Source organism: Echiichthys vipera (assembly GCF_963691815.1).
Source record: "Echiichthys vipera genome assembly, chromosome: 5".
NCBI lineage: Eukaryota > Metazoa > Chordata > Actinopteri > Perciformes > Trachinidae > Echiichthys > Echiichthys vipera.
Genome location: NC_139830.1, coordinates 27,751,417 through 27,883,966, shown reverse-complemented (window position 1 = coordinate 27,883,966; position 132,550 = coordinate 27,751,417). Strand labels below are relative to the sequence as shown.

At 41.0% G+C, this 132,550-nt stretch overlaps 4 protein-coding genes across 6 annotated transcripts; 2 read left to right on the top strand and 2 right to left on the bottom strand.

Moving 5' to 3' along the window:
* Positions 1-22,761: 22,761 nt before the first annotated feature.
* On the bottom strand, positions 22,762-56,385 carry ccdc9 (coiled-coil domain containing 9). 3 transcript variants are annotated; one of them, XM_083914045.1, is made up of 15 exons: positions 56,296-56,385; positions 54,861-54,913; positions 53,965-54,069; positions 52,023-52,172; positions 47,533-48,219; positions 46,355-46,438; positions 45,089-45,253; positions 44,810-44,991; positions 43,430-43,491; positions 36,004-36,124; positions 35,643-35,769; positions 33,332-33,833; positions 33,023-33,199; positions 31,565-31,714; positions 22,762-25,883 (listed from the first exon to the last, which is right to left on the bottom strand). In XM_083914045.1, the coding sequence occupies exons 2-15, from the start codon at positions 54,861-54,863 to the stop codon at positions 25,879-25,881; spliced, it is 2,520 nt and encodes an 839-aa protein (XP_083770171.1). In that variant the 5' UTR covers positions 54,864-54,913; positions 56,296-56,385; the 3' UTR covers positions 22,762-25,878. The 3 variants fall into 3 exon arrangements, with proteins under 3 accessions (XP_083770171.1, XP_083770173.1, XP_083770172.1); XM_083914047.1 differs by having other exon boundaries at positions 33,023-33,118; XM_083914046.1 differs by having other exon boundaries at positions 56,370-56,385.
* Positions 56,386-74,608: 18,223 nt separating this feature from the next.
* bbc3 (BCL2 binding component 3) lies at positions 74,609-84,281 on the top strand. Its single transcript, XM_083914049.1, has 4 exons — positions 74,609-74,819; positions 76,358-76,760; positions 80,332-80,537; positions 84,004-84,281. Exons 2-4 carry the CDS (start codon positions 76,370-76,372, stop codon positions 84,097-84,099), a joined length of 693 nt encoding a protein of 230 aa, XP_083770175.1. The 5' UTR covers positions 74,609-74,819; positions 76,358-76,369; the 3' UTR covers positions 84,100-84,281.
* A 7,774-nt stretch (positions 84,282-92,055) lies between these two features.
* sae1 (SUMO1 activating enzyme subunit 1) lies at positions 92,056-107,624 on the bottom strand (the record flags this gene model as incomplete). The annotated part of the gene is made up of 9 exons (XM_083913339.1): positions 92,056-92,579; positions 95,051-95,120; positions 96,554-96,698; positions 100,434-100,539; positions 101,332-101,431; positions 101,903-102,048; positions 105,537-105,710; positions 106,257-106,368; positions 107,587-107,624. 9 exons carry the CDS (start codon positions 107,622-107,624, stop codon positions 92,487-92,489), a joined length of 984 nt encoding a protein of 327 aa, XP_083769465.1. The 3' UTR covers positions 92,056-92,486.
* A 1,450-nt stretch (positions 107,625-109,074) lies between these two features.
* Positions 109,075-126,524, top strand: zc3h4 (zinc finger CCCH-type containing 4). The gene is made up of 14 exons (XM_083914044.1): positions 109,075-109,303; positions 114,104-114,425; positions 115,137-115,244; positions 115,381-115,585; positions 116,063-116,262; positions 117,739-117,829; positions 117,992-118,128; positions 118,339-118,455; positions 119,580-119,691; positions 119,880-119,989; positions 120,219-120,679; positions 121,558-121,877; positions 121,959-122,207; positions 122,623-126,524. The coding sequence occupies exons 1-14, from the start codon at positions 109,224-109,226 to the stop codon at positions 124,296-124,298; spliced, it is 4,188 nt and encodes a 1,395-aa protein (XP_083770170.1). The 5' UTR covers positions 109,075-109,223; the 3' UTR covers positions 124,299-126,524.
* Positions 126,525-132,550: the final 6,026 nt, after the last annotated feature.

Sequence of the window (132,550 nt, the reverse complement as noted above, 5' to 3'; positions counted from 1 at the left end):
GTAGAAAATGATGGATCAAAATATACTTAAAGTAGTAAAATTACTCACTATTAAGAATGGTCCATTTTTTCGTAATGTTTATTATTGCATTGGATTGGATTGGTGCATTATTAATATGTGAATCATTTTAATGGTGAAGCTGTTAAGAGTGGAGCTAATTTGAACTAAAATACTTATCTGCTTTGAATTTCCTCCCATAATATTAGATCATAGGCAAATATATTTGTTGATAATATTTTGTATAATTATTCTGAAGATGAGAAGAAGAAGTTATCAAATAAATGTAGAGGAGGAAAAAAATTTTTTGTCTGTGACATGTTGATTTGGGACAACATGGTTGGTTGGCACACTGTTGTTCTCTGCCGTATGTCTCTGGCATCATTTACATTAGAGTACTGTAAACAGCAGCAAATGAAAGGTACAGTCTCAGCTATGAACAAATATGTTTTAATGAACATATGTTGGTGTTTGTTTTTTTTAAATTAGGTGATTAAAGTCATGTTGCATATTTGTGCCAACCAGCCACAGGGCTGGTTGGTGTTAAAGATGCGTTAGTTACAAAAAAGGAAGCGACCGATTTGTACATTTGATTCAAACAAGAACCAGAAAAGAAAAGAACATTTAATATAATATGCCCGTTTTTTTTTTAATCAGATAATATATTTAAGGATCAGGATATTCAGCAGTAGGAATGTGTAATTACTTTTACCATTGACCATTCAAATTATATATATAATTAACTAACAATATAAACATTGTTTTTTCAATACTTCAAAAATGTTAATCCCTTAAGCAATACCCCAACAAAATATGTATATATGTATATATATATATATATATATACACATATACATACATTATCATACAATTTTAAAAGTCACATGTGCCAACCAACCCTGTTCACATTTGATCCAGCTTTGTGATGAAATGAAGTTTGCCAGCTTCTATCCCTCATCAAAGGCGTTCAAATCTTATATGAAAATGTAGCTGCTATTTCTGTGAACTAAATGTCGGCTGACACATTTACAGCATCTCTAGCTAACACAGTTTTATAACATGTTTGGTCCACGGACCACTTTCTTAAGAAACAGTCTGATGTTACATTTTTGTTTCTGTGACTTCTAAATGAATGGGTTAATAAGGCAGCAAAAGGGGATCAAAGGACAAAATGGGCCTGGGGGACTTTTCCATCTAATCGATTTGTTATTCGGTTCCATTATAGATTGACCCTGCTCCTCATACACTCACAGGGCTAATCTGCAGCACTGGGCTAGTAAACTGAAATATTTTAAACTACTGTGCCCAGTCTGCAGTTTCTTGTCATGCACAACATAAGAGCAACATAGAGAATGGTCGACTATCTGACAGGAAAAGACTGGGCACCAGATGACAGAAAGATGGGGGACAATCTGCTGCTGTCTAATGTCTTGTGTTTGTATAAGTGGCAGCATATAAGTATTTTACGTATCTGTATAACATTTTAGGTTTCTGTCTTGTCCGTTATATTTGAAGATATGAAACATAGAAGATGTCATATCAGATTACATTGAAACTCTGCATGTAGAAAAGAGTTTCTGCTAAAACAAACAGGTGCAGAGAATGAATGCTATTTTTCTCTAAATGAGGCACAAAAGCAGTCTCATATTTGCCATATTTGTGTCTATGTGTTACATTTACACACATTTGGACCATTATCTCTGTACTAGCTCATATTCTTTATACTTCATGTTGTGAACTTTTACAAACTCAGCTGTACAGCACTTCATTTTGAAAAGGGAATTAATGTGAAGTTTTCTATATTAATGTTTCTTGACTTGTGCAGTACTTTTTATTTCTATTTTTTCTTCTTTATTGTTATGCACCAAAAAGCGAAAGCCTAAACCAGACTATTATCCCAGTGTAATTATATCATCAGTATCATTAGTGAAACTCTGTCACACTGTCCAGGCAACTTTAGTTATCAATAACAAGTATTTTAAACATTGTCTTTAATTCTATGTCACGTTTAACTCAAATACAGAGGCCAAAGACACATTTTGTCATATGGACAATTCATCCTTTCTCTTCCTCAGGAAGAAGAACCAAACTGGCATCAGGGAGACAAAAACTTGAGTGCATGAGTTCCCCCAGACCGTGTCGGAGGGGAAAGTTCAGCTGGCAGCTTTCATTTGGTTTCACTAAACTGTACCGTCACAGCTGAAGAAATGCCAGGACTGGTTACTGATTCACCAGGAGAGATAGCAGAGGGACAAGTACTGCTCATGTACACTGCCAGGCTCACTTTAGCTGATACAGAGCAGAGAGGAGGTGGGAGGAGAGATAGAGCTAATGTGGCTGCCCAGTGAGGATGAGGAGGAGCAGTGGCTCGACAGTCCATGATCAGAGATGCACCCAAGAGAGTCCCTCTGAGAAAGCTCAGGCTCAGTTTGTGTGAGAGAGTGGGGACCTGCTTTGGGCCAAGCATGTGATGTGCAACCTCTGTACTCTTGAAACTGAGGGCTGTGGAGAGGAAGAGACGACTGGCAAAGTGGAGAGCTGGAGGAATCATAGCACCTCTCCTTCAGCTGCGTCCTGTATCCTTATTCATTCTGTTGGCAAAACAAGTCATGCAAAATGCTCTGCTCCTCTGCCAGGAGCGAGGAGAGGAGGAAGACTGCAGCAGCCCCATCCAGGGGGAAACGCTTCCTTCAGGAAGCAGTGACACCAAGCTGTACTCTGACTCTCCTCTCGGCTGCAGAGTCAGAACAGTCTGGAGAAGATGGATGAAGAGGAGATACACCTCTAGAACTTTTATAAACTCCAAAGAATCAACCAAGAAACCTTTTAGTGGTTTGTGGAGGTGGTTGACTCTCAGACATCTGCTGCTCCAGACTAGATCAGGACATCCTCACCTGGTGACCGGTGACCACCTGCACATGTGTTCGTCTGCTGTTCGATCTCTGCAGCCGTGCTTCATGTGCAGCCCCTCGACGCTCAGGAGCAGAGGCTCCCTGGATGATGGAGAGCTTGTTATGTCACCACATAAGGGCAGAATAATTGGGAGACCGCTCCTGGAGAAGAGACTCAGCCCTGCCTCTGATACGAGTCAGAGAGTCAGAGAAGGTAAGGATAACAGAGATGAAGATAGGGCGCCAGGCTCCTGTAACATATTCAGGGCTCTTCGCCGTCACACCGCTCCTGAACTGAGACTCCACTTTGGGGAAGATTCCCACTCCGACCTGGAGGATCTGCTGGTTGAGGATGAAGATAATGGGGAGGATGAGGGTGTCGACACAGACTGAGAAGAACAAGGAAATTAGAGTGATTGTTTTAGAGCAGTTTTATTTGGTATAAAGGCTGAAAAAAATCACAAATTAAACTGTGAATAGAACCGAGAGATCTCTCAAAACATTATTGTATTAGTAGAGTATTGTGATGCCTCATGTTAGCGTCATTTTAGTGTGTGAAAACAACCCAACGACACCTCCTTCTGTGCTCTTTTTTGTCTTTTGTAGGTCAGCAGGACAGCTGACATTTAATTGACTGTTCCCTAGTTCACTGAATCAATACAGTGATGTTGGCCTGGTTCACTGTGTGAAATAGTGCTGCCTTCAGTGCTGCTCGTATGCTCTGCTTTTGATTTGAAATGGAAATGTCACACAAGTCGAGGCACAAATCAGTTAAAGCTACACAGCTCAGCAGCTTCAAGGTACTTTTTCACTTTCATGCCACTTTATACTTGTACTCCACTACATCTCAGAGGAAAATATTGTGCTTTTTACTCCACTGCATTTGTCTGACAGCTTCAGTTATTTTGTAGATAAAGATTGTGAAAACAAAACATGAGATAAGTTTATAATAATTTGATAAAACTACTCAACAGTGTATTATATCATCAGAATTAGTTTCACCATGATCAGCTTCAACAGTTAAACACTACTTACACGTTAATGCATCAGTAATAATAAGCTAATAATGCGGAATAGTAACAACTTAACACGTACAGGGGCATCATATACTTTTGCTACTTATACTTTAACATAAATAATGAACATTTTCAATGCAGGAATTCTCCTTGTAGTGGAGTCTTTTTCTATTTCAGTATTGCTATAAAAGGATATGAAGGATCTGAATGATGAAATATTTCACTAACTTGTGCTTTACTAAAAATATTATTTAAAACGACTTAAGATGACCAAAAGTTAAATACTTCAGCTCTTTTACCTCAGTAAAAGTAGCAATGCTGTGGTGTAAAAATACTCAATCATACTGTACCTAAAATAAAACTACTCATTATGCAGAATCATGGGTGCAGATCCCAGAGAGGGACGCAGTGGACACGTCCCTCTCAATATTTAGAGCATTAAAAAAACAACATGAATGTAGTGGAGGACTTTTATTTTGAAGAACCGCTAGAACTTAGATGAAATAAACACAGTAAAAGCTTCTTTAATCCAGTCACTAATCAGAGCGAGGATAATCACTGAAAGGCAGAATTAGTCCGTCAACTACAACAGTATGAGGCCCACTTGAATTTTATTCATTAAAAATGATTAATAATCTAAGATTTTGAATTCAGTCATGGTAGGTTTCTTTGAGTCATATTATTGCGTTTGTTTGTTTGTTTTTAAACTTGAATTGGCACCTGCGTTTCCTTTAGATGCATTTCCACCTTATCTGGTTCATAAAAACCCACTCAAATGCAGAAAAGTACGTGTTTGACGCTCAACATTTTCTGGAGGAGGCCCCACAGACCCCTGCCCTCCGTGCCCTTGTGCCGAATGGCCCACTTTAGTAAAATATAGCCTCTATTCAATTAGAATTATTGATGCATTTAATGTGTTCCTCATTTAAATGTTGCTGGTGAAGGTGGAACTCATTTGACTTTATATACTGCTGGCAAACTTAGGAAAAGGACACTACTTGCCTCTTGGATGTAATGAATGTGTTTAGTAGGAGAATTGTAAAGTAGCATGATATGCAAATACTGCAAGTCCTTCAAAATTGCACTTAAGTTTGAATATGGAGAATGAGCAGAACACTGCCATCTGATGTCTCAAGATCTTAGTCGCAACAACAGAAAATAATTCCAGCAGTGGGGTTGCCAGGTTTGTTGCCTAGTAGACTACAGGAGACCGGAGTCTGTTTGAGCCTGTTGGAACCCAGCAAATCACCCATAAACACAAGTACAAGAGGAGTTTGACAGTTACTGTTAGCCGTTCCAGCTAGGTAAACATGAAAGTTAGCTTACAGATCAAGGAGAAATGTAGCCATTTGGGCATACGTTTTAATGCCGTTTCTCTCCTTTCTCTCAGTCCATGGAGTGAATGCTCGGCCTGTACTGACTCTGGTTTTTGCCCGTCTCTGGTCACTCAGCTGCTGGGACAAATAAGCAGCTGCAGAATTTGCAAACTCCATTTCACCCAGTGCCAGCCTATAGTAGCTGCACCCAACAACAGAAAAGCCTGGCAACCAGCAACGACCAACGCTATTGCCTGCCTCCATGGAAACGGAACGGGACAGAAAGTCATTGTCAAACCCATCAAAACAGTTTGTTATTATTCATTCAGACTAAATATATTTTTTAGGGAAAAGCAACTTCATTCTGTACCCCTCAAAAGGCCCCGTGGGTGTATTCTTTTTTTAAATATAGCTTTTAATAAAGATTCTACATATTCAGCCTTTAAGTACAGTACATTCCACCACTGCTAATATCACTGGATATAACAGTGTCTAAACGTCAAACTCACTGCAGAGTTTACTCTGTGCAGCACTGAACTCTAGTGGCCAAATACACTTACTGCGCTGTAATGCCCCAATCGTTTCCAAACAGAGCAACAAACACATCCAACAGTGTTTCACTGCAATGTGCTCTTTTGAGGGAATGTGTATAACATTCATGTGTATGAATAGTTTTGTGTAATTTCACAATAAAAACTCTAAGTAGGCATATTGAAGTTAGTATATGTTGTTGTTGATGTTCAGCAGGTTATTTGATATATTTTCATCTTAATAAATGCTCTTGAGACTACAATCAACATATGATTCATCTAAAAGTATCATTGAGGAAAGAATGGACCAAAATACAAAAATGATCTCCAGCAAACAAATGTGGAAATGGAGTTTGAATACTAATGCAAAAATTTCACTATTTGTCTTAAGGTAAAAAATAACTCTGTCATCAGAAGTGAATTATTCACATGAATCAAATCACCAGCATCTAACAGTACAATATGCAGATCTCACAAATATGATAATGTCTCAGGAGGAAACCATAAATCCACACATATCCTACACAACCTTACATAAAGATACAGAAAAATAAACAGATATATCAATAAACATAACCCAAACCAAACAAAATATAAATGTATGCACCAATTCATAGAATAAAGAATAAATCATCTGTAATCCATTTACAGTAAAGTGTGAGGATTTTATACACCGTAGGTTATTTTTATCCCCAGTTTTCAGGCATTAGAAAAATCTGAAGCATTTCTTATCTAGAGACCAATTATACTTTTCCACTTTTAATATACCAATGATGTTTTTCAATTGTATAATCTGTCCTGCAAAAACAATAAATCCTAAATAAGACCATTTTTGCTTTCACTGCTGACGTGGTGTTTAAACTCCAACATTTGTTTTTTTGGGAGTATATTTGTGATTTATTCTGATCATAAGTTTCTCTCCTCACTGGTAGTAAACCTACTTTTAGATCAGGTCCCTTAACCGTATGATTACTGGAGAGTTAACATGAAGAAGTGACTAAATAAGTCAAAAAAAGTCTGATAATAACATAGATAGAAGCTCTTTACTGAGTTTATTACCATGAGTTTAAAACTAATAGAGATATTTTCACACTGGATTTCAGAATGAGCTCTTTAAATGTCTTGCTTCATCACGACTGATCCTGCATTGGAGGCAAATTTTCTCAGAATCAGCGACTTTTTCTTGTCACCGTGCAAACACAGATCAATATTCTCCGAATGTGCTGAAACCGCTGATTCTTTGTGTGCATTCTCTTTCAGGGTGAGAGCTTTTTCCACACTTTATTTGTCCACTGACATGTTTTTCTGAGCAGCAAAGATATTATTTTGGCCATGTTTAAGGTCAAAGGTGACGCAGAGGCTGTATGTACTATCCTCCTTCCAAAGTCCCCTTTAAAGACCTATTGTTATAACCTTGACTTTGGATTTTCATTGTCTATAAATATGAAGACAAAAACAGAAAGTAAAGGCACAAACAGCCACGATTCAGTGTTCATTTACTCAAGTAGTCTTCTGTACTTAAATGCAAATTAAAGGTACTAGTACTTTACTTTTTCTGATACTTTACACTTATCTTGTATGTTCTTGTACTCCTCTACATCTCAGAGGGAAATATTGTACTTTTTTACTCCACTACATTTGTCTGATAGCTTTAGTTTCTTTCCACAGTTTTTCCACCCCTTCCCTGATGAAACTGAAGGACTTCCCGTAACCATCTTCACCTCAGACTTCAACTGTTTGCATGAGTCCTGCCACCTTCAGACGTTTTCTGATGACTCAGTGAAACAGGACTGTTGTGGGCAACTTTGTCACTTGGAGTGAGCTGAATCCTCTGCAGCTCAACGTGAATAAAACAAAGGAGCTCGTAGTGGATCTGAGGAGGGTGAAAACCCCTGTGACCCCTGTCTCCTTCCAGGGGGTCCCTGTGGACCCTGTAGAGGAGTATAAGTACCTGGGGGTGTACTTCAATAATAAGTTGAACTGGACTAGAAACCCAGAGGCTGTCTACAAAAAGGGCCAAAGTGGACTCTTCTTCCTGAGGAGGCTGAGGTCCTTTAACATCTGCCTGACGATGCTGAGGATGTTTTATGAGTCTGTTGTGGCCAGTGCGATCTTCTTGGCTGTCACATGCTGGGGCAGTGGGCTGAAGGTCGCAGACACCAACAGACTGAACAAACTGATTAGGAGGGCAGGTGATGTCGTGGGGGAGGAGCTGGACACTCTGAGGACTGTGGCAGAGAGGAGGATGCTGTCCAGGCTCCTTTCTATCCTGGACCATGTCTCCCACCCTCTCTACGACACACTGGCCCAGCAGAGGAGCACCTTCAGCAGCAGACTCCTCGCACCCAGATGCACCACATGAAATCTTTCCTGCCTGTGGTCATCAAACTATACAACACATCACTTGGAGAGTCTGTCACCTCCTCTCTGTAATTCAGACACAACCACAGACAATCTTTGATCATGTATATACTTCACTACTGTAAATATTCATTTCTGTAAACTTAAATTTGAGTCTTCTCATGTATGTTTAGTCTGTATAATATTTGTTGTTTGTAGATCTGGAGTTGTGTAGCAAAAATAATTTCCCTCCGGGGATTATTAAAGTATTTCTGATTCTGATTCTGATTCTGAAGTGTTCCTGTATGTGTTGAGAAACTTCTCCTCCTTCTTCAGCTAAATCTTTAAAAAGCCTCTTGGACCAGCTGGAAAATGCATGGTCACAAAGCTGAAACCATGAAAAGTTGACTTTTTAGGGATACGTGGTTCTCACAGGACAGCAACACCACAAACATATGAGGATCTGATAGAATCTGATGCATTGATGCAGATGAAACTACCCAACAGTTTATAAAGGAGTTCAAATGAGCTCAACCTGAAACATCTACAGCAGGAAAATACAACATTAATGCAGCAGCAATATGAATCCACAAACATCAGATATAACAGGAAAACACTGACAGGGAACATTTGACTGCACTATACAGACTTTTACCTTAAGTACTTTAAAGTTTGTTCTGCTGATAATACTTTTACATAAATAAGGTCTGGAGTGCATAGTGTGGTTGTATTAATACTTGAGTAGAGGATGTGATTACCTCTTCCACCCCGCTGAGGCTACAGGTTGAACTCATTTGTGTTGAAATTGTGACTTTGGAGAAACCTGCTCCGACAGGAAAGTGTTTCCTAAATGACTCTCCTCCACAGCTCAGCAGTTTGGCGAGAGGCCTCACTGGTTTCCGTCCTCTCAGTTAATGAATGTCCCGATTGGATCTTACAGAGCTGACACCATCAATTGTACCAGTGATCACTGGCCGGCTAATGACTTTAACAAAGGGGGGTCAAGTGTATCGGACACAGGTGGTGAAGAAGGAGTTTACTGTCAAATATAGTCTGTTTCATCACATACATCAGGTCTTACAGTTAGAAATGTAAAGCCATGAGATCGGACATTCACTGCACTCTGCACAGTCGTTCTTGTCTTATGCTCTTATGCTTTTATGTTCTAGTTCAGTTTTTAGCCTCTGTGCTTTTATGCTTTTATGTTTTATGTTTTAGTCCCTCGTGTTTTTAGGCTCCGTATTTTAACCCTATACTGTTTTAGGCAACAGTTTTTAATCTCCAGTGTTTCCTCAGGGGGCCTGCCAGTTTGGGAGTTGTCTCTGGTCTGGCCGTGGGGCGTGCTGTCCCGTGGACAGTTCCGGCCCAGGCAGTTGGAGGGCTCTGCACCTCGGTGCGGAGCCTCCTGTCTGCCCGGGTTGGGGTGGTCTCTGTGGCGGTGCTCCCTGTGACCTTGGACTGGGATCTCTCCCAGTGTGGTTGGCCCCCCAAAGGCAGCTTCCTCTAGCCTCCTCTGTACCTCAGGTCTCGCTGCCCGGCCATGTCTCTGGAGTGACAGCTAGTGTTTGTGTAGGTGTGAGTGTGTGTGTCTGTTTGTGTTTATGTGAATGTGTGAATGAACGTATATACATTTGTGTATGTCTCTGTGCATGACTGTGGGAGGGTTGGGTTCTTTTAACTTTCTTCTCCTGATTTTATTTGATGTTTCTCTTTTTCTGTACATCTCTGTGAGGCACTTTGCGATACTTTTCTGTATGAAAAGCGGCATATTAATAAATAAAGGTTGATTTGATTTGATTTGATTTGATGTACATCCAATAGAAGTGGTGTGACAGCATTTGCATATGCTATTGTCAGGACGAACAGAATGAAAAAACAAACTTAATAACTCTCCAATAAAAAAAAAATCCATGGACATGTTTTTTAGGAATAACAAACCATCTAAATTGAATATCAGGAGGAATTAAAAACTGGTGATTTCATAGCATGTATTCACTACCATATATCTAAGATGTTAGAGTTACTAATACATGCACAAAAGCACAAAACATTTTGCATTGAAGATGGTTCTTCTGTCAGTTTTCTTCAATCAATTCAACTTAGTCTAGACAGGTTTCATGTACATCATCTAATTTAATGCTGATAAAGTAAAGCATGTGTCACTCTTGTAACCTTTTGCTGATGAAAGGTGTGTTTTTGCATCTTTATGCCTGAAGGCGACAGAGCTTCTGGGTCTAAACAAGTCTGAGGAGAAGCCTCATCATCCTTCAAATCGCTTTTTACACTGCAAAAAGTGTCCATCCTAACCCAGACTCTAGTTTTAATATTCAAGAAGAAAACAGAGATATACAGTATCCAGTGGGGTGAGATTACCATACTTGTTTCCAGTAATTTTTCATTTTCTTATGCAGCATTTTACCTTATTGTGTCTTTTTTTTTCTGTAGAAAATGGCTAAAAGAGTCAAATGATCTCCTGTTTTAAGACAAATAATTGATATTAAATGGGTTGATTTAGAGAACTATCGCTTGTCTTCCCTGGCCTCTCTCACAAAATGTTTTTCTGTTCTCTAGTGTCACATTAATAGTAGTAATGGGATTATAGGTATGAGGGATAACAGTTTAAATACATTAACTGATAATACTTACTGTAAGGTTTTGAATGAAGGGTTTTCGTTTCAAAAACACATTTGTACAGTGTAGGGATATTCCTGTCACGTCGCAGTTTGGATGTCCTGGAATGGAAATCAGCTTTGTGTTGATTCAGCCACTTTACACTCAATAATGCCCTCAGATGACTCCAAGCACCTCAGCTGAAGCAAAATCACTTTTCCTCCTACAGTGTGAAACTGCAGTGCAGATGACATTTAGCGCAGTTCACTGCAAGATTCAATCCACTGCTGCTGTACTGAAATTAACTATAATAAATGTGCCATTTGTTTGTGAATTATTAAATGAAAATGAAAAAAAAAAAAACAGGTGGTGGGCTGGGGTCATGTTCTCCTCAAAGAAACCCTGTCTGATGGAAATGCATTGATTTTACTCTGAGCTGTGAGAAACACAGAGCAGTGACCTGAGGCTACAGTGGAGTAATGAAGGCAGAGCTAGAGTCAGGGTTGGAAGAAGTGCTCAGACATTTCACCTACTTTACTTTACTTAAAAGTAGAAATCCTACAATGTGAAAATACTAATATGTTACGAGTAAAAGTAGCATTCAAGATGTTACTTAAAGGGAAATTCCAGCGTAAAATCATCCCATGGTCTTTTTTGACACTTGGATACATCAAATAAGTCATCGAGACCGTTTTTTTTGTGTATGAACTATCAACGAAGAAATCCTGGAGAGTCGCTAACAGCCGCTAACAGCCGGACGTGGTTAACACTGATTAGCTCGGGGCAGCACGGTGAAGGCATTAAAACGTCTTTTTAATAATAATAATAATAATAATAATAATAATAATAATAATAATAATAATAATAATAATATATTTTATTTATAGGCGTCTTTCTAAGCACTCAAGGACACCGTACATTTGTTTGTTTTTAACCACTAATACTGCTCCAAATAACACCAAACCAGTCCCTACACAGAAAACAAAGCACCAACAACCGATTTAGTGAACCAAGAGTTTATTAAAAAAGTGTTTTGAGGGGCACCTAGTGGCTCAGTGGTTAGAACGCCCCATATACAGAGGCTAAAGAAGAAGAATTCCTTTATTAGTCCCGCGAATGGGGAAATTCAATTTTCACTCTATTATTTTTTCATGTTACACATACACACAGGCCCGAAATACACACACATGCTCAGACAGGACCTATACATGCAACCAATGGAGAGATGTTAGAGCGAGGGGGCCACTAGTGACCGGCGCCCCGAGCAGGTGGGAGTTCGGTGCCTTGCTCAACAGCACCTCGGCAGTGCCCAGGAGATGAACTGGCACCTCTCCAGCCACCAGTCCACACTCCATTCATGGTCCACACAGGGACTACTACCGCCAGTCCTCAACGCAGCGGTCCAGGTTCGATTACCACCTGTGGCCCTTTGCTGCATGTCACCCCCTCTCTCGCTTCTGTTTCCTGTCACTATCAAATAAAGACATGAATAAGCCAAAAATCTTTAAATTTAAAAAAGTGTCTTGAAAGATTTACCTACTGGCTCCTGTACCAGCTCCTCTCATAGTAAAGTCCATTCAAGTGGATTACCAAAGTCAATCCAAAAGGAAGGAGCCCACTGGTGCTTGGTTTTATGTGTAAGGACTCTTCTCATGCTACTGCAGAGGTTTGGTGTTATTTTCAGCAGTATTAGTGGTTGAAAGACGTTTAAATGCCTTCACCATACTGCCCCGAGCTAATCACTGTTAGCCACGTTCGGCTGTTAGCGACTCTACCATATTTCTCCGTTAATAGTTGTTACATGAAAAAAAACTGTCTCGAGGACTTATTTGATGTGTGCAAGTGTCGAAAAAGACCATGGGATGATTTTACGCCGGAATAACACTTTAAGTAAAAGTATAAAAGTAATCGCATCACCATTGATCACCAGTGATCGGCCTTTTCGTCCACCTGAGGCCCCACAGACTACAGATGCTTTTTAAAAAGACCTTAAAACTTTCCTGTTCACCAAAGCATTCTGCTAAATGTCTTTTAGATCTTCTCCTTTTAACTTATTACTTATTTTTCATTTTACCTTTTATATTTATATCATTTCTATTCTGCTCTCTAGTACTTTGAGATTGTTGAATGAAAAGTGCAATACAAATAAAATGTATTATTATTATTATTACCATTTACTTAAGGTGTAGTACAGACATTGCGAGGTGGGGTTGTATGAGGCACATATTTTACACACCTAAAAACATCAATATTAGTATAGTATACTCTATATGTAGAAGAATTTCACCACTTTACCTTGCTGTCACACAGTCCTGTTTATGTTTACACGGGGGAAACTGAAGCTTGTCATCTACACTCTTGTCAAAGCCTGCAGACTCTATTTACACGTACAGTAATGAGTAATGACTGAGGCAGTGGTAGAACAGAAACATCCGTGTTCTGTTAGGTTGAATTACTGTTTTTGTCAATGGAGTCTGGTGGCTTTAACAAGAGCATAGATAACGGCTTCAGTTCTCTGTTGGAAAGGACTGTATCACAGCAAGGTAAAGTGGTGGAAATATTCTAAATATGGTATACTTTCGAACTGATGTTGGTATTGTTTAGGTGGGCCTTTGTTTAGGTGTCTAAAATATGTTTAGCTGCTGCCCCATCCACAGCCGTTCACTTCTTAACTTCTGTCTCTGTCCTCCGGTCTGCTTCTGCAAACTGGGGGAGGGCTGACGGTCATCGACTGTAGAAAACACACTGACTACAGATCAGTGCCTCATACAACCTCACTTCAAAATATCCAAACTATCTCTTTAAACTATGCACCAAAAGTAAAAGCACTCATTATGCAGAATGGGCCATTTCAGAATTATATTATATAACTGGATTATAATTATTGATGCATTAATGTGTTTATCATGTTGCAGCTGGTGGAGCTAATTTGAATTCCTTTATCTCCCGTCGCCTGTGCATACCCCCTCAAGGACGAATAAAATCATATCTCATATTATTTATTAAATTTGTAATAATCTATAAACTAACGAAAGGTGCTGAATTCATGTAGAGGAGTAAAAAAGTACAATATTTCCCTCTGAATTGTAGGGGAGTGGAAGGAGGAAGTGAAAATACTCTTTACTCTCTTTACTCTTTACTAAATAAAGTACAATACATGTACTTTGCTACTTTCCAGCTGGATTTCCTATTCTTTAAATCTAATTTTGGACCCACAGAGGAAAAGAACATGGAGACACAGTGCATGCCGTAGCTGACAGAGAGGCGTAAACATAACATAACACATGCAGCGGAGTGTTAGTTCTTTGTTTGCTGCTGCAGTTAGGACAGAACGGCTGGCTCTGTTGAGTCATACAAGGCTCCTCCTCAGGAAGCACGACTGCTGACAACTTCAGCTGCTGATTTCATTACTAATTGAAGGAGGTACAATGAGAGTTTGTGTTGTATTACAAATAATAAATCGAGTAAACTCCCTGGAGCGCACGCTGAGTCTAAGTCCCCATAAATATTAATACAACTCTGAATTTGTTTCAACTTCCTCTGTTACAATTTATTTACCTGTTTATTTTGTTTAATCATTTAACTGTATTTAAGATGTTCAACAAGTGATCTTTTTTTAATGGGCTCTGTAAATTTAACTTCTACTGACATTAAAACACATGTCATTTCCCATCTTTGGCATATGCTTTGCAATTTTGGGTTTCTTCCCTCAGTGGTGGACATTTCCAGATACTTGTTCTTGAGTATTCTCATTTTATGCTACTTTATAATTCTACTTAACTACATTTGGAGTTAGATAATGTACTCTTTTACTCCACTGTTTATTTAACAACATCAGTTACTACTTGCTAGTTACAATAATTAACATAAAATATAAATCAACTAATTAATCATGGTGTATTCTTATGGATTCAACCACCTGTAAAAAGTACTTAAATTAGCTCCACAGCAGCCATTCTGAATGAATACTTAAATACTCATTTTGAATTAAGGACTTTTGCTTGTATTTTCTAATATAAATTAATTTGACTTTAAAAAGATTTGAGTACACCCTTTACCACTGCTTTCCCTTTTGTTTAAAATGTGTATCAATCATGTATAATCAATGAGGTAATCACACTAAAATCTTGGCAAACCCATGAAACTGTTAACCAATCAGAAAACCTTAAATGACATTGTAATATTAAGTTTTAAAAAATCACACTTTGTGTGTTTATATTAACTTTAACTTTTAGTTTTGCACTGAATATGTTGATTTTGTCCTCCATTACCTGGCATGTGGAGTCAGACTCATTCACTGTACATATAAGAAATGTAATGCACTGTAATTCATATGTATCCAGTATTCATTAAACCCCAAATTGACATTAAAGGGACACTGTGTAGCGTTTTAAGTCATTTATTATTACCTCAAATCAATGTCTTCATTCATTGCACAATTACCTCTGCCAACAATCTGACTTGTCCTCCTGAGTAAAATCTGTATTTCCATAGGACGGGTAAGCTCTATGAAGGCTACCATGTCCTTCCTGTCTTATAGTAAAAAGCTATAAACGGCTGAGAGGACATAAAGCACTGCGTGGTCCGGGTAAGGCTAAACACGTTTTTGCTCAGAGCCCGCATGACTGTGGAAGACTGGAGGAGTAAATACCAATACATGCTCACACTAATGATTCAATGCAGTTTGAAGTTTGTTTGAAACAACGTAGCTCATCAGCCAAAAGAAAACTCAACCAGGTACTGTTGGATATGTTGTCGCAGCTTCTTGGCACATAGCGCCTACCGTAATTGCAACCAGGTTGCAACTCATGTTTGAAAGAGTGAGGCACTAGAGAGAGCTATTTGTTTGAATGAAATATACAATTTAACCACAATATGGGAGAAAAACCTACACAGTGCTCTTTTAAGCTGCAACCCCTAGTGCCTGTAGTAATTATGACCGGAGCAAAAAAGATGATGTGTTATGAGAGTGCTAAAATATGAGCAGGGAGGAGGTTGGGTGGTGAATAGGTCCAAAAACACAGTGTACACTTAACCGTGACATAACAGTCACATTAAAATGTAATTCCGGTGTAAATTCATTCCAGGTTCTTTTTCGGCAAATTTGGTCAACAATTAGGCCATCGAGACATTTATTCGTGTATCAGCGGCAGTGGTTGGCTGTTAGCAAACATTAATTAGCTCGGGGCAGAATGGAGAAAACACAACATAGTTAGTGAACCTGGAGTTTATTAAAAGAGTGTTTTAAAGACTTACCTACTGGCCCCTGTACCAGCTCCTCTCATAGTAAATTTCATTCAGGTCGATTAGCAAATGCAATCCATAGAAAGGAAGGAGCCCATCTCATCTCATCTCATCTCATCTCATCTCATCTCATCTCATCTCATCTCATCTTCAACCACTTATCTGGGGTCGGGTCGCGGGGCAGCAGCTCCAGCAGGGGACCCCAAACTTCCCCTTCCCTTTATCAGAACTCCATGGCTGGAGTTTGCGCTAACTGAACCAGAGTTTGTAAAGCAGCTGATTTAAGGTCTGTGTTCCCCCCAGTTGCCTAATACAAAATCAGCGCTACGGGAAACATTGTGGCAATTTCTTTAGAATAAAATGACAATGTGAATAAACAATACAAAATGTAAGGTGATTGAAACTGAAATACATTAACTGGCCCTTTAACATTATTTCTTCCTGAGCCAAGACATCATGAAAAAACGTATTCTTACTCTGTGTTTTGCAAGTACTTAAAATACCCAACGCTAGTAAAATAGACTCTGCAATGATGTTAATTTATCATACATGGTTTCCTCAAAATAAACAAGTTACACTGTTACCGTTAGCCGCCACAGCTAAGTAAACATGAAAGTTAGCTAACCGATCAAGGAGAAGCGTAGCCATGTGGGCGTGTGTTTTAATGCCGTTTCTCTCCTTTCTCTCAGTCCATGAAGAGTGAATGTTCGGCCTATACTGACTCTGGTTTTTGCCCGTCTCTGCTCACTCAGCTGCTGGGACAAATAAGCAGCTGCAGGATTGGCAAACTCCATTTCACCCAGTGCCAGCCTACAGTAGCTGCACCCAACAACAGACAACCCTGGCAACCAGCAACGCCCAACGCTATTGGCTGCTACCATGGAAACAGTCTTTGTCAAACCCCTCAAAAAAATGTATATATTAATTCAGACTAAATATATTTTTTTATGGAAAAGCAATACTTACATTCTGTACCCCTAAAAGCGCCCTGTGGGTGTATTATTACTTTTTTTGATATATTGCCTTTAATAAAGATTCCACATATTCAACCTTTAATGTTGTGTTTTCCTGCTGTAGATGTTTCAGGTTGAGCTCATTTGAACTCCTTTATAAACTGTTGGGTAGTTTCATCTGCATCAATGCATCAGATTCTATCAGATCCTCATGTGTTTGAAGTGTTGCTGTCCTGTGAGAACCACGTATCTCTAAAAAGTCAACTCCTCACGGTTTCAGAAAAACGGACTGTTGATCCAAGAGGCTTAAGAGGGAGATTTTTTTTTCAGCTCATTAAATAACCCTTCATCCTTCAGCTAATCGCAAACATTCAACATCAACATCTGGAGATACGTGGTTTCCAGTGGACAGAAAGGGGATGAAAAAGTGACATGTGGAAAGAAACCAGAGCTGCCATCAGCTTTGTCTTTCCAGTGAAATGTCCGTCTGTCATGTCAGTGCATAATGACACCACAGCCTGCGACGACTCATCTGTTGGCAGAATAAAGACGCCCACATTGGAATAAATGCATAGTTTATCATATCATAACAATAAATTCTCAAGGCTACATCGTAAATAAAACAGTCTAATAGATTTAGGGTTTTTAGCCTAAATTATGAACAGGAAGTGAGGTGAACACAACGTGTCCTCAAGAAGAGGTACAAACGTGACATTGCATTGAATATTAATGCTCATTCTGTGAGGCGCTGCAAGACAAAGGTTGCTCTAAAAAGGTTAAATTGCTGAAACTACTGACAGTATACTGAGTGATCGCGTTGCATTTCATACAGCTACGAGCTACCAGAGATCACAATTTATGCTACTTCTGCTACAGTACAGTATCGCTTTAAGTTCCTCTAGATACCTGAATAAAAACAGCATCCTGCTGTGGAAACAAAGGAAAAGTCAATCATTCATCTATAGGCATATCTTAAAAAAGAAGTCTCCATTAGTGCAGAGCGGGGGAGCTCAGAAGGGACGTCCTCGAGGGGTCTCGTGGCTCTGGGAGTGAGATCTTGAAGGGTTTTTGAGGGGAGTGCAGTCGGATCTTTGGGTCCATGATGAGTTCTTCAGGGGGAGGAATGTGATTTATTTGGGGGTTCTTGAGGGGTTGCAATGGCCATAGACCTTCACAACTGCGTTCTCAGGGTTCTCTTATGTACTTGAGAGGGTTCAATAGTTGAGAGTTCAAGGGGAGGATCCTCGGAGAATTCAAGGTTTTCCAGGTGGAATCAGGGGTTCTTCAGGGGGGTCTCAAAGCCCCTGAGCACCCACACAGGTGTTTTCAGTTAGCCAGTTGATTAGACCTCTGCTCAGGACTGTGTGGGTGTGTCCGCTGTGATTGATCGACATCTTCTTGAGTCTCCTGTTCGCTTTGTTTCACCTGTTAAGGCGGGACAAAGCACACCCGCATCGTTCGTAGTGGTAGGACATTTATGACCTCATCAACTCCTTTCAAAGCCCCGCCCACCTTCAACCCAAGCAGAGGTCTAATCAGCCAGGGTAAGTGAAAACACCTGTTGGTGTTCAGGGGTCTTGAGTAGGTCTTGTGGGTTCTGTGAGACACCATCTGGGTTTATTGAGGAGGCGGAACATATTTTCAAATGACTGGAAAGTGCAAGAGTTAAAGTTTGTATATGACTTTAGGGAGAACCACTATTTAATACCTCACACAGTGAAACACCCCGACACTGAATGAAGAACAAAGAAACATCCCGTGGAAGTTTTTAGGACTCTACCAACATGTCCCTATGGTGACAAGAACATGCTAAACACAGAAAACTCCTCAGGACTGGGTGTTTGGGTAAAGCTGGCAACAAAAACAACAACTCCCCACCTGCACCCTGCATGCGGAACACTGATGCACCCCCGGCAGCACGTGTCCCCTCTGTCAGCACCCTAAACTGTGGATGCAGTCATGCGTCCGTCCCTGATGCAGCCGCACGTCAGGTGTGTGTGTGTGTGTGTGTGCGGTCACCTACATCATTCGTGCAGATGTGTGCGCTCGCGTGCCGTATGGTCATCCTAGTATCGGTAAGCAGTCGGTGCGGTTCGGTGCCTCGGTGCTGGTGATGTTGTACGGCGGGTTGGGTGTCCAGAAGAACACATAGTAAATCACCAGGATGAACGCGGCCACGGATACGCAGAGGAAATAGGCGATCGCCATCGCCACTTTCACCCAAATCTTAGTTGACATGTTGACGTGTTTGGCCCGCAGCTCCCCGGGATAGCTCGGCCTCCGCTTCATGTCCCCGTTTAGCTTCTCCGCGGTCACGTTGACTTGCCTGCCGGCCGCTTTCATCTTGGTGTCACCGCTAAAACCTTATCCAACGATTTTTCCTCCGCGGACTGTTGTGTGTTCATTTGAGTCCGGACAGCAGAGCAAGGTGCCCCCTCTCCTCTCCTCCGGTCCGGGTGAAGGATGCGATCTGAACCGCAGGACAGCTGCTCGGGTCCCGCTGCCTGCTCCGGTGCCGTGTCAGCAGGACGGTGAAGCTCTCCGGCCCCTCTGAGTGCTCCGTGCGCACCGGACAATCTGAACTCACGGAGGCTGTCTCCGGCATCAGCTGGATGGGACCGTTGTCAAGGTAACCACGGTTGGAGAAGCTGCTTCCGGTGGGACGTTTCAAAATAAGACTAAGTGTGACTGCAAGACAACAAATCATTAATGGAGATAAGTTGAGAAATAAGAGAATATTTGGACACAATAATGAGGTAGTGACTGAGTGGTGTGATTAATAGAGCCAAACAGTGTTAACACTTCACACCAGACAATATAAGTAAGGATGTATAAAACTATGCGTTTTTATTAATATATAGATGTAATTTAAATGTAATATATAATGTGATGCAGTCAGTGTAACAATTCAACTTAAAATATTATGATCGATTATGATATAGTATGGGATATGAGATATAGTATAAGGCAGTGGCTCTCAAACTTTGGACACGACATACCCTCTCAGAAAAAATCAGGCTCTCTCAAGTCCCACCACTAAGACCAATGTTCAAATACAGCAAGGGAAGGTTTATTCCTCATCAGAAGGTTATTTAGTGTTGACTGTCTTCAGCCACAGCCACACTGTATGAAAGGGTAGCATCAGAACTGACATGTCAGTGTTTTCAAACCAATCATTTTACCTCTGCTTACTATCTTTCCATCTCAGTTTAGCTCATAACTCATGACCGTAATATGAGGCAGGCTGATATTGAAACAAAGATATTACAGGAAATGAACTTAATTTATATTACATTTCAGGGATCTTAAAAGTTTAAGTATTTTCTTAGTTTTATATTCATTTAATAATTAATCTTTCCTTATTTTTATTTTGGAGATTCCTTTAAGTACCACCAGTGGGATAAGGTAAGAGGTAGTAACATGCCTGTATAATATATGTTACGGTACAGCAATAAAATAGAATATCCAATGTAAAAACAGTAAAATATGGATGATAGTATAGTATAATATAGTGAAGTATTGTAAATGAAAGGGATATATAAATACAGTATAACAGGGTAAATCAACCTATACAGTGAAGGGGGTGTTTAAGTGTGAGAGCAGCTCAAAGACACATGTAGGCATAGAAAAAAAGTAATACATATATAATCAAAATACAACATAAATTGAAAGTAAGAGTATTTATTTTGTTTTAATGTTATTGGAGGGGTACGTGTTGTAAAAACAATAGGCCTACTACAGTTTTAAACCTATTTAGTTCACTGAATCATTTAGTCACGCCCATTTCTCTAAATACAGTAGGGCTACAGGCTACAGAAAGCAGTGGATTTTTTTATTTTTTTGAAAAGGATAGGAGTAAAAAAACAAACAAAACATTTATTTTGAAAGAAAATACACCCCGTTTCCGGTGACGCTCCGTGTGACTCTCTGTCGCTTGACGGAGCTTCGGACGAGGAGGGGCTGAAAGTACGCAACACGTAACGATTGGGTCATAGTTTGAGAGAAACGTCCCGCAGCAGAAGGTGCCAGAGATGCGGCTTCACCCACAGACCATCCCCGCCTCGGGTCCTCTCCTCCAGCCCGCAGCATCCGCGCGGCAGTGGGTCGGGAGAGCCCACAAAAGAGACACGGAAACCAGAACGAAGCTTTCCCCACACAGATGAGTCACCGGCTGCAGTCACATCATGTAGAGTAATGCAGTCCCTGAGCGCTGTTAACGGGGGATGAGAAGAAGAGCTATGGGGCCATTCTTCTTCTTCTTGTCCTGCAGCAGCCCGCAAGGTCAAAATCACGCACAAGACGAGAACAACACGGGTATTCAATGTGTGCACGAGGCAGAAGGGATTGAGACTGACACACTGCCTGGTGAGCGGGACATACATCCACGCGTCTGTGGTGGATGAATAGTCGCACCCGGGTTATCAGCACACATATTGCAGTGGATGTAATCATCTGTAGAAGGCGTTTTTAGTCCAACATGGACGCACAATATTCCACCTGACACTGAGCATATTTGTACAGCTCACGTGCTGGTCCCATCCATGTGTGAAAGGCATGCAGTGGAAGTGCCCTCTAGGTGCCCTTCCAGTGGAGAAATCCTGATGAAGGGTTGTCAAGGGAGTTTTGGATACTTGTGATTTATCAATCATAACCTTTATTAGGCCAATCGTGAATCCTGCATTATCTAAGGGAAATGGTTTAAACACAACCTGCTGACTGTTACCTCATCCCACAACCTGACATGGTCGTCCTGTTTGTACATGGCTGAGTAGGCCTGTGATGATGAGTGGGACTACAGCATGACGTGACTCCAGAAGAGACAGGCACTGTGTGGCCCATGCATCCTGTTCTGTATGGATAGGCGACAAATCGTTATTGCTTGGATGTGTGTTGGTAAAGAACGAGTCTGAAAACACAGTCCAGCTGAGCCTTGTGTTTTTGACCTCATCTGTCTTTTGTCTCCTCCTTAAAGGGAGCATCACTGTCAGGGTTCAGGGCCCCTCCTTCTGGTTCTTAGCCTGGTGCAAGAGGCGGCTGGAGTGAACATTTTTCTAAATAAACCACGGAGAGAAGCTGATCCTGTTTGTTTGATATTTATTGGCCACAGCACAACACAGTCATATACACTCCCCAGCCACTTTATTAGGTGCACCTGGTGCTTATTAAAGTGAAAGTGTGTGTTCTTCTGCTGCTGTTCCCTCTCTAGGTAGTGTAGTAGGTGGTGTTGTGTGTTCACAGATGCTCTCCTGCATTCCTCTGTTGGAACCGGTGGATATTTGAGTTACTGTTGCCTTTCTATAAGCTCCAATCAGTCTGGCCATTCTCCTCTGACCTCCGGCATCAACAAGGCATTTGTGCCCTCAGAACTGCCGCTCACTGGGTATTTTCTCTTTTTGGGACCATTCTCTGTAAACCCTAGAGATGGTTGTGCGTGAAAATCCCAGTAGATCAGCAGTTTCTGAAATACTCAGAGCAGCCCGTCTGGCACCAACAACCACGCCACGTTCAAAGTCACTTCAATCACCTTTCTTCCTCGTTCTGATGCTGCTTTGAACTGCAGCACATCCTCTTCACCATGTCTACATGCCTAAATGCACTGAGCTGCTGTCATGTGATTGGCTGATTAGAAATCTGTGTTAACCAGCAGTTGAACAGGTGCACCTAATAAAGTGGCCGATGATAGGCTGCCCTTCATGCTAGAAAACATGCACAATGGGGACATTTTTATATTTCTTTCACCCCTGACCATGGTGCTCTCACGCCTCCAGAAGAAATCAGACCCGACTTCAGAGAAATACATTTATTGGCTAAATGAGAGAAACAAAAACAGTTAAAGCAACATGTGCTTTACATTTCACGTGGGTACAAACATCAGGGCTTTCCCTGATGTGACGTGTGATTTTCATTTAATCGACGGCTTTGACAAAATTAAAAAGCTACAATTTGGGATTCATGCTAGTCCTGATAATCTTTATGAAAACAGCTGCGTGACTTCACTCCGAAAAGGCAAACCTTGTTAATTCTCAGAGGGATTTCATGTATCAAACAGGAAGACATTGTAGAAATGGATATACATTGGAATATCTCCTGCCTTAGGTACAATCAGTGATCGAAGCTCAGAAAAACAAACATCCATAAGCAAAAAAAATGTTTTTTTCATAGCTCACAGGCTACATTTTGCACAAACACCCAACTGAGGAATGTTCATTTCCATTTAGAAACTGTACATATTGCGGCTCTTTCGATCCGAATGGGTCATTTTTATTCCTCCGATACAGAACGCGAAAACAGTGAAACAAACTCAGTCTCCACAGGCATGATTCAAAGACTTTGGAGAAAACGGCTCAAACTCAAAAACAAACCAAACTAAAAGCCCTTGGTCTGCTGAGGTATGAGTGAAGGCTTTATTCCTTAATAAACTGTCCATTACTCAAGCAGTATCAAAGTTACTACGCTTCAAATGAATGAAGGTCTTTCCAAATAAGAAACACGGCTGTTGAAAAATATATATTTAACATAAAGCCAATAACACTCTTTTCATACCATGAAGCCATTTGGGAACGAGACCCTTGACTTTAAAAACAACAAGAAGAGGCAGTGTGTCACCTAAAGAGAGGGAAACTCTTACCAGACGGATATGAACAGGTTTCTCTGTAGAACTGCAGATTCACACAGTGACGGCACAGTCTGCGTCGGTTCATTTATGAAAATGCTTTATGATTGTGACGCAGAATAACATAATTAAAATCAGAAATCGAAACACCTCCGCAGAGTACATAATTAGTATCTTGATGGATTGAGATGTGGAGGTCAGGCGGTCTGTCACAGTGCCCTCCAGCAACACACATGATCCTTGAAGTTATTGAGGGCATCAGCCCAAGGACTGAACATCTGACCACTGAGGTCAGTTAGTCAACAACAGCAGGCCTGCACAGCTGGCTCTGATGCAAGACATAAACAAATAAATTACACTTAAAACATCATGATATACCTGCTGTGAAGCTCATGTAAACAGTCAGGCTGAAGGATTCTTATTGTTGAAAGATTAGAAGTTAAAAAAGAAAATGGAGTCAGTTGGTCTGATATCGAAAAGACAAGAATGTCCATGACCAAGTATTTAAAGGCCACAAAATAAAACCAAAAGCAGGGCAGACTGGAGGTTGTGAACACCAATGGAGATCGCAGAGATGACAAACAGTCACAAGAAAGCCATGTTGAGCACCGTCCTGACTCACCACAAAACACTGACAACAGAAGTTTTAATGTTGCGACAAAAAGCTCAGAGCAACTCCAGCGAGAGCAGTGAAACTGAGGTTCAAATGGACTCTGAGCTCACGCTAACAGCCTTGTTGCAGTCTCTAATCTAACACTGGAGCTTGTGAAGGAACTGATGGAACCAGTGTTTCCACTGCAAGGTACCGCTCGACTCCACTCACATGTTTGGGATCAGGGCTTTTCCAGTGAGGATAGCACCTCATCATTGTAGGCGAGCATTTCAGCTGATCACGTTGTAGCCAAGGCTACCTAGTTTTGTGGCTGTTGTGAAAGTCAGGATTTAAATAAAATGGTAGCCTACTGACGATTCTCTCTGACCACAATATCAGAGGCGTGCAGTGTTTTAACTCAACCTTCTAGTATAGGCTCAGCTCACTTGGAACCTCGACCAAAGTGGTACCCAAAAAAAAGGGCATCGTACTATCCACAACTTTTCTAATAGAAAGGCGAAAATAACTGCTCCAATGTGTAACAAACTGAACTGGAATGGGCTGTATGGTGGAAACGCAACTGTAGCTAACTGTACGCCTGCTTACAGGTGGAGTATGACTGCATTTGTGGGAAAAAAAGATGTGTACGCCTTTTGGAGCTCTAGGGGGAGCTGCACAAAGTCTGGTAATCGGATTCAAGTGGTGTCACAACAGCCAAGTTGCATTTGGGGTAATGTAGGCGCAGTGTTTTGATGAGGAAGAAAGATGCAAGGAACGAACGTTTGAAAAAAAAAAAAAAAGAGGGTTTTGGTGCTGGAGTACTCTCTGAAAATATAGTAACCTAGTATCAGCTATTAACATAGGCTTCTAGTAGGTATGTTTGACAGAAGGGCGCCACATGCCAAAGGTGAGAGAGGCAAAGTTCATCCGATCAACCGTGGATGAACTGATCATGTTCCAGCTAAAACTATCTGAAATGAGCCACGTCTGTTCTGCTGCTGAGACATTTGAGCTGAATGTTTTTAAAGAATGTGGACCACCTGACAGTCTTTTATAATCTGATATCAGGTCAGTAAAGGGGATGTGTTGGGATTTGCTTTCTACGTACAAGTTCATTGGAAACCCGTCTACACTGCCTGCTTCGTTCACTGTGGACTGGCCTGGCTCAGCAAACATGGCTTGGTTTAGGTCAGTGCTTAGTGTTGACGGTCAAAAGACTCTGCAGGAGACCGGCTCAGCCTATAACCAGTCAGTGCTGCAAACCACATTATTGTTGTCACCTAAAACACCTCTAATAGGTCACTGATGGGTCAGCCGATTCCAGTTTACAGTCTCTCTGGACTCCATTCATAAACTTAAAATCTAAAGGGGGAAGATTTTGCTTGTTGCAGACTTCTGTGAAATTCTGACAGTGTAAAATGAATAAAAATGAATAATTCATTAACTTCTAAAGATTATTCCCAAATAGTTTTCTGTGAAAACATATCCACATGTGGTCTTTTGCACAAGATCAGATCACACAGTGGAAAAAAACCCCACTGTGAGAATAAAACATTTTGAAAACCAGCGACTGACGCTGATTTTACATTTCATATCTTAATACTTAACAGAAAGAACAAAACACGGTGGCGGCCCAGAGGAGATCAGACACACTGATCCAAAAGAAACAGCTGAGAGAAAGAGAGAGAGAGAGAGAGAGAGGTCGGTCCATGGCGGCGATGCAGTCCATCTCATGTTTCCATCCTCCTCAGAAGAGAGTGTTTGTTCCCAGAAGCTTCAGCCTGTTGATACACACAAAGGGAGGAAATGGTGATGCATGTGTGTGTGTGTCATTGTGCTTAATGCTTTTATCCAAAGCACATCATTTAGAGTGGGCCGCCCTGGGGGAAAAGTCCACACTGTGACTCTGGCAGCACTGGTAACATTCTGCACATTCAGCTCCTCTGCAAAAACCGTTTAACGTACCAGATGTATAAAACACTGCCTGCTCTTTAAGTCCCGGCCGGCATTTGATCATGTTCTAGACCCCAATGTTGCAACAAAAGAAAACACCTCATCGCAAATAAATGATTTTCAAATATACGACACAGTAGAAAGATTTAAGTTCCCTACAGGTTCAAGAACATGTGGCTTTCTAAGATCAAAGTAACGTGGGTTTGATATAAATGAAAAGAATAGGACCATAACATCTGCAATTTGTGTCTGACATTTGTTGCATGCTTCCCTCATCTCTGTGTCTCTTCTCTCTGCTGTCTGTGTCCAATGAAAACAGCTCAGACACTCTAGACATAAAAGGAAATGTTTGACATGTTGGAAAACACACTGGTGACAAGATGCATGTCTTTATGCCAAACAAGATGCTACAGTAAGGAGCTGGCTAACTTAACTCAGCACAAAGACATCTGTCTAACATCTGTTAGAAAAGTAACAAAAGCCACTTAGCAGCGCCTCTAAAGTTCACCATTAAGTTATATCTTGTTATTGTTAATGTGTAAAACACAAACGTGTAAAAACTAGAAATCGGGCCAAGAAGTGTGGCACATTACCCTCTCAGACAACATAAACCGGGGTAAGTAGTGAGCTTTAGAGGTGCTGGTAAGCAGACTGTGTTACCTTGAAACAGATCCAGGGGTTTCCCCGTTTCTAGTCTCTGTGCTAAGTTAGCCAGCCGCCCGCTGTAGTTTTCCACTGAGCACATGATAGTGGCATCTATCTTTCCTCAAAAGTTGAACTTTTCTATTGACATAAAAGACAAATGAATAAAACCATCAACAATAATGAATATAATCATTTGCTGCTTCCCTGCATATATGAAAACTATGTAACAATAATGGACAGCTGAGACCTGAAAGCACCACATTAGAGGAGGATGGTTAGTTGATCTGCCCAACCTTTCCCATCATGCTTTCATTTCTGAATCGGATTTTGAGCACTGACTGGAAACATCACGGAGCAGGTTTGGTGTGGTTTTTTTTAATTGGGTGTTTTCTGGTACTTGAGTGTCCGATGCCCACAACCATCACAAGATTTAATTCAATCAGACTTCAAACGATCTCCCTTCTGTCTTCCTGATTATCTGCCCGGCGAGCTGCGGCTCATTTCCTCTGAAAAGCCTTTTAAAAACTTAATTGTGCCTCTAATTTCCCTGGTTTCCTGATCTCCACCATGACACCAACACACAACTGTACACTCTCTCACACACAGACAATTACGTCAACAGACAAGTGTGTGTGTGTGTGTGTGCGTGTGCGTGTGTGTGCATGACACAAACACACACCATGCCCACGCGAGCTAATCTGACTTCTGCTGTTTATCGCTCATGAGTCAGCTGAGGCTTCTTTGCCAAAGAACAAAAGAAGAAATATTTCCTTACAATTTAAATGTTTCATCCGGAACATTCATCTTCTACTGAACATCAGAAATGACTTCACTTCTCTAAGCATTCATCAGAAAGTGTGATTGAACAACAGGGGCTGTAGAGTTTGTTAGAGCCACTAACAAGTATTTTCATGAGCAATACAGCTGTTCTGATACCTGTAATGCTGGCATCTGTAAGGCCGTATGTACAGTATATGCACCGATCCCAGACCATGTCATTTTAGCCCTGGCATTTTTTTATATTTCTGTTCTTTTTCTGTTATAACTGACTGAATAGTTCTGTGGCACTCATACTCTGTATGTATGTGTTCTACAAACCTGAGCCAGGCTATAAACAATGATAGCGATCATACCACATCCATACCATGTTGCTAATATACAGCTGTTCAAAAAATTATAGTATATATGTATTGTTTTTAACGCAATAGTATTAGATAGGCACTCAATTATCTGATACACATAAGTTCAGGTATCTGAATCGGGAAGGAAACATTTGTATTGGAACATCTCTTATTGTCGATCATCGACAAATTGTTTTGTCTATAAAAATGAGAGAATTTCCCAAAGCAAGGGGGGGGGGGGGGGGGGGGAGAAGAGACTTCAGGTGCCTTATTTTATCTGACAACAGTCTGAAAGCCAAATCCATTAAGTTCACTGAAGCATCAGGTCTTCCCACTGACTGACTGATACAATGAATTACTGTATCAAATTAACTGAGGATTAATCACCAAACTTGATTAATCCTTGACTTGCTACTGCAGCTTTTCTAAGGAGTCTGACAACGACTGACATCTGGACTTCTTGTGGCTATTTCATATCTTGTAGCGTCCTTTTGACCTTTTAACTGCCACCTAAATTATACTGGAGGTCACTCCCTCACAAATCAGTCCGCTGGTGCTTCAACCACCTGTATGTTCCCATCTCCAACTCTTTAATGCAGACATTTGGTTTTGTTTCTTGGTTTCAGGATGACAGTGGGCATTATTAAAGGAAAGAGTCATTCAGTCCTCTTGTGGTTTTCTCATGTTTTACTTCCACTTCTAGTTGGAACAAGTTGATCTGAAATCTGTTTTCCAAAAACTTAGCTTGTGGTTGGTGGTACCTCTTTGGCTAATGGCTAAGTGGATGGAAGGAGAGCATCCAAGGACTTCCTCATCCAGCCTGTGGTTTATTCACTTAGCTCACTCTTAAAACGCTATGTGCAGAAACAGAAGATGGACGGATAGATCAAATGAGGCTGATTCTAACGGCGACGAGCAGTTCCTTCTCCCATTGGTGGCTGAAAATGTACACACTGATCAATCATGGTTCCATGAGGTGCATTGGATCCATGTGGCTTATTTTACTGCATCAACCCCGAGAACAACAAGAAGATGATTTATGGGCTGGCATTGAATTAACAGCAACTTCACAAAAACAATCCATTAAGTGTTTCATCAGGGGAAATGAAACACAGTCGGGCTTTTGAAATACTGCCAAACTCTCCTAGATGCCAAAAATAAAGTCTTAATATTGTAAGTATGTGTATTTTTCACATCAGATACTCATAAGTGTAATAATTTGCTTTCTGTAAGTTTATTTCCTACATGATGTGAATGCCGTTTCAAAGTATTCTCCACACTGCACACTCCAGACTAACTCTTTTGTTGGCCCAAAAGTTGGCACATTTAAAAAATATCGAGAAGAAATAGTGGAATCTGACCATAAAATACTCAGTACCCATGTACTCGGTATTTCCTGAGCTTTTTTTCTGGTAATTTGTAATCCGTACCTTGCTGAAGCACGCTTCACGGCTAAAGTCTAGTTTGATTGACCACTGGGAGTACAACTGTGCGGCACGCTTGCCGGCCACGGCACGGTTGAGATAGGTGGGCTTTTGTAAAGCACGGACACACATGTACTGGCACGAGTGTGCACATGTACGAGCACGAGCACAAGCAAAAACGGTGAGACAAAGCTAAATCTCAGACGGGTGATGACATATAAGCAAGAAGCAAACGAGCAGCGCCCAGATCATTTCATGAAATGTGAGTACAACGTGCCTTGGCCGCGGGGGAAGAGGGAGGGGGGCCAATCACGCTAAAGCACGGATCATCTAGGCCAAGTGTGAGTGCGCTTTTAGACTGAATATCCAAAAATTCAACTATTTTTTGACTTGAGAGAGAGTGAGAGAGAGAGAGAGAGAGAGAGAGAGTTTCACAACACCTGATCACAATCAGAATGAGATTTATTGCCAAGTAGGTTTTCACTTAAGAGGAATTTGCCTTGGTGTTTGGTGCATACAATAAACATAAAACGAATACAGGTAAAAATAAAAGCAAAGTACTGTAACGGCCAAGACGAAATATACAAGAGAAATATTACGAAAATATCCTATTTGATGTGGTTTAACTGGCAGCTGTGTTTTGAAATATAAGATATAAGATTACATATGCAAAAATATGTTAAAATGAATTAAAACCCATAATGATATTTACAGACATAGTTACTGACATTATTGGAGTTTATTGGAGAAGACTGCCCTACAGGTGTGGAAAATTCTTTAGTTCACCCAAAAATATAACTCTCAAAAAGTATAGCCCGCTGCTATTATTCAAAATGAATAAACAATAATAATAAAGAGATTTAAACCCCTATATTAGATTTTAGCCAAAGTTGTGGATCCTGAGAGAATCACACACTCTCCCTGTTATAGTAATATCATTCATTTTTGCAGGGACAACATGATCACTCCTCTGCACCTGTGCAAGGTCTAAAACGATATTTCAACAATCTTATTGTCATCAAGCATTCCATGAACAGCTCTCCTTTCACTAAGCACGAATGAATGAAAGCCAAAAAAACAGGCCTGGACACCTCTGGAGTAAATACGGTCTGAGATAAGAGTGATTTGTTGACAGAATCCTTAAAAAGAAGGAACTGGACACACTGATGTCCTACTACGACCCTGGATAAATACGGGGCTTAATTTGTGAATAGATCCAATTTGGCTCTGCTCTGATACATGTCGTCATCCATGTTGGCTGAAGCATCGCCCTCTCAATCTGTGCACCGCCTCAAGAGCAGATTTGTTTGGGACGTTCGAAGGCAACTCCTGCCAGCTAACACATTAGCAGCTGACTAACATGTACATTCTTGGCACATGTTTGTTGTTTTTTATTCTGTTCATAACTTATTTATCTATTTATTCTTAGTCATTTTTTTGTCACTGTTGCAATGTCTGCTCTATGTGCCTTCACCGTTAATTACCCACTGGGGACAAACAATGATTTCTTGAATCTTAACTCTTTGAGTCCTAAACACAACAGGTTTAACTACTGGGATTGAGGCTCAAGACCTGAATACAGTCGTATACATTTCATTTATGACTGTAAAACCTTTGATTTGATCTTGTGATTAATGACATTAAAACGTTGTTTGTTTGGGAGGGCACTTGAGCCGGAGACATGTGCTTTCTAAGACGCCATGGATGTACAGAAAACAGGCTCACATTTCACTTTGATACTATTAACACTAAATAGTCGTCCCTCAGCAGTAAAGAATGTGTCATTTGAATAACAAACTCTCATTAATCTGAAGGAGCGAGAATGTGAGGCGTCACACAAAGCATTGGTCATGCAGCGGCGCAAACATGGTCATCCCAGCCACAGAAGGAATGAAATAAAAAACAAAAAGGTTTTACACTACAGGCAGGTGAGAACAGGTGCAGGAAGGATAGGGGCAGTACACAACACACAGGGAGTAAATACAACAATGACCATTACAGGAGGTGGAGGCAGTCCATCACAGGAGGAGCAAGAAGACAGTCAGGTCCAAAAGACAGGAAAAATGCTGAGAATACAAATATATCTTCGGATTTGTCATGCCACCAAACAGCGCCCACCGTTATTTATTTATGTGGAAGGGGGAAAAAGCGAGGCTGAGTGAGCAGGACAATCACAATAAGGAGAGCAGAGATGAGGATATCAAACAACAACATTCACAAAAATAAAAAAGTACAAAGAAGCGTGAGAGGAGCGTTAGAAGCGTGCAAGTTTTTTTTTACAGTAAGCCACAGTCTCAAAGTCACTGATATGGACCGCACCTGAGGACGTCTGCTCCGAAGACTCCAGAGTCTCTTCTGTCGGAGCAGCGTCGGTCCCGACGGGCGTCGCGTCGTCATCTCCCGCTGACTCACAGGAGCTCTGGTCAGCCTCCAGGGCAGCTGGAGAGGGAGGAGGGGTGTCCAGTTTGTCTGTCAGAGGGAAAGGGTCTACATCACAGTGTCTCAATATATCTAACTCAGTGCTGCCCAATCCTGCTCCTGGAGGGCCATTGTCCTGCATGTCTTAGGTTTCTCTCTGCTCCAACACACCTGAATCTAATGATGTGCTCGTTATCAAGCAGTGAAGCTCCTCACAGGTTTGAAAATCTTTAGATTCAAGTGTGTAAGAGCAGGGAGAAACCTGAAACATGCAGGACAGTGGCCCTCCAGGAGCAGGGTTGGGCAGCCCTGATCTAACTAATCTCTTCAATATTTTTGACCATGCAAGAACACTTTCCACCACTTTGATCCGGACCGAAACATGTCAACAGCGGAGTGGATGGATAGTTAATTTTTTTGTTCTTACAGATATCCCTGTTGCCCAGAGGATAAATCGAACTGACCCTGATTTCCTCTAGTGCCACCATGGGCTTCACATTTGTGTTTCAGAGTGAAATATCTTGACAGCTATTGGAAAGATTGTCACACACGCATATCCCCCTCAAGATGAACTGTAATAAGTCCAGTGGTTCTTTAACTTTTCCTCTGGAACCAACATCCGGTCAAATGTTGTTGTTGGTTTTTTTTTTTTTTTAAATGTCCCCATTTATGATCACATACCTGCAAAACTAAAGACTTTCCCATCAGCATCAACTGTACTTTGCGTTGCTTGCTAACATGCTAAGTTAAGATGTTTGTGATGAACATTATGCTCATTTTAAACAGCAATAACTGATTGTTTATGGACCCTTGGGGTTTGGCAGAAATTAGTTATGAACACAACACCTTTAAAAGTTGATATCATGAATTCGTTATCAAACAGTTGTTTATTTACACATCCAGAAATACGATCATTCAACTGTCGCGTTTGTGTCCACCTGATAAATGTACGTCCAATATTTTCTCTTTCAGCTGCGTTTTTGGTCTCCACCAACTCCTGAGGGAAATATCTGACTCCTCTGCTACTAAATGCGCAACTATGTTCACCAGCTAGTCTCTAACTGTGTCTGTGTGTGTGTGCTGCTGAGCAGGTAGTGTACAGTCAGAGAGAAAGCTGTAAAAAGACGCCTGCAGCATCTGAAAACAAAACTGTGAGAGTGGTGAGTCAACCAGAACAGTAAAGTTGTGGGCCGGACAGCTAATAAATATAATAATAATAAATTATTAATAAATTATAGCTGCTTTAACATCAGTGTGTTAGCATTTAGTTTAACGCTCCACTTCGTCAAAGTACAGCCTCACAGAACTGCTAGCATGAGTGCAGACTCTTAGTCGCTGTTTTTTTTTTGTTTTTATTACCTTGTAAAGGAGCAGCAGGTGTATCCTGGTCCTTCATCACAGCAACCTGGATGACCTCAGAAGGGGCAGAATCAGGCGGTGGTGCTGCAGGGGAGTCTGTGGGGACAGACTCTGGTTCAGACACTATCACAGTCTGCTGGGCTTTAGTCTCGTCTGAAGAAGAGGAAATGTCTATGGCTGAGCATGGAAGACAGAGAGGGGAGAGGGGAGGAAGGGAAACGAGAAAGTAGAGATGAGGACAAGACAAAGACAAGAAAGTCGAGCAGAGAACAAGGAAAGAAAGAAAGAGACAACTGGACTCTAACCCACCTGTGTCCTCTTTCTGTGGCTCGGCAGCAGCAGCTGGGCCCTCTGTCTCCATCTCAACCTCCAGCTCCTCCTTCTTGGAGACCGGGCTGGTCTCCGAACTGGGTGGTTTCAGTGGGCTCTCGCTCTCTATGCTGATCCGGGGCGAATGCATCTCCATCTCCTCCCCCCAGTCTGATACAGGCTGGTGGCTGTCCAGCGGGGAGAAAGGGCTGAGCGGCTTGCCCCCCTCAGGTGACTCCTGAAGTGCTGCCGGTGGGGGGATGTGGATCTTTGGCCTGGGAGTCCGCTGCTCTTTGGGGCTTCCTGCTGACGTCTGTCGAGAGCGTCGTGTGGGAGATTTAGGGGAACCGTCTTTGCTTGTGGCTCGTTTCTCTTTGCCGGTGTCTTTCTTCTCATCGCCCCTGGAGTCGTGATCCGAGTCACTCCCTTCGTCGTCTTCTCCGTCACTTGCATCTTCCCATTCTTCGTCGTCCTCTTCTCCGTCTCCGTTATCCGCCTCCACCTGAGGAAACAAGGAAGAAGTGAATTACTGGCAAAGCAAAACAAGATCTTTTGTTGAGCTTCGAGGTTTGATCTCCACCAACTGCTGTGGGAAATATCTGGCTCTGTAGCCGTTTTTACACATCGTTCACCAGCTAGTTGCTAACTGCGTCTGTCAGCCATTTGTTGCTGAGCAGGTATACAGTAGGTTTTTAACTTTTTTTTATTTTTTATGTAGGTGCAACCGCCGCCCAAAGATGATTGTTCATTTTCTGGATTAACTCGAACTGTCAGTTTGATTAAAAGTAGAACCCACAGCCTGCTGGAACAAAGGCCTCAAAAGGCTAGGCCGAAAGCCTTCGCTTCCATGCCGTCTCCCCCACAACAGGTCACACCCAGGTGTGAATCCTCCAAGGCACCTAAACTGTTCATTGGCTGAATTGACCCCCAGGTGATGACATCATCCGGGCCTATATAAAGTGAAGCCCCCCATCTCTCGCTCTTTTTCTACTTGATCTTTTCTACCGGATCATCCTCCTACTCTTCTCTATCTCTACGCGATCACTCAACTCCAGGAGACCAGCTTCCAGCTGTCCCCTCGGCCCTGGACCTGGCCTATGGCGTGGGATCACTACAAAGGTTAACCAACCGGTTATCCTCAACTGAGCACAGCACAGAGCGATCTGTTTCCTCTTTTGCCTAAGAGCCACAATCAGACAAGACCTACCACGGAGCTTTCCTTCTTCACCCAGCCGCTGGCATCAAGCAACGCAAAACATCTCCCATCTCATGGACTGGTAACTAATCACCAACTGGGCATTACTACATGTTATAGGACACACACACACACACACACACACACACACACACACACACACACACACACACACACACACACACACACACACACACACACACACACACACACACACACACACACACACACACACACACACACACACACACACACACACACACACACACACACACACACACACACACACACACACACACACACACACACACACACACACACACACACACACACACACACACACACACACACACACGCACGCACACGCACACGCACACGCACACGCACACGCGCACACAAACATACGTTTGCTGTTAGCTTTAGTTAGTTTATGTGTTTTGTTTGTTGCATTTATTAACCTGTTAATAAATGTTTGTGTTTACCATATGTCTGATTATTTAATATTACACAAAGATGAATGAGCCAGCTTCTACTAAGAAAAGAACTTTTAAATCTTTCAACTAATTAAACTATTATATTTATCGGTGTTTAACCCTTAATTAGTAGTTTAATATATTTTGTGAGACTTTAATATTAGTTATCACTCCGTCTATGACGGTGGTGCCCCGAGGAACTCTGGTTTAACTAGAGTCATTTTTATTATTATCTTTGATTATTATTGGTGATAACTAATATTTACTTGATTAACGGTAAGTTTATTGTGAATACTCAATCTCATAATCTGAACGTGAGTCAAGGCAATATATTTGATTGGTTCTCCGTGTGACATTTTTAATAAATTGAAGTTATTAATTTTTAGTAATTTTTCTTTATTAATTTCCATTATCAAATATTTCATTTGATAGTCACACTATTGATCCAATTAAACCCAAAGTACCTACATTTAATTCATAGCTTCAAGAGCTGATAGACACAGAGACACCCCATGGAGTTAAAGGGAATTGCAGAGTAGGATGATAATTCTGTGGGTTCATCACATCACAACGGCCTGGTTTGAGTGCAGGAACCACCACCTCCTCCACCTTTGTATTTTTAAACTAGAAAAAGTCCCTTTACCTTCTGTGCTGTTGGAGGTTTGGATTTTTCCTCCTTCTTTTTAGGCTTCTCCTCTGTCTTTGTCTTGTCCTCTTTTTCCCTGTCCTCCTCTTCTTCTTTCTCTCCTTCCCAGCGGTTGTCATGCATGCTGTCAAAGGCATCCAGATATGTCAGCGTTTCAACACACATCACATCAATGTTAGAAGCAGCAAACTAACAAATAACAAAAAAAAGCACATCATTTCTCCTTTAAAGTTGTCGGTCCATCTTTCAGTGCTAAAGAAACAGCGTCTTATCCGTTCTACAGCAGACGTGTTTGAGTATGAGTCTTCAGATGATGTTTGGTAGAGGACAGACTGCGATGGCATCTGTATGTGTTTACCTGTAGCTCGGTTTCTGTCCTCGGCCCCTCCCTCTGCCCCGGTCACCTCGTTGCCCCGGGCTCCTGCCCTGGGACAGGAAGTCGCCGAATGTCGGAGTTTTAGGAGGCCGCTTACTGTCGTCTGGAAGAGAAAAAATGAAGTGTAAACCACATTGCTTTTTTAACACTTGATCTAACAAAGTTAGAGTGAAAGAGAGGAGGGACTGAAAGATCAGAAAATAAATGGAGGTGTGATATGCTTATGTATAGGTTGTTTTTAAAGACAGAAACCACAATTCATGATCCAGATGGAGCATAAAGTGTCAATTACAATAACCTTACCTTGGGTAAACATACGGTATTCTAGCAGCTGCATAAAATCCATTTAAAATAATTCCTTATTTAATATTATTTAATCCAAGACCACAAATAAAAAAACTATTTGTGCACTACATTTATGTCATACTAACATCAGGGATCAAATGATTAACATCCACAATATTCAGCATTTTTACCATTATCGGAATTTTAAAAGCCAATAAAATCAATTAATTTAAAAATAGACTGGAGCTGCTCCGGTGGGCGAGCAGAGCTGCATGTCCAACGTTTGGCAGCAGATTTCACTGAAGTTGTAATAAACATCATGATCCAATACAATGAAGTTGCAAAAGCACACAGTTTTCCCACTGGGGACATTCTGCCGTTAGTAATAGCAGTTAATGGGTGTCACCTCAGTTGTATGAGAGGAAGAGAGAGTGAGACAGCACATGGACGCGGGCAACAGATGTATATCATAGTTTACACTCTCAGATGTATACAAGGCTTATTTAAACAAAGTTTTGTGTTGGAGTTAGTATTTTTTTAAATTTTGACACTGAAATTTTAATTTGTCATGAGAAAGTATAACAATATGTATATTGGTTACCGGTCTGATCCCTTCTGACGACGTATTTAGAGTGGCGTCATGTATTTAACACTAAGAACTTTATTCATCCCGAGGGAAACTTTTGTGCAGCAGTTGCAGTACAGTGCAGGAAAGAGTATAAATGTACTGAGTGCAAATAAAAACAAAATATAAACAATAAAGATGATCAATAACATGCAAAAATCCAATTCACACCAAGTAACAGTTTTTAAGAAATTTGAAAGAGTGTTGAGTAAAACCAAAGCAGTCTGTCTGTGCTGCTGCAGTCAGAGACTCTGCCGATGTGATAACATCAGAGTCACACCTTGTGTGACAGCAGTTGCCCTGCAGTGACAATCAACTGCAGAGTTCATCATCTGAACTGTGGGACGAGGTCAAACGTCTGATTGATAGCTAGTGGGTGATGACAGCTCTGCACGGGAGGGAAGATCTTACAGAATTTAAAGAGGAATAAAAGGGCTCAAGTAAAACACAGATGCATGTTTACAAGCACTTCAGACTATATATATATATATATATATATATATATATATATATCCCACAACGGACATTTAAAAAAGATCCTGCCGAAGGGTTCGTGGTGGTCTGATGCAGAGGATTTCAAGTAATGACAGTATAAGTCGGAGGGGGGACAATTGCGCTAAAGCACGACACGGATCATCAGGACCAAGTGTAAGCGCGCCCTAAGAAGAGCTATACTGGCTTCCATGATACTGCATATAACGGAGAAAATGCGTCTCTTTAACAGATTTTTCTGGCCCTTGATTATGATTTGCATGATGAGGTGCATTCCGTAGGAAAACACTGTACCAACACACACCTGTGACTGCATCTCCGGCAAACAAATGGTTTCAAAATGTCAGATTTTGATGTATTGGGTGGGCTTAGCGTGAGTGAGAGAAGAGGAAGCTAAAATAAGAAAGGGGACAGAAAAATTACTGAGAGAGAAACTGCAGAGCCCGGAGGGCAAGAAACAAAGCTGGGTCCTTTTGACTACATTGGCCGCTTTCAGACCTGCTGTAAAGAGAAAGATCTGGCTATTTATCTGAAACCTCGAGCCAAACCAGGCTTTCTGTCAGTTTTACGTCAATGTGAAAAATGAGCAAGGTGAAAGAGAAACCATGTCAGTGGGGACAGTAAGCCCCAAGAGGTCTTGGTTGTCGTCTCTTATGGCTTTATTTTATCTTTATTTTTAGCTCTTTGAGGCTAATGAAAGGAATGAAAATGCTCACAGATAAGGAGTGTGAGAAGAGGAGGAGGTGGAGGGAGGAAGAGCAGAGGATGGAGGAAGTAAGGAGAGGGAAGGTCAGAGAGTGCAGAGAGGGGGGGGAGGGATAAGAGCTTGAAAAGGGAGAGAGGAGGAGAGGATGTGATAAAGAAGAAGGTCAGGAGGAGAAAGATACAAAAGAAATGAAGTGAGCAGTGAAGAGAAAAGGGAAAAATTGAGAGGATAAAGAGATTGAACAGAGCAGCCCGGGGATGTGAAGAGGACACTCAAGTCATTTCAGAAATTAGATACGCACACACACGTACACGCAGGCTTTAATGTGGAGCAGGTGTAATGTCATAATCAGCAATATACTCTCCAGTCAGACACAAAGAAATGAAAGAAACCAGGACTGAACAGCTGTTAGAAATAATTCTCAGCTTTGGTTCGAACTTTCTCACAGTGCAAAGACAGAAGACTTGACTTGTGATTCATTCTCACTGATGATTTGACTTTCTGACCACAGAAAAGGCAAACATCACCCAGGAGGTACAAGAGGAGGCGACATAAGCACTAAGAACGGTTTAAAAGTACTATGTTTATATGCACACAAATATTCCTTTATTATTCCAAAGATGAGAATATTCCAAATTTGATACGGGTTATGTAAACAACATATTCTGAACGGATATTCTGAATAAGGCATGTGTGATATGCTGATATTACAGCCCGCTTTCTACCTGCACTGCACTGCGAATTATTCGTTATCTTGTCATTTTCTATATTTAAAATAAAACTGTCTGGGGTAGAAATGTATGCCCAAAAAGAAAGCCCACATTCCTACTTTTAACCATAATGAAAGATCCCATCAACAACAACCCCAAAGTGTTGACAGCCTCAGGGAAAGACTAGCACATCTTTACGGACGCTGTGTATGGCTGAAGTACACTTGAACTGGCTTTAGTGAAACAAATGGCTCAAATTCAACGAGGCCTGTATGGGTTAATGTTTTTTTTAGGACTTTGTAAGAACTTTAAAGAGGATTACAGTGATATTAGAAAAACATAAAATATCAATAATTAAATCAGGAGTTGTTGTACATTAATATGCAATTGTGTTAAGCAGAACATTTTGCATGTTACGTTATATACTATAACAGCCATTGCTTGATGTTTTTATACTTTTTAAAAACTTAGTTGTACTAAAGTGTAATTCTGGCATAAAATCATCCAGTGGTCTTTTTTCGCCACTCATACATTACACATACAGTTTTTTTTTAAAGGAGAAATCGAGTCGAGTCACTAACAGCCAGAAGGGGCTTACACTGCTTTGCTCAGGGTAGTACGGTGAAGGCATTGAATCTGCTTTTTTAATGTTATTTTGAGCAATATTAGTGGTAAAAAAGCTTTAAGTTTAAAAAGTTTTAATGCCTTCACCGTACTGCCCTGAGCTAATCACTGTTAGCCACGTCCGGCTGTTAGCGACTCTACCAGATTTCCCTGTTAATAGTTCAAAAAATTGTCTCGATTGCTTAATTGATTTATGTAAGTGCCAAAAGAGACCATGGGATGATTTTAGGCCAGAATTATACTTTACGCTCCTACCCATCAAAGAGTGAGTTAAAACAATGGTGATCGATCAAATGACCCACTAATGAAAGATCTTCTACTTGCCTTTATGCTGAGTATTACAATATCCGTGTCTGTGGAGACATTCCCTCCCTAGTTGTAAATAGGTTATGCTGCGTTCACTTGTACTCTGAAAATTGGGACTTCCAACTTCTGAGTCAGGCTTGTAGTAAGGGCAGAAGTGTCATAGGAACATGTGTGTGTGTATGGATTTGAGAGGGTAACATAAAGGGAAAGGACTACTGGAAGTAGAGAGGGTAATGCGTTTCAATAAAGTCAACACACAAAGTGACCATGACTGTGACAAAATGGAGGCTCTGAAAGACCAGGTTACATCTTACTGCCAAAGAGGCTGCTAGAAACAAGGTGTCTCAAATCTTACGGAGTACTTTAAATGAAAACAATTTAGGTTGTACGTTTCTAATACATAAACACATGGTGAGACAGAAGTGCAAGCTATAATTAAATCATATTAATGACAGTGAACTGAGTTGAAGAAAATGATAAAAAACAAGGGCTGTTTTTTTAAGGCAAGTTAATGAGTTTGGCTTTGTGTGCAGTGGTTGTGCTTCAGACAGACACACATGAAACACACACACACATACAAACAATATGATCAAAGTCTCATGCCGTGGTCTGACCTGAGGCCCTGCCCTGAGGCTCTGTGCGAGAGTTACGCCCCCGGGCTGCAGAGAGGACACACATACAAACACATTACAGTAGACGCACACACCCTGTCCACGAGATAAATCAAAGACATCATATCCATGTACACATCATTAATCTTGCTACCAAGCCACGGCTTATTAACACCAGTGAGGTAACTGATGTGAGACACTGACATAAGAGATGTATCGTAGGGCAAAGGCTGCTAAGATGTAGGCTACGTAACAGTTTTTGTTTTCATAAAATGTTGATTTCATAATGAATTTATTGCCATGATTGAATTGTATCTTTGCATCTGAACATTTTAAACTGATCTTTACTTTCATGATGCTCTTAAACATACATATATCCTTATATAAAAGCCACTCTTAACATAAAGTTATTATTGCACCTGATCAAGTGGAGATCAAAACTGTGATTATTTTGTGATCGTCCAACCCTGGAAAGATTAGAAGTTAAACTTTTGAAATCTTGTAAGTGATCTTCTCCTTGCTTGGCATCCCCAGACGAGTTCATATACTATACACATTTGGATTTCGTAAAGGAGTCATCAAAAGGTGCAATGCAAAATATCACTTTTCGAATGGACCTACAACCTGTCAGAGCAACAAAACGATGAAGTGCAAAGCGACAGATGCGAGTTGCTGCCGTGCTTGGTCCGATCAGAAGCAGGAAAACAAGGCGGCCGCGTCACAAACTGAGTTTTGTGAGCCTGGTAAGCTGCTGAGGACGAACGGAGAATACCAGTTATGTTCACTAACTACATTGAAGCACGTCAGTCTGTCGTCATCTTTTAGGAGCTGTACTCGAAATACTGAAAAAAGTGGGCTGAGACTGCCTTATCACAGCTCTCACACACCATGGCCCATTACATGACAGTGTAGGAAATGTAAAAATTATTTAACCGAACTTTGGCCCCCACCAGTCTAAATTATTATTATTTATTTATTTTAAATCAAGGTACCTTCAGAATGTTTGGGGGCACTTTCAAAAATAGTAATTAGTGCATGAAACCACATTATTGTTATTATCAGTGCATTTATATGTAGCAGTGCTGTTCGGGTGTATGAAGCACCTGCCAGAGCATTTGAAACATGAGCTTAGCAGGTTCGTCTAGTTCCCAGGATATTTTTTTTCAGCTACTAGACCAAAACTTCCAAAAACTACTGCTGTGTTTACCACTTACTTTAAAAACACCTTGGTTTTAATCTTTACCACCGTTCATATTTGTATCAATAAAATATCTACAGTAGTTGTGCTCCTTTAATCTGCATCACAAGCACCAAGCAAACAGGAGAAAGAAAAAGCAGCATTAAAGAGGCAGAGCCACTCCAACAGTTTGACTTGTGCCCTGGGATTTCCACAGTCCCACAGTGAATTATTCTATCATCCGGATGACTGCCTTAAATTACCAACATGTTTGAGCAAAACAAAGCCATTATAAAGCTGCTGACACTAAAGAAACGACTTTAGAGTCATTAACTGGCTGTCAATTTACATAGGACACATTCAGCTTAATCTTGTGTTAATCTCCGTTTTAAAGCCTCACATCGTACATACTAATATTTGCTAATGTTTTAAATTCAAATCAATAACTTTATTCATCTCCAGCAGAGCTTTCCTTTCCTTTTATTTGATCAGTTGCTTTTAAAGGTCTGTTCTGCTCCTGTGGTTTGGCTAACAACAGTCCTTTTAGCTAGGGCTATCTCTAGTATCACCTTTGGGTACATCACCAAAGATATATGATATTAATTACTGTTCGTCACTGACCGTAGCCATTTCAAGTGGCACAAACAGTATGAACCTGTAAAACACACACCGGCACACCATTCAGAAATGGTATACAGTGGCATACCATCAGCCACTTTTTGATCTTGGCGTCAATCGAAAACGTGACATAAAAGGATAAAAGCTTAATTACGGTAAATTCTTTATAGTTTGCATTTTATCTGATACTACTGAATTTGAATCTTAAGTGTAAGTGTCAGTAAATGTGCCCTCCCTCAGTTCCTGGTTAACAAAAGTATTTCATCCAGCTCAAAGATTTTTTTAGTTTTTTTGTTCAGGTTTATCTGCTTCTTTGTCGGCTGAATCAGTTTACAAATTTGTTTGTGATGTTGACGGAACACATGAATAAAGGCACCAGTGTACATGCAGCATTATCTGGTACCAGTTAACAGCAACAACAAACAGCAATATCACTAATGCAACAAATAAAAAAAATATTTATTTATTTTGGGGTGCACATTTTGCTGTCTCTATTTTTATATGTCAAAAAGGCAAAGACCATTTGCTCAAAACGGATGCCAATGGTTTACAGAGGTCAGGGCTGTTTATCGGAAAATGGAGGTCCTTTTGACAGCTCTTCTCAGATCAGTATGACCGCGACATGAAAGGTTGATTTGGTTGGACTCCGGGGAAATACAGCAAGCATTTACATAATGAGCTTAATCAACTCTCGTTTACATAACCTCCTTAATTAGCTGGAGAGGGGAGGTGGTGATGTGGCCTTGAGCGAAGACATGGGATTGAGGTGGTGTCATAGTACTGCCAGCTTCTGTGTAACACAGCGCGCGCGCGCGCGCGTGTGTGTGTGTGTGTGTGTGTGTGTGTGTGTGTGTGTGTGTGTGTGTGTGTGTGTGTGTGTGTGTGTGTGTGTGTGTGTGTGTGTGTGTGTGTGTGTGTGTGTGTGTGTGTGTGTGTGTGTGTGTGTGTGTGTGTGTGTGTGTGTGTGTGTGTGTGTGTGTGTGTGTGTGTGTGTGTGTGTGTGTGTGTGTGTGTGTGTGTGTGTGTGTGTGTGTGTGTGTGTGTGTGTGTGTGTGTGTGTGTGTGTGTGTGTGTGTGTGTGTGTGTGTGTGTGTGTGTGTGTGTGTGTGTGTGTGTGTGTGTGTGTGTGTGTGTGTGTGTGTGTGTGTGTGTGTGTGTGTGTGTGTGTGTGTGTGTGTGTGTGTGTGTGTGTGTGTGTGTGTGTGTGTGTGTGTGTGTGTGTGTGTGTGTGTGTGTGTGTGTGTGCAGACTTGCCTCTCCTGCTGCCCTGCTCGGGTGTGATGCCCTCTGAGGCAGCATATTGGTCCTCCTTGAACCTGTGAAAATAACCCCAGGGTTAGAAATACACGCATACAAATATCGCTGTGTCCTTCTTGTCACACTTGTCAGTTGGAATAAAGATGACGACAAACCCTTTCTATTGTCCTGGTGGAGAGAGTATTCAGTATTCAGATCCTTTACTACTAGTACTACCACAACATTATGAAAATATTCCACTCCAAGTAAAAGTCTTGCAATGAAAATGTACTTGAAGGATACAAGTAGAAAAAAAAAATGTATATTATGTCATTGGAATATTATTAGTCATGCATTAAAGCTATAGTGCGTAATTTCTACCTCCCAATAGAGGATTTCTGCGTTATTACGACGATACGGCTGGCGACTCAATATGCGTACGGCCCGATGGAAACCTGGATAGGTTGGACTCTTAAGAAGAGGTAATTATTGTATGTTTTTTTTGGGCCTCAGAAACACAGAAAAGTATATTTAGTTACTCATAAATGAGATTTATTTGTCGATTACATTTCCTGTGCGTAAGCGTGGGAATATCGACAACTACACCAAATACAGAAAGGGCAAATTCTGGAAATACCGCGAGGTGTTAGAGGAGCCAAACGGCTTAATCAACGTTGTATCATCTCCTCTTGTAGTGGCTTGGGTGAAATGGATATTTACAGTCACGTAGAAGTTACGCACTATAGCTTTAAAGCTGAAGTTGGTAACTTTATATGTAAAAAATAAGGAAATATATGTGTATATAATCATTTTTGCTGAAAGGGTCACTATATCCTGACAGCATAATGAGACAAACGATCTGAGAAGAAGTCATGTATCTTTACCTCCCCCTTCTGTTCCTGTTTCCGCTGTGTCCGACCTACAACAACCACAGCTGAGGAATGTGAGCGGTTGTTGTGTCAGTGTCAATGACTGATCTGAACTCCGATCAAACTGTGAAACTAGGCAGCGTTGATCAAATATGAATCTATTTTAGTGTACCATGTAGCTGCAAAATGAGCAGTTTGTGACCAAGTCGAGCCACAACCAAGCCCCACCCACTACCCGGACAAGCTTTCCCATTTTACAGCTAAACATCAAATTTAAGCGAGGTCCCTTCGACCATTTTTTGACAAAAATTGAATTAGCTAATCAAGAAAATACCCAGCAGATGAAATGCTAATGAAAGTTATTGTTGGTTGCAGCCCTAGATTAAATAAATCAAGTACTCAGGCACTCAATGGCATGAAGAACACAGAAAAGCTTTAGATCAGCAGCTGCTCTGCACCTGTTTCAAGCTTGGCGCCTCTCCTCGGGCAGAAATCTATTCAAATTAAGGTTCAGTAATTCCGTTCTCACATGTTCTCCGTCTTCTGTGCGTCCCACTCTCGTCTCCACTGGCCTGTGGCATTACGATGGCGTGCAAGTCTCTCCTCATCAATTTGCTCACGCTCCTTCTTCCAGCGCAGGTACTCTGCTCTTTCCCTGCCAGTCATGGACATCGTCATGTCCACAGAGCCTTTCGGACCAGGCCTCCGACTCTACAGAGACAGGAGCGATCACAGAGTGAGGGAAATGTCCAACGCTACAGTAGGAAGGAGAAGAATAGCTGGCTGTTTAAGGAACAGAGTTACTCACAGTCCACTCTTTCTCCAGTTCACCTCCTGTCTTTACATTATCAAAGTCCAGCCCTCCCCAGTTTCGCACATGTCTCCTGCTGCCCTCCTTGCGGTCTATGTCTGGTGCTGGGCCTGAACGCCTCGGGTCATCCAGGAAGTTACGGAGCGGCTTGTCTCCATCCGCCTAAGGAGAGGAATTTTTTATAACATGCATGCTCACATACAAACAAGAACACAAAGACGAAAGACGGGCCTACAATATGTTCTCCGGACAAAATTGTAACGCATCATCTGGTGGTGAGGCCAATTTATAACGGAAGTCTTTTCTCCATTTATTGTCAATTGGCATAGGTATATATTTTGCCTTTATCAACAAGAACTATAATTTCGAAACCAGACCTCGCGTACCAATACGGGAATATATAAAAGTAATGAATGCAGTGGTAGTATTCTGCCCCAGGGGATTGTCAAGGAATTTGAAGCAGAACTCAACTGCAGATGGAAGAAAAAAGACGAAGTTAGTAGATGGAACTGCTGCTGAATGAGCGGATACTGAAATCTTTTGTAAGATCAGAAATAATATGAATCCCTCATCAGACCAGAGAGGAATTGAGACAGGCCGCCCTCCCATGACTATGTCATAATTATGAAATAAGGGAAAATGCTGATGAATTTTTATGTTGCCATTGGTGTGCTTGCTCACCAGCGCCAGACTAAAATTAAATGGGAGATTTTAAGCCCAAATTTAGGATTACAGATTTTGAGAGGAATACTACAATGTACTACGTCTTGCAGTCTGAGGGAACACCGATTGCTCCTCTATAGGATGCCAGGACAAAAGAATATCATTATTCAACCAATAGTGCAGGGGGCGAAGGGTAAAAGCCCAAGAATACAATTTGAAATGAGGAATATTTTGGCCACCTGCACATTTTTCCCTTTGTGAAGTGGAGAGTTTAATTTGAGGTGTTTGCCTTTCCAAATGAATCTAGTTAAGAGTGAGTTCACCCTATCCAAATATCCCACTAGTGATGGGAGAGGAGTCATAGAGCTAAAGAAGTTTATCTGAGGAAAAACATTCATTTTAATTATATGAAAAGTGACTGAAAAGAGGCTGGAATTTCAATCCATCTCAAGGAGAGGAATTATAAACATAAAGCTCTGTCATATTTCACCACTTCTCTCCATGTTCCTTTTGACCACAGCTCCTCTTTGGATGGTTGTAAAAGAAATCCATAGCACTAAAGATGATACAGATCATATTTAAAAACAGTGAGTCTCATACCCGCTGTCCTCTCTCATACTCCGCTATTTTCTCCATTTCTTCATTCATCTTCTCAATGTTCTGTCGCCTCTTCTCCTCCCATTCCTGCCCGGAAAAAAGCAACAACACAGGCTACATCGTTAGTGGGCGATCACAATTCATTATTTTACAAAAATACGGGACATTAACGTTGGCATTCAGAGAGATTTAACAACAATTCACAGCGGCAGATATTTTATCTTTCGTCCCATCGGTTACCAAAAATAAAAAGCTCACGTTACAAAGTAATACACGCAGGACGGCAGTACATTTTGGTAAATGAGACAGGTTCATCGTTTTAGCTGCAACTCTGCATTTTTTTTGCAATCATGCAGGACTAATGTTGGTCTGAATACAGCCTTAGTTCCACCAGTCTCAGGTAAACTAAGGAGGGAGAAGGTGTCATCATGACCACTGTATGATGTTCAGAGGCCTCAGACTCCTTGGCTATCTGGACAAATGCATGTGATAAGACTCAAGTCTCACGGTTAAGATGAGGACCTTGTGTGATATTTCTGTTTCCAATACGCTGAACCGATGGTAACACACTACACTGTTATGCCTCCTTCGAAGTGGCACGATTACAGTTATTCTGTATAACATTGGACACGCTGTATAAAGCAGAAATGATTACTCTGTTCTTTAAGTATTGGGTATGCCTGTCTATGCAAGACTCATCGCGTTATTTTATCATCAACTGATAAAACAGGATTTCATGTTTAACCCTCTGAAGCCCACAGCAGGCGAGCAGGTTTGAAAGGCATGTTTTTTTCCGTTTCTCTTTTTTTCCCCCCGTTTTCATATTTTCGACTGTCCTTGAATGATGCATGACGGAACGCTTCTGTGAGGAAAAGTAACTACATCTAAGGTAAAATAAGTGATATTTTATCAAAATTGCATCATTTAAAATTTTGGCAACAGAAAAAAACGTTTGCATTATCCAAATCCTGAAATAAAAAACAAAAAAAAACCTCAATCAATTCTGCTTTCCGTTTGTAAAAATAGTTCAAGATGTATAGCATGTGAATAGGGTTGTCACAATACTTGAGTTTCAAAGTTACAAAGGTAACAAAAGGCAGAATTTTTAAAAGAAAGATTCAGGTTCCCTGTGACATATCAATAAGTTTACTAGCATCGTAAAGTAGTTCATCCGCACTTACCTTGGATTTCCTGTCCATGCCACCTGGAGTCCCTCCTCCCCCTCCTTCTCCTTCTCCTTCTCCTCCACCTCCACCTCCTCTACCTCCTCCACCTCGTCCTCTCCTTCCTCCTCTACGTCCTGATCCTCCCAACTCCCCAGGTTCTCCATCTCTGGGTGTCCTGGGTTCCCATTCTCTTCTCTCCTGGCGGCCACCTCCTCCCCTCTGACCTCCCCGACCCATTCGCCCTGACCCCGCCCTCCTTGGGGGGCTGTGGCCATCACTAGGCCCTCGGTTGCCGTCGCTCGGCCCTCGGTTGCCGTCGCTCGGCCCTCGGTGGCCGTCGCTCGGACCTCGGTGGCCGTCGCTCGGACCTCGGTGGCCGTCGCTCGGACCTCGGTGGCCTTCGCTCGGACCTCGGTGGCCTTCGCTCGGACCTCGGTGGCCTTCGCTCGGACCTCGGTGGCCTTCGCTCGGACCTCGGTGGCCTTCGCTCGGACCTCGGTGGCCCTCGCTCGGACCTCGGTGGCCCTCGCTCGGACCTCGGTGACCCTCGCTCGGACCTCGGTGACCCTCGCTCGGCCCTCGGTGGCCGTCGCTCGGCCCACGGTGGCCGTCGCTCGGCCATCGTTGGCCCTCGCTCTCCTCTGATGTCTTCCGGCCGCGAGGTGCTCCTGATTTCCAACTGTCATTTACAACTCTCTTGTCCTGCAGAAAAACAAGCACAGTTATAACAGTGTGGTCAGCAGGTTTAAGATGTAGTTACTGAGTGCAATATTTGAATCCTTTCATTCAGCATGTGGAGCTGCATGATGGTCAGGAGCTTCGGGGGCTGTAAACAATACTGGGTCAGAAGAGGATTACGATAAATTTAAAACTGAAAACAAAAAGTTACCTCACCGAGGAGAGCATGTACCATTAAGGCTGAGTTTTTACCACTGCAGCCAGAGTTTGAGTCCGGCCCAGGGTCCGTGGCTGCATGTCTGTCTCTATCACTATCTAAGAAAGCAGAAGTGCCAGAAAAGTAATGGATCTTAATCTTGGATTGTAAATAGTCTGTGCACACGACCACTGCTATCATATTCTATCATAGAAACTATATTTGGCTGATAATAAAGTGGTAAATGTCTGAGGTCTAGCAACCAATGGCCAAAGTAGTGAAAAATAATATTTCCTGTCCTGTATTTTACCCCTGTAATTTTTATTTAAACAGACTCAATCCCCTCCATCTGAAGAATTGGAGCCATATAAAAAGTACAATAGAGTAATGAGGGCTATGGATTATGCAAAACTACAACACGGTGAACTCAGAGCGAGGCAGCGATTGTGCATCAGTTTTTAAAGGAGCTCTTTAAACTCAGGAGTCAAGTTTTCGTAAAGGTTAAACAGACTAATTAACAAATTTGACCTTTTGACCCTGATTAAACACCCAATACGATGGGAACACGTGGAGCAGATGCCACTCTGTTGTCTTCTTACTTTTGCAGGTGGATGTCTGTTTACAATCGACTGTTCCCCGCAATGAACATTTAAAAAGATGACGCTGAAAGGTGATTTTCATCATAACATTGTATCAAATGACAATGTGAACTGAAAGGGTCCCTCCTGGTGAGGAACCTACAGGGAATAACCTGAATCTGCCACGTCTCTTGGCTTTACAGAGCTTCATAGTTTCAGCTGGTTTAGTTTTCCAACTCACACATTTACTTTTTTGGTTGTTTTAATATTAATAATAATTATAATAATAATAGTAATACCAATAGTCATAAATCCTTATTTATATTGCACCTTCCATAACATAAAGTGAAGCTCTAAGTACTTCACACACAAAAAAAGGTAAAATAGGAATCGTACTTGTAAAAAATAGGTTAAAAAGGGGACCGAATATACTCTTTTAGGTTCATACATGTATTTTGTGTTTCTACTAAAACATATCAACATGCTTTAATGTTCAAAAAACAAAGTTATTTTTCTCATACTGCTTATGGCTGGTGCACCCTCCGTCTGAGACGCTCTGTTGCAGCGCCTGTCTCTTTTAAGCCCCCCCTCCCTCCCCCTATTACTCCCACTAGCATGTAGCTAATGTCATTAGACAGGGGCAATAAAGCAGTGATTTCTACTGTTAGAAATCACAAATAAGGCTTTATAACACAGCAAAGTCAGACATGTCCAGCAGGAGCGTGCTCTGAAATTAGTGAGCAATGAACAACGCAAGATACCAATATAGCAGCTTTGTTTACCGTAAGCATGTAGCTACATGTAGTAAACAGCAACACGTTCTACAGGAGCTGTGTGTAGCTGTACGTGGGCGTGATTATCCTGGATCAGATGATCTTATTTGAAAAGTCTGTGAAGGCTTGATGTGACCACCAAGTAGAAAAAACTGCCCAAACAAAGGCGTGGGCAGTCGTCTGTATCCTGAGTAGATCTGCTCATGAGGGGTGAGACTGGTTACCCATAAACCCTCATTATTTGAGACTATGGTTATGTTTAGCATGAAGATCCGACACCATAAAAACATATATATTATAGAAACTAATGAAAAGCCTAATAGGACCCCTTCAATAATGCTAAAAACTATTTTAAGATGCAAAAGCCATAAAACAAGTATAGGAAATATTGAATAACAGTAACAGCGACAAGAAACAATGCATCGAAGTTTGAAAATAATTCAGAGCAATAATGTAAAATATGTTGAGAGCTGATTCTTAAAACTATAAACTGAGGTAGCGCGTCTGATGTGTGGCGGGAGTTTGTTCCAAACCGTCAAACCAAAAAAGCTGATATGTTCTCTTTGTCAGCCGCAGTAGGTAGCCATTAATACAATTTCTCAGAATGTGCAAAGAATCTTTAAGTGACGATAACCTCTCCAGACATTTTCCTTTTTTCCTTTTTATAAAGGAAGCCTTTAAGGGAAACTGACAAGACTGTCGGTCACAACATGATCTGTATGTGTTCATATGGTGCTCTGGTAGACTGTAATGCATTTATGCACTGAACTGAACATAAAGAGTTGGATAAACTGATACAGAGCTCGTTTTCCAGGACCTTTGTGTACTTGTGCTGCACCAGAACCTGCTGCTACAACATTATGTTGCTACAGTAAAACAGGTGCAATCACCTCAGCTCTATTTTAAGACAGAAATGTTTGCCAAATGAAATCTCTGCCCAGGAGAAGCAGAGCTCACCAACACTAAACAGAAAACAGATGGAATCTCATCTCAAACTCTCATATGCTAACATTTAGTATCAGAGGGCCTGGCCAACAGCTTGATTGTTTCCCATGCTATCTTTCCACACTAGTTTTTCTACACCGTAAAGAATTGGTGGTTATGATAATAGCATGTTGGTTTAACTGGGCCATTTCAAGCAATGTGGCAAATTATTCAGAAGGAATGTTTTATGGGGAATGGAATTTAAAGGATTTTTTGCATCAATGTGAAGTGTACTTAAAATCACGGGATAAACCAAGCACAGATGTTTACATCTGTTTGTTTGCTCTATAAATGGTGAATCATTCATCTTCCACAAAGAATACTATTCTAAATGTTACAGTATGTAATGCAAGTTATAGTAAATTATTATATTATATTTTTTCAAACTCTTCCAACAGAAATGATCTGATTCATTTCATATTCCTTGGTATAATCCTCCCACAAATGTGACGCTAAATTGTAAATCCACTTTAACTGAATTTTCTGTGGTTATTGCATTTTCATCTCATTTCACATTAAGGGGGCTACCTAATTTATGGTTCTGATGTTTTCACTTGTGATTAACAACTTAAGTTTTTTTTTTCTTTTACGCGACTGTAGCTTGTAGCTGGGAAACAACAGAGACTTGTTGCTTATAATTATAGTTATTGGTGCAACTCACACTCCTTTTTATAAAAACAATCTTTCTCAAAGTTAGAGTCAGGACCCAAAATGGGTCATGGGCCCCTTTTATTGGGACGCCAAGCAGCAGAATAAAATGCACAACAATGCTTTCGACATGTGAATGTGATTTTCATCATAAAAATAGAAGAAAAGCCTTCCATTTTGCTATGCAGGTCTGTGTAGGTTTGGGACCTGGGGAGACACCAAATGTCTCTGTCGGGTCTTGAGCTTAAAGAGTTTGGGAACCCCAGTTATAAAGTATACTGCTTGTAGGGAGTTTATGTATATTAATGAAAATATATCACAACTGCAACTGTCAGCCTACATATGTAACACAAGAAGTGGAAGGGCTTGATGGGTAGACTGGCAGGTGTGTGGTTGGTAAACTGACAAACACAATAATGAGAATCTGTCAGAGTTTATAAGCTGTGTCTTCTGTCTGAAGGATCATCATAAAACACAGAAAAAGGTTATCTTTGACAGGCAACAAAACAACCAGATGATGGAAAGACACGCCACGGTCCACTTTAGCTGAAATTCACTGTGCCATGTTACAGTTTTAAGGGGGATTAAGAATAATTGTCCTTCTGAAAGAGTGGCACGATTTGAAAACAGATCAATGTCATGCCTTACCCCCGTCTGCTTCAAAAGGTCGACTGTGACGGTGAAGTTTTCTTTCTCCGTCTTCCTCCTGTCTGTCTCTGGCTCATGGGGGCGGGGTTTCCGAGGTGTCGTCACAGCAATGCCCTCCTGCTCTGCCTTCTTCTTGTCTTCCTCTATTTCCTGTTGAGATCAAATGACAGAATGAGTGAGATAACACTAAAGTCGTCTGTGTCCCCAAAGACAAACTCTGGACTAATTCTTATCAGGTTTTCCTGTAAATATTTAAGTAGGAAACTTTCCATGCAATTTAACAGCAATAGCATGTCATTTGAATAATGATTTACATTCGAATCCTTGCATGTTATGTTCTTTTTTTAGTTTGTAATTAAATGAGAAACTACTCAGTAGATGTGTTTATTTAACTCGCAAAGCTAACTACAAAAACAGGCCTCACCGTGTGGTTATTTTATATAAAATATTTGTATTTAAGGAACCAGAAAACATACTACAACCCGGTTTTTAAATAAGTTGAGAGGCTGTGTAAAATATACATAAAAACAGAATGAAATGATGTGCAAATCACTGAAACAGGAAAATGTAATCATTTTTGAAAATATTAGAATTTGATGCAAGCAACATGTTTCAAAACAGGCTCATGTTTACCACTCTGTTGCGTCACCTCTTCTTTTAACAACACTCTGTAAGTGTTTGGGAACTGAGGACACCAATTTATAGTATTTTTAAAATGGAGTCTTTGCTCATTCTTTGTTTCAGTTCAGGATTTCAGTTGCTCAACAGTTTGGGGTCTCCTTTGTCGTATTTAACGTTTCATAATGCGCCAAACATTTTCAATGGGTGACAAGTCAGGACTGCAGGCAGATCAGTTTAGCACCCGGACTCTTTTACTACGGAGCCATACTAATGGAATCTATGCAGAACGTGGTTTGGTACTGTCTTGCTGAAAGACGGTGTCTACTTGGCAGCATATGTGGCTCCAAAACCTGTATTTATGAGTCAGCATTAAGTCAGCATGCCTTCACAGTGTGCAGGTGTACCATGTTCATGTGCACTAATGCATCCTCATGCCATCACAGATGCTGGCTTTTGAACTGTGTTCTGAATAAAAGCTGGATGGTGCCTCTTCTCTTTAGCCTGGAGGACGCAGCATCCATAATTTCCAAAAATAATTTAAAATGGTTGTCTTGTCAGACTGTAGGACAGTTTTCCACTTTTCCTCAGTCCGTCTTAAATGTGCTCGAGCCCAGAGCAGGCGGCCGCGTTTCTGGATCTGGTTTATAGACGGTTTCCTCTTTACATGGTAGAGTTTCAACTGACAGTTTCAGAGAAAGGTGAACCCCTCCCCATCTTTACTCAAGAAAGCCTCAGCCTCTCTGGATGCTTTTTTTTTTTTACACCTAGTCATGTTACGAACCTGTTGTCAGTTGACCTAATTAATAGTGAGATGTTCCACCAGGTGTTATCATTTAGCATTTCTCAACTCTTTTGTTGCCACTGTCTTAACTTGAAACATGTTGCTGGCAATTTCTCAGTTTCAACATTTGATAGGTCGTGCCATTTTCAATGAAATAAGGGGTGTCTGTTTTGCAAATCATCACATTCTGTTTCTAAATACATTGTTTACAGCATCCAAACTCTTTTGGAAAAGGGGTTGTATGTTGTGGTACAAGTCGTTATGGAGCTATGACATAATCTATATCGGGAAGGGGATGGGAGATTTTAACTATGTTGCCCAGCTCTTGTGTAACAGGCATAAGTTGTGGCTGATGTTGGTGGAATCTGGAGGATGACAGCTGACTGCAGTGCATGGTTACAATTCAATAAATGGACATACTTTGAGAATATCCTCAGATATCTTTCAATATCCTGCAGTAGTATATCACCAACTCAATGTGTTGATACAAAAAGGTACATTCTTTGTGTGTGTGTGTGTGTTTGTAAAAGTACTGCGTACCTGATACCTCTTGACCAGAGCCTCATTCTTCTTCCGCAGAGCTTCGATCCGTCTGTCCAACTCTGCATCCTTTTCCTCCTTTGTCTTGAGATCCACCGCGGAAGACTGCCACAGAGAGGAGGCGAAAGGTTAGGAGAGCAGTAACATGAGGAGGCCAGTCTGCCCTTAATGAAGTACCAAGAAAATATAGATGATAATGTTGACCATTTCTAATCACTTAACTAGTTAGATCAGGGGGTCAATTCACAGTGGGCCAAATTTAAAAACTGGGACAAAGTTGCGGGCCAAACTCAATATCTACAAAACATTTTTTAAAAAGACTGTGCTTGTTTTCCCTTCTCTCCAGATGTGTATTGCTGAACCTTTTCAGTGCAGGTCCTTGTTCTTGTCGTGGTGTTTATTACGTTTTATTCTTTGGTTACAGCCACGGTGGCTCTGCAGACGAGACAAACAGCTCTTTACCTTCATAAACAGATAATCTGACTCCACCTGTGCTGAAAGCTCCTGTTCTCCATCTTTCTTTTGGCCATTTTTGGGGAGGGGTGGATTTAGTTTGTCCGAAGAGACGGGTAGCATGGATGCTCATGTTTGTCAACAGAAAAGTAGCGGTGTAGGTGCTTTATACTCCGGGCCAGCTCTCATAGAACCTTGATATGATCTTGTGGGCTAAATATAATTACACAGCGGGCCAGATTTGGCCCACGGGCCTGAGTTTGACACCCCTGAGTTAGATGGTCAAGAAACACTGAAGCAAGCAACATTTTTTCCATATTTTTTATTTAATAGATGCTTTGTAAACATATGTGCGATTTAACTACCATATCTGTCAGTATGAACCCCAATTTCACCTGAGTTTACAATATTGTATGCAAAGTATTTTGCAAAATGTTACTCACCATAGCTGCCTAGGACTTGTCTTCATTCACTGGTGGCTGACTGCTTGTTCCTCCTGTGGTTCGGAAGATGAAGAGGAGTGCAGTGCAAATCAGTCAAGGTTCCATCCAATAGTTAGTTTACATAAGATTAGTCCTCCCTCCACTCAAAAATGTGTTGCTCTTATTGTCCCCTCACTTGGATGTTTGAGCTTCAATGTGCAGTTTGACACGAGAAGGCTGTTTTAATTAGGTCCTCTGGGTTCAACTTAAACAGGAGGTAAATCATGCAACGTGGTGACATTACGACTAGTTTAAAAGTCAATCATTTGTGATGTGACAACTCGAGGCCTCCGGTGTACGTACACAGAAAAACTGGGAACATCTTGTGTACAGTAGGTCAACTTTTGAAATACACAATGTTTGCATATTTCTGGATGTTTCAATAAGAGAGGGAGGGGCTTTAATGCTAACACAATTCAATATTTTGTGGAAAAACTGTATCACATACAAATTATTTACCTTTCTATTGTCACTTTATATACATATACTTTCCGCTCTACTAGATTCCTGTTTACATTACAGTTTATTCATTTTGTAATTATTGTACACCTTTGTCCACCCCAAATATATTTTATTTCATCTGATACTACTGATATTGGGCCGATACTGACGCAAATAGATGGACAGGGCATCAGTGACAATGAGGCCAATCTTTTCAATTCTATGTTTATATACAACATATACTGGAATATATAAATCCACGTTTTACACATTTCGTTCTGGGACCGTAAAAGTTGGATGGATTTGTTTATTGGCATTGCTGGAGGGAGCCTGAGATCCAAGATTTGCATTCATTTTCTGTGGAAGCTGATCTTTAAATCTGGTTAATAATTATAGTTATTGACCTATTCAAAATACCAAATACTTGTTGGTCACAGCATGAGAAATGTGCCTTCCCTGTGTTTTACAAAAAAAGATGACAATCCACAGATTAACCAATCATTTAATCAACGTGTGACGTGATGTATCAAGGTCACAGCTAATCACAGGTGAGGTTACAACCAGGTGTGTGTGTGTGTGTGTGTGTGTGTGTGTGTGTGTGTGTGTGTGTGTGTGTGTGTGTGTGTGTGTGTGTGTGTGTGTGTTCCAAAGCTTCTGTAAGCGTATTAGAGCTGCAGACAGAATATAAGTTAGCAGAGTCGCCCCGAGCAGCCATGAAACCGAGCACGGTGACTGCCGGGGTCATTACCCCTCACCGTGCTCCTACACACGGTTACACGGATCCGTTTTAAATGACTCTAATGTTAAGTCATGTAAGCACACCGACGCATGTCTGCCCCGATACAAAGCGCCGAGCCCCGCGGTAGTCTCTCACCACACCGCCGCCTCCACCACACATAGCTAAAGAGCGACATTCACATTCAGCGGCGTCTCACTCGCACTTTGTCCGTGTTACCTGTATCAGGAGGAGGGGTAACGGACTGGAAAGAGCAATGTTTGGACTCGCTACTCTTCGCCTCAAGTCCTCACCATTATTCCACTTCCTGTTGGCCGCTTCTTCTTCTTTGGTTTTATGGCGGGTCACAGCCGGGCACAACCGTTAGTGAGAAGGTGCCCACCGCCGCCTACTGTACCGGAGTGAGACATGCTGGTAAATAAAGAAATAATTCAATTAATAATAGTTATTGATTAATATAATAATAATTTAAGGAAAACAAGTCAAACCAAACAAAAAAGAAAAAAATAGCTATTTTCTATGATATCTCCTACAAATATTAATAATAACCATACAGTCCATGATGTTATGATGATGATATTATAACAAGCACAACCCCCCCCCCCCCCACAAACAGACACACAGCACACACACACACACACACACACACAGTGTGAGTGATAATGGACCTAATTGTATTGTATTTGGATTTGGCAATATTGTTTTTCTCTAAAACTTTCGTGCTAATAAAGCCCAATTTGAATTTTTTATTTGAATTTAAGAGAAAGTGTGTGTGTGTGTGTGTGTGTGTGTGTGTGTGTGTGTGTGTGTGTGTGTGTGTGTGTGTGTGTGTGTGTGTGTGTGTGTGTGTGTGTGTGTGTGTGTGTGAGTGTGTGTGTTTGTGTGTGTGTGCGTGTGTGTGTGTGCGTGTGTGTGTGTGTGTGCGTGTGTGTGTGTGTGTGTGTGTGTGTGCGTGTGTGTGTGTGTGTGTGTGTGTTTGTGTGTGAGTGTTTGTGTGTGTGAGTGTGAGTGTGCGTGTGTATGTACGTCCGTGTGTGTGTGCGTGTGTGTGTGTGTGTGTGTGTGTGTGTGTGTGTGTGTGTTTCGATCATTCTTTCTCTCTCTCGTGTAAAAAAAAGGTTTCAAATATATTTTATTGAAATATAGTCAGTTGAAATAGTGATGCATCATATTAGTTTCTTCTTTCTTTTTTATAACTGAATTACCAAATGAAACCCTAGATACACACAGAAAAGGGAAAAAAGATAAATAAATAAATAAATAAAGAGAGATAAAAAAATAACAAAAAAAACCATACCCAACATAATTGAGGTACAGATGGGAGGAAAGGGGATTAGGTGCACACATGTAGTGCACACAGTTGACCTATGGCAGAGACCCTGTTCACAGTCCTTTAATGGTATGAGATGGGTAAAGTCTGAGTGGACTCATTCCAAAAATTCAATAAAAGATTTTTTTTAAATCTGCCAGCTTCTCTTCCAGAGCAAACCTGAATGTCTCCGGGTAGAGAAGGCTCGTTAAGTTATTGATCCGTTATTTTATTGAAGGAGATCTGCTGTAAAAAAAAAGAAAACCTAAAAGTTGTAATCTGATGTTAGCCCAGGGAGTTTCTGTTGTGGACACATCAGTTCTGGTTAGGCAGGGCCATTAACAGTTTGAGCAGGGGTGGAAGTAGTTTTTATTTCTTGCTGGCACTATCATATTGACCAGTAGTGCGAATAAATAATATTTTAGTCAATGTATTTCGTTACATCCCACCACTGGCCCACCTCACTTTATTTGGGCTGCTTGCACCTTATTACATATCCTCAAAAAGCACATTTTACAGGTGTTTATTGTACTTTTTAAATTTGTAAATGCAAGTTGTTTAAATTAAACTATCTGCATTTACAAACTTATATTTACACTACTTCGGTTTATTTCTATTATACAACACACGTTTGTCATTATCTTATCCTGTATTGTATCTAGTTGTTTGCCCCATATGTTCATTCGTTTAATGACATTTTTTATGAATAATTATAATTACATCAAACTATATTATGTAAAGCTTTACAGCAAATATAGTTCCTGAACTGTCCACCAGAGTGCAACAGTAGACCGCGGATTCACTCGATAACCCAGTGGTTATCAGGCTAAATCATAGACAGTATAAATATAGATAATAAATATGTATAGACTGTGTTTTTATACAGTATTTGGGCTAAATGTCCATATTCATAGAGTAACACCAGCCAGTTGTTTTTCTCTATTAGCAAATTATCAACAGCAAAAAATACATGAAGCATCAAAAGTATGACAAAATAAAAAGTTGTAATAACGCTTATAATTATTGAATTAAAATTATTTAATTAAGTATCCCTTTACTTTTTCATGTCTAAGATGTATAATAAGCATTGTAGGAGGGAGTCGCTCAAATATTTTCCTTTGAAATATTTAAGTGAAGTGCAAATACTTTATAATAGTAGGCCTTTTTAGTACTGTACATTCCACCACAGCATCAACGTAATTAAACTTAATTACTGAAATTTTTATATTTCTTAAAACATGTCTGGAATTTTAAATACACATTTTCTCTCTTTTTTCACTTAGTTAACATCCAAGAAACTTTGTACAATAGGCATTTTTCACATTCCGACATGCACCAGTAGTATGAAAAAAACAGGTGTAAATAATCAAAGCAATGAGGTCCACATTTAATTTAGCTGCTTCAGTTTCAGGGTCCTGGTATCATGTGTTGGTTGAACAGAACCGAGCCAACACTACACTGTTAATGACTCTATTTACACCTGTGCTTTTCCCACTAGGACACTGGTTCTCAAACTATGGTTCTTGTACCACTGGTGGTACTCAAGCTCTCTCTGGAAAAAGGAAACCTTAATTACTAAATTAATATCACACGAAGAAAATACTTACTGTGAAACGTAATTTAAAATAAGTTTATTATTTCCTATAATATTTTTGTTTCACTATCAGCATGTTATGTGGTCACGTTTAGAGTTACGAGCTAACCTCTGATGGCAGGATAGTAAGCAAATGTAAAATGAGTGGTTTGAAGACCGTCAACAATAAATAATCTTCTGATAAGGAATAAACCTTCCTGTCCGTAGCTGAATAGTGTATTTAAACATTTGTCTTAGTGGTGGGACGAAACAACAATGTTGCAAAAACACAGTAAAATGCATAGTGAGTGGTTCGCTTTTACCAAACTACAACTTGAGCTTTAACGTTGTGGCTTTCTGAGATAACACAGACTGCCCAAATGCAATCTTGAAGATTTCGTTGATAATACTTAGCACACTTTGCATCATTTTGAATTCAGGACTTGTACCTGACCCAAACACACTGTAACACATCCTCCCAATACGCACAAAGACAGAGATCCCCACTAGATTATAATACAAAAGGCTGTTGGATCATCCACCTTTATTGTGACTAAGCATATTTCAGTAACCTCTCTCACCTTTCAGTGGAATGACTCACCTGTTTGGTCCAGTCAGTCTGGACAAAATAACACACAGGTGAGGTAAGACTGATCGACGCAACTGAGACACCACATGGATATGATGAGCCGGCCTTCCTTTGTGCCTCTCCAGGGGGACACTGGCATGTTCACAGGATTTTGAGTAAAGACGATATAATGTAAAGCACTTTGGGCTGCATTTTTACATGTATGAAAGGTGCTATATAAATAAAGCTGATTTGATTTGATTTGATTTAATGTTTGAGGGAAAATATTGATTATAACTGAAGCGAACAGAATCAAATTCACTGCATTAAAAGCACTCATAGTATTTAACGCAGTGGTACGACCTCATATTCCCTTTCACTCTCTCTAGCTCACACACACACACACACACACACACACACACACACACACACACACACACACACACACACACACTCACACACACACACACACACACACACACACACACACACACACACACACACACACACACACACACACACACACACACACACACACACACAGATGACAGCCTATCCTGTGGCCCACTTTCAGTCACAACAAACAGCTGCTGTGGTGTTGTGAGGCAGATCACTGAGTAATGACCAAGCAGGATTTGTTAATCACTTGATAAGATCATGCAACCGGAGCCGCGTGTCTGTGCCATCATGTCACCTGCAGACACACAGAAGGGACCTGCTGCCAAGGTAAAGGTGGAGAGAGGTGGAGGGACAACAGCAGCACAATCCGTTACACTGGTAAGACTGGTCTAGTGTCACAGCGCCAGGGTTCCCTCGAATCAGACCGTAATGAAATTCGACACGACTTCACATAAGGTAATGTGACTTAAGGTGACAAAATAATGGCGTTTAGCTCAGTTGGTGGAAAAACATATTGTGGAATGTCGACTATAAGCAACAATGTCCTGTGACGGTTTAAAGTGCATTTTGAACAACCATATTGTACCAATAAATAACATAATGCAACATGACATTGCATGATGTGATGAGACCTGTGGAATATGAGAAGGTGATGTAACCCAGTGTGTTGTATCATAAAATAACATAACATGGCATTAATTGACTTGACATGACAGGGTTAATATTGTCGTTGTTTTTTTTAATGGGACATTATGATTTAAAAAAAAAAGAAAACAGATGGTTGAATCCAATTTAGCCGCTTCAGTTTCAGGGTCAAGAACAAATGATTTGGTCACTTTAGTGGTGAAGGCACACTCGTAAAAAGTCATTAAAATCACGAAATCCCCTTCATTCACGTTTTGTTAATCTCATCGCTTTTACTGACATTTTTGAGACGGTTTCCCCCAAAATGACCCCATACTGTATGTTGTTAGTTCAAGCACAATACAGCCCGTATCTGTGCTTATTGCGGCCGTGACCTCCAGTGACTTTAGTATCTATAACAGGAGCAAAGGAGGAAGTCAGGTTCAGAAGTATTAAGCCGAAGCGACACCTTTTATTTCTAACCCTAACCAATTCATTTTGATGCCCAACCCAAGCTGTCACCTTTTGTTGTCTAAACTTCACCCGTCATGTACTGGTAGTTTTGGTGCCTAAACCTTACCAACACCTTTTATTTCCTAAACGTAACTATTGCAGTTCATATTTCATAAGATATCATGCAAATTTTGTTGCACAACTTTTCATAAGATATCATATTAAACTGAAGAAGACCTGCTCCTTACCTACAAAGCTCTTATTGGTCAGGCTCCGTCGTATCTTAAAGAGCTCATAGTACCGTATTACCCGACTAGATCGCTGCACTCTGAGAATGCAGGGCTACTTGTCGTTCCTAGAGTCTCCAAAAGTAGAATGGGAGGCAGAGCCTTCAGCTACCAAGATCCTCTCCTGTGGAGCCAACTCCCAAGTATTATTCGGAATACAGACACTGTCCCCCATATTTAAGAGTAAACTTAAAACTTTCCTTTTTGATAAAGCTTACAGCTAGGGCGTACGAGCCCTTAGCAATGTTGTCATTTTTAAGATGAATTTGTCAAGACAGATGTCCATCCTCCAAAGAGCTGGGTCTGTCTGACGTTCCTGCCTGTTATAGTGAAGGTTTTCGTTGCCACCGTACTCTACGGAGGAATTGTTGGGTCTATGTAAATCATAAATAAGTCATAGAGTGTGGTCTTTACCTACTCTGTAAAGTGTCCTGAGATAACTTCTGTTATGATTTGGCACTATAAATAAAACTGAATTTAATTGAATACATTGTCATGTCCCTTGTGAAATCAAAAGTCAGTGTTGACTTATTTTAAGTTACCTTGACTTTGTCACATACTTTCGTACTTAGCTGAAGTAACATAACATACTCGTACTTATTTGAATCAAAACCCTAATCTTTTCCTAAACCTAACCAAGCTGCGACCGTTTCACAACGTTACCCACGTGTTTAAATCTGGGACTGTTTAGGTATGAGGACGTGTTGATCTGCTGCCACAGGTAGGGGCGCTAATAGAGGAAATGCCTCTGTGGGTTTTATTGGAGGGTTGGAACAAACAACCTGCTGCTGTGTAGTTGTTTGGGTTGGAGGACATTTTTCAACAAGCAGACGAAAACAGTTTATTTCCCCATTATGGCATTAATGGAAGCCTGACGGAATATTATTGAGTGATTGGTTCCTAATCTGTGACAGTTAGAAGCCCTTTTTTAATATAAGATGAGATATGATAAAACTTTATTCATCCTGAAGGAAACTGTGCAGCAGTTAGGGTTCAAAATGGCAAAGAGTGCAAATACAGAGTGTGTGAATTTTAAACAATGCAGATGATCGATAAGGTGTACTAACACAAATGTACACAATGCCAGAACTGCAATCAGGTAAACGGAAAGTGAAACAAATTTACACTGGGTAAAGGTGCAATTCAAAAAATACAAATGTGTAAAAGTAAACACTCAGACTCTTTTTACAGCCACCCTAAGGCAACAGGTACAGTATCTGTTTTATTTGTAGTGTCTTACTGGAGAGATGTCCAGGCAGAATTTTCATTGCACAACGGACTGTTGCAAACTGATGACAGAAGACTTCACGCTCATGTGCACATCTAACTTTATCTACACAGTTACTGTAAATCAACCGGTGTCTGATGACCCTGGGGTTTTCAACATGTCCAGAAACTTGACTTCAGCTTCAAAAGTGTCATCACGAGAGGTTGACCGACCCATCAGCAGGCCATTTGCCTTGTGACAGTGGCACAAACAAGCATGCTTCAGGACAGTGTTGGGAAGATGCTTTAAACATTTTGAGCCCTGTACTATAACTTCTATTAACATGTACCTTAGGCTACCATAAACATTTCCATAAATCCCCTCAATCGTGTCTTTGTGTACAAAATAAATGAGACTGTAATGGAATTATAGAATAAATATCTTTAAAAAATTAAAATACTAACTTTGTAAATTTTTTAGGCCTTTTCTGGTTAGATGTTTATCTAAGTGCAGCATTTACTCATTTGTTATTAATGATTAATTTATTAGTTATATTTTATCAGAAGGAGGGAAGAAATAAAAATAAAATAATAGAAATTAAAAAAAGAAAAAGTTTTCATCCTATATGGGCATCGACTATAGAAAAACCTGTATCGGTCGACCTCTAGTCATCACCTTCTCTGCTTTGAAGCTGTTGTATATTCACAGATATTCATGTTGACTATGAGTTTCCAGTGAGGGAAACTGTCCTAGTGCGTCCTGAAAGGGAGAGACCCTGTTTCTGTCACAGCCTTGTCCACCTTTAATGTATGATAATACATTGCGGTAATAGCTCAGTCCATAGGTGACTTGGCTGGGAACCGGAGGGTCGAGTTCGACCATGGATGGAGCGTGGAGAGGTGCCAGTTCATCTCCTGGGCACTGCCGAGGTGCGGTTGAGGTGCTGTTGAGCAAGGCACTGAACCCCCAACCCCCGCTGAGCCATTGGCAGCCCCCTCACTCTGACATCTCTCCATTAATTGCATGTATATAGGTCCTGTTTGTGCATGTGTGTATTTCGGGCTTGTGTGTGTGTAACCTGTATAATAATAACAGAGTGAAAAAAATGAATTTCCCTTGCGGGATAAATAAAAGGAATTCTTCTTCTTCTAATGTATTCTTTCATTGCACCCATATCAACCTGTGCCTTTGTGTCTGCAAAAAATAGAGCTCATGTGACTTTAAGTGGATGTGACATACCATAACTTGTGTTGTGTTGTGTTGTGTTGTTCAGGGGGGTGAGGGCTTATTATGTTACATCATATCATGTGTTGTCATGTTATCTTGTCATTACACATCACATCATGTTATGGTATGTGACCTCACATGACATTGCATGGCTTGACCTTAAAATGACATTTCATAATAATACTGCATTATCATGTGATGTGTGGCTGTTACACTGTGTTGCAAAAGCTGTACATATGGAGAATTGAACAGCACAATGAAGAATATGTAACGAGTTCATCCATTTATATTTTTGAATGTTTTCACATAAATCATTTAAACACGCTCACACATTCTTTAGAGGGCACGTTTCAAAGTAGTGTCTCGGTTCACAAATAATCCGATCAGCATGTTAAAAAACTCCTTACTAAAGCATTCATATTGTTGGGCTCCTAATATATTAACGATTCACTGATACAGGTCAGCAGCAATCCATGTACGCTGGATTAAGCATAGTTTAATTATCCTGGAGCTCCACCCGCTGGTTTGAAATGGCAGCCTGGTGCAGAGATGTGGATCCCCTTTCAGGTGGAGGCTGGCCGCAGAAGGGGGAGTCAGGGATGAGCTCATTGTTGTGAAAGCCAAACAGCAGCCTCCCCGGGGGATTACATGAGAGCCCTTGAGGCTCTGATCACGGAGAGAGGAAAGTGACGACGGTTTCTCTTGTTGACATAAACAACCAGCTCCCGGGGGGTTCATACAGTGACAGTGACTGCACTGAGCTCTTTGAGCAGAGGTTACAGCTGACGGATCTGGGGGGAAGTCACTCATTTTCCTCTAAGAAATTTAGAAAATATGTGAAGTCTGCTTCTGCTCTTTTTTACTCCGCCACTGTCTCTTTGTTCTGCATTTCTAACACTTCTTCTGTAGCACTTCTACATCACACATAATTCCTCAATGGACGCAGGAAAATGATTAATGCACATTTAACTGCTGAAATCCCCAAAGGAGGCTCCAAACAGACCTGACCAGACAAGAAGACATAAACAGCATATCATAAAAGCCTTTCATCGTATGTACAGTTATATTTTCAAAAGTAAGTTGTCAGAGATCAAGTCTGATCTTAACTGTAATATTCTATCTATTCTATTTGTAATATTCATCATTTATTTGTTGATTATGTTTTACATTATTTATCTGAATCTGCAAAGGAACTAAAGCTGTAGTGGAGTAAAAATGACACTTCCCTCTGAGATGTAGCTGAGTAGCAGTATAAAGTAGCATATATGCGGTTACTTTCCACCACTGGATGTGATTTTGTTTGTTAGTATCTTACTTAAACTTAAACATGCAATCTGAATCCAATCAGACTCACCATCAGAATTCAAAACCCAGGACGTGACTGAAACTTTAGTTGCCTTTAATAGCACAGCTGCTAGGTCAACAAAGTTGACCATACTTACCACTTCTCTTTTTTGATGATGAATGATGAAATGATCTTTTAATGGTTTTTTAATACATATTGTGTCTTATTTGATTGTTTAGCCCCTAGCTATATTCTTTTTTTAAATTTTGTAATGGCTAAATAAATAGAGGCCCTTAGTTTTAGATTATCCTCTTTAAAATGGATCATCTGAACATTTGTAGGACACACTTTTACTGACATTAGTTAACAAATATTTGAGATATTCAGTAATACGTATCCATTCAAATGACTTTCCTGGTGTTGCAGGAGACAGAAAGCCATGTTTGAAGAGACATGATGTGCTGTACATGCACATTCCTCCACACTGTGTTGACTCTTCTTATTATAACAGGGATTAGTTAAACTGTCAGGCTCTGAGCAGGGCAAAGCAGGGCACACACACACAGATCCATCTCTCCGGCTCTGTTTAAAGGATGAGGTAATGTGTCATCACATTTACATCAGAGACATGTTAGCTGTAGTTTTGAAAGTGACTAGCAGCAGAGCTTCTTTACATGTTATCTCTGGTTGCTAACAACAGCACAAAGCATCTTTATCGCTGGTTGCTAACAACAACCCAAAGCATCTTTATCGTCCCATCAGCACCTGCTAATATTACAAGTAGTCTGACATCTGATGAGGTAACAGTGAGCTTTGGGCTGCCCCGATCCACTCAGATGCCAGGTAGCTTTGTGCCATTACCTAATGACAGAGTTCTGTCTCTCCCACCTCCTGGCCTGCCCAGAGGTGGAGCGTGAGTAAGTAAGTAAGTAAGAACATTTACTCAAGTTCTGTACTTAAAGGTTGAATATGTAGAATCTTTAGTAAAAGCTATGTCCAAAAAAAATAAAAAATACACCCACGGGGCATTTTGAGAGGTACAAAATGAAAGTATTGCGTTTCCATAAAAAGATATATTTAGTCTGAATTAATATTTTATTTTATTTTTACGGGTTTGACGATGACTTTCTGTCACGTTCTGTTTCCATGGTAGCGTTGAGTTGCAAGTTGCAAGGGTTGTTTGTTGTTGAAAGAAGAATCCTTTTGAGTTGAGAGCTAGCTTATGGATTACACATCACTCAAAGAAAAAATATACTAAAATACTGTTGTTAATTAATTGATATGTCCAAATTATTAGTTACCCTGTATGATTCATCACTTGACACAATCAGCAACAAACCTGGCAACCCGACTGGTAGAATTATTTTTGGTTGTTGCGACTACGATCTTGAGACACTAGATGGCGGTGATTCTCCATATTCAACCTTTAAGTTTGGGAGTATTTCCACCTATTCCCACCACCTTTACTTCTTTTCATCCCCTGTCTGTGCAGTGAAAGTCTATCTAATACAAGGAGAAGGGTTCTTTTATGTGTTGAGAAAATACATAACCTATTTTGGATGAAGAAATATTGCTTTACATTAGCGATAAACAATTTTCCTTCAACTGCAATCGATACAGTGGTGATTGCTTGAGTTTACTTCAGTGTAGTCTGGCTCACTGGATGTACAGCACTGGGATAACGCCCATTCTGCTACCTCCGTGCTAACTTAGCACTGCCCAAGGCGATGTGATTGTTTTAAAGAAATACAAACAAGCCAGTATAGCCAGACCGTACTCTATAGCAACTTCAGTGTGAACAGTCTGCTGGTAATGGCAGACTTTTATGTAAGTATGCAATATGCAATACGTACTGATGAGAATGCAGCCCATCGGAAAAGGACAACTAGAAAACAGGATCTGATTAGTCCTAGATAACGCTCGGTGTTTTCTGTTTTGATGACATATTTCTATACATTTCCAGAGAACGTCTTATATTCAACTGCTAATATCTCAAGAAATAAGAAAGTTTAAGAAAGTTCATGAAATTAGAATGTGATTTTATTTGATCTAAATCATAAAAATGACTGTCACAACTGTGGGAGGAAACAGAAGCACTCGCAGACACAGCCCTCAGACCATCACTGCATGAAGGAGTTTTCATTGTCATGGTGACATAGGTCAAGGGAGAATGGAGGTGGTTTACAATACAAGGGGAGTTTTAGATTAGATTTTGGGAGATTGTTATTCACAAACAAGCAAACAAGGACCTGGCTGCAGGAAGATGATATGATACAGGGAGGCACAGATGACTTGATATTGACATCTCGAAGGGCCGGTCAGTGGGGGAGAAAGGATGGTGGTTCCTTTGTAACCACAGGAACAACTTTGCAGGACTTGTGTTTTATGTATCCACGATTTTACCTTCTGGTGTGTCTTCTTTGTGGACATAATTGTTAGCCCTGATGGAGAAAATGAACGGGGTTTCCACTTCCAGGACCAAACTGTTGAGCTCTATAATGTCAGTGAGGCAGGGTCCGAGTCAGCAAACACCACTTTCTGATTTCCACTGTTGGTGGGTGGCATGCTCTTATTTTATCCCCCCCAAAAGTTAACTTTTAAGGAACTAAGAAAAACAAAGTAGTCCTGTTTTAAGCCTACACATTTTTCAGTTTCTTTAATTAGCTTTGAGAAGGTTTCAGAGACCCAACCGTTGATATTTTTCCTCAAACCACTGAGAAGTTAATAGGCTAATAACATATCTAATATTTATACCTGTTTTAGTGACAGGTTGATGTTGGACCTGCATGGTATTCTGCCTGCTGCACTCAGGCACGTGCCTCAGTACAAGCTGCAGGGTGTTCAGCTGGGAGCCATCCTTCGCTGATGTTTCGCCCCTTTATTCACCAGAACATCTCAGGATGGTGGGACAGCGATCAGGGACTTCTCCCTGCCACTCCCTGCAGCTGCATTTTGATGGTCAGGTCCACTGTATGGTTTCTCTATTCACTCAGCTATTGTCTTTTCTCAACAGCCAAAGCCAAAAACTTCCCTTTGCTGCTTCTTCAGAAATTACTTTTTAGGACCTTCTTGACATTTGCTGAGGTGTAATTGATGTCCCTCGGGAAGCGGTTGGTTGAGAGGCTCATAAAAAGCCACAGCAGCCGACTTCCACTGGATATGTTGATGCTCTCCAGCCTTTCTCTTGGCATTCTGCCACTAAGACAGGGTACTGTGCCGTTTTCCTCTTGTAGGCTTCCTGGATGCCCTGCTCCCATAGAACTGTCAGCTCGACTAGCAAGACACGCCTCTCAGTTTCCAACCATAGAAGGATGTTTGGTTTCAATTTGGTGGTGTGGGTATACGCATGCACACAATTAAATAAACATATTTTCTTTAATAAAGAAACAAAAACAAAATAATTATTTAGCAGTAAAGCAGCAAAACACCACAGGGTTTTCATTTGAAATTGTATTTTGGTTCAAGTACAAAAGTATTCGCATAAAAGTACATAAGCATAAAGTACTCAGTGTGCAGAATGACACATTTCAGAATATTATATACCTATATTACTGGATTATAATTAGTGATGCATTAATGTGTTCATCACTTTAATGTTGCAGCTGGTAAAGAAGGAGCTCATTTATTTACTTTAGCCTGAGATGCTTATCCTCCTCCCATAATACATCATCATTCAATTGTTCATTAGATTTTGTAATAATGATCTGAATTTGCAAAGTAACAAAAGCTGTCAGAATATGGAGTAATAAGTAGAATACACCTCAATAACTTTGTCGAATAACATAAAATGGAAATACTCAAGTAACATATTACGAAATGTAAGTAAAGTATTTGAGTAAATGTAATTGTTGTGTTGTACATGTTACATTCCACCACTCCTGGTCTGTTTACAGCGTTGCAGTTTAGTGACAGAGTGAACCTCAGATCATCCTGCAGACTGTTGCACTGTCAACACCTGTCCAGATGTCCAGATGTGTTCAGCAGCAGCACCGTGCTGCCAATTAAATAGACTGTACCGCGCACACAGCTGTTGTGTTCTGATCGACATGTAAACCGACATGAAGCAGGACCGACCAGGGTGGTTTGGCTGAAGGGAGGAAGGAGGACGATCTGGTTCTACTGCAGAAGTGAGTAATTTACATGCTTATCACATTATAGATGACCTGTGTGTGTGTGTGTGTGTGTGTGTGTGTGTGTGTGTGTGTGTGTGTGTGTGTGTGTGTGTGTGTGTGTGTGTGTGTGTGTGTGTGTGTGTGTGTGTGTGTGTGTGTGTGTGTGTGTGTGTGTGTGTGTGTGTGTGTGTGAGAATCAGGCAAACACAGAGACAGGGTCAGAGAGCTGTGCGTACACCTTATCTGGTGCCGTCATGTCTCTCTAGTTGCATAGCTGCACTCAAGTTACACACACACACGTACCACACACACTGCAGGGCAGAAAAACAATGTCCACGATGAGGTTTGGAACTGAAAACCTAACAGGTGACCTCGGTCATTGGCATCCGCAGGTGTTCTGGGTGCTGAGGCGTGACCGACCCTTTAGCCTGCACTTGTTCTCCTGTTGCACGAATCTACACAAATAAAAACAAATCAGAGTCAAAACATCTCTGGATACAAGAGATAGAGATGGTCAGTAAAATTTGATCTCAGTATGGATGATATGATTGGTGGGGAGATACACATCCAGAGAAGGTTTCAGCATAAAAACAACAACTGCAACCAGTTCCCATTCCCAGGGCGCCAAATGACATGTTTTGTCACAGCTCTCAAATCCTGTTTGATATCGACTGACCTTTGAGCGTCCATTTTAAATAGTATTTTAAAAGTATTGTAAACTCTGCGGCCTTCACATGCACACTCAGCAAGTGCTACCGAATTAAGATCGACATCCCTAACCAAGTGGCTTTCTCGCCTTAAACCAGCCATGTAGCTGTGCTTGAATCCCCAGTGTTAACCAAGTTGTTTAAAACAGAGACCGTAGAGGAGCGTCACAGTTTGATGAACAGATCAAACAAACAAAGTGTCCTGTCAAGTGACACCAATGGGCCCTGATAAAGTATCCGTAGGTGATGAGTTTGGATGAGAACAGGTAGAGAATTAATATCAATAAAGGTCACATTTAGTTAACACACTGGCACTGGAAACTTTGATGACAAAACTTCACAATAGTAATACCAGTCTAAACTGCAGGTGAATATAAGGGGACAGCTGGTTAAACTGTGCTTTTCCATAATAAATGGTCATTTCCCCAAAAAATATGGAAATTGTGCTTTGCAGCTATTAACTCCCAAAATAATTTAATGATGCTGATGATGACAGAAAGATGATGAAGGCAAGAAAACAAGTACATTTAAGGCAGTAAGCATTAAGGTTTATTTATGCATGTTTATTAATTCCGTTGAGGCAGAACTGTGGGTTCATTTTTCCGATGGAGGTTCATGGGTGTAAGGTGCAGCCATTAACTTCGATTTGGCATATGGAGGATGTGGTGTGACCTAGCAACTACAAACATTATAAAGAATAATTAAACAAAGCACTGTAGATGAATCTATTCATGAGACGGATGAAACATTAAGAACCAAAAATGTATTTTCCAATTAAATGTCTGGACCTTTTTGACAAGCTTTTACGTGTTATTATTCCAAAAGTAATTCAGGGTATTCATGAATACTTTGAATTTTACCCTTTAAAAAAAAGTCAGAAACAGTATAACAAAGGTGCCCTGACAGGATCTCTGATGGTCACAGTCTTGACTTAAATTGACATTCATTATCTAGTCTCTACACGTTAACTGTTGACCGCATGTTGTGCAAAGTGCGTCTGTCTCAAAGCTGGCAGAGGATGTTCGCCCGGACATGTACCTGAGAGGGGACCCACTCCTTTTCACTCCCCCCTCCTCCTCCTCAAACAGGGGTGTGCGCGACAATCTGGTGCTGGAGGAAGTGTAGGGGGGGTCATGAGACACACTGCCATTTCCGGCCGATTAAACAGCCTCGGACCCGCAGCTCGGCTGAGCCGCCCCTGTCTCATGCCCTGCAGCTGAGGGGTGTGCACAGAGGACAATGGTCTGAAGGTCAGGGGTCCCAACAGCGGGGGTGTCTGAAGTCATTTGGGATGCTAATGTTATTCAGGGTTTTCAGACTGTTGCGTGTTAAAGCTGCACCAATTGGGCTGCTGTTCTGATTGCAACTTTAGGTTTCTGTCATGAAAAATCATTATTATGAGTGTAGCAGCCTCCAGTCTGAACAGCAAGATGTTGTGTGCCAGAGTGAGCTTAACATAAATGAAAAAATTGCACTGGAGTACGGACAGATTTTGGAGTTATGTAGATTTTAAAATGTGCCCGTGAAGTGTTCAAAATCCATATGTGTCAGTGGCTGACTGCATATTTGGATTAAGCAATTTGCCATAAATGGATTCCAGTGTTAACAAAACATTCACTAATCCCGGATTATTATTTCTAATGTTTGGGTTTAGGAAATCTATCCGCAATGCCATCAAAATAATTTCTATTGAAGCTTCAAGTGCAGGGATTCAGTTTGCATCCAAAGGAACTGGTTGTACAGCCGTCACATTACAGTTACCTCAGAGGGAAACTGACACACACACACACACACACACACATACACACACACTCTCACACACACACACACACACACACACACACATACACACACACACACACACACACACACACACACACACACACACACACACACACACACACACACACACACACACACACACAGACCTGTTTCTTTGTCTGAAAGTGCAAACATATCTGCATTCTGGATGATTCACCGTTGGATGTGTTGACATTCAGGGAAAACAAATGAACTATAACACAACATTTACCAAAGTAACAAAATCAGACATAATAGTAATGAAAAATGTGACAAAAACATTTTATTTCAAACATCTGGCGAAGCCATATGTCTTCATTAACAACTGTGAACAAAAACATTCAGTAAATGTACAAATGAGTGCAGAGAATGAACTTCACTGATGTTGAGACAAAAGAAAAGATTCCTCATTTAAATGGCTCCTCTTTTTCTTTACCAATAAATAATGCAAGACAAGCTGCACACAACACACATTTTCACTGGACTGGATTCAAATTATATGTATTAAGACACAAATTTTAAATATTTATTATTTACCATTAAGATGTGGTCTGTTTCTGACCTGTTTATTCCAGACGTGGACTATTGTACTTAATTACATTTATTTTATACTGTTTGTTACTAAATGTGAAGATCTAGATTATTAATACAAAATGTAAATCAACTTATATGTTGCATTATTATAGATTAAGCACCCCAGTGGTATATTATATAATGAAATTGAGCTCCACCTTTATAAGCTACAACATTAAAGTGATGTATAAATGAATGCATCAGTAATTATAATCCAGTAATATAGTTTATAGGCTATTATTCTAAAAAGGATCATTCTGCATGATGAGTTCTTTATTTGTGTTACTTTAAGTATATTTTGATCTCCACTTATTTGTACTTAAGTAAGATTTTGAATGCAGGACTTTTAATATTTGACACTGCTGTTACTTACAGTCTATCCTCTTCCATCACTGTTGCTGACATTAACCTTAGTTTAAAAAAATGTGCAAAACACAATATGATCGTCTCTTTAGGATGAAAACACCCAAGGCACAACATGTGACTCAGAACTTTATTTTAGTTGCAGTCCATGTAAAAAGTAGAGCATTTGGACTCACAGTTAGTCAAGAGTAAACACTGCTGTTTGCACAAGACTCAACATGGACAGTTGGAAGACGTGTCACTGCTTACCTTCTCTCTGGAGCATGAAAATGCACTGAATTGTTCATTTCATCCTGGATAGGATTGTGCGGCGAATTCATAGGATTATTTTTATTTGAATTCAGTCCTTTTAGGGAAAAGGTATTAATTCTCAGCAATAAAAAAAAAAAACATCTACTAGGCTGAAATTTAACACAATAGGGCGTTCATCCCATAATGGGCAATCCTGTCATCTAAACGCACAGAGGGTTGTTTACACCATGACAACATGAACGCTATTAATATGAATGACCCGTGATGAACCTTCAGCAGTTGCTCTTTCTTTGCACGGATCAACTGTCAGTAGTGATTATAGGTAATACCAACACAGTCTCTCTTGCATTAAACGTGTTATACCAAACAGATGCACTTCTCACTAAGTGCTGACTCAGCTCCACTCTGCACAGGATCACACTGTGTTGGTTTGCAGCTGCTGCAGATGTGTCATACTGGGAAGGAAATTAGGGGAGGGCCAGCTGGGGGTTGGGGATGTATGCGTTTGTTTGTGTGGGTGGGTGGCTGTGGTAGGGGGCTGTTTTGTTGATGCCTGCTTGGAGTTGTCACATGATGAGGAAATAGCTTGTGTCCTGAGATGAGAGATAAAAAAAAGTAACAGAGGGAGTAGGGGAGGGAAAACACAGGATATGAGGAGCATTAAAATAAATCAATCTAAATAATACAATAAAGACTAACAATAAAGTCTGCTGGATTGAGCTGAGGGACAGGGAAATTGACAGTGAGTTATTGTAAGAAACGGTTTCATTTGCAATGCAGCCCTCAGGTTGTTACGTATAAAACATAAACTAAAATAACCCAGGAAAGGAAGAAAGAAGGTAAAGAGAGAGGGGGGGGGGGGTAGAAAGTGAGACAGCAGCATCCTGTCTTGGAGCATGTCAGCACTTGTCGATGAGTAGGAGAAGGAAGTCATCTCAACCAGACAACGCTGTGATTCGCCCTTCAAAATAAAAGTATGTTAACTGAGGGTTCAAAAGACAATTCGCTTACTGTTAAGTGCATTGCGAGCGTAATCATTATTACAACCTAATATTGTTAAAAAGTAAAAAGAAAAACAGTTCAGATGGAGAATTAAAATGGCACTCAACATGTCCCTGGTATTAAAAATGTAGACCAAGTATGAACCAAAGGTTTAGTTTTTGTTTTGTTTTTACAGTGTCACATGCCATAACACATATAGCCTTAGTTTGTTATGGTGTTAGGGTTTTATTCACCCATGTCTACGTTTTGTAGCATTAAGTTAACTGACCGTGCATGTTTAGGCCAATGTGTGCATTTCTCATTATGTTAATTTAACCACATGAATCAGAATCAGGTTTAATGCAATGTTGTGTTAATACAATGAATTTGCCTTGGTGCATTTTGGCGCAAAACAATAATCATAGTAAGAGGAAATGAAAAGGATAAAAAGCACTGAAAAAGTCAAGAAACATAAATGAAAGTAAAGAAAGACTGGTACATTTTTGTGCAGGAATGTGCAAACTATTGACCAACAATTGTAGAAAGGTTCACAATATGTTACATAAAATAATACCCAAATAAAGAATGTTGTTTAAATCCCAGCTAAGAAACATTTTAAGAAGAGAAAAAAACACAACATATTTTATTCTGAAACGTCCCACCGGACGTCAGCTCCCTTGTCTTTGCTTTGACGAAGATAGTTGAAGCAGAAGAAGACCGCTCACACAGAGCATCCCGGACAGACAGGCGACAGCACCGACGACAAGCCGCTCCGTTATTCGGTACATCTCGCCGGTACTTTTATTCTGATGGGGTAATTCAACAGGAAAACAGGCTCAATACTTATTGAAACACATCAAACCTGAAACTGGACATGGAGTGACTCGTTTTCACCGGAGTGGACTCTGACATCTTGTGACCGTTCGCCGGTTGTTTTGGCACATCGGTCCCCTCTGATGTCCACCTGTTTCGGCCGCTTCCTGACCCGAAGACAGCCTCACCACGGAGCGGCACACAGACCCAGTAAGCCTCAGTGCACATCCCTTTGACCCGCGTTACCACCGCTGCAGGAGTGCGTTAGGAGGTGACAGCTCAGAGGGGTTCATCTGTCAGAATAAAAGCTCGGCTGAGTGTCATGTGTTTTGCTAGTTAACACGAACTTACCCCTTTTCTAACATACCCACAGTGGCACAGCTAAACTAGCTTCGACTGGACTCTTTCTCCAACCTTGTAGTTTCTCTCAGCTTCGGGGCATGTCCAGACAGATACAGACAGTTCAAGCAAAGAAAAACAGCTAAAATAGAGTTTATAGTTAGACTTGTCGAAATAGCCTTCAACTGTGATGTCTCGCGGTATGTGACTAATTAGGACCGGAGAAATGTAAACAACAAACTCAACACACGCGACGGAACGATTCATGAATCAATGCTTTAGTGGACTAAACGTCAAGCTCAATGGTCGTTTTTCGTCCAGAAACTTTCTCTGCTCGTTTTCAGGTTTTTATGTTGAAACCGACACAAAATAAAATGTATTAAAGTGGAGAAAATATGTAAATTACACGTTAGTTTGAGGGTTTATTCACACTGTTTTCTGCCTTGAACTTCGCAGTTTTCCTTCCTATCGTCACTCACTGCTGTTCAAACGCAGAGAGCCGCGTGGCCTGCCGTGCAATGTGTGTGTGTGTGTGTGTGTGTGTGTGTGTGTGTGTGTGCGCGGGCGCGTCCTCGTGCTCGTGCGGCACAGTTCTGTTTACAAACAAGTCTCGTGCTCTCATGACGGGAGCCGCCGTCGCCCCCTAGCGGTCTTTAGAAGAAAGTATGGGTTGGTGGGTCAAACCGGGGAGAAAGGAAAACAATGGGGCTAACATTAGAACTGAAGACGTATTTATGTATTCATATACCGGAAAACACCTTTAAATATATACTGCGGCCCGTTTGTAGTCGAAAAAACATACAATTTGCTTCTTGAAGTTTTTTAAAATTGTATTATTATTATTATTATTATTATTATTATTGATAAAAATGTTATTATTATTGCCAAATTTGATTGTGTATATTATTTTTAAATAGTTCTTGAGCATTTTTTTTATTATTGTTTCTTAGTAATCTGTTTGTCCAATCTGTGGCTAAATTATTGTAGAAAAAACAGAATTTGCATTCTGGTGTTTTAACCAGCTATTGTATTATCTTTAGCCTATAGACTTAACTAGTTCTTCTTTTAGCATTTTTGTCTTAGCACTTATTTTGTACACTTCAATCCACTGCAAATTAAGAAAACATATGCAAATAGACAAAGCACAAGCAAATAAAGAAACAAATACAGAAAAAAACAACCAAATACAGAAACACACAGCAAGTGGCACACACAACAATGGGAACTGTTTACAGGGGACACTAAGTAAGTCATTTATGCATTGAGCTCTCAGGGCCACCATTATTTTGTGTTGATTTTAATTTAAAAAATCATGTATTTTTGAGACTATCATGTCATTGTCATTGTTGATGCTGCAGTACTTGCTGTCCGGGTGTGTATTTACATCGGTGCATGTCTGTGTGATTTAGACTACTACTGAGATGGCGCGTGCAGAGACCATCGAGAGCGTCGGGGAAACTGGAGGAAGTGGAGGAAATGGCCCTCTTCCTCGCCACAACACCTGCCGCATGGAGCTGCCTCGCCCCTTCTACAACTGGCCCGGCCTGCTCACCACTACCAACACCACCACTGGCTCTGGGACTGGCACCGGTCCAATACAGCTCCACCATAACCACCACCATCTGCACCCTTTGCAGGCTCTCTATCTGCCTTACACGCTGCCTCACCCCCACCCAGAAGGCTCGACTAACCAGCAGGTACCAGCGCTATCGCCATCATCAACGCCGCCTCATTCGCCACTCTGCAGTCGGAGGGAAGATAGGAGCGTAGATGACGCAGTTGCACCAAGTGCCTCTTCAGGAGAGCAGTCAGGTAAGATTATAGTTTTCACTTATAACTAAAGAAAAACGGTGCTGCCTGTTTATCCAAGTGTGATTCTAAACAAAAAGCTTAGCGGAGGATACAAATCTAACATTTACAGTAAAAGGATGTGAGTTGTAGCATGGTGTCACTATAACCACGTGGGTTAGTCCTCCCTTTGTTTTGACAGACAGAGAGAGGGGGGCACATTACTAATGATTTATCCTGCCAGAATGAGCACCGACAGAGACAGCACTGATTTATGGCCGGGTTCACTGCTGCGAGAACAAGCTGCAGAGGATCCGCAGTGGAAGCAGGTTCTGACGAAACAGTGGAAAAAAATGTGACTCATGGCACAGTTTTCCTTTCAGACCTCCACCCTTAAATAAACATCAAAGTTATCAGTTAGAAGGAGAGTATCGGTTGTGTGTGCACTTCGCCCCGGGCGGTGTTTCCATGACAGGAGACTGTTTGGGCAGCGCTGATGGGGGACAGGCAGAGAGATCAGGAGAAGATGTGTTACAACCGTCACAGGGATAAACATGTTGGCCCTGTAACCTTCAGACCAATGTGCTACTTCACTGTGAAGCTATTCCGACAATAAAAACTACTTGAACCGGTTTTGTTCACTAAGCAGTGTATGATGTCGATCCGTGTGCGGTGTGAGGAGTAGGAGTTTACAGCAACAGATATGGGCATTTATACAGAAAATACATTTAAAAAAAGTCTTCTTTCTTGTCTCTCAAATCAAGGATTAATGGAGAGATAATTATGTTTTACATTCACGGACCTTGCACCTGTTTCTTAACTGTGCAAAGAGAGAAATTATAGTAGCTCCTACTCTTAACTATCAGTTAGTTAGTATTAGTTAGTATTAGTAAGTATTACGTGACAAAGTCTGAGCCTCGCTGGTTGTTTTTTGCCATTCAAGTGATTGTGCCACAGTCACGGAAAGTGAATAATTCCCCTTGACTCGTGTAAAATCAGGAGAGCGTTGAGTTGAGTGCAGAGCGGACACCTTTTATTACCGTGGGATGTGTCACGTTGAGTCAGTCTAAACTTCGGTATCCTGGAGGGAAATTCAGAGGACGTGGAAAGGGAAATCAGAGGGGCATCAGCAGGTTTACATTTGGCACCTAGCCATTGTGTTGTGACAGATTTGTAGCAATGTAAACAGATAGGTTACTCCCCCCTTTCCTCCTCCTCCTCCTCCCCCTCCTCCTCTCTCAGCTGCAGGTCAGCATCATAGGCATGTTCAGACTTGTCCTCTCTGCAGTCTGGCTGCAGCAGAGAAACAATGTGCTGCATTTCCTCCTTCTCTGAGCGCTCAGCTGGGCAGCACAAAGTCAAGTCACTCAATCATTCATACTTCATTTGTGAGGTAAAAGGTAAAGAGGTAAATTTGGTCTTCAGTTAGGGGACAGATTTCTTAGGAAGCCTGTTTGTATCCATTTATTTATTCAGGTATTTAAGTTTGTCAGGCTTATCAGTCAGTTAATGAGGGAGTCTGATTTCTAGTCAGTAAGGCAGTTAATTATTCAGTTTGCTACTCAGCAACCTAGTTAATCAATTAGTCAGACACTTGGGGATAATCCATGAGTCTCCTAATTAATCAGTCAGATGCTGTAATTAACAAGTCAGTTAATTGATTAGTCATTCAGTTATCAGGCTCTGAATAATTTAATGTTGGTAATCAATACCACTTCGGATAATCTGTAAATCTGCCAGCATGTGCAGTTGTTAGACAGTAAATGTAGGTTTGTATAGTCAGTCAGTCAGTTAATTAGTAAAGTAAGAGCTAAAGCTAAGTTCCCATGAAGCTTTTTCCTGCTTTAGTCTGTTTTGATCTTTAATGCCAACCCTCCACCCGGCAACCAAGTCGCCCTCCTCTCTCCTGCCTCTCATGTCTAACTGGTCACAGGATCTCTCTGTCACCTTGTCAGTCTGTCAGCCTATCAAACAGAAAGGTTCACCCTCAGTCCCGCCCCTTTTCCTCCTAACACCCTATCACAGCTCAGCCCCCAGCTCTGTCGGCCAATCGCGTGGAGACGTCTCCAAGAGTGCTGACTTAGAGTTACCTTGGCAACAAGCCAGGGTTTTCCATTTGTTATTTTTTTTCTCTGCTCTCTCTTTTCTCTCTCTGTCTCTCTGTCTCTCTGTCTCTCTGTCTCTCTGTCTCTCTGTCTAGTCACCTGCATCTTTAGAGGATCAGTTGTAATCCTCCTAGCAAAGCAGATGCTGTGGTTGCCAGGGGTGCCGTTTCTGTGGCAACTACAGAATTGTGGTTGCCGCAGGCGCCCAGCTCTGTGATGGAAGCAGGGGTCATTTCAAAGGAAATCTGTTGACAAAGTCAAAAACAAGTGCCATGGGATCATCTTAAAGAGAACTGAACAACATTATGCAAAATACATTGAAATTTAATGAGACTTTTTAAATGTTGGCTGGGTAATCAAACGGACAAGAGAGGTGACACGCTCACAGCTTGTGTAGAGTGAAGGGAAAAAAATGATTAAATTAAATTCTACACCATGAAATAACATTTAGGAAACGTGTTTTGTTTGTGCAGAAAAGACAAATGAGAACAAGTGTCAATGCTCTGGTTTAATTAAATAATTACGTGGTTAAGATGCTTACACTACTTCTGCATTATACAATAACTGATTAAAGAAGTAAAAATTAAGCAAGAAAAATAACAAAATAAGCGAGTGAGTAGACATAAATAAATAAGGAAACTTGTTTATTTTTATTTAAAACTACTTTTTAAAAAATGCTTCAAAACACATCTCTCTTAAAATCATTATATCTGTAATAGTCTAGGTTTGTCACACCAAAGTGACCAGACGGAAGGTACAGGTATCTGTGTGTAGTCTGTAAACACCACAAACACACATACAGCTCCTCTCTATACCAGACTTATTAAGCAGATTAAGAGATTACTCTCCCGAGTTCCATGAAGAAGAAAATAAGTCACTCCATCAGGCTCCTTAAGTAATGCGTGTGTGGCCAGAGAATTAAACGACCCCATTGGGAACCGCGGTAACTGTTTTGTCAAAAGTCAAGACTGAAGTTTAAACGAGCACCTTTTTCAAGAAAATTAACTAATTGTCACTTCTTGTTCTTTCTGCATCAAATGTGATAAACTCTAAAGTCTTCTTTCTACTTTATGCAAGTAAAAATATGTATGTGTGCACAATATCCTTACCTTTATGGATATCTATCTCTATATATTACTCCATGTGGTGATCAGTAACCATCTGATAGTGACTGAGTGGAAGTCTTTGTGTGATATTGTGTGTGTTTTTGGATGTGTTAATGTTTGCACAGATCCCACTTACTTGAACTGTCTACATTAGTGTGTAAGGAGGCTATGAATGCTTGTTGAGAATCAATTAAGCATAACCAGAGGCTCTGCATACCCAATAGAGTGCTTCTGTCTCTTCCTACATGAACATTTCTTCTCTAGAGAGAGACAGAGTCAGAGCATGAGGAAAAGCAATGGTGAAATAAAATGAAGGGAAAAAGCATGTCCTTTTATTTCTGTTAGTATTCCATTTTCTGAATCTATTTTGCATTTGTTTTGCAGAATCGTACAGAGACGAGCGCCAGGCGGCCTCCAGCCGACGGGGACCTCTGCCGGACCTGCTGCCTCAGAACGAGCACCCATCCTGGGCTTCACCACATCTCAGAGCCCCCAGAGGAGAGGCAGTGCTGGAGCTGGAAGTCAGGAGAGTGGCCAACCAGCTGAGGGCCATTGGAGATGAATTTAACGCCACGGGCCTGCACAGAGCGGTAAGAAGGGGGGCGGGGCTTTGATGTGTGACTTATAATGTCTTTAGTTATAGGTTAGGTAGTTTGTATTTAATGCAGATAAGTTGATATGGAACCTGAAACAGAAAGGAGTGAACCTTAACAAAAAATATTTGATGAAGCTAAAAACAGACCCCTTCAGAAAATCAGTCTGGTCCACAACATATTTATTAGTCGTCTGTGCTTAGCTTTGTTGCACTTTTAGGCCCAGACAGAGCGCATTTTAGCAGCTGGGGCGGCTTTTTGTAATTGCTTCAAATCAGAGTGAAGTACGTTACTGTTATCCCCAAAGCAATTTCAGTCAAAAGCAACTGGACTTGGTTATTTGTCTAGGAAGATGTTTCACCTCTCATCCAAGAGGCTTCATCAGTTCATGTTGGCAACTGGTCAGGACTGGGACTGGTTGGTCTGATTTTGGGGATATTCTTTGTCTCTTATTCTATTCTTTCTTGGGGATAACGATGACCTGGACAAATGTGAACATTCTCAGGCTTACATTGCACGCTGCTTTAGCATTGCTGAGCGCCTCCCGTTTTCACAAGAGCACCCTGAACGCCTCACGTCTGAAAAACTTAAACTCAGAGCGGAAGAGCACCCGATATAATTTACTTTCACAACAAAATAACTACAGAGGACAGGTGATTCAGTGGTTGCCTAGTAACAAGAATAACAAAAAGACGCAATTGATGATGCTATGACTGTTCGGGGCATCTTCAACAAAAAAGGCAGTGCGGTGCGCCTCACGTTTTCAAACCTTCTGCTCTTCTGATTGGGGCCTTAATGTGTTTTTTCCACTTTTTACCAAAAGCATCTAAATGAGCTTTTAAACGGTTATCAGAGTAACAGAAGGCCACATACTTTTCTCTGCTCCCCTATAAAAAATGTGAAGAAGATGTTTACTGTAATACTTGCCGTCAGTAACCTGATAATGCTTAATAATCCAGATGTAAACAACAGCTGAACATTCAGTATTATTATTCTGTATTATTGCAGTGAGCCCATAGTTTGTTTGAGTATGTCTGATGTGTGTGTACATTGTTTTCTGTCTGTTAATGCTGCACAGTCACATTGATCCTCCCTCTCTCTCACGCGCACACACACACACAACTATCTTATCAGTTCAGTGTGTTCTTGCATGGCTGAGCATGTGATAACACGTGCGCGCGTGCCTGTAGTGAAGACTGATCAATACTTGCATGTGTGAGAGAGTGAATCGATGTCATCTGTGAGCCAGTTTTACTCTCATTTCACTAATGACAGTCCTACTAGAGTCTTTCTGCATCCACCCTCTCCTTCCTCTTTCCTTCTTATTCTCTCCACAAAAGCACACCACTTTTTTAGAAACTATATTACACGGGTTTCTCTCTTCTCTCCCTTTCCCCATTTCACTTTCTTCCGTCTTTTGTACTTTAAACTGTTTCCTTCCTCGTCACTCTTTATCCTTCTTGGTATTGATTTAATAAGTGTATTAGTACAATGGGTTTCAGAAACAGTAGTGTGAAAAATGTGTTCCTAAACACTTAAAAACAACAAAAATCTTACTACATCGTACTAAAACTCATAATAGACAGTAAACAGTATGTCTCCACTGCTGTCTATCTGTTTCCTTTTATTGTTATTTCTTTATCCCACCCCTCCCTCTGGACTCTAGATCGCGTGTGGAGTTGGCAGCAACTCTCCACCTCCTCCCCCCTCCACACACACACACACACACACACACACACACACACACACACACACACATATCTCCCCACTGCTCTCTCTCTCCCTCACCCTCCTGCCTTATGCACACAAACAAAGATGACGTCACCTCTTGACTCACACTCAGACATTGATTGCACACACACTTTATGAGGGTGTAACAGCACTTTTGCAGACATGTGTAGCAGGTTTCTGGTGTTGCTGCCCTCATTGAACTGTCTGTGTGTCTGTCTGTCTGTGTGTCTGTCTGTGGTGTCTGTGTGTGTGTGTGTGTGTGTGTGTGTGTGTGTGTGTGTGTGTGTGTGTGTGTGTGTGTGTGTGTGTGTGTGTGTGTGTGTGTGTGTGTGTGTGTGTGTGTGTGTGTGTGTGTGTGTGTGTGTGTGTGTGTGTGTGTGTGTGTGTGTGTGTGTGTGTGTGTGTGTGTGCATTTGAAAGACAGACTTTATTCATAAGGGGAAATTGGGGAAATCGTGTGTCTTGTTTACAACCCACCCAGGCCAAAAGCACAGTCAGACTTTTTCTAAATGAGCAGTTTGAAACAAAAGGAATGAAGGACGGAGGGATGGAGATTGTAAAGGAGGGAGGGATAACCACAGGCACGAGGTTCAAGCAGTTCAGAGCAGCATCTTTAACATAGACCCACTTGTGTATACTCTTTTTCGAGTGGTTCATAATTCCCCACCACACAGACATGTTCTCCTCTTCTCTACTTTCTCTGCTTCCTTTTCCTGTGCACTCATCTCTCTTGTATTTACGAGAAATCAAACAATCAGCTTCAAGGCTGTTTTTCTTCCCACCCCGGGTGGTCATTATTTTTATAGATAGATAGATATCCAAGTTCACTTTTGGAAACTAGACCTAGTCTATAAATAGTCTTTCTTAGCTGCTGCTTTACATGCCATCAGTGACAAAAGGGAACAGCATTGACTTTCATGAAGTTGCAATTATGTTATTAAGTCTATTATGTTGTATGAGCTGTTTGTAGGTTGCGTCAATAAATGCACATTTTTTAGCATCTTGGCTCGCCTTAAAAAGGTCAGATTTTGAATAGTCCAACATGTTTTACTAGGTTACTGACTCACCAAATGTAGACCACAAGCCTGCCTTTGGCTGTGTATTTCACACAGCTTTCTCCTCCCCTTCTACTGTCTGCGTTTTATTGTTTTCAAAATCCCCTTTGCGTCAGGAAACAACAACAAGCTCCAGGATAGAAACCTACACTCCAAATTTGGCAACTTTTGATAAAGATTTGTGTTGTGCGGTAAGGCATGCCTGCTTGGTTTTTTCGGTGAATGGTTGGAAAGACATACAAAGAATATGTTTATAATATATCTTTAGTGGGGATGTAGCCATTTTAATTGCAGAGCTCACCTCCCTGTGTGCAAATGTTCCACCAAAACAGATTCCCGACAGGTTGCCAGGTTACTGACATTATCCTGTGAAGCCACCGTCGCTGCATTCGACGTTTAGGCTTGCGTCACAACAGGACGTCACACAAATAAGTGGCGCCCCCACACCTCCGCTCAAACCTGTGATAGAACGCTGCAGCCACTTCTCTCGTCTGAACACAGCCTTAGTGACGCAAAGACGATTGTGATTGGTTTAAAGAAATACAAACATGCGTTTATTTTTGTTTTTTTTATATTATGATAATGAGTGGAGCCAGACCTTTCTCCAGTGCTGACACAAACAGTCTATGAGAGACTATATTTGGACTGACGTGTCTTTCTGTCTTTCTCTCTCACAGCACGCTGCCCCCCGCTGGCAGGACTGGAGAGACGTCGGCAGAGGAATCCTCAACTTCATCACCCAGACTCTCAGCACTCTCTACAGGCTCACGTAGAGAGAGAGCCCACGAGCACTGGTTACCATGGCAACTTTATACATTCAGAACGGGTTGATGCGCTGTTCTCCATTCGAACCCGGAGTACTAACGCAGCCTGAAATGAAAAACTTTTGCTTGGAACAAAGAATTTGGGGAGGACGAGATCAGCAGCTGGAATTGTCTACAACCTGTGGAAACTGAACCCTGCCTGTCTGTCTGCCTGACAGTCCGTCCGTCAGTCAGTCAGTCTGCTGGTACAGACTGCAGCTGATGGACGGACAGTCACTTTCCTACCTGTATATTTTGTAAAATCCGCTTGCTTTCACTGTCTTTGTTGCTCATCTCTTCAGTCAAGTGTGTGTGTATGTGTGTGAGCACATGGCAGACGCGGGTCAAATGTGAATACTGAGAGATCTGTGCAAAAAAGCTTTCATCCATTTTGGAAAATAGCCTACAGATATTTCCATATTGGGCTTTCAACTACACAGACGAGTGTGACGGCGAGTGGCATGTTCTGGAAGTGAAGGCCCTCATTATCTTGTGGTGCTTTTTCATTTAGCTTCAATATCAGACACCATTTTTCTGGAGGATGTCTGTTATTCTCTTAAAATGGATGATATCTCTCCAGTCCCCCCCTTCTTATAAGCTGTGAAACTGGAAGCTCTGTCTGAATCACAGGTAAAAAACGGTTGGCTGTTATTCTACAGAGTGAACCTCTCTCCCAATTTGAGACTCATGCATTTGATCATACGACGTGCCTTTCTGCTCAGCTGGGTGTTGAGGCCTAATCTCCAAAAGTAGGACAATCAGTTACACTTTTCAAAGAAACACACATACACTCTTCAAGTGCTTCGTTTGCAGTGTAATTTGCATTACCAGATGCTCCAGCATCAGCATGGTTTAAAGTCATTCAAGGACAGAAATAGCTTCATCTCTGCTCAGCATTTTGTCTCTGTTCATTCTGCCAGTGTTGGGAGCTCCCAGGGCCTTGCCCGCCTGTGTCGACAGTGTTTATAGTTCTCTCACCAATTGTAAATATTCTTACAGAAGATCACTCTTAACTAATACAAAACTTTCGATGGACTTTAAAGTACTTATCAAAGCAGAAGAGTTCGCTGTGTTTGGGAGATCTTTTTGTATTTCTGAGCGGCCACTGGCAACAGCAGAGCGAGTTTGAATTTAAATCCAGTGGATTTGAGATGATATTCCATGAGTTGAAGAAACATATATAATTTGGATCTTTTGATTGTTGAAAAATATGTGATGATGTTTTGTAAAGCTGACCCCTTCGGCTGTGCGATTATTTTCATTGTAGTTTGGGACAATATGTTTAATTGCTCATATGAAGAGCATAATTTATTTTGGAAAGTAGCCTTTTTGTAGCTTATTTTTTTGGTTTTCATTTTTTATGTAATGTATTATTTATTTTTTTCTTTCATTCCTGATTAAAACTATGAATCAAGCCGTACTTGAGTCGCAACTGTTAAAACAGAGCTTTAATACAATTGGAGGTAAAGCTGTTAATGTACACACTGAAAGTAGATGCATCATAACAAAAAGAATTCAAATGTTACCAGCTTTAGAAATGGGTACCTTTTGTCCACTGCTTGTGCTAAAAAAAGTCTCAGTTATTTAAAACGGTACTATGTTTCAAAGCAATGGTCTTATTATGATTTACAAAGGTTTGGGCCATAAAGCAAACATTGGAAACCAGATCTCTCCAGATACTGGAAGTGATGTATTGGCTTCCCAGATGAGATGGAAAAGTACAAGTATTCTCCCTTTTAGAAGCACAAAGAAGACAAAATCAGACTGTTTGCAATTCCCTTAACTGACTGAGCTGAAACCGTGTCATTGAAAATCACCTGGGTATTTCTGATGTAAATTTAAAACTGTGCTACACATGCTAAAAAATACATGCATGTGCTGTAATGTACTTTAGATTAAAGTGCCCGCTTATTTGAGCATTTCAACTTTAATTTCAGAAACATTTGACTGAAACGTAAACCACTATTGACGCGATCCCACCTCCAGTACTTAAAAATTCAACAGGGATTGGCTGTGGAGGTTTCATTTTGCCACTCACTTGGCCTCAGCTACACCTTTGTACGTTTGTAGCATGGCATTTTTTTTTACATTTCTGAAAGCCTTTATGTATAAAGTCATAATGATACATGCGGGTGTTCAGCTAGCATGATGCTAAACAGAGAACAAGCCACGCTAGCTGCAGCAGACACTGGTTTACTGCTTGTGTATTCATATTGTTAGATCGGTTTGCTAGCAGTGCTTTTAGCCGTGCTTACTGTCATCACCTGGTCCTGGATCAGGGCTCGCCCCCCTCCCACCAACAAGGATCAGTGTCAGTCACATGCAGTTGCTGTTTTTCAACTTTTTTTCTATTGTAAACTTTCTACATGAATTTTGTACTTTTTTCTTTTTTATACAATAAAGATAAGGAGAACTATTCCACTCGTTCGGTGTCCTATGTGTAACACTAGACAGAAGTGTGTGTTGTGTGGAGTAAAAGTCCAAAAGTATCAGCATCAATACTTAATGTACCAAAAGTAAAAGTACTCAATAAGGAGACTGGCCCATTTTCAGAACAATATACAGTATATTACATCATTACATCATAGTTTTTTCAAGCATTATTGCCTTCGTCATTTTAATGTTGCAGCTGGTAAAGGTGGAATTTGGTAGCTTGTGAATTTCACCTAGAGGATCAATGAAGTGTTAACCTAAAATAATGCCTCATGTTTATTAGTTGATTTATATGTTGCATTATTAATGTGAATCTGTAAAGTAACTAAAGTTATTAAATAAATATAGTGGCGTAAAAAGTACAATATTTACCTGATATGCAGTAGAAAATGGAAATCCTCAAGTAAGGTACAAGTACCTCAAAAGTGTACTACAGTGACTATCGTGTAAAATAAATAACGTAGAATCTTAAATACACGGTAAATAAATCTAATTACTAAAGGATCCCACCCCTATACAATGAGAACCACAGGAGTAGATGAAGATTTTCATTTTGGGGATGAACTTGTCACTGTGTAGATGTTATGTAGTGATGACGCTGCTCAGGAGATGTTAACAGATGTTGGTGGAGCAGCCGCCCTGTGGCCAGGTGTGACACCCATGTGTGTGTCTGTCCATCACATCTGGAGAGCAGCACGGATAAACAGATACAAGGTCAAGAGACACTTGCTGCTCACACACACACACACACACACACACACACACACACACACACACACACACACACACACACACACACACACACACACACACACACACACACACACACACACACACACACACACACACACACACACACACACACACACACACACACACACACACACACACACACACAAATGATGGTCAACATGACAATCTGGTGCAAGACGTGCATCAAAGTAGTCCAAATGGGGGTGGCCGGGGGTACAGTGGTTAGAGCCCCATGTAAAGAGGCTGAAGGTCCTTGAGGCAATGGTCGCGGGTTTGACTCCAACCTGCGGCCCTTGCTGCATGTCTCCCCCCCTCTCTCTCACCCCATTTCCTGTCTGCCTGTCCTATATAATAAAGGCTTGAAAAACCGCCCAAAAAATAATCTTCAAAAAAAAAATTAAAAATACTCCATATGCCCTCAATGCGTTTAAAGAGAACTTGAATAACCCTTGTATTGCACAGTTGATACAGTGTTATTATATTATCAGTTCATGATCCTCACACACATCATGATAATCATGTTTTCTAAATTCAAATCTGCAAAGTAACAGGGAACAAAAGTGATCAAATAAATGTAATAAGGTAAAAAGGACAATATGTTCTACTTCAATGCAGTGGAGAAGTAGAAAACACATTCAATGGAAATACTTGTCAAGTACCTCAGATGATTACATTAGCTGTGCAATACTTGAGTAAATGTACTTAGTACTTAGTACTTATTCCACCACAGTTAATAAAGGCATTCAGTGTTAAAATAAATAATAATGATGATGATCAAAATGAAAATTAAACATGAACTCAAGATTCCCAAGTTATATTTATGGTTCTAATCTTTATAGCTGAAACAATTAGTCAATCGAGAGAAAATGAATTAACTCGTATTTCAGGATTTGATGTTTTTCTTAAACATACATGTATAAATGAAATAAAGCATTTTTAACACAGGTTACAAAGTTCTTTACATCAACATCAGTACAGAAAAAGAAAACACAAATACCAAACAAATACGGTCAGGGGAAATTATTAAACGTCAGCTATACACAACAACAAACATATAAACATACAAAATACTATATATTTGGAAAAACAGAACTATAAAACAAGTACATAAAACAGTATATATACAAATTTACAATAGTAATATATGCAAAAGTACCGTAAACATGTGCAAAACAACATAAGGATGGCACATTGTTCTGTGAAAAAATATAATACATTTTTACCATTTTATGACACTTTATATGACAAAACAATTACTAAATGAACTGAGATCAGATTAATTAATATTGAAAACAACTACTAACAGTTGTAGCCCCGCTAATCTGTACATGATAAACAAAGGCAAGATTTCCTCAGTTTATAAGGAATAGGAAGGACCTCCTGGTGAGCACACACACGTACACACACACACACACACAAACTCGTCTGTTACTGAGTCAACAGGCAGTATTGGGACTACATATCCTCAGTTAAATTCCTCTGCAGAATGAGCCAATCACACAGTCCGCAGGGTTAAATCAGGGATCTGATTGGTTGCAACAACAGGCACTTGGTCTTTGCTGCTAAGTGGAGAGAGTGACCACACAGCAGGAGCATAGGGCTGGGATTTGTGTGTGTGTGTGTGTGTGTGTGTGTGTGTGTGTGTGAGAGAGAGAGAGAGACAGAAAGAGAGAGAGAAGAACAAGAGAAGACATAAAAGAAAGAGAGAAAAATTAAAGAAATAAAAATCCCAGAGAAGTAAAGCAGAGTAGAGTCAGCATGTAGAGTGCACTGAATGTGTGTGTTGGCAGATAAGAGTTTGGGTTTAATTAAAGGGGCAGAATGAGCTTAAAGGGATGTGACACAATTAATCTTCTTTGCTAATCCCAGGAAAAGAGCAGTGGCACCCTGTCCTGCCTAACAGCTCCTCTGCTTTCATTTCAAGACTCCTTTTTTGCTGCACTACAGTCCTGAGACATTTGTAAACACCACTCAACAAGTTTACTTGTGTTACTATATAGTTATTATGGGTATTATCCGTTTTGCTCTCATTCTCTCTGTTCTCTATCACTGTCTGAGTTAAACCTACAGTGAACCCGGACACAGTCTTATTCTAATTTAAATAAATTCTCACACAGTACAGCAGGGATACATACATCATTCAGTTACAGAAAGGGCCGTGACTCCTAAGATTCACATTTGTTTAGTATATTATTGTTTTGTTTTTTTATCATGTATTATATTGTTGGTTTGTTTTATATACAATTAAACACTGAAATAAGAGAAACATAACAAATGCATAATGCATCATTTACAATTTCAAACAACGTGTTTCAAAATAAAGAATACAAATAGTATGTGATTACAGAACAAAACAGTCTCCATCCAATAAAGTGATTTGATCTTTTTATCATCACTTTATTGCAGTAAAGTTACAAAATGAAATAGATTCTTTATCGTACATACATTCAACAAGGGGCAACATAGGAAACAAATTATGCATCATAAAATGTAAACAAAAAAAATGTATCTGATTTGATATTTGACCATTTAACTATATCATCAGGGAAGTTTGGGGACCCCTGCTAGAGCTGCTGCCTCGCGACCCGACCCCGGATAAGCGGTTGAAGATGAGAGACTATAAGTGATAGTCATTTTTTTTCTAATATAAATAAACACCTGTTCTGCTGGCCAATGTAACACATTAATAAAAGCCTCGACAGGTGCTTGATGTCTGGCAAGTCTTTTAAGGGAAAAATACCCCAAATGAGTCTTTCACGCATGCACTGCAAACCCCAAACTGTCTAGACATTACCTGACATGTTTGTGAGAACGCACATGACCAAATCGGAAATTAGATTGGCTTTAAGTGGATTTTTACCCTTCCAGCTCCCCCTAGTACAAAGTCAGCATCCAAATGAGCCCATGTGTGACTAGAAAAGCTCATTGTCTGTAGAATTCCCAGTGTGCACATGGGCGATATACTTTATCATTCATTTCTATTATACTATTGGATTGTTATTAATGCTGCATTAATGTCTTATTTGAACTTTTGTACTGTTGTAAAATGATCACATCTTAATCTGAAAAGTAACAAATTCTGTCAAATAGGGATAGCAACTTTTTTTATCTATTATTATTTATTTTTTATTCACAACCCAGCTCCTGCAGAGCTGCTGACCTGCATGTTTTTGGGCTCTACCTGCTCCAACACATGACATTCAAACCTGTGAGGAGCTTCACTGCTTGATAACGAGTACATCGTTAGAATCAGGTGTGTTGGAGCAGAGAGAAACCTAAGACATGCAGGACAGTAGTTCGCCAGAAGTTTGACACCCCTGGTGTAGTGATCATTTTAGGATTTCATGTGGAGCGACATGTGATCGGTACACAAACTGTACTGGAGTTCATATTAAACAAGGCTGGAATGAGACCTGGCAGTTGTAAAATGACCAGACAATGAAACTGATTCACTTCAATTCTGCCACTTATTGTGCTTTGCGAGTCTGGCGGCTTTGAAGAGAGTGCAGGTTTCCCTGTCGGTTCTGTGATAAAGGGCTGTCTGACGGCAAGGTAAAGTGGTGAAAATATCAAAAATAGCATTCCAAAGCTGCAAAAACCCTTCACATAATATGATACTATTTAAAAAAAACAAAAACAGGATGACTCAGTACCCACACTGCTTTCACAGAGAATCTTATGTGTCAGTTTTTTTCCACGTACAGTAAGACACATCTCTGCAGTTCAGGTTTCACAAGAACAGGTTCAACTACTTGCACTCCCGAGGGCTGAGGTCAGACAGGGGACCACCCTGCTGGTTTTCCCTCTTGCAATGCTCTTTTGTTATTGTTGTTACTGCCTTATTTGGGAGGAACAGGACAGAAAACACTTTGAGGGTCATTTGAATGTTGCACTGTCACAGAGACAGCCATGAAAGGTTATTACCAAATACAGTCATACGGATATGGACTGCCTGTACATGAATCCACCACACTTTTTTGTTGTACAAATACAAGCGATATTCTCAGCAAGTTAGATTTAATGAGCCAAATATCTCCATTGTTTCCCTTCAAAATGTACTGTTTTTACATAATTACAGTACATAATTGAAGGCCATCATGTTTTAATGGTTGTAGCTTTTTTAAGGCAAAGGCTATTTTCACCCAATGCAATCCAATCAAAGTAGCCAGGTATCAGTAGCCAACAATGCTATTTTCACCCATACCAAGTAGTAACCAAACTGCCCAAATAATAAGTTACGTATAAGGCTGGATTCTAACCAGGGTCTCCTGGGTGAAGGTCCAATGTTTATTCCACTCACCCCCAGTTAGCTATCACAATACGACAGTTTTGGAGCCATTTGTGTTATTTTAGGTTTATTTTTTGAAAGCTTAAATTAGATACTTTGTGTATTGGTATATGACATCACAAGGGGGCGGTAACTTGATAGTGATGGTCACGTCACCTAATTTAGTGGTGGGAGCGTGTTGGTTGAGCGGCTGAGAGAAAAACAGATCTTACCACATGCACGCACGTAACTCAAAGGCAGAATATGAATGATTCACACAATTAATGAAAACAAAAGCTAGTGTAAGTTATTTACACAATTACTAACACCTCGACAAGAAGCAGAGGAACAAAGAAGCAAGCAATGAATACACAACTCAAGGTATGTGCGTCAAGGACACAATTTTACTCTTCAACATACACCATGACTATCAGCACAGGGCCAACTAGTCACTACAGACACTTTGTCACTCTTTGAGGCGGTGGATGAGAGGTAAGGTGGAAATAGCCAGATCACGCTGCAAAGGCTATTCTCACCTGGATGTAATTAGAGACTGCTTTTTTTTTTTTTTAAATCCAGCAGTACATGAATGCAGCATAAAAAGTACGGCTAAATTTTGTGACTGCACATGGCAGACATTCATCACCGAACTCTGATATACAAGCATTATATGGTGTGCTTGTTACTGTTAATAATGTTAATAAAGCCAGAGACCTGAGGTGGGATCATTTTACTGAACAATGTTTTATTAGCAAATGTAAAAAAAGAAATCTTTACTTGAGTCCAAATAGCAAAAAATGGAACAGCAGACTGATAAGTGGAGTGAGGACTGATATAAATAAACTGTCGGAACAAACTAGGAAAAAGACAGACGTTTGCTGACTTGTGTTTGTGTGTAAAACTGTTAGTTTGGTCCAAAGTAGTCGACCATGCCGTTGCCTTTACGGCCATCGAAGAAGAAGAAGTTCCGGTGTGGAGCGTCTCTCTGGGAGAGAGCCTGAAGGGAAAGACACACAGAGAGAGAAAACACTGTGTTACTGTACCGTTGAGGTCATATAGTGACAATGTACATGCTCACAGGTTTGTAATCACACACACAAAAAAAAAGAGTCAAGTCAGGTATATTCTATATTCAAGAAGATTCAAGAAAACTTTATTCATCAACAACAGAGGGTAAGAAAATGGAACATCACAAGGAGGTACAAAAAGTACTCCCCACTGTGCTCCTGTGGGAAGCGCAGTGTGGGATTTGGAAGAAAAAATTATATATATATATATATATATATATATATATATAATATAGTGTATATATTTCTGAACAGTCTTTGATGCTTTTATGTTGTAGAAATTCCTCTTTACAAATAGAGGTTTATCAGTTTGAAGGGTTTGTTTTGTACATTTGTACAATGGTTCAACCAGACTGAGAGGTAAAAGGGCAGAAACAGACAAAGATCCTCAGAGTTGAATAAGAAGAGAAATCAGCAGTCATTGGTCAAAGAAACTAACCTGACTCATCAGATGGTTGGTTACACAGAACCAACCATCTGAAGGCGTCATTAGAAACAGATTGGGAGAGGGCAGCTACTTTCAAAACATACCTGACAGGTGATTGGATGAACCACCTGTCAATCAAACTCTCACTGAAGTCAATCAGGAGAAGAGAGAAAACGTCTTTTCCATCAAGAGAAGCCTTCAGTGTTGTTCTCTTCTATCAATAAAGAAAAACTCTCCAGCTCTGATAAAACTGATGCTCTTTTAGCATTTACGCTTACTTCGTTAGGAGAGCTATCGTTGTTTTGAATGAGTGGTCGCCTCATGTCGTCACCATTCAATAATGATCGAGGGTCACTAATGCTATTTAAAGTGCAAATAATACATTCGGTGTCTAAATTATACTGGTTTTATTTCTGTTAAAATAGACATTATTAAAGGAAAGAAGAAAAACAATATAAAAACTGATTCCAAACTTTTGAAAAGTAGTGTAGACACCCCGAAATATTTGTGAGCTAAATGATTGTTTCAATGTACTAACCGGTACAACCAGAAAGAACCATTTTAATGCCAGTTTTCCAGTTTTGTCAGAGTATGCAGACCCACACAACCCCGTCTGTCACACTTCAAGTCCAGCGGGTGAGCGCAGTTTTCTGTGCGTGAGTAGAATCAGTCAGATTCACCCGGCGAGACATCAGTTGCAGTACGTTTCATCATCATCATAGAGACAGCGGGTTGGCCTTGTGCCATGATAATACAGTCAGTCCCCTCCCCCCGTTCTCCCTCACACACACACACACTTATCCTGACCTGAACTCCTGTTAACCTCAGCCTCAGGTCACTGTGCAAACAGCTCAGAAGAAAAAATGGCTCAGTGGATTTTATTCAGGTCATGCACTGAAGAAACAGCCCATTCTCGCTCTCTTTACCGGGGTGCATTAAATAATGATACTGTTTCGTCTGTGAGATGAATCTTAACGACCTCAGTTACCATACAAGGTCTGAATCCCATCAGGACACACTAATTAACTTTTACTTACTTTCATAAAGCTTTCAGCATTCATGCATTTCAAGGCATTTTGCACTACTTCTCACATTCACACAAACATATACCGATGGCAGAAGCCATTACATAAACCACATACACACACCCATGTGCAGCAGAGGGAGCAATTTGGGATTAAGTATCTTGCCCAAGGACACTTCGACATGCGGACCAGAGGAGCCAGGGTTCGAACCGCTGATCTTCCAAATGCAGGACGACCAAGCCCGTTATACCTCTGAGCACAGCCAGCGTCCCTTAAAGTGTAATTCCGGTGCAAAATCATCCGCTTTTTTGGCACTTACAGACATCAAATAAGTAATCGAGACACCTTTTGTCACATTCAGCTAGCTGTCCGTTCTGTGTGCAATGAAAGAAAGTCCAGTGTTCATACCCAGCCCTGACTCTGTGAATGGGAAACAGACAAAGAGGCTCGGACTGAGTCACACAACCCTGTTCCGTTGGTGCTTGTGCGCAGGACAGGGGAGAGGCCATGGACGTATAAAGAGAAAAGCAGTGAGAGCGAGAGGGACGGTAAATCTGGCACATGCTAACGCTCTGAAGGAGCACTGATGGGAGGAGCGGTTGTTTGGGTGTTGAGTTCAAATATCAAAAATCTTTCTCCAGAATCGCTTCCTCCATCTATACATTTATGAAAGGAATATCTGCCAAGATAATTCTTTTTTTCACTGGTGATCACAGTGAAAATCAATTCTACACAGTGAAGAGTTGCTGCCATCTGTCTGAAGCTGACCCAGAAACCAGCTGAGTGGCCACCTGTCAGTAGACTCCCTCACACACCAGACTGGCCATCTCCATTATTTACTACAGCAGAGAGAATATCATGAGATGCATCAGTCTATAACATTGACCTCTTCACAAAGTTTCCTGGAGTTCTGAAGCTCCTATATGATTGTCTACATTTACATGCTTACCTTGACGACTTCCTGTCCCAGAACTCCTCCCACGACAGCACACACTGGAGACATCTCAGAGAAGCAGTAGCTGCAGACAAACATGTACCACTGTGACTACACAGAATAGATGTTGATAAGAAACTGAGAAAGTTAAATGTAAGAAAAAAATCCCCGCCTGGAGCACTGCTAGTGTGCCAGCTGAGTTATGCATTGTGGCGTCACTACTGCAGCGGCGGAGTTGAACTAAACGGCTCTACATTGACAATGAAAGTGCAGATGTTTGGGTTAATCAGTGGGCAATTTCCCCGTCCTACAGATGAAGGTAAACTGTGTAAATGTGGAAGTTATTCGATCTCAAAACACTAGTGTGGAAGTGGTTAGACCACAGACTTTGGGGACAAAGTAACATTGACGACACCAGTGGCTGTTATTGAATGCATGCTCGCACACTCCATCAGCAGCTGAAACCACATTAGATTTCACGTGTCAATGTTTGGATTTTTACCAGCCTGAACCCCAGCACCGCGGGTCTGATCTCTGACCAGCTAAGTCAAACTACCTGCCGCTGCCAACTTTAAGTTCATCTCAGGGCCGCCGCTGCAGAATGTAAAACGGAAAAACAGCGCATGGATTCTGACAGTTCATTTTTCGGCGTTAGCGGATTCCATTTATCTATCACTGTTGGCTGTAGGCGAGCTGCAGAGAGACGAGGAGCTTGGAAGTGTGCAAAACGTTTCCAGGAAAATCCATCCCAAATCCTTCAACAGTCATAGCAGTCAGTCCATAGGCTGTTATAGGCAACCAAGAGAGTCGGTAAAGGTCTCTTTTTTTAAGTTACGCAAGAACCCATTCACCCATTTGCAACAAAACACCATTGAAACGTGTAAAACGTTACACACAGGATCTTTAAGAGAGTAACTGTGCACATTTACACACAAGGTACAGCAGCGTAACTTCATTATTATTCAGATATTTTTCCTGTCAAGTTTATTAACTACAGATTTTAGTTTTGCTGCTTAAATGCCCCATGATATTTGCTGCAGTGACCTAACTGTGCGCAGGGAAAGGTTTACAAGTACTGAAAGCAGCCTCTCTTATCAATAAATTAAGTAGTTAAAGAAAATACTGATGCATCAGTACAATACACAAGTTAAAAAGCAACATAGCGTACAGAGACCGGGAGAGGGATTGAAAAATAATTAATTTGGGTTGTTGGCGGGTAAAGAGTACATGCGTCTGAATGGCGTCAGAGCCGATCCACGCATCACTAGTGTATATTTATTTATTTAATCCCACAGGCGTCACCCACTGCTGTGCAAACCTAATGAACCACATGCAACGTCTTTATATTAAAACTTAAGGACATTTCCGACAGGACATATTGCTGTTATGGGTGTTGCGGGTGAGTAAATGTTGCTGGATCCTGCCGTCAACTTTGAGCTTCACTTGAATTGCACACCAGCCTTCATTTCCCATCTGAGCAAAGTATCCATTCAGTGTCTGACTGAAAATGCTTTATACCTGATGAAGTCATCATTCAGTAGGTCACTCCTCACTGCCAAGGCCTCCAGGACGTCATCGCGGATCTGTCTCAGGAGCTGGCTGTCCTCTGGAAAGGATTGTGGGTCGGGGTCACGCCCTTTGTCGGTACGAAATTTCAACAGAACTGTAGAGACCGAGGGAAGTGGGAGCAGGAGGCAGCAGGAGGCAGCAGGAACATGAACAGAAGTAAAAGACAGTTGAGAGGCTGGAAACAGATTAAAACCATTTTTGTAAAGCAATATTTTCCATATAATCTATTGCCATTTCTAATTTCATCACGACTTTCATAGTGAATTATCATCTTATGGAAAGACAACATCTTGTCTCTGAAACAGGATAAGATCTGTATGTGGTTACACCATGACCCATCTCATCCGATTAAGCGAATGTTTCCCCACATCAAATTAAGAGTGTGCACACAGACTGCACAGACACCTACAGAAAAAAATCTAAAGCAAGCACTGCACTTTATTCGGTCATACGCAATATTTCAAATAACAGACGTCTTCAACAGTGCCACACAGACGCACACATTGACACTTCGCCCCCATATTTCCTGTTCGTCCATTAACTTAAACCACATGAGGAAGTGGAGTCCTCCCACGGCCATTTCCATCAGTGTGGCGCACACACACACACACACACACACACACACACACACACACACACACACACACACACACACACACACACACACACACACACACACACACACACACACACACACACACACACACACACACACACACACACACACACACACACACACACACACACACACACACACACACACACACACACACACACACACACACACACACACACACACACACACACACACACACACACACACACACACACACACACACACACACACACACACACACACACACACACACACACACACACACACACACACTCATAACTTTCGCGCTTCAGTGAAACTTTTGCTAGTAAAACAATTTTCATAACAGAATATAATTAATGTGCATGGATGGAACAACCTTAGTATCTCTAGACCTACACATGCAGTAGTTCTACGTAATAAGTCTGCAGATTTAAGTCAAACACACACTATTTCTTTACATATATTAAAGCAACATGTGAGAGAGTTCATGTTCTCCTACCAGCTCTGCCAAATGAACATCTTTTTGTCAAAGCAGGACATGTCTTTGAGTAGGACTTATATCATTCTTGATTTTTATATACTGTCATAAACAAGAAATATCTTCCGTTACTGTGGGTCTTGTCAAGCTGCCTTTATATTTAAAAAATGAATTATATAGCACACACACACACACGCACACGCACGACTGTTTCTAGTCAGACAGGAAGCAGTTGTAACAGAGGAAGAGCCACTTCCTCATCGGTCGCCCAAAACAACAACCGCTGGCTCCAATTATAGAAACAACAAAGGAATAATAACAGTGACTCTTTTCTCACATTCACTAAGTAAAATAACAACAACTATTTATATTTCCACTCAGAAATCAGACTGAAGATAGGGCGAGGCTACAGTGAGTTTCAGAATATGGAGTTATTACACTGAAGGTCACAACGGCTGGTAAACACCTCAAATTAACCAGCCAAGTATTCAGATCCTTTACTTCAGTAAAAGTACTAATACGTATTACCAGCAAATTTTTACTTTAAGAAGGAAAAGTAAACTTATTGATTGAGCACTAAAACATTCTTTAATGTTCCATTATATCTGAGGTTTGTGGATTCATATTTCTGCTGCATTAATGTTGTGTTTTCCTGCTGTAGATGTTTCAGGTTGAGCTCATTTGAACTCCTTTATAAACTGTTGGGTAGTTTTATCTGCATCAATGCATCAGATTCTATCAGATCATCATATGTTTGTAGTGTTGCTGTCCTGTGAGAACCACGTATCTCTAAAAAGTCCACTTTTCAGGGTTTCAGAAAAACGGACCTGTTTACTGATGATCTAAGAGGCTTTTTAAAGACTTTATTTAGCTTGAGAGGGAGATTTTTTTTTCAGCTCATTAAATAACACTTCTGGAGACACCTATCTCTAAAAATGGGAAAACAATTTTTTTCTTTTAAATAATGATTGTAATACATCTGGGGACTGATCCCTTTTCCAACCCTGCTATTTTAGTTTTTCATTTTGTATTCATTTTCATAAATTTAGGGGAAAAAAATCTTTAATGTTGTAAGGCAAAATGTGTAAATTACACTGGGTAAATATATTTTTTTATGTATTATCATTTCAGGCTGTAAAACAAAAAAAGGGACTATTTCAAAAGAGGATCATTTGTGATAAACGCATTCTACCAAAGAATAATTTAATTTCCATTATTGACTACATTTATGTGCGGAAATGTTTTCATAAATTAAGTGTGCACCCAGTACCCAGGTTGTGGTTATTTCCTGCTTTTGTATGCTTGTCGTCCTGTGGCGTAGGTGTCTGGCTGTTCTGTATTCTACGCTCAGTGCACATGACTGGCCATGGACAGCCTGTGATGGAAACTAGCATGTAGTGTGTGGGGATGGTGCAGCGCCAGGTGACGGGAGGGGCAATAACAACTCCTAAGAGAAGGTCATCAGACACCTTAAATAACCTGAAAAACAGGAAGGTACATTCAAGATTTACTTAAAGGGTCACAGAGGTCCTTTGGGTGGTGGTTCCTAAATAGTTCACAGATTGTGTGAATCGGTGCAACTCATTGTGACAATATTCTTTTTTTTCTCTATCAAATTGTTGCTTAAATTTGACAAAATCTAAATCGGTTGCAGATTTTCTTTTTAAACCCAACCAGTATCTGGTTTGGCCAAGCTTGACATTAAACACTCGGCCCTTCTCTCTAGAATAACATTTAACGAACTGTGTGGACAGAATTTTCCGTACACGTGCAATGATGAGTTTAAAGCAGTGACTTTGCATTTTCATGGTATGTGTTTCAGTCTCACTGCAGGGTTCCTACGCATTTTCAGTTTCAAATTTCTATTCTTTTTTAGACCTTTCGGGATTCTTTGTCATAATTGATCCGTTCTCTTTATGGAAATTCTGTTTTTGTGTCCTGCCTCCTACACAGTAATGTCAGAAGACCTCTCGTGTACTCTACCTCTCATTTAACTGATAATTGTGTCGACTAGACTTTATACTCAAGAAAAAACAAACAAACTAAACTCTCATTCTCTCTGAGATGTGGGAGATGGATGTTTGTGGGACACAGAGAGGGTGGAAGAAGAGGAGGCAGTTCAGGACAATTTAAAAAGCTTGAGTTATAAGTAAAAATGGGAAACAGAGGGCTCTCTCTCTCTCTCTCTCTCTCTCTCTCTCTCTCTCTCTCTCTCTCTCTCTCTCTCTCTCTCTCTCTCTCTCTCTCTCTCTCTCTCTCTCTCTCTCTCTCTCTCTCTCTCTCTCCTCTCTCTCTCTCTCTCTCTCTCTCTCTCTCTCTCTCTCTCTCTCTCTCTCTCTCTCTCTCTCTCTCTCTCTCTCTCTCTCTCTCTCTCTCTCTCTCTCTCTCTCTCTCTCTCTCTCTCTCTCTCTCTCTCTCTCTCTCTCTCTCTCTCTCTCTCTCTCTCTCTCTCTCTCTCTCTCTCTCTCTCTCTCTCTCTCTCTCTCTCTCTCTCACGCTCGTTGAGACACGGATAGATTGGCTGTATAAACAGGTGGCGTGTTTTACATTCTAAAACCAGCTGCTGGTGATTTGACAAGTTGAATCGCAGGCGACAACATCAGCCGGTCTGGGTCAGGACGAGACGGCTCAGTTCACACCGCTGCAGCTTTCACCTGCGATGGTCTGAAACTGTTTTGTTGCAAATCTTTGGTCTGAACTGGGCTTTAGCATCACATAACAACGCATACATTTATAAAAGATTCTTTATGTACCCTGAAGCATGAAGTAGTCCACTGGTGTTCGCTTCATCCCGGCTTTGGCCTTCTCAGTTGTCCAGTCGACCTCCAGAGCCTCCTTCAGAGTGCAGAAACTGGCTGTCTGATTGGTTGGATTGAAAAAAGTAATGTCAATAGGAGGTGAACCAGAGGTTCATTCTACACTCATCTTTAGGATGAATAAAATGGTGGTCATTTTATTGAGGAAAGCAATTTATTTGGATTTGTGTGGATTCTATTAATATCTATATGTCTGCGGGATGATTACAAACCATGAACAGAAAGCAATACAAAAGAAAGACTGCATTCATTTAGGAAGCAGAAGAAGACAACCAGACCTCAGAAGTGATCAAAGGTGAATTTGTCGGTAATGTCTTTCACTGCTCCTAGCTTAAGATTTACTTCAGCCTCCAGTTAAAGGAAGTCCTTTTATTTATGGCCCACACGGTTGTTCCCTTGAGGCAATAAATGGAAACTATCTTCATTTTGGGTGTCACAAGTCTCCAAATCCACAATTCGATTTGACTTTCAAATTTTACGGTCAAGATGCCATTTAATTGTTTTCCAGCAGTAACAGCTATAACACAATAAGAGCCACTAGAGGGTAGAAGGTTACATGACAACAACAGTATAAGTTTCTCAGAGTTTACATGGTGGACCTGAATGCATCATGAATTTTCAAAGCCACCTGAATGCACCATGATGTCCCTATGGGGCCTATAGGCTGTACCGTCGGAATAATGCTGTTTTAGAAATTGTGCCACCACTGATCTTTATATACGGATTATGACGTTTATTATGAGTTCTTTATATCAGGTTGGTAGAAATGAAATATATATGTATATATTATTCCGTAAAATATAGTCTCCCATGATTTAAAGATCAACGTATTTACCTTTTTCACCATGGTGGTCTCATTGGGGTCCACTTTGGCTCTCTTTGCCTCTGGACCATCGTTAGAATTTCCAGTCGGTTTCACCAGTTTTGGTTTCTCCCTAAAAAGAGAGTGAAGAGAAATATTGCCTACATTGTTGCAAAACACTGTCTCTACACTGTCTGTACATTACATTCACAAGCAGCTGTGTCATTCGTATTGTAGCTGCAGCATCATATGAGCCCCTTTACACAGCCTGTTCAAGGCGCCTACAGAAGACATGTTAGAAAGGACCTCTGCTGAAACTGAACCAGCGATGTTACGGTTTATGTGGTATGCACTGTTACCATTAGGCTACCAAGGTGTTCTAAACAGTAAATATATTACTCCCCACCTCCCCCTATAATACTGATCCCCTCAAAAGGGGCTAAAGTTATGGTACTCTGCCAAAAATATCATGACACTTTTGTTAGTTTCACTACTATTAATATCTACTGCAGTGATTATGAGCAATCACTTAACTCGCAGCAGCTCCATCAAGTGAAGAATGTAACCAATGTGTCACCAATTCAGACTAAAAAAAACCACTTACTCAACGTAGTTGTGCTCCTGTCCGAGGTTGCAGAACATGTAACCATAGTAACCATAGACGTCCCCACAGAAGACCTTGATGTTGTGCTGAGAACAGAGCTGGTCGACACGCACCATCACGTCTCTGGAGCAGCCCGTCAGACACACCTGAGGGAGGCAAAAGCACAAACAGTGGACGTTCTGATCAGAGAGGCTGTGAAACAAATAGTGTTTGAGAGGCTCCATCCAAATGAGCCGAATAACTCCGAAAAAAAAGGAAGGGACACTGTACTCGACAAAGATCTTTTTTTTCTTTTTTTTTGTCTTTGCAAATATTTCATTGTATGTGTAGACAGGGTACCAGGGTACCATTTCAAAATCCCCAAAAATCCAACTTTTAACCCGTTTGAATGGATGCTTTCCCCCTGCACATGGCTTCAAATTGCCACCTCCCTATGTTGGCAATGTCAAAAGATTTCAAGCATAGTTTGCATCTTTATTTTCCCACTGTGTCTGTGGTGACTTTATCAACCATCTTTTATATTTTTCTTCATGAAGCCAGCCCTGGGAAAACTTGCATCGACCCTGGTAACCATGGTAACCAGACACCCGCTTAATTAATCACCAGCTTAATCATCAAAAGGTCAGCTAAATTGTGTTAGTAAACTTGTGCTTGATTTGTATATATTAATACAGTATACTTTTATTATTATATTATTATTGTTTGTGTTGCACTGTTTTTAACAAATGTACGGTCTCCTTGAGTGCTCACAAAGGCACCTATAAATAAAATGTATTGTTTTATTATACTCTATTTTAGAAAGTGCGATAATAGTCTGGAAACAACACAAACATTTTCCTATACTCTTTTCCCTTTTTCCAAACTTATCCAGACCTGGAAATTACTCACATTAAGTTCCATACTTTTCCATACTGTGTAGGAACCCTGTGCAGAGATGGACTTGTGTCTGCACCCTTCCATATGTCCGTCAACAAATACTGTCTAGATATGTACTGCAGGATTTGTATTTTCTACATTTCAGCACCTTTAATCTCTAAAAACGAAAACATATGAAACTGAACTGCGTGGCACTTTTTCCCACCCCATCACTGTTTTTGTTCTGTTATTTGCTCATTTCCATTCGTTAACATAACACTAAAACGGCTTGCAATAACAAAAAAATATCAAACGATATTGTTGTCCTGCTTTTAATCCCCAAGGGACAGTCTGACACATTTTACTTTGTCTGATCAGCTACCAGCTATCAGCATTTGGCAATAGTCCTCCCTGAATAAACCACCCAACAAAACTAAAGCCAACACAGCGACAGTGTGCCACAGTAAAAACCAGGGTGGGCTGGTGTCTGACTGTAAACAACTGACCGGTGGGGATGGGTCCACCTTATCCTGCAGGCCCAGTCAAACACACCCCAAACCCCTTGATAAGACAGATACTGCATCACTGAGTAGCATCCCACAGCAGCAGCAAGCAGACCAGTGTTTCCAAATATTTACACTGTCCATTGGTCCAGTAAAACTAAATGCCCCAATTTCATCTCTCATACCCAGTACAACAACTTTAGAAGAACTTCTCTTACACAACATCAGCCACTAACCTCCAACTTTTCCCTTCCGACAAATGATTTGTGAGCATTATTTGACCCAGAGCAAGCGTGTGATAAGAGAATCAGGACAACAAGGAAGTGATGGGAGGGAAAACAGGAAAGCACTTTGTTTTCAGCATTAAAGGGCAACGAGAATCTTACTATGAGCCATGCAGTCCTACATCAACACGGACATATTAGCCATATGAGAACAATATTACTCGTTTCATAAGAGGCATGGTTGTGTTTTTGTTTGTGCTTTTGTCTTTAGGTATTTCCATGCACCATTCACAATTGAACTATGCAAACCTGAGTCTGATGGCAGTGAGCCTGTTTGTGTTGCCAAAGTGACATCAGTGTGAATCAAATCTCAAGAGCTTTTGACTGTTTTTATAACCAACAGTCATCACTAAGAATAAAAACGTTTTCAGTTGTTTTGAATGTGTAAAAATCAGAATTCATGATTTTATTTACATATTTTTTCTGTTCCTTCTTGCAAGAAACTAAAATGAACCACCAAAGCGACGGGGGGGTGAGGAGTCAGATTATTATGTGTTAAAATGTTTGTTTGTGTATGTTTTATTAATACATCTTTTTTTTATTTTCTTGTGCCGCCAGTACTGACGCTCTGGAAAAACAAAATTTAAGTTGATTCAACATGTTCATTTCACCCCTGCTGAAGTTGTGCCTCTTCCAGCCTTTTGTTGGTGACATTTCTCTAGCTCTAGTTCATGAGTCAGAGTGTTGGCACACAGCACTACACCCTTCTCCATATAGTGTTTAGGGGGCGTTACCTATGGGTTCATCTTTCAGCTCAGAGCAGATTTGGATGGTAAAAACGTTTGCCGCATCTGGAGTTGACTCTTAACATTAAATGAAGAGAAAACATGAGAGAAATGTAAGAGAACTGCTGCTGCATGCGTCCCCTTGTACTGTAAACATACTGTAAACATGCAAACAGAGCTACATCAGTAGCAATCAGCTGTACTCTGCAAGTACCCAGATGGACAGTGTGTGCTGTTCTATTGTGTGTCATCTCCCTAATCAGAAAACTGTGACCACAATACAACCGCTCCACTTTAATCGTCCTCCGAGAGAGAGAGAGAGAGAGAGAGAGAGAGAGAGAGAGAGAGAGAACCCTCTGTTTCCCATTTTTTACTTATAACTCAAGCTTTTTAAATTGTCCTGAACTGCCTCCTCTTCTTCCACCCTCTCTGTGTCCCACCAGCATCCATCTCCCACATCTCACTTCACTTTGTCCTACTACTACTTTTCCCTATCTTCCTCCTGTACCACCCTCCCTCCTCCTGACCCTCACTTAGCACTCCCAGGGGGAGGACTGTCGACAATACCGAGACAATAGGAGGAAAAAATCTGTTATTCTTCTGATGGTGTTCAAATGCACTCAGCAGGGATAAAACTGAGATTCAGCTTGTGTGTAGCTGCCTGTGGAAATGAATGCAAAATATCCAAAATTTTATCTTCTCAACATGGTTATTCTGCACTCCAGCACACAAAAACAATAACGACACCCTTAAAGCTGAGAGAGTTTAAAGATGCTTCCATTCGTGTTGGACCAACAGTGCGGGAATCATAGATGTTTTTTTGCATAATCTCACATTTTTTTAACCGTGCAATGGAACAACCAAAAATGAAAAAGTCTCATAGTTGTTATATCATCTCAATTTAATTTCCATTTCAGGGCCAATGTCCATGTTACTCAAATTCGCCATCATAAATGACGTTTTGGGATTGCACCAGCTGCAATGCCAAATCAGGCCAGGGGTGTAAAGTGAGTTTTGTTTGTTTTGGTCCTGGAGCCTGACAGAGCAGAACAAGGACAGCCCATGATGAACGATATGGTCTACGAGCGACATCTAGTGGTCAGACTAAGTGATACAAGACTGGGGGCTCACATTAGTCTGAAGTATCCCAGGAGAAGGTACATCAAATACACGTTTTCTCTTAATGGACACACATCGACATATTTTGAATAAAGTTGTCCTCCAGTCTTTGCTTGAATATCTTGGATAAACTTTCATTTCAACTGACCGCATCGAATTGCAGAAAGAAGTCATCTGGTTTGTCTTCGATTCTGTCTTGGTCTGCGTGGACCTCCACCATCGGGTTGAGGTTCTGCCCTCGCTCCAGAGAGGCCCGGGCTCGATTCTGACCCCGAGCCGTCACCGGAACCAGGAACTGAGCTCGACATGACTCCTCCGAGACCTGGCGGGCACAAACAGGGGACGCACGGCAGAATGAGGGTTGTTCTGGATGTGATCATTTACACTGTGCATTCTGTGGACATTTATCTCCACTAGAAATGATGCTGTTTCCATTCTTTACAAAAATATTTATGTTTTTTTCAAATATGTGTCAATTATTTAGTTTCACAGCACCACAGGGATCAAAGACATGCATGCTGCAGATTAAATGATCACTTCAGAATGTGATATGAGGAAAATGAATGCAAAATAGCTGGTTTGTTTCCTTAGTGAAAGTGAAAGTCATTACTTTGCCACAGGCACCATCTAGTGGACATATGGAAATGATACTATTGATTGTTCCTGTTGTGTTACTTTGCCTACCAAAATAGTACATTTTCAATACATTAATTCAAATACAGCTTAAGTTTCATAATCGTCTCCTGTGTGTACTTAAGTACACTGAGATTACACTTACAGCCAATCAATGACCACAACACTCCAGACTTCTAGAGTCCAGTCTGTACTAGTACAGGCAACTGGGCAAAGAGCGCCTGAGCATGTTTACCTGTTCATGATCCAGCAAAGTCAGTCCCTTTACTCCAGCCAGGATTAAGTTCTTGGCCACTTCAGCCCCGAGACCACCCAAACCTGCCAGCAGCACACGGGACCCACGTAACCTGTAAAAAATAAATAAATAAATAAAATACATATATGATGTCCTGCATTGAAACATGTGTCTGTTTGTAAAACCTGGGCATTTTCAAAATGTGTGGAGGAAACAGTATTACTAAAAATGTGTAATTTGTTCCTGTTTAATGTGAAATGAGCCCAGACTAAAATGCGTACAGTAATCACCACCTTGTGCCAACACAAGTAAATAAAAAGTGATGCTATTATCAGTGCATTTATATGTAACAGCACTGTTTGTGACTGTTATTGGAGGGAAAAGACAGATGATTAAGATATTGGCCTAACAGAAACAATTATAGATATTTTTATCAAAATCTCAAGGAATTTTTTTTTGCCTCAGGACCAACTTGTTTAGAGGCATTCAGATATTTCTTTGGGCATTTTTGCCCTTTGCCCCCCTTAATGTCTGTCACTGTCTGACAATGTGCTGTACGGGCTGTGTTTGTAACTAACTTGGTTAAATGACCTTTATTTGAATTGTAGGTCTCATATAGCCTGTGTGACCAGTCACTTCATATGTAACATCTATGTTGAAGCAATAAGGACATTGAAATGGATATCCAGGCAGTTATTAAAACCATATTGTTTTATGGACAGTGGTGGATTGTTACTCAAGTTCTCTACTGAAGTACACATTTGAGGCATTTGTACTTCTTCTCACAAATCTTACAAAGAGCTTATCAAATCCGATCTGTCGTTCTAAATTAAACTACCTGACTGTTTGTACAAGTACAGCTGACAGGAGGAGAATGGAAATGAATAGTTAGTCGCAGTGATACAAATAAAATCAAAACGAGCTCCACCTAAAGCAACTAAAACAATACAATCCTGCTTTTAAAACAATGCATGCATATGCTAATAATAATCTAATGGAAATAATATAATGCCATAATAAATAATAGAATAACAGTCACAGGGGAAATGTGTGTTTGCTTTCAGGACTTCATTTTACTTTTACTGAAGTGGAGTGCATTAAATCCTTGTAAAGGATCTGAATGGACAATGGAAAGATCTCGGCACAAACAAATATTGATATTCTCACTGAATATTTACCACAGTTCATACTCAAACATTGAATGAGTGCCAATAACCTGCAAATTTAAAAAACGTATTAAACAAATATTTTGATCAAACCCGTGCAGGAGTGCAACCATTCAAAGCTTCCGCTGCAGGGTTAGCCTGGAGAGCTAACGGAGCTAACTGACCTCTTCTGGGCATCTAGACCCCACTCCTTCTCGATCATATCGATCATTTCTGACCACCCTAAAGACGAGGATCGCGGTGTAAATTAGCCTTTTTGTGTGCTGCTACAGATGTAGATCTGTTTCAAATGCCGCGACAGTCCCGCTGAATGGGCGCTGAATGATGACGTCGCCTCAGCTAAACGACGCTCTTTCTCGCAGTTTTATAAAAATCGATTTTTGGACATTTTCTTATTCTATTTCTCGATGTATTTATTGTGATACTTTACATTCGATTTAATCACAGACATTTCGTCATCGTGTTCGTGTTAGTTTTGAAGTTTATGTTTATTTGTAATGCTCATTTCAATCTTAAAAATAGCTATTTGGGGCTTGTAATATGTGCACCAGCCACTGAACTCTGCAGCGTAACTTTAAAATCAGACAGCCCGCAGCTTTGGGCCTTCATTTTTGTTACCTTTGTCACAGAAGCAGGCAGGGCTGATGTTAGGTGCAGTATTCCCTGGGTGCAGTCTTAGACATTTTACAGCCATTTTCAAAAAGGACGCTGCTTGTTATGGGCCTTCAGATGCTTACAGCACAATGAGCTGCGTGTGTGTGTGTGTGTGTGTGTGTGTGTGTGTGTGTGTGTGTGTGTGTGTGTGTGATATTGCAAGAAACCTGCTTTTACATACCTGCTCAACCTCTAAATATACTTACAATATTTTTATTGTGCCCTTTCCCCAAAGTTCTTCCCTGGAATGCCACAGAACCATTACTGTACGGGCAACAGTTTACACGACAGCCTGTCCTAGTCCCCCGAAGTAAATGCTTTAAGTGATACTAGTGCTTGTGCAATTTGTGAGATTGAGGGAAACAATATATTTTGAAACAATGTGGTGTATGTTTCAAAATCAATTTGCATTGAATCAACTTTTAAAGAAGCTACACAGCAAACCTCTTGTATTTCAGCATAGAGCTGAGTGTGTGTGTGTGTGTGTGTGTGTGTGTGTGTGTGTGTGTGTGTGTGTGTGTGTGTGTGTGTGTGTGTGTGTGTGTGTGTTGCAGGCAGGTGTACAGTAATTCCAATTTGACTGTAACGTAAACAGGATCGTAGAGATGTAAGAGAAGTAATACATATATACAGAGATGTAAACATGTAGTAAAGCATTAAGTGAGGGTACATGAAGGTAAAGTGACAATATCAAAGTAAATGTAATCATTTAAATATTCTGTAATCACTATTGGCTCTGCAACTTAGACTACACAGCCAGTGCCCTACGCTGCAAGTGTACTTGCGAGTCAAACTCGGGGGTTCATTTTACCCTTGTATTACCCGTTCGGTGTTTTCCGTGAGAAGCGTACAAGAACGTTATTCGTCATGACGTCATCCTCGGAGAAGCCTGCCCCCTTTCTCTTAGGAGAAGGCAGTCCGCCATTTTAAGTTGTATCAGTCGTCATTTCACATCGCTACTGTAGGACGGAGAACGTCAGGACTCAATTTCATCATATTTCTCTTACAACTGTGGTGGAGAATTACCTACTATGAACTGAAACTCTTCCTAAAATCCAAAACCAGTAGATCCTAGTGAAGTGACGCATAAGCCAGTAGATTCCAGTGTCGAGTTGTAATTTTTTGCAGCTCAATGTAGCTAGAGGAAATGGCTGTGGAAAGCATGACTGTCCATCCAAACTCCCCAACTACCAACCACGAACACAACAGTCTCCTGACTGACGAAAGGTCGAGTAATTCTACAATCATATCTAAATGACATTATTTATTTGTCCTGTGCTTTTACACAAAAAGCCCGGGGTTTCTTTTTCTTTTTCTGTCAGAGGGATTAAACTCGCCTTTTCTGGAAAACGAGTACAGAGGTAAAGAGCGCCATGTTGACACGACACCGCCAACTGGGAGGCCACATAGCACCTGGAATAACGTTATTCCCGTGTTTTATTACCTTATCACAATCAACGATCAATCCGCTCAAGACAACCTGTCTGAAGAAAAAAGACGAGGTTGAAACAGCTGATTAATCAAACTTTCAGCGCCATTCTTGCCTATTCAACGAGTATAAAGCATAGGTTAATATCTTGCCCATTGTTAAGAACAGTTAGCTAATTTATTTAAATTTAATTAAGTGCGTGTGTGGTGATAATAACTGTAACGGCACAGGTGCCAAAAGTCCAAGCAATTGTCTTTTGCTAACGTCGGGCCTGTTTTCCGACTAACTTAGCAACATTAGCTTGTTGGCTAACTTTAGCTTGGTACACGAACACAGTCGGCACGAGAGCGAGGCTAAGCTAATGGCTAATGTGTTTTGTTAATGGTAATTTCGCATTGACGTTTCCAAACTGCGTCGTTGAGTTGAACAAAGCGTAAACATTATAGTAAGAATACTTGGGTGAATTGATTAGATCAGTGCGGGTTGTTGAATCATCTTTCAGCGTTAATCTGTTCAATTTTGTCATATTTGTCAGTTGAGAACGTTGAGCCCTAGCGTTACGCACTTAAAACAGTATGTTCGTCGTCGTCTTTCTACCTCAATAACACCCTTAAGAAAGCGTACACTAGCTCCTTATCACCCTTATGATTTGAATGTGTTCTCCTAAAGTCTGAAATGCTAACGTTAGCTATCTTCATAATATTGATGAAAGGTATCGACTAATCATGGTGTGTCTGTTACAGTCGTTGTCTGTTTAAACGCGTGTGTGCTACCGGCTGTCATGGATACATTTGTCTAACATATCACTTTTATTCACAGCCGTGCCCACACTGACTCGTCCCAAACATCCACAAATGTCCCCCCAAAATGTGTAAAACGTCTGCAAAGCATCCCAGAAGTGTTTCAATTCAAACACAAAGTTCCCTTTTTCATCAGTCCCCAGTTGGCAAATGTGCTGCTCAGTCAGCCCCCTATCCAAGTCCAACAGATCCCACTAGTGTCCCTAAAAGACTAGGGAAAAACCTTTTTCAATGATTTTGAGTGCAAAATGTGAAGAAAACCAGTCACAGTAAGTATTCCCCATTTTAATAATGGCCCTTTGCTTCTAGACTTAGTTAAGTTATGGACTCATCCACTGAGCTAATAATGTACCCTAATGCATGGTTAACCCTTTGATTCAATCATCCTTAATATACGAGATTAATCATGTGCTCTGTTGAACTTTCTGAATTCCTCAAAGTTGTCAGCTAGTAGGGCGTGTTCGGAGATGTTTCCATCAGTTGGTATAATGTCAGTGGAAATGGAAACTTGCTTCGTTTACATGGGTGCATACACCAGGATTCTACCTGTGTGGGGTTTTTCCTCTCACAGGTCTGTTAAGCCTAAATTTGTGTTGGTAGATTTAAACTATATTCATTTTTAGGTTTACATTGACCTGTTTGTTTCTAGGCTAGGCATTGAAAAGTGTATGGATGGGCTTTGTTTGCATTGTCAGTTTTCCCTCAAACTGGCATATTGTTGGCATTGGGTGATGTATACAGTATAGTACAGAGAGGCCATCGGCATCTCTCCTGGAATGAATCCCAGCCGCTCCTGCTTCCATAATACAGCAAAATCCCTGTGCCGTGATAGAGGCCTCCACTGTGGCAGGAGAGTTCGGTCTGTGCTCGACTAGTTTCATAGCACATGCAGTTGTGAGTCAGAGGAGTGACTTGGCTGTTGAGTGGATACTCCTGAGTATTTGGATTCAAAGATGATAGCTGGTGCGGGACAAATAACCTGTTAGAGCTTAACACAGTATTTGAGGCGAGGAGATAGAAAGTTGACCAACTGTTTCAATGTTTGGAGAAAAATGCACAATGTGATACTGAGTTTTTGTATTAAGCCTTTATTGGCTTAAAGCACTGTTTATTTTGTATACCTTCATATTTTTGGAGCCACTTTAAATAGAATGACAGCAGAAAGATAGTTGATGTACCAAAGTATTCCCAGGGAGAGCACAGCAAGTTTTGGATTTCATTCTGCCCTTTGTTCCAGAGCAAAATCAAGTGAGCTAAATTATGAAGACAGGTTTTGTTGTTTGTTTGAGATTGTGTCGTATAACAACCAGCAGATAAAATGAGTTTGTGGGTGGTTACATACTAGTGTATTTCTGTTCTAGAAAACAAAACAGGTTTACTAAATTATCTGGATACATTTGCTGCGTAAAACCTGCAACTCCCCAAATTCTGGAGTCTGGATTTTCTAAGGGCAAAGTTATCCAGACAACTTACCTCTTGGAGCCAGGCCCTGATAGTTTCAGTCTAAAATAGAGTTTGTTAACCTTTGATTGGACTCCCCTACAATGTTCAAATGTTGATTTTCCAAGGATGAAATAAACTAATGAGTGAGTGAGCACTCACCGGTAGCTTGGAAACAAGTTCCTGTACGGCTGCTGGTCATGTCTGTATTGCAGACAAGCATTTTTATTGAGACAGAGAGATAAAGCACATATTATTAAGGCTGATTATTGTGCTCTCTCCAGAGCAACCTGGCATGTGGTGGAGTGCATTGTTTGACTGTATCCACCACCTGCTTTGTCTCAGTTCACGGTATGCTCTTCATAGGACAGAACCAGTCTTTTATAAGTAGCAAAGCAGTAGTAATGTTACTGAACCCTGCTCACATCAGTCAGGCCTCGCTCCAGCCCGCTGCAGGGAGCACTTGTCAGCCTGCTTTGGGTGTGGGCCTTTGTGGAGGAGCCAACCTAATAGCTCAAATAGAGAATGTCAAATACTTTGCCTCTTCATTGTTATCAACATTTAAATGCTGTCCTAACCTGTTCCATGGTTCACATCACATCCAGACAAAACAGCAACGTACCATGTTAAGAATATGTGTGGCTGATAGTTGGTTAGGACCTAGTGCTTGGATAAAACTGGTACCCCTTTTTTCAGAAAATGAAGGTTGGTAGGAAAGGAAACACATAACATGATGTCAGTGCTAATACTTTCAGTTTTAAATCAAAACCATCAGTGCTTATGGAGTTTAGATGAATGGCAGCTTAAAAGATTTCCCCAAACTGGATATGTTGACTTTGTGTAGTTTAAATGGAACATTTGCCGTTGAGCTTGTTAAAACAACATCCTCTCTTTCACATGTGCCTCCCCCCTCCACTCACCCACAGCCACCAGGCACCAGGCACTGCAGGGACAGGCTTGCATGTGATCCATGTTAATTAAGATCTCATGGTCCTATCCGGGCATTTGACCACATATTAGTCATTTCTGGTCTGTCCCTCAGACACGGCAGTAGAATTTGGATCCCCTCATCCATGGACATTTTGGGGGTTTGACCTTCGGCATGCTCGATACCAGCATGTTCGTGTGTTCACACTATTTAAGACAGAAATGACATATGGCTAGCTAGATCTGATGTGAGAGCTTGTGCTGCTAGAAAATTAAAATTCCATGTCTGTCACGTATTGTGGCTAAATCCAGTTAGAAAGGTGTGGTACTGTATTTGAATATGCTTGCACACCGAACAAAGAAGATTTTTAAGTTAGTCTGGAGTCATTTTCTATACATGTGAAGCAGTGACGGGTACATCATTTTGTGTTATTTATCTATTATTATATTGGCTTGTTAAGCTGATGACAAACTGAAGGTATTAATTATAAAAACACTGCACTGGATTTTCTCTATTGGTTCTTCGGTTGATTTGGGTGTACTAGTAAGATGATATACATATAAATATATATATATAGTATATGCAGCATTCACCTGGCATATGTCTTCATTTTTAGGCGAGTCCTCAGTTCACTGTACGTAAACTTTTCGTAATGGATTCATATGTAGTGGTTTCTGTGGCGAAATGTTTCTTCTGTAGTTTAAACAGGTGAATACCTGTGAGAAATAGAGGCGCTGCTGTGTAAATATATCTGACAGAAGCACTGAAAAACCCAATCTTGCATTTAATGCCCCCTGGCATGAATCAGAGGTCGTAGTACACATACCTTATCCCTCCAACAAGAGTTTCAGGTGTTATTTTAAGGTTCAAATTACAGATGTCTTTTAGTGCTGTTTAGTATAAGAAGTCTTCACGGCAGAAAGCAATAGGCTGGGTGCTACAAGGAGGATATTCGAAGGATTTCCAGTACATCCATTGCCTCAAATTTAACAGATGAAACTACTTTTTCAAATTAGCTGTTAAAATATTTAGAACCTGACTGACGTGGTTCAGCCCAGATTATGCCTCAGGGTCTCAGTCAGCTGTTGCTCAGATGTTTATTGATTCTTCCCAATAAAATGCTTTTGGTAAACCCTGGTTTGACTCACAAAAACAGAAATAATGTGGCGCTGCCTGGGTAAATTATGAATCCGTAAACTATGGACTTACCAAACTTACCAAGCCTCTGTACTTGTTTTTATCTGCGACCACTCAAATCGTTTAATGTACTTTTTTTATTTCTCCCATTGTTTATTTTTAATCATTTTGTTACATTTAGCCATTTTAGAATGACGTCCCCAAAATGTAAGCGGTGGCTGGCAGTCTGAGCCACAGCCCACAAGAAGATGACATATGTAACTGTCCTCCTTGTGTGTTCTTTACCTATACAGGCCAGAGGAGGGAGAGCTGGAGGAGGGAGAGTTGGAAGATGATGGGGGAGATGTGGAGGAGGAGGAGATCGGTGGAGGTACGTCCGCAGCAGCAGCAGCAGCAGTAGGAGGTGGAGATGGTGTTGATGAAGCAGGCGGAGGAGGCGAAGCAGGAGGGGAAGGGGCCACGGCCACAGAGAGGCCTCAGCGAAGTAAGGAGCGCCACGCCAGCAGCAATTCGGATGATGAGAGATCCCACCGCCGCAAGAGAAAGAGGAAGAAAGAGAGAGAGCGAGAAAGAGAGAAGAGGAGAGCCAAGAAGAAACGCAAATCCAAACACAAAGTAAGATTGTTGACAACTATAGAACTGAAATAGATCTATCTAGTCATTTACACTATTCCAAAGGCTGGAAAACAAAAAAATCTGTCAAACTCAGGTTTAATTAGTTCTGGCAGAAAGGTCTGGGTCCTGTCCCATTCAGACAGAGTTCCAGTCGTCCTGGTCCTGGGCAGACCAATTAAAACCATTTATCTTATATGGGGCGGGTTTAAGAAGATGATTGACAGTGTCACTGTCCAGTCCGCAGGGCCATTCAGTTTTTCAGGCTCACAAAACTCGGATCAAACTGCATAAGAGAGAAAAACGCTATATAAAATTGATCTATTATTATTATTTTTACTATTATTAATATTATTATTTAAGTAGACAGCACTGATCAATTATGACTACATATTCTGTCACTGTGTCTCGCATAAAATGCATTTCAGTGTACTGTTTAGCTGTAATTGGAGGAAATTTGTTACCCGGCTTTGTTTTCCACTGAGCAAGCACAGCTGTGATTGGTTGTTGGTCTCTCCAATTGCGTCTTGAAGCATTTTGCTCTGCACCGTGGAGAGCGCCCCATGGAAATTGAATATGAAGGGAGACGGCCCAGATGAATAAGCATCGGTGATTAGTCTGGTGATGCCAGGCTAACTATTCTGTCTTAATCTAAAAACTAGGAATATGTCTACGGCTACCACGTTTTCTCTGAATATATATTTGCTCTCTCAGCGTCATGCATCCTCTGACGACGACCACTCAGACTTCAGTGATGACTCTGACTACAGCCCCAGTGAGAAGAGGAAATACAGAGAGTACAGTCCACAGTACCCCCCTCCTGTAAGTCTACAGAACGAGTGTTCCTCACTCTTTATACATGTATCTCAAATCAAATGTTTTGAAGTAAGTTTCAATATTCCATACATTCAGTGTTTCATGTAAGGTAAAATCAACTAATACATTTACCCGTCTCTAGTCTCATGGGGGCTACGGCAGCTCAAAGAAGGGCAACTACATGAAGATGGACAAGCAGAGCTATGGAGGCTACGAGGACTTTGAAGAGGATATCTTCGAGGGGGAGGGAGAGGAGGACATGCCGGATGAAGACTATGACGACTTCACCAAGGAGCTCAACCAGTACCGCAAGGCCAAGGAGGGAGGAGGCGGCCGCGGCGGACGAGGTGAGTCAGGTTAAAGCTGTTGAAATGGAAACATGGACTTGTTGTGCTGCGTTTTCTGCTGCAGACTAAATATTTGCACAGCTGAGGATAAATCCTGATCTCAGTGAACATTCACACAGAGGACAAAGTGCCTACACTGGTACACCAGATGGCAAAATTGCATGTCAGGCCAGACGTTGTCAAGAGGTGCTCTGTCTCTTCCTATTTATTTATTTATTATTACACATTTCACTGACTTTTAGGAAAGTACACAGGCTTTTCAAATACTAAGCCTCTGTGGGACAAAAGCTTGGAGGTAGTTTCATCACCTTCTCTGAGTTTTACTTGCTCCTTTCATTTGCACATGTATGGAAAGACAAAGGAGCTTATTTGCCAAAAGTTTTTTTTTAAATTCAAATTCCACAGATTAAAAATTACAAGTTAACTGACTCGTCTCTGTAGCTTACTCACATTTCATTTCTCTCTGTGTCCCTGCAGGGGGCAAAGGTCGCATGAAGAACCAGAGAGGCCGTGGAGGAATGAGGGGAGGGAGAAGGGGGAGAGGAGGAAGCAGAGGGAGAGGAGGTCGAGGTGGTGGTGGAGGAGGAGGAGGAGGAGGAGGAGGAGGAGGAGGAGGAGGAGGAGGAAAGATGGGAGGAGACAATGATGATGGAGACGGCTATGGAGAAGAAATGGAGGTGAGGTTTAGAGTTCAAAATGAAACCTATTGTCTATATAAGTTTGTTTAAAGTCTTGGAAGGTTTGGAAAATGCTTAATTTTTACCGTTATGTTTTCAAGGTTAAGTGAATATGCTTGAATTCCAATATACTCCTGGAAAAAAATAGTTTTTCAACTTAATCTAGTGTTTCATCTACACAGTCATGAAAAACAAAAATATTTTAATATTTGAAATGAAACCATCCCGTTGTCATAGTTGTTTATTGTGTCCTGGTGCCAGACACGGAGCAGAGCTAGATTTACTGACATGGGCACTGAAATGAAAAGGGGGAGGCGTTTTTTTATTTATTTCCCTTCTATGGTGATGAGGGCCACCATCTGCTCCCTGATTCCACTGTACGCAGGTGTGCCACGTTCCAGCTGCGACATGGCCGTCACTCTAGACAATAATTCACTAGACACCGAAGGGTCCCAGGCGTGTTTCAGAAGCAACTATTTGCTCTTCGCTTCTAAAAATACGCACCTAATCTATTTTTGACGGAACTGCAGCGCATTGGAGCCTTCTCCATTCTATGTGAAATATAGATATGAAATAATTATGAGGATGAATGTATTTTGAACAGATCTTTGATTCATATTGCTCATTAATGGACTTTTAACTTAGTAGGCTGAAGCACAACAAAGTAGAAAATAACACAATTAAAACACAATAAAACTATTTAACCACATAGCTTTCTTTATGGTAGAGGCACAAAATGAAAAATTATCAAAATTCGGCGGCTAAAGGCTCCGCTTCTGAAAGCCTGAATGTGGTGCAGCGGTGCCAGCGCCCTCTGATGTTTGATTCTATGAACATCTGGTAAAATAAGTGACAATATACTGTACCATTGATTGCTGCGGCTATAAAGGAATTCTGTGAACTCCGTTTTTGTTTTTGGTACCTTCAGAGTGCATGAATTTTACACTTAAAACAGCTGTAGGAACCCTGCTATTTGCATTGGTCAAAGTCGAGGAAACAAGTGTTTGTTCTCTTGCTGTTGTTTGTGTATATGCACAGCGGTTTAAATATGTTTAACATGGATACATTCCAGTAAACAAAAAAACCCCGCACACAGCTGTCATTTACTTCAATTTTATGTTGATAGGTAGATTATTCTGTGGTTGACTAATGTGGAATGTGTGTAGTGATTGTGGATTATTTACTTTTGCTGTTCAGCACTGAGATATCAAGCCTGTTGGTGGTCTTAGGAAGAGTTTATTTCACCAATAATGGAATAATACTCTCAATAGATAATAATGTTGTGTGTGTTCCTATTTCCCAAAACAAACCTAACTTGGAGCACAAATTATTGCCTTTACCAGCCTCATACACGTAATATGCAGATCAGGAAATCAAGGTGCATTACTTCTGTTCCAAACTGATACTGAAGCTATATTCTCTGAAACCTCAATTAAGTGACACTCACTCACTCACATGTGAAATCTGTTCCCACAGTATGGAGAAGACGACTATGATAACATGGGGGAGGATGACTACGATGAATACTCAAAAGAACTCAATCAGTACAAGAAGTGCAGAGGCAGAGGTGAGTTTCCACATCTGCGTTCGTCTTTCATCTTTATCTTTCTCGAAGAAAAAGTTGATTCAGTTCACTCCCCTTTAGAACAGGCACAGGCTTACAGTGTGTCGACGATTTACATTGCCCATAACGCACACACTCTCACTCTGTGTTCAATTTCTGCATTAGGAGGTAAAGGTGGCCGTGGGCGAGGGAGGGGTAAAGGAGGACGAGGTATGCTAAGAGGAGGAAGGGGGCGAAACCGCGGGAGAGGAAGAGGTGACATGGGCAATGATGACGACAACAATGGGGACATGGACAACGGGGTAAGGCTTTTCTAATTCTGTCATCAGATCAACCTAAAGTGGCCTCATACTGTACTTGAAACAAAGCTGATGTAGGATAATGCTTACGTCTGGAGCCCACGTGCTGCCAGGACAAATTTCTTTAAATTCATTAGACCTTAGGAATAAAATTATATGAATGCTCTCTTTCTTACTTGCCTTCTGTGTATGTGTTGGTTTGTGAATATTTAGGACGGAGGAGGAGGAGGCGATGGACCAGGACCAGGGAGGAGGAATCACAACGAGAAGCACCAGGATAAGAAAGGAAAGGCCATCTGCAAGTACTACATCGAGGGACGATGCACCTGGGTAAGATCGCACAATATCTTTTAATGCTACATTTCTTTATTCAAATTCATTTTTTCATTCTTTTTATTCATTTCTGTTGCTTTTCTAAAGTGCCCAGGCTCAATAGAAATTCACAGAAACTTGTGAAGTGTGCAGTTTAGTTCTGTCAAAAGTTAAAATGTTTTTGATAGCTCAAATACGATATAGATTAAAGAATATAGCCTATAGCATATTGAAACAGCCACAATTGCCCCTGGAACCTACATTGACTAATAATATGGTTAAAGACGAATGACTCTCAAAGCAAAATTTGAAATTTGGCACCAGTGAACTGTAGCAAGATATACGAATGAATTAAGCCTGGAGGGATTGTGTGCGGCAGTAAGAGTGTAGGTTTCAGTTTGTCCATGAATAAATGCTACAGCTCCTCAAGACCCAAGTAAAGTTCTTGTGTCTTAGCATAGACCTCAGACCACTACAATAAACTAGACTCCTCCGCTGCGTTTTACATTTAATAAGAGGCAACAAAACACTAGCCGTGTGAGACCAGCCTTGACTCGCGAGCTCCAATGTATTTCACTTGCAGATCAGTCTTTTTAAACGAGAAGCGACTATTCAGTGTAAGCAACATAGCTGCTTCCACGGATGAGATGAGCGCAGCTATCGAGCAAGCAGCTTACTAACTCTTTTTTCTTGGATCCTTCTGTTGGAATATTGACCCGGCACTTAAAAATGGGGCCTTTTTATCTGTAAATTTGCGTTACACAAACAAACAAACAAAATATCCTTTACCGACATGTTGAGCTTTGCCTCAACGCTGTTAGTACGTCATACGGTTTGTTATTTTTATTGGTTGATTTGGCCCATATGTTGGTGATACAAATGGTTTATCCAATCAGCAACCAGTTTTTTCGCCCCTTCCCAAAAGATCTCCACACGAGAGTTCCCAGATAATTATGCTGAGCAAATGTGAATCAATCCATCTGGCGGAGTCAGGTTAACAAAACACAATAATCAGACATGAAGGGACATGTTTTATTGTTTATTTAATCCTCTCCGGTCCATAAGTTCTCTATAGGCAGCTCTGTTTAACAAATCAGCCATGAGCCCTCAGTCAGTCACATTCTGATCTTCTCAATCTCCAGGGGGACCACTGCAACTTCAGCCACGACATTGAGTTGCCCAAGAAGAAAGAACTGTGCAAGTTCTACATCACTGGATTTTGTGCCCGAGCCGACCACTGTCCTTACATGCATGATATCCTTTCACTGTTGACCACCAGTGAGACTATTTATCAGTAAAAATGAATTATGGGTATATTCAAGCTGACATTTTTCTCTAGTATGAAGTTACATCACGCAAATGAGATGATAGGTTTGCATTAGCCTCTAGACAGTCCAATTTCAGTTTTCTATGTCACTGTTCCTCCTTGACTCGTATGCTACGTGAATTCCCCTGTAAGCTGTTCCATACCACAGGGAACTGTGTCAACGGTGACGAATGCATGTTTTCCCACGATGCCCTCAATGATGACACCCAAGACCTGCTCAACAAGGTAGGAACCTCTAAAACGGTTCCCCATTCTATTTTCTGTTGACTCTGTAGATCTTTAAATATTCTGAAACCTATATTTTATTAGTGTTATATGTACGTCCAGATATCGATTCAGTGAATCTTTTTATTTAATACAATTTGCCGGGTGAAATAGTTGAAGTTCACAAAGAGAAACTGTGTATGGTTCTATAAATGCCTTGAGAAATAATTCAGTGCAATATTTCTTTTAGATGCTGGAAGAGGATGCAGAGGCCGGAGCAGAGGATGAGAAGGAGGTGGAGGAGTTGAAGAAGCAGGGGATCAACCCTCTCCCCAAACCCCCTCCTGGAGTCGGCCTCCTCCCCACCCCTCCTCGACCTGTCCCTGTAGACACCAACACAGGGGCCGGGGATTTCAGCGGGCCTCCTGTGGGTGACTTTGGGGGTCATTCTGTTCCTAACCAGGGGCCCATTGCTAGCAAAGGTCCCCCAGTACCAGGGCCTATTCCTGTGCCTAACCCCTGTGTTGGTCCCCCAGTCCATGGCCCTGATGGAAGTCCCTTCCCAGGCGGGCCCCCAAATCCCAATTGCCCTCCTCCCCACATGGGCCCCCCTCCCCCCTGTGGTGGAGGCGGCGCGGGGAAGAAGATCCCCTCATTGTTTGAGATTAAAGTTCAGCCAACGGGACAGCTGGCTCATAAACTGGCTGTCAGGTAAGAAATGAAATGAAATCACATCTGTAGAAAATGCAACTGGTGATCTTATCAAAGAGTGTACCCGGTCAGATAGGTTCTCATTGTGTAAGTCATTAAAGGAATAATATACAGAGGCTATCTTTAGAATACTTTCTGTAGGATTGAGAGGTTACTCTGCTGCATTTCTTTAGCTTGCTCCTTTGCCAAGAATGAACACGCTTCAGCCAATCAAACACATATATTGGATAATCGCTGACATTTAAGTGGTAAATCTATGACAAAAACTGACAAATTTAGGAGAAATAAACAGATATTCTCAGACTCATAAATTTGCGTGGAAAAAACATTGTTACTTTATTGTTTATGCATATATTAGGACTCAGCACAGTTTAGTGAAAAGGAATGGGTGAGCAGGCTTAAACTGCATTAATATGGCCGATAAATTATTACACATTAAGGCACCAGTAACAGCATGTAATATTAAGAATACCCCTCCCCCTGGTCCAAATTTTTTTCAATTGCCCTAAAGTGCCATCGTAGATTTCTCTCACCAACGTGCTCCAATGAAAAGTCCTCCTGCCAGCAGTGCTGGAAACTCAACAAAGACTAGGGCAATGGACATTCACTGACAGCCGAACTGGTGTCTCCCTGCCGTAAAGCCTACAGGAAATAAGTGTTTATTACTGAAAAGATAGATTTTCAGTGGAGTTCAAATCCCTAGCACCACTATAATAACTCTTTAACAACAGGATCAGTAGAGTGTCATAAATTGACTGTTCATGTGATGTAATAACTCAAAAAAAGTGTATTTAGTGTTAAGTTACGCTTTACCTCTTCCTGATTTCTTCCTGCAAAGTCTCTTTGAATCCTAATTCTTCCTGTCTCTCCTCTATCAGGGGCCAGACTCCCAGTGGCAACCAGGGTCAGACTGCAGCACCTGGACCTCCAGGACCCCCTGGTGGCTCTCCCCCCTGCTTCCCTGCTCCCCCAGGCATGATGCCCCCTGACATGCAGAACATGGGCCCCAACCTTGGGATGAACCAGGGCCCACCCAACATGTGCCCCGGAGGACCGCCCATGATGGGAGGGTTTGTGTCAGGTGACGGCCCTCCACATGGAGGTGCTATGCCTCTTGGTCCTCCTCCAGGTGGCGGAAACTTCTTCAATAACTTCTACCAGCAGGATAGCATGAATATGGAAGGAGTGGTGCAAGAAGGTGAGAGTCACTTCTAATTATCAGGCTAGATGATTAAAGACTGAAAGAATAAACTTACTGACACTCACTGTTCCCTCTCAGGTGACAACTACCAGGGTTTTGGGGGTATGGACGAGAGAGGAGGAGGGGGGCAGGGTGGTAATCAGTCAGGTGGCCAAGAAGGCTCTGCTAACGGAGCGTCAGCCAATCAAGGAGGGATTTCTGTGCCTGACTTCCTGCCTCCAGCGCAGCGCGTCCTTTTCATGAGGATCCAACAGAAGCAGCAAGAAGAAGAGGAAAGAGCTCGCAGGATGGCCGAGGGAGGAGCAGAGAAGAGTAGAGACGCTGAAGGTAGAGGAAAGTCATCTCCACTTAATGGTGTATTAATTAGTCGTTCTTTTGTAATATTGAGTTTTAGTTGTCCTCTGCATTATCTTTTTGTGATGTCTTGTAAAAATTCCCCATTTAATATTTTTCTCCTAAAACACTGTATATTTAGAGCGAACCTTCGTTTTACAAAAACTATAAAAACACAGACTGTACATCACGGTGGTTGTTGTTGAATTTGTCATTTTAGAATTGTCACTTTATGTCATAATGTATTATTTGCCATCATTTTTTTTTTTTAAATAATCAAGGATTACAGTATTTGCTTTTGGGATAACGATGACCTGGACAAATGAGAACATTCACAGCCATAAAATAACATAATAACTTTGACTTCTCCCCGGCTTAACACCCAAACTTGTTCATCCTTCTTTTGTAGGTGACTCAGGGAACTGGTACTCCAGTGAGGACGAAGATGGCGGTGGTAGTGTGACCTCCATCTTGAAGACGCTCCGTCAGCAGACCCAGGCTCCTCAAAAATCTGACGGCCCCCCGAGTGACCCCCGCCTCCTGAAGGCTCCTCCTGCCAATGCTCCGGCTCGGCCAGCAGACCCCCGCTTGGCTCGGGACCCGCGCCTGGCACGTGCTTCAGATTCTGCCGACTCCACCCACTCCATGACCACTCAATCTTCCTCTGGACCACCTGCAGACCCCAGGTTAGCTCGGTTAGCTGCTGCTGTTTCAGCGGGATCCACCTCCCACTTGCCTCCCGCTCATAAACCCGAGCCTCCTCTTGTCTACAAGCCGCCGCCACTTACAACCCCGGCAGCGGAGGAGGAGGAGACGGAGCGGGTTCTACGGGACAAGCCAGTGCCGATTCCTCTTGACCCGCTCATGGGTATGGCTCTGAGAGACCCACGGTCGCAGCTGCAGCAGTTCAGCCACATCAAGAAGGATATTATTCTCCACGTGCCGGCCTTCGCCAAAGCCATCACCTGGTCACCTGAGGATCTCCTTCCTCTCCCTATCCCCAAGCAGGACCTCCTTCCTCTCCCACCAGGCATCCCTCCCGTCTCCTCCGTAGACACACGTATGTCCCGTGCTCAGCAGCCTCTCCAGACGTCGCTCCCTCTCTCACAGCCTCCTCCTGTTCAGCATCCTCCCTCCTCGGACCCCCCTGCTCCCTCTTCCTCCAGCTCCTCCCTCCCTGACTTTGAACTGTTGTCTCGTATCCTAAAGACCGTCAACTCCAGCCCGTCCCAGACTCCCTCCCCTCCTCTCATACCCCCCCCTATTCCCCCTATGTCGCTGCTGGGTCCCCCTCCCTCCATGCCTCCCCCACCTGTAGAAAAGCCTGTTGACCCCCGAGTGTCCCGCAAAAGCCTCGCAGACCCCCGTCTCCAGCCTCAGAAGTCAGCACTGAAGCAACCATCAGACCCAGTGCCTCCTCCCGTGTCCTCTACCCCTCCAGTAACAACATCTAGCTCCACTCCCCCCACCATCGCTCCCTATGACCCAAGGCTGCTCACCTCAGGTGGGACAGGCCGTGGTGTGGGAGCTGGGACACCAGGGGGAGCCAGTGTGCTGAGCGGCATTAGTCTGTATGACCCTCGGACTAACAAACCAGCCAGCCCTGGCACCAGCAGTGGCTCTAACAACTCCCCAAACTCAGCCAGCACAGAGTCCAAACCCAGTGACCCCCCGGCGAGTAAACCTAAGTCCAAGGAACCCCTGTTTGTTAGGAAGTCTGCGTTGGACCAACCAGAGCCAGAAAAAAGTGGAGAGCAGGGAACAGATCGATACAACAGCTATAACAGGCCCCGGCCCAAGCCTGCACCCTCGCCCAACTCTACAGCCCAGGTAGGGCCCGCTGCCGCCGGAGGTCAGGGTGCTTCCGGGGCTGCTGGGGATCAGGCGCCCGCAGGTGTCCACAACCTACCAGTGTCTTCTTTATTTGGGGTAGTGAAGCAGGCAGCCAAGCCTGGCGGGACGGGCAGCCCCTTTGGAGGTAACAGCCCAGTGCAGTCTGACCAGACGACCACAGAGCAGGACAACGCCTCACTAAAGGACGTTTTCAAGGGCTTTGACCCCACAGCCTCGCCCTTCTGCCAGTGACCCCCAACCATTGAACCTTAAAGCCCATCATGTGGTCGGCTGTTGGCTCGTTTTAATACTTTTGGACACTGAGCAGATCAGTGAAAAGGAGAAATAAAAGCGCACTGAGGCAACTGCCTGCAAGACTGGTTAAGAAGACAAACTTTTGTGAACAATCCGACGTCACACCACTCGTCTCATACTCACTCACACTCACAGTGTTGCAGATTCTATAAAAGATTCTTGGGTTATGGGAAAGGTTTAAAGTTAAATCTCTAAAGTTCTATTTTAAACAAACTTATTGATGTATAAATAAATGTATTCTCTTCTTGTTTTGCTTAATGAAAACAGATATTATTCAGACAGCAGCTAAAACACATTCTAATGGAATTCACATCTTTTTTTCATCATCCTCTTCATTTCAGTTCCTGAATTTTCTCCTCAGATTTATACTGGTTGATGTGCTTGTCTATATTTTGGGGTATTCAAAGTTGGCAACAGATAAAAAGATGGTATACACCTCAACATTTCTCAACAAAATATGACTTATTTGTGGTGTTTTTGTGATTAAATAAAGCACTGAAGCAACTCCTTAAACACTGTTGCCCATCAGAAACAAATGACCCTCTATACCACTGCCTTTGCAGCTCTTTAACATTTGTGCAAACTGTTGAGTTTTGTCAAACAATAGCATACATTTTTTTCATTATGACTCACCTTGTCACATTTGCTGCAGAAACAATTACAAATACTAAACTTAAATCTATATTCTGCTTTTTTTTAGTATTTTTCTACTTCTTTAAACTGTTGGTATGTGTCCTCCAAGGGCCGTATTAATGTTTTTAATCCTCCAGCTATTCATATACTGTTGCATTTCAGGTATTTCGTGCTTACCCATAACAGGTAACTTTCCTGGTACATGAAGTGACTTGTGATCTTTCAGTAGGGCCTCTCTAACCACTATCACTGGTGTTCCCTTTTCTCTGTTTTTCCTTCAGCAGTCCTGTTGGGACTTTCATGTGAACATTTAGTTTGATCTTTCTGTGAAAACTGAGAGTTCATAAATGAGTTCTGTAGCTTTAGGGTCCCACGTCCCTCTCCATTGGCAGATTTAAGCTAGATGATTGTTACCCTTAGCATCAGTGAGAACATTAAACAAGTTTGTTGTTTTTTTTCCTCCTGAAAAGGTTATTTCAAAACTTCAACCTGTAATTAGTCAACCTCTGTTGGTTAATAAGAATACAACACTTTGATTCACTGATTCAGAATTCACCATCTAGCCTTTAGGTTTTAGTTGTTTTGTTTTTATGAAATGTTTTGTTAATAGTGGAAAGAACAGAACTGCAGATTTGTGAGTGGTTGTAAGAAAGGAATAATTTGCAGCCTCACAGCCTCAATGTCTAAGCTCTTGGCTTTGGTGGCAGTGTGACAATCATAAACTAGACTTGGACCTAAAATTCACTTAATGCATGAACCTTGCTTTGATCCGCACAGGTGCTCCTACTGTCAGTCTGAGCTCTGCATAAAGACAACCATGTCATTCAAATGTTACATCTAAACGTGACTGACCTGTGTTTAAAAAAAGTTAAACACAGACCGGACACGGTTTTCTCTCTCAGGCTTGCAGCTAAAGAAGTACACACTTCCTGGGGCGAATAAAAATTCATTTGGGCTGGATTCAGAGTTCTGCTGAACCTCCCGTCATCATTTCTGCCCCTTAACATAACCAGATGAAGTCAAAAACTGAAGTGCAGCATCTGAATCAATTTGAGGATAAGCAGATGTTTGCCTGATTTCTCTGCTGGGATGTTTGAAAATCTTTAACCGTGGGGTCACCATCAAGCGCTTTCTAGAAGCATCAGACTTCCAGAAGGTGCCGGGGCTGTTGTCGACTGTCTTGTGTATAAATGTTGATCATTTTAATTTATTTTTTATACTTGGGTAAATACACTTCCTCACCTTGTTTTTGAACTGAATTATTTTATATATCAGCAGTACGTGATTTCCGCTCACCTCAGTGACACGTCGGCAGCCTGTAAACAGTGTGAGAAGAGGAGAAAGATGTATTTTTTTATTTGGTTTTGCGAGTAAAGATTCAAACTAACAAAAGATTCACTACTGCTCCCTCCTGCCAGGCCATGAAAAAGAAGGCTGAATGACGGCCATGGCAAGTGTGAAATTTACTGTTGATTTGTTCTTTCCTTTGTTGTTTTTGTTGTTTTTTCTTGCTATGTAAATTTAACCAGTACTCTGTATTTGGAGGAGTGGAGTTTTCTAACTGTACACTGTAGGTGAGGTTGTTAAAAGTATTTAAATAAAATTGATACATGATCGACCAGTTAAAACTCTTCTGTGTTGTATTACCCGAGTTCCTTTATTTATAAAGCCATAAGTTACTTAAAGTTAAATGAATAAACCTGGTCTGTATTCTGTTTCACTGATTCATCTTATACCAGTGTGTCTGTACATCTATAATCCTGTTATTATGACAAGCCTCAACAGCGATGCTTGGATTGTTTTCACCTTGTGCGTCTGTGTGTGTGATGGCAAAATGTGTCACGATATCTCAATATATGTATCATCACAATACGATTCCATTGAATGGCTTGACACAGACACACACACCTGGTGTCATCTAGGTAGTCTGTTGACAGCAGAAACAGCTAAAGATGTAAAAGCTGTCATGTCTTTTTTTTAAAGTTTGTTCCTTTGTAATCTAAATGATGCAGTTTGAATGGAATTGTGTGACCTTAAGATTCCCCTCTGTTTTCTGAATACACCACTAAATGGTTATTTTAAGCTACTTATAGAGCCAGACGGGTGGGGTTTAGTAAATCAGACTGCCGAGGCAGGTTGACGCTGTGGTCACAGAATTGACCTTACTTTCCTGTCACTATTTAAATTTTCGTCCCCTTGTTCTGTTGTTCTGTCCTGCCTGTCTGCTTCTCCAGTTTAGTCAGAATCCTAAATCCTTTCATCTCTCCCAGGTAGGCGTGCTGCTGTCAGATTTTCTGATGTATTGTCCCTTTCTGTTTTCAGGACAGAGTCTGTTTCTCAGCTCTGCTTCTGTGCGTTTCAGTGGATCAGTACCCCTGCAGCACGCAGCCTGTTTCCTGGTAAGCTACGATCCTCTAGTGACTCACTTCCTCCTGTCTCCTCCCATCCTGCAACACTGGCTCCAGGAAGACAAACTATTCATCCAGTACCTCAAAGGTTTCCTATCACACGCAGGAAATGCTGATCTGATTTATCAAACATCACCGTAATGTGTAACTGTCACAATTTCAAAACCTTTCAAACCTCAAGTAAAAGTGTGTGAGTATTATCAGCAACATGTACTTAAAATACTCAGGGTAAAAGTCTGTATAGTGCGGTAAAATGTTTCCTGTGTTCCTGTCATATCTGATGTTTGTGGATTCATATTGCTGCTGCATTAATGTTGTGTTTTCCTGCTGTAGATGTTTCAGGTTGAGCTCATTTGAACTCCTTTATAAACTGTTGGGTAGTTTCATCTGCATCAATGCATCAGATTCTATCAGATCCTCACATGTTTGTAGTGTTGCTGTCCTGTGAGAACCACCTATCTCTAAAAAGTCCACTTTTCATGGTTTCAGCTTTGTGACCATGCATTTTCCAGCTGATCCAAGAGGCTTTTTAAAGATTTAGCTGAAGAAGGAGGAGAGGTTTCTCAACACATACAGGAACACTTCATCCTTCACTTCATCACAAACATTCAACATCAACACATCTGGACAGGAAGGGGATGAAAAACTGACACGTGGAAAGAAACTAAAGCTGTCAGACAAATGTAGTGGAGTAGAAAGTACATTATTTACCTCTGAGATGTAGAGGAGTACAAGTATAAAGCTGCATCAAATGGAAATACTCAGTTAAAGAACAAGTACGTTTGTATTTAAGTAAGTTGTTGAGTGATTATCTAATGAACATAAAACAGTGTCACCTGCAAGTCAGAGCAGCCAGTGGGAGTGATACAAACTGAGATCAGAGCAGACTGGGCAGGTCTTACCACATTCTGTACCTGCTGTATGAATCACATTTACCTAGGTGGATTCCTGTACTGCACAACCATCCAGACTTCTGTGGAAGTGTGTCACATAGTTAATAGTAGTAATAGTAATAGTTTTGACTGGAAGTTAAAAAACAGGAGCCAAATCTGAATGGCTTATTGAGTCAAATGTTTTCTGATCCCAGCAGCCCACATAAACTGAGGTTTACTGGTTGTCAGGTTGTCTTGATTTGTGGGTTGGGAGGCACTCCAGATCCCCAAATGTATGTGCACACAAGTCCCCTTTAAAACATCAGTGAGGTCTTTATGATGAACCTGTCACGCTGACAGACTCACACTTTATTATTATATTTGTTTAAGGAACCAGATTAATTGCTTTGGTAAAGTAAAAATCAAAGTGCTTTGTTTGTTGTTTGTTTGTGTGAGAATTTTACTGAAATAATCTAATAATCATAATAAATGTTGTCTATATAGCATTTTTCTTCCTCTAAAAGGCAGTAGATCATTTATTTGTAAAAATATTTGGATTGTGCATATAAGCAAAAATAACAACAAAGTGAACTTTAACGTGTATTGACTGTGACTTTGGCTGGATTTCTCTTCATGTTCCAGTGTGTTGGTGTATTTTGAGCTCTTATAGAACAAATAGTCATTTAAGGAGGAAAAGACGTGCTCAACACATACCATATACACACATACACAACCATCATATGTTCACACGCAGGTAAACATAGTGGCATATACAAACACATATTCATACTTGGCCACATATATTCACAGTGCAGCCATATTAAAAATGTATAAACAACACAACATACATACAACTGCTTATTTATGTCTTAATGTTTCGTTTGAGTCTCAGCCAGTCAAAAGAAAACGATAAGTGATGTGATCTAATCACTAAGGCCATTAACACTGCAAACATGTGGAATAATATTACAATATTTTGGTTAAAGGTGCCCAATATGCTGTATTTTGATTTGCTACAGTACATGTGGAATCCTTACATTAATGACGCATTATTAGTATGATTGCTATAAACAAGACTCATTCTACCACACTGTGTTTATTCCCAATTTCATACCATAATAAAACACAGAGCAAGAGGGACATTGGTTGCATGTCCTTCCCATAATTTCCTTTCATCTCCCTATTGTCGCTCATCCCATACAAAGCATACAATGTCTAATGATACCTTTAAAAATACTGACTGAATAACTATAGTAAGATAATAAATATGGCATTGTGAAATGTCAACACGGAACAATGATATAAAAATATTAAGGGCCCATCTTCTCTGTTTTCCTGCTCTTTTTATCTCCTGGTGTTTTCCCTGAAACACTGGCGACTTGTGTTAACTGCATCTTTTATCAGTAATCTGCTTAGTCCCTGTTCAGGGAGGCTACCTGTGTTGAGTGTATATATATAGAAGATGTGATCCTCTTAGAGGATGACTTCAGCTGGGATTTGGAGATTGACTGCCTCTCTGCTGCAGTGCTGTGTCCGCGCTTGTGGGGGCGTCGTGTGAATAACGACGTTGCTGGCTGGGCTGAACCTTCAGTCTCCAGTCAGAAGGTGTGTTATAGCTCGTTTGTGTCTGTCTGACTCATTATGCTGGGAATCACTGCTTCATAAATGACACCGGGGTTAATGAAATAATGGAGATTTATTCCCCCCTGAGGGCTGGCAGTTAGCTTTAAAGAGCCTCTTTACTAAAAACAAAACGATTTAATAGCATTTACAACAACTCAGCCTTTGCCATCATCTGCGTCAAACAGAAAAGAAAAGTAAAGTACACATCGTTTCCCTGCGATAGTTTTCTCTCCCGGCGCCCACACTTCTTCGTCTGAGAGTCTGTCTGTCTCTGAGTTGCTTGTTGTGAGCTGCTCCAGATAAGACCGTCTGGTAAATGACAAAAAAAAGTTCAACTGTAAATTCCTGCCTCTGATTCTGATTGCTCTGTCTGTCTCATTATGTTGTGACACAGTTGAGCTGAAAAGCCTTGACTTCACTTGAACATAACTCAAAAAAAACTCCACTTATAGATTTTTCTCAAATACACCTGACACCGCTTTTTTGCTCTAAAATATCGACACAATATTTAAGCTGTTTATCGTGTGTGTGTGTTTACAGGACTAGTAGGTACTGTGTGTGCTGGAGCAGACACCCCAGCAGATAAAACATCCCATTCATTACTGTGTTACTGTGACTTGATAGTTGTGAAATCAGTAGGAGTGAATGTCTCTGTGGATGACCTCAAATGTCAGCCGTTGTGCTGTGTCATCTAACCTGATTAGTAATTTAAAGGAGGCATGTCACACTAATTTCTAGGTTCACCGAGCCAAATCTGAATGGCTTATTGAGTCAAATGTTTTCTGATCCCAGCAGCCCACATAAACTGAGCTGGTTGTCTTGATTTGTGGGTTGGGAGGCACTCCAGATCACCAAATGTATGTGCACATAAGTCCCCTTTAAAACATCAGTGAGGTCTTTATGATGAACCTGTCACGCTGACAGACTCACACTTAGATTATTTTTGCTTAAGGTACCAGATTAATTGCTTTGGTAAAGTAAAAATCACAGCGCTTTGTTTATAATGTGAGAATCTTACTGAAATAATCTAATAATCACATGGCATGTTACCCAAGTTCAAATGTTATCCCGCGGAACATAATTTTGTGCTTTGAGTCGATAATAAACTTTTAATATTAAACTTTTGTTTATCACTTTTCTCAACAAGGTTACACAGTGCTTTACAGAGAAAAACAGCAGATAAAAAAACTAAACAACACAAGCAACAGAGGGATCATAATGATATTTTAAATCCCAATCATTAAGAGGTATAAGCTGAGTCATAGCTCCATATCATAGTTGTAGGTCTAAAATCCAAAAATGTATACAAACAAAATTCACTGCTGAAAAATACACAAAACAAGTGTATCTGACAAGCAAGATTTGTTTCAGTAGAACTGGTCCATATTTTGGATTCTGCTCAACTGAGGGATAAACACAATTTCAATCTATAAGTCATTATTTTCAGCTATGTATTTCAGTCAACCTCAAACTGACGTCCTCAGAAAAAAAAAACGACTGATGAAAATGACATGTTCCTAAACAAAACCTCTGAGAATCACTAAGGGATGAAATCACCTGTGAGCCACTTCAGTTAAAATAAATATTTAGCATTTTTCAGCTTCTGCTGGTAGATACTCTAATCTAAGTGGACTTACAAACACCAGCTTGTTTTCAAACCCTTTTGTCTGCGATAGTCAATCATAAAGTGTTGGTTTGACAGTCAAATGACGAGCTTTAGAGCAGTCTGCACAAACACTTCAGGGTCAGCTGTAACTTCGCTCTTATCTTCACTGAGACAAATATTTTTAATGTGACCATGCAGACATCACATTTTTTAAATCTGATGATTATCAAATTAGCATTGGGCAGTGGTGGCCTCAAGGCTAGAGAAGCGAGCTTGTGACTGTAGGGTTGCCGGTTCAACCCCCTGAGACTGGCAGGATAAATCTGGGTGTGGAAGTGAAGAAGCAGCACTTGCCTTTCTCTAATTACCACCACTGCACTGAGGTGCCCTTGAGCAAGGCCCATAACCCCCAGACCACTCCAGTGGAGCTGCTCTGTGTTCTCCCCCTGAATAAATGAAGGTGTAAAAAAAATGTGACGCTAACATGAAGCAGTGATTCCCAACCAGGGTACCCCAGAGGGTAATTCGGCTGTTGCCAGGGGTTATTTGGAAAGATTGTGGAGCAGCAAAAAATATAAATTATGATTTGATTACAGCCCGTCCACCGTCTCGACTCCCGTTTGTAATATATCATACCAATTTTTGTGCAGAACGTTTCGTACGATATACAAACCCGTGATGATGATACGTTGCACAATGAGGCAATAAAAACTCCACACAGTCATTTTTGAGACGTTTTGGTCACTTTATTTTCTGCATCAGATATATTTATTCTGATTATCATTTCACAGCAAACAAAATATCAAACAACGAAGTAACAGTAATGAGCCCAAGACATGTGAATAAGCACAGGCCCTCTGTTAGCATCCATGATTGCTTGAATTCAACAGCTAAACAATTGCATCCCACTCTTCCAATGGTTCTGTACGAAGATCAGCAACTGTTGCCCGGATTGAAGTCTGTCAGCGGGTTTCACCATCTGTGCAACGCACCTGTAGGCATTAAAATGGTGCATCTGTAAACACCAACATACCTCAAGATTATCAT

Bases quoted from the DNA above. Each gene is read 5' to 3' on its own strand.
- ccdc9 (XM_083914045.1), bottom strand. The intron at 45,254-46,354 runs GTATGAGACTCA...TCCTCTCCTTAG, and splicing joins AGTATGAGAGAGGACAGCGG to GCGGATGGAGACAAGCCGCT. The intron at 31,715-33,022 runs GTAATAAAAACA...TCCCTCTGACAG, and splicing joins ACCTGCTGCTCCTTTACAAG to ACAAACTGGACACCCCTCCT.
- bbc3 (XM_083914049.1), top strand. From the start codon at position 76,370: ATGGCGCGTGCAGAGACCATCGAGAGCGTCGGGGAAACTGGAGGAAGT. The intron at 76,761-80,331 runs GTAAGATTATAG...TTTGTTTTGCAG, and splicing joins CTCTTCAGGAGAGCAGTCAG to AATCGTACAGAGACGAGCGC. The intron at 80,538-84,003 runs GTAAGAAGGGGG...TCTCTCTCACAG, and splicing joins CCACGGGCCTGCACAGAGCG to CACGCTGCCCCCCGCTGGCA.
- zc3h4 (XM_083914044.1), top strand. From the start codon at position 109,224: ATGGCTGTGGAAAGCATGACTGTCCATCCAAACTCCCCAACTACCAAC. The intron at 118,456-119,579 runs GTAAGATCGCAC...CTCAATCTCCAG, and splicing joins TCGAGGGACGATGCACCTGG to GGGGACCACTGCAACTTCAG. The intron at 120,680-121,557 runs GTAAGAAATGAA...CTCCTCTATCAG, and splicing joins GCTCATAAACTGGCTGTCAG to GGGCCAGACTCCCAGTGGCA.